Consider the following 102,500-nt stretch of genomic DNA (forward strand, 5'->3'; position numbering starts at 1 on the left):
GATTTTATGCTGATTCCGAATCTGTGTCTAAAACTTTTCTCCGATGTGTCGTTCTTGAGTTATAAGCGGACATCCAGACATACACACACACAGACACTCCTCCTTTATATATAGAGACTAGCTGAGGGTACCCGGCTTCGCCCGGGTTGAATAAGAATAATACAAATATATGATGAAAAGAACATGTATATTTTAGAGCAATATCACAGTACATTTCCTACATGACGTTTTGTCAATTTTCAATTTCTCAAAACCTCCTGGTATACAACATTTCTGGTTTTCTTACTTGGTGCCAAGACATAAAGATTGCTTGGTTTTCCAACCCTCGAGCAGCCCACGTACAGCTGGCCATGGGAAGTACCCGGCATTGCCGGGCGGGGGAAGGAGGGGAGGAGGAAGGGGAGGGGAGGGGAAAGGGGGGGGGGAGGGGAGGAGAGGTTGGGGAGGGGAGAAGAGGGGGGGGAGGGGAGAAGAGGGGGGGGAGGGGGAGAAGAGGGGGGGAGGGGAGAAGAGGGGGGAGGGGAGAAGGGGAAGTGGAGGGGGAGTGGAGGATGTGAGGGGGGAGAGGGAGGAGGGTGAGGGGGGAGGGGGAGGGGGTGAGGGGGGAGGGGGGAGGGGTGAGGGGGGAGGGGGGAGGGGGAGGGGTGAGGGGGGAGGGGGAGGGGGGAGGGGAGTGGGAGGGGGAGGGGGGAGGGAGTGGGGGTGGGGGGAGTGGGGAGGGGTGGGGGAAGTGGGGGAGGGGGAGGGGAGTGAGGGGGGGAGGAAGAGGGGGGAGGGGAGGGGGGAGGAAGAGGGGGGAGGGGAGGGGGGAGGGGAGGGGGGAGGGGGAGGGGAGGGGGGAGGGGGGAGGGGAGGGGAGGGGGAGGGGGGAAGGGAGGGGGGAGGGGGGGAGGGGGGGAAGGGAGGGGGGGAGGGGGGAAGGGAGGGGGGAGGGGGAGCTTCACCCAGGTTGAATAAGAATAATACAAATATATGATGAAAAGAACATGTATATTTTAGAGCAATATCACAGTACATTTCCTACATGGCGTTTTGTCAATTTTCAATTTCTCAAAACCTCTTGGTATACAACTTTCTGGTTTTCTTACTTGGTGCCAAGACATAAAGATTGCTTGGTTTTCCAACCCTCGAGCAGCCCACGTACAGCTGGCCATGGGAAGTACCCGGCATTGCCGGGCAGGGGAAGGGGGGGAGGAGGAAGGGGAGGGGAGGAGGAAGGGAGGGGAGGGGAGGGGAACGGGGGGGAGGGGAGGGGAACGGGGGGGGGAGGGGAGGGGAGGAACGGGGGGGAGGGGAGGGGAACGGGGGGGGGGAGGGGAGGGGGAACGGGGGGGGGAGGGGAGGGAATGGGGGGGAGGGGAGGGGAACGGGGGGGAGGGGAGGGGAACGGGGGGAGGGGGAGGGGAACGGGGGGGGGAGGGGAGAAGAGGGTGGGGAGGAGAGGAGAGGGTGGGGAGGAGAGGAGAGGGTGGGGAGGGGGGAGGAGGGGAGGGGAGAAGAGGGGGGGGAGGGGAGAAGAGGGGGGGAGGGGAGAAGAGGGGGGAGGGGAGAAGAGGGGGGGAGGGGAGAAGAGTGGGGAGGGGGAGGAGGAGAGGGGAGGGGGGGAGGCGAGGAGGAGGGGGGGGGGGGGGGAACGGCTAGCTTGGCAAGCGATCGCAGGATTTGTACTTTTATTTTTACCTCAATGAGGGCTATATAATATATTGTAGCGGCTGCCGCTGGGGTTACACAATCGCCTTGCACCTATCAAGGACGCGGAGCGATCACCAGGCCGGGCTCGTCCAGGGACGCCCGGGCAGGCCCCGCGCTCGACTTGCCAGGCCTCGGTCGGGACGCCCGGGCAGGCTCGCCCTCGGCTTGCCAGGCCGCAGCCGGCCCGCGGGGCCACGCCCCCTGGCGCCAGGCCTGGGCAAACCCCCTGGCGGAATAGATATATATTGCCGACCGTAAAACGTTTTTCCCAGAGTGCCTGAGTGTTTGATTCTAATAAAGCAGCTCAGATGAATTCAAGCTTTTTGTCGCGTCCATTCTTTCGATCGACGTGGGAGCCACAGCTCCTTCATTGGTGACCTACCGACATGGACACGGCAGTCGCCCTTAAACTGCCTACCTTCTGGGAGGCTCACGCGGCGGTTTGGTTCGCACAAGCGGAGTCCCTGTTCGCCCTGCGGGGCATCACGGCGGACGACACCCGCTTCCACCACGTGGTCGCTGCGCTCGGTTCAGCCACCGCAGCCCGCGCCCTGAGCCTCCTCGAAAGCCCGCCAGCCGCGGACAAATACGGCGCGATTAAGAAGCTTCTCCTCGATGCTTTCGCCCTCCCAGCGGCGGAACGCGCACGGCGCCTGCTCGATTTGCCGGAGCTCGGCGACACGCGCCCTTCCGAGCGAATGGACTACATGCTTTCGCTGCTCGGCGAGCACTCTCCGGCATTCCTGTTCCGGGAGCTGTTCCTCCGTCAGCTGCCTAACCCGGTACGCCTCGCCCTGGCAAGCACGACGATCACAGATCCCCGGGCCCTTGCCAGAGAAGCCGACAAAATCTCCGCCGCGGGACAGCGCATCGCAGCGGCGACATGGGACCCGCCGCCGCCTGATGCACCATCCATGGCGCCCGAGCACCCGGCGCGTTCGACGGCCGAACTGCCGACGCAATTGGCGGCCGCTGTACCGAGCCGACCACGTTCAGCACGACGTCCGAAGCCTCCACCCGACCAAGCGTGGTGTTCCTATCATGCCAGGTTCGGACAGAAGGCCCGGACATGCCGACCCCCGTGCACCTTCGGCGGGTCGGGAAACGGCCAGGCCGGCGTTCATTACCTGCCATGAGCGCCGGCCACAGTCACACGGGCAACTTACTGTTCATCACGGATAAAGCGTCCGGACGGCGCTTCCTGTGCGACACCGGCGCCCAAGTGAGCGTCATGCCCGCCTCTGACCAGGACAGGCAATCCGCGGTTTGCGGCCCCTCCTTGGTTGCGGCCAACGGATCGACTATCCGCACCTTCGGCCCGCGCAACGTCACCCTCTGCTTCGGCGGCCAACGCTTCGCTTGGACGTTTGTAACCGCCAACGTGCCCATGGCTCTGCTCGGCGCCGACTTCCTCTGCGCACACGGACTGCTGGTGGACGTCCAACGGCGTCGTTTAATCAACGCTGAAACCTTCAGCTCCCTGGTATGCACATTGAGCAGCTCCGCGCCGACCGAGCTGGCATGCACCGTCCCGGCGGCGAACGAGTTTGCTCGCCTGCTCGCGGAGTTCCCGGCCCTCACGCGGCCGACGTTTTCGGCCGTCGCAGTACGGCATGGGATCGAGCACCACATACCAACCACGGGCCCGCCGGTCTACGCCAGGGCCCGCCGCCTCGACCCAGCCAAGCTTGCCGTTGCGAAGGCCGAATTCGACGCGTTGGAGCACCTCGGCATCGTGCGGCGCTCCGATAGCGCGTGGGCCTCGCCACTGCACATCGTGCCAAAGCCGGGGGGTGGATGGCGCCCGTGTGGCGACTACCGCCGTCTTAATGACGCTACAACACCCGACAGGTACCCGATCCCGCATATCCAAGACTTCTCCGCCCGTCTGGCGGGACGGGTCATTTTTTCAAAAATTGATCTCATACGGGGATATCACCAGGTACCTGTCAGGGCGGCCGACGTCCCTAAAACGGCAGTCATCACGCCGTTCGGCTTATTCGAGTTCTTGCGGATGCCGTTTGGTCTCAAGAACGCGGCTCAGGCGTTCCAGCGCTTGATGGACGGCGTGCTGCGTGACCTGCCGTTCCTTTTCGTTTACCTGGACGACATCCTCGTCGCCAGCACGTCCCGGGCCGAGCACCTCCTCCACCTCCGAACACTGTTCGGGCGCCTCAGCGAGCACGGCCTCATCGTCAACCCGGCCAAATGCCACTTCGGCATGACGGCCGTTGATTTTTTGGGCCACCACATCACCAAGAACGGGGCTGTGCCGCTGCCAACCAAGGTCGAGGCCATCACCACTTTCCCGCGTCCCCGCACCATAAAGGCCCTGCAGGAATTCCTGGGAATGGTGAATTTTTATCACCGCTTCGTGCCCCGCGCTGCTCAACTCATGCGGCCCCTCTACGAAGCCCTCCGGGGCAAGCCGGCCAAGCACGACATCGCCTGGTCCGCAGCAATGGATGCGGCCTTCCAAAGCTCAAAGCGGGCCCTCGCCGACGCAACACTGCTCGCTCACCCGGTGCTCAACGCTCCCATCGCCCTCACCACGGATGCCTCCGACTACGCGGTGGGCGCCGTACATGAGCAATGGGTGAACGGGGTTTGGCAGCCACTCGCTTTTTTCAGCCGGCAGCTCCGGCCGAACGAGCTCAAATACAGCACGTTTGACCGGGAGCTCCTCGGTCTACACCTGGCCGTCCGCCATTTCCGCCACCTCCTGGAGGGCCGACCTTTCACGGCGTTCGTCGACCACAAGCCGTTGGTTTACGCCATGGCCAAGGTCACGGAGCCATGGTCGGCCCGCCAACAGCGCCACCTCTCCGCCGTGTCGGAGTTTACCACGGACATCCGGCACGTCGCCGGCAAAAACAACGCCGTAGCCGACTGTCTTTCCCGGGCCAGCGCGAACGCGGTCCACCTGGGCGTGGATTTTGCGCTCATGGCGGCGGACCAAACCACCGACACCACGGTGCAAGCCCTCCGGGCGGCGGACACGGGCCTCCGCCTGGCCGACATCCCCTGCGCGGACACTGTCCTGCTCTGCGACGTCTCCCAAGGCCGGCCTCGCCCCATCGTGCCCGTCACCTGGCAACGCCGCATCTTCGCCTCCCTCCACGGCCTTTCCCACCCGGGCCGGAAAGCTTCCCAGAAGCTGGTGTCGGCGCGTTTCGTCTGGCACGGCCTTCGTCGGGACGTCCGCGATTGGACCAGCGCCTGCACCGCCTGCCAACGGGCCAAGGTCCACCGACACACCCAGGCCCCGCTGGCACCTTTCACCGTGCCCGAACGACGTTTCGACCACGTCAACGTGGATCTGGTGGGCCCCCTTCCCCCATCACGAGGGTTCACACACCTGCTCACCATGGTGGACAGGACCACCAGGTGGCCGGAGGCCGTTCCCCTCGTCTCCACCACCACCGCCGACGTGGCGCAGGCCTTCATCGCCACCTGGGTCGCTCGCTTCGGCGCACCGGCGGACATCTCGTCAGACCGCGGACCACAGTTCACCTCCGAGCTGTGGGGCGCGGTCGCCCGCAACCTGGGGGTCAAGCTCCACCGTACTACGGCCTACCACCCCCAAGCAAACGGGTTGTGCGAGCGATTCCACCGCTCCATGAAGGCCGCGCTCATGGCCGGCCTTCAAGACGGCGGTTGGGCCGACCGGCTGCCGTGGGTCCTTTTGGGCCTTCGCACGGCCCCCAAGGAGGACCTCCAGGCATCCACCGCCGAGCTGGTCTATGGCCAGGTGCTACGCGTCCCGGGCGAATTCGTGCCCGACGCTACCAGCCCCTGGTCCGCAGCTCGCCAGCGCTCGGACCTCCAGGAGGCCGCCCGACGGTTTGCCCCCGTGCCGACATCCCACCACGGTGACCCCCAGTCCTACGTCCCCCCAGCACTCCGCACCGCGGAGTATGTTTTTGTGCGTCACGACGCACATCGGCGGCCACTCCAGCCGCCGTACGACGGGCCCTTCCGGGTGCTGCGACGGGACGACAAGTCGTTCGTCATCGACATCGGCGGCAGGTCGGACCGGATTGCAGTGGACCGCCTCAAGCCGGCGCACGTGGACGTCGACCACCCACCACGGGTGGCCCTCCCGCCGCGGCGAGGCCGCCCCCGTCCACGGTGCCCCCCACTCGACCGCCCACCACCTCACCGGACCCCCTCCCACGACCCACCAGGGGTCGCTTCGGCCGGGTCATCAGGACCCCCCTCAAGTTGACCCTGCCGGTGCAAGTCGATTCTGGGGGGACGTGTGTAGCGGCTGCCGCTGGGGTTACACAATCGCCTTGCACCTATCAAGGACGCGGAGCGATCACCAGGCCGGGCTCGTCCAGGACGCCCGGGCAGGCCCGCGCTCGACTTGCCAGGCCTCGGTCGGGACGCCCGGGCAGGCTCGCCCTCGGCTTGCCAGGCCGCAGCCGGCCCGCGGGGCCACGCCCCCTGGCGCCAGGCCTGGGCAAACCCCCTGGCGGAATAGATATATATTGCCGACCGTAAAACGTTTTTCCCAGAGTGCCTGAGTGTTTGATTCTAATAAAGCAGCTCAGATGAATTCAAGCTTTTTGTCGCGTCCATTCTTTCGATCGACGTGGGAGCCACAGCTCCTTCAATATAGTCCGTGCTTGGAGCCTTCAAGTTCAACATAAAGTTTTTTTATGAAAAATAATGCAGATGTATAACAATCCACCAATGCAAGTTCAGAAATGAATGCAGATCCTTTACTTTGCGATACAAACGCAATTCCCGCCATTTCCACTCACGATCGAGGCCCTCCACAGTAGCCGCGCCTCTTCTTCCTCCTACAAATTCGTCTCACTTCTTTCACTCAAAATGTACGAAATTCTGTCGCATGAAATTATGTAGAGGCCTCGTCGGGGGGATATAAGGTACATAAGGAAGGCGTTGTAACAGAAGAATCAAAATAAAAGTGGAAGAACATGAGGAAATGGGAGCTATTCTGGACCCACAGCCAAACCCGACGAACCATTGCAATACACCCCGAACGTCTACAGCCGCCACAAACCACCATGTTATTGCAGGTGGCGCGGTTTTTTTAAACCATTGATATTAAAATAAAACGTAGCCTATAACCACCAGGATTTTATGCTGATTCCGAATCTGTGTCTAAAACTTTTCTCCGATGTGTAGTTCTTGAGTTATAAGCGGAGATCCAGACAGACACACATATACACACACACACACAGACACTCCTCCTTTATATATAGAGATGTGTGAATTATATAATTAACAACTCACGGTCTGAGGTAACGCGGCTAAAAATTATCCGATTTGCACCAAATAAAGTTTATGAATGGTTTCACAGACCTCTACTTCTCACTAAAAGTGGAAACAGAATGTAAATCGGAGTTAAAATAAGTGTTTGATTTGTATCAAGCAAATGCACGTGGAGCATGCTTGGGAGCGAGCTGCGTTCTGGAGGTGACGTCGCATGGGTTACGTCATCGGCTTTGAGGTTTGGGGCAGAATTTTTAGGGGGGTTCCCAAGTGGTTCGGGTTTCTTTCATTACTCCCGCCAGGGAGTAATGCATTCGATCGTGTCCGTGTGTGTGTGTGTTTGTGTGTTCGTGAACAAGATATCTGGAAAAGTTCTGAACGGATTTGGATGAAAGTTGGTGGGATGATTGCCCTTGGGATAAGTTAAGAATTGATTAGTTTTTGGTGAAGCTCAGGATATTATTCCGGATCCAGGAATTTTTTGAAGGATTGTTTTCCATTGGAAGATCGGGCTCATTTTTTTTTAACATTATCTTCTATATATTCTATATTTAACATTGTGATATGAAAATAGTTTTCATATTTGTTGTAAATGTAGTTTAAACTCGTGATTATGCGTTAGAGCGGTGTATTTTCTTAGCAGCTTCGTCTTCAAGGTTCTTTTTTTTCTTCTAATAAAGACATATTCTGTCATTTTAAAACCACCAAAGTGTGTATTAGGTTTCCCCGTTTCATAAAATGTATCGTTTGATACGTATAATGCTTTAAAATTGTTTTTTTTTTTTTTTACCCCAGAAGAGATATCAACATTTACCTCAGCGAATATCAATCGCAGAGTCAGTATTTGATGAACTTATAAAGACTTAGGTGAGTTATAAGTGTGACAAGCATGTGCACGGGATTCTTCCCAGAAGAATGAGTAGCCGCATTAGCTTGTACGACTTAAAATGAGCGAGTTTTGTTTTGACGTTTGGGCCAGTTTTACATGTTGTATCCCTAAGGAATGAAACGAACGTTTTTCCTGACTTACAATTTTATTTGAAGTCACACATGCCTCAAAATGCACTCACTTATATAGAATTGAACGCTGAATCCGAAAATGTAATGAAATTGCCTTGTTTTGTTTTTAACATTATCTTCTATATATATATATGTATCTGTGCAGTGTCTGTCTTGTGTTGTCACTGAACTACTCCCTCAAACTTTTGTGAAATCGTACTATTTCAACTTGACCCACGGCGGGACTATGCGCTCTACTGAGTGGCGTTCTAGTTTTTAATGTTTCAGAGTGAATATAACAAAAAATCAATGCCATATTTGAATTCACCATAAAAAGACTCATTTAGATGACATCAAATGCATTTTGAGTGAGATTCCGTGGCTGTGGACCTATAAGGCACGTCGGTTCGACATCCGAGAACTCCACTTCGTCTGCCATTTTGGTTGTCAAGTTGTTTTCTTTTAATCGCCGCGAACGAGCCACATTCGTATATATATGCAGAACTGATGTAGTTTGGCGTAATGAATACCGGCTCGTGATTGGTCAATTTCGCCGATCCAAGTCTATTGTTAGCCGTTGGTCACAGATATTCAGAAACAAAATAGAGCTCAACTTTTATTTATTTTCAAGAAATGATGGGATATTTAAAGAGAGAACAAGGAGGTAATGTGATTCTAGCAATTTTTACTGAATTTTAGAAGAGGTTTTGTCTTCTGCCAAGTCCTGGACTACGAAAAGTCATCCTCGATCGGCTTGCCCTACTGTCTCGCAGACACATATATGTGATTGGCAAAATATCTACTATAACACATATACACATACATACACAAACACATGCATAACATATACATTACATGCTCATACACATATACGAGTATATATATATACATATAGGTTTGGACGTTTGGACCTGTCAGTCAATGCTGAAGATTCACTTAAAAAATTAAAATATTCTCGGATCAATTTGTCATTGTCGCACACCTAATCTGTCCACCAAGTTTCGTCCACCTCTGTCCATAACGTTTTGATATATCCATCCTGCTGACAGACAAACAAACTGGGGTGAAAAAACAGCCTCTGTCCACCTTCGGTGGTGGAGTCGTGGAGGTCACTATCGTGACTGTGAGCGTTATGGTCATCAATTCATACAACAAATCAGGCACCAATGCAGCAAGCCTCGTGCTGCCTTAAGATTTTAGGGTCCCGAGTTAGAGCCCCTGTCGTCCCATTGAATAACACCAGGTGGGTTGACTCAGCCTATCATCCTTTCCGAGATCAGCAACGTGAGTAGCACCTTACTTGTAACAGGGGGCAATGCATCAGCGGGACAGCTGTGCTTCCAGAAATGAAGCAAACAGCATCCACAGACTGCACACGAAACAACAACCAACACAGCAATCAACTCAGGAACAACACAGGCTCGACTTACCCCGAGAGAAGACGATGTGGAATGGCAGGTTGTGCATGCCTGGCATGATTCATGGAGTGAAAAATGCAGAAGGGTGTGGTCTTCTTCTTCTTTTAAGTTTTATGTCGTGAAGATACGAATTAAGGCGACAGTGTCTAAGTCTTAGCTTGCAGAGAGCCACCTGGTCTCTGTGGGACAACCGTGAGAGCCTAATGGGGGGGGGGGGGAGGGGGGGTTCACCTCTGGATTCACCCTGTAACAGAATCTACCCTTAGTGGTGTTGTCCCACTTGGATTGTCATTTTTTAACCATCTTGTCCATAGCCACATTCACAATTTTGGACGGTCCCAAAGTGATTTGGGTGACGCATTTGGATGCGAGTGCACACTTGGCTGCAAGGTCGCAGGCCTCATTTCCCCCGATGCCCGCATGAGCGAGGATCCAGCACGTATTGACCACAGATCCTCTCCAACTGGAAATGCTAATCGGGTGCAGTACTTCGAGAACCGGGTCAAATCTACATCTTTCCTGTAGAGACTCTAGTGCCTTTAGTGCAGAAAGGGAATCAGAAAAGATCACGGCACTGAAAGGATTTAACTCGATTATCCATTCCAGTGCCAGTACGATAGCAAAGAGTTCAGATGCAAAGACAGAGAGATGATCAGATAACCTCTTGACCTTTGTCACCTTAACATCAGGGATGCATATTGCCGCTGCAGTTCTCCCAAGGAAAGGGAATTGGGCTCCCCAGAAAGTGCCAGTGAGGCATCAACCTTGGCACATTTGTCTGCAACCTTCTTAGTGTGGGAGCTCCACGTAAGTCCCTTGTCAAAAATAACACCCAGGACTGCTACTTCAGAAGGTGCTTTGAGGATGGCTCCACCAACTGATATTGATGTGTCCTGGACCATTCTCTTATGAAAAAAATTATAAACTTTGATTTGGGGCCAGAGAATTGGAACCCCCATCTTTGGGCCTACAGCTCCATCAAGCCGATGTCAGCCTGAAGTTTCCTTAATGCAAAAGATAAGTTTTTACTCCAGACCCACAGAGCTATGTCATCCGCAAACAGCAGCATCTTGCCGTGGATCCATGGGAGGGAGGCTGTATCATTGATCATAACATTGAAAAGTGTAGAGCGTAGACAGCTGCCCTGGGGGATGCCTTCTTTCAGATGAAAGTAGGAAGAGAGGGTCTGACCCACTCTCACTTGAAATGACCTGATGGACAGAAAATCCCGGATCCACCAAAACATTTTGTCACTGATGCAGCTTGTAAAGCAGGCCTTCCTTCCAGACTTTATTGTAGGCTTAGTGAATGTCCAGGAAAACACCAAGAATAGAGGGGTCAATATATGGTTGAACCCCCCAAAAATTGATACAAAAGGTTTTTCAATGGATTCTGGTACCATTCGGCATGCTAAATAACATACTAAACATCTAGTAACATCTGACTTCCGGAAAGGGGTCATTTTCAAGATGGCGTCCAAGATGGCCACCAGGAGCTTAAAATGGCCATATCTCAATTATTATTCAACCTAGAAAGGTGGTTTTGGTGTCTAACCCTAGGTTTTAGGGACCAAAGAATCCAATTGAATCAATAAAATTACCATCAGTTAATTATTTATCGACAAGTCCAAGATGGCATCCCAAGGTGACATCCTGATCCACTAAAATGTCTCTGTCGAATAGTAGTCAACCTAGAGAGATATTTTCAATGTGTATACCTAGGTTTAAGGCACCCAGGAAATCATCAAAATTACTTAAATAAGCACAAAGTAATCAGGTAATCCAGTAAGCCAGGTTTACCAGCCCATTAGGCATTTGTTGTCTTATACAGTTAGTCGCTATTCATCGTCATCCTCCGACTCACCAGCTAATGAACCAAGTGTGTGTTTCAGATTGGAGATAAGAGTGCAATGTGTCTGCACCACTGCACTGATTGGAGAAGATACTGATCTCCTTGTCTTACTCCTTTACTATGCGCAGGGAGACAGTAAGAGCCTTTATTTCAGATCAGACAAGTCCAAAGCTGATGGCAGTTTTAAAGTGTATGACATCAACCGTCTAAAAGAAATCCTCGGACATGACATGTGTTCTCAGTTGATATTCATCCATGCCATGACTGGTTGTGACACGACTTCTCGGATTTTTCGTGTTGGCAAAAAGACTGCTTTCCAGAAGCTTGTAAAAGGAGACCCTGTCCTTCGGTCTTGTGCCAACACATTCACCATCCCAAACCAGACCACAGAGGTGATCGATGACCTTGAATGCCGAGTAATGGCTATCCTCTTTGGTGGCAAGTGCAAAGATTCCCTTGCAACAATGCGATATAACACCTTCAGCAAGAAGGTTGTCTCTGCTTCGTCTTTTGTAACACCCGAACGTCTGCCCCCAACTGAATCTGCTACCAAACTTCACTGTCGTAGAGCGTACTACCAGATCATGGTGTGGATGGGAAAAGAAGAGGGTGTAATGAAATCGTCATCCAAATTACGACACTGATGTTATTCGCCTCATGGCCGCTACGCGACCCTTTCTCGGTTCCTATATATATATATCAGCGCGGACAGGCGATGTAGATCCGTCACCACGATGTAACCCTAGCGATGTACCTCTAGAGCTTCTCTGGGCTTCCCTTAGAAAGGTAACGTGTCTGCAATATGTATCAAAGCTTTTATAGTCATACAGCCTGTCCGCACCTGTATTCACCTGTATGTATTATTAATACCATGTTTATTGGTTTCTCTCTAGATGATGTTGAGAACGAATTACGATTAAACCTACTTTGGGGTTGCTGTTGTATCTTGATTTTCACAACACTTAATCGTAATTCCTCTCCTGACATCGCTCCTGCACTGCTCGCCTCGGAGAAGAATGCCCAGCGGAGGACCCGTCGAGCTAGCTCCAGCAACGGAGCTCCGACTACTCTCGCTGCCGGCCTGCCTCGAAAGACGGGACGTCGCAAGCCTTTTCGCGGGACCGCGTCGACAAAAAGCGACCTGCTCTCATGAGACCCGAACGCCAGAGCAGGCGTGACGGACTCCGGCTCGATGCCTGGAGCACGATGCTCGTTTGCTTTTGCACGCGGTTGAGACCGCGTCGGAACGACGGACCCGCTTGGAGCCGCCGGCCTACCCGTCCGATCGCAGCTCGGAAGCACTAACGGCTCCGTCCGAGGGATTCATCCTAGATATGCGTGCCTCGGCCCGAGTTGAGATTCCTACGCGAGTGATCACGTCTCCCATGTCGGCTATGCCTCCACACGGACGGCACACTCCGACCACTCGCTACTCAGTGGCCCATCTACTCCGAGTCACATCTCTCTCTCACGACCGGCTCCACTCCGACCACTCGCTACTCTGTGGCCCATCTCCTCCGCGCGAACGCGCGCTGCTCGTCGGAATCATGCCGTGCCTCTCACGACCGGCTCCACTCCGACCACTCGCTACTCTGTGGCGCATCTCCTCCGCGCGAACGCGCGCTGCTCGTCGGAAGCACGCCGTGCCTCTCACGACCGGCTCACCCCGACCACTCGATACTCGGTGGAACCACCTCCTCCACGCGAATCGACGTGCACTGCTCCCATCGCGTGCTACTACTCTGGGAGGCCCGCGATCCCATCCTGATTCCGATCACCTCCTACACGTGGCACCCTTCACGTGGCACCGCACCGTCGCTGGAAGGAATCACTACAAATGCACGACGCGCCAGTTGCGCGCGCCGCCTCTTCACTGGATGGACCCCTTTGCATGCGGTTCCTCTCGCGGGCACTCTGTGAGGCCGGCGATTCTGATCGCGGCTGTCGCAATCCCACCTGCATGTAGCAGCTACTCCCCGAGGCCGGCGAACTCCGCTGCCCGGAATCGCCTCCTTGGAGGCTCGCTTGGCGCCATGCGACGAGCACTCGGTGAGGCCGGCGATTCTTATCGCGGCCGTCGCAATCCCACCTGCGATAGCAGCTGCTCCCCCGAGGCCGGCGACTCCGCTGCCCGGATTCGCCTCAATGGAGGCTCGCTTGGCACCATGCGACGACTCGTCGCAGCACGGATGAGTTTCTATGGACGTCGAGCGGGACCTTCATAGCCTTTCACGACACACGGGCATATGCTTCTAATGGTTGATCGTATACCTGACTACCATGTGTATTCTATAAGTGATCGTTCTTCTTAGTCCTTTGTTTTACTTGATCAAACGGCGTATGCGTTAACCACCTGCGACCATTGTAAAAATGCTGTGCATGGAATGTATGTGGACCGAATGCTTTCATTCTTTTTTTTACACCCCGCGTTTCACCCATTATTTAATTCGATAAGCTGTTGGATTGCGTTATATTGCGTTTATGTAGTGTTGGTGTAGAGCAGGCTTGTCGGACTGAAAGGCCTCCTCTTCATCCTTCATGCTCGATGCACCTCATATGAGATGCTACTTCAGGGCGTTGTATGTGATCGCTCCTTAGACCCGACAGCCAGGCAGGCGGGGCGCTGCTTCGGGTCGTGCGGTCTGTCGCTGCCGGGCGTGCTCGCCCCTCGGCTCGGCGGGCTCGCCCGCTCTGGATCAACGGGCCGAGACGCGGCTTTCGGTTTCCCTCGTACGCAGTGCGCCCTAGATGATGCTTTCGCCGCCGGCCGGGTTCGTGTGCCGTGTGCCGATCTCGGGCTCGCTCGGGTGCTGCTGCGCGCGAGACGTTGGATTTCGGTGTGCTGCTTTGCTCCATCTGGGGATGCCGCTCGGCTGGAGCTCGCCGTCAAACCCGCCCGACCTACTTGATGACGTCATCGACTGTATCACGCGTACGCTTTACAGCATCTTAGACGCGTTCGCTTCGCGGCGTCATTTGCGTAATGGCGTGCTTCCCGCGGTCTCATCGGGGATTCGTTACCTTTCTATGTACTAATTGTCCTTTACGTAACGACGTGTACAACGTACCGCGGCGCTCCCTCAGGGTCACCGCGGTGGGAGTACACGGTGACCTCGTGACATTGAGCGTCGCGCCCGACTCCCTCGTCGCCTGCGCATGTAACGAGGACACCGTACTGCGTGCTCGTCCTTGACTCTGGGCTCGTTGTTATCGGACAGAGCTCTTGCCTCGTCTGATTCCGTTTCCCTATGCCCCAGTCTGACTGTGACTCAGCCTGACCCAGACTGTGAAGGTCGTCTGTCTTCGGTATGCAGCGCACTGCAGCCACCTCTTTAACAGATGTTTTGTCTACCTCGTTATTCTTGCGGTTTGTGGATAGTATGTCCTAGGGATATGACCATGTTGCTAATCTGCCGCGCTCCCGTGAGGTCGCGCTGGTCTCACTGGGTACACCGTGACCCATGGCCCCTGCGACCTTTTGTTTTCTCGACATGGCCCATCCCTGTGATCGGGCCACCTCGACTCTTGTGGGGACCCGGGAGGTTCTTGTTGCTCGCCCGGGTGGCGACTCCCTCCTCGCCCCTTGTGGGTTAGTTATGCGATGCGCCAATTGGTTATGAAAATATTTTGTGATAATCTTTTATTGATTTTAAATATACAATTAATCAATCATTTAATCATGATTGATTAATTGTATATTTAAAATCAATAAAAGATTATCACAAAATATTTTCATAACCAATTGGCGCAATAGAGTACACCTCTCCCTCCCAATGCAGCCTCAATGAGCTGCACTGCGGTATTGCGTCCGTGGATGGACGATCCAACCGCGGTCCGGCTGGATCCGTGCCATGCCACGATGGCGTCAACTGGATGGATCGGTCGGACATCCGGGATGGCCAATCCATCCGGGCCTTCTCTGTGCCATTGCGTCCGTGGATGGTCGATCCATCCGTGGTCCGGCTGGATCCGTGCCATGCAACGATGGCGTCAACTGGATGGATCGGTCGGACATCCGGGATGGCCAATCCATCCGGGTCATCTGGCGTGACAATCATGGCAATCAATCATAACGATCCGGGACGACGCTGGGACAAACATGGTTTGTCCAGCCGGAACTCTCTCGGTCTGCCGATCTTCTCCGATCCGCGTGACAATCATGACAATCAATCATAACGATCCGGGACGACGCTGGGACAAACATGGTTTGTCCAGCCGGGACTCTCTCGGTCTGCCGATCTTCTCCGATCCTCCCCGCGCGGTGCAGATGGACAAGCTTGCCATATGCATCCCGGCGGTCCTGCGCGCTTCGCTGGAGAGGCGCGTTTCGACCGTTTGTGCGTCGTCGTAATCGGCCATGCCGGTCGTCCAGGCAGCCTTCAGAGGCCGCTCGTGACTCGTGCGATCGCTGCCAACGGTAGATTCGCGTGCCGCTACATGCGCTTGTACTGCGTATGTACCCTTGGGAGCCACGGGTACAGACCTACTGTAATGGTCTTCTTACTTACTGTTATGGTTTACTGAATTACACATCTGCCACACCGACATCTGCCTGTAATGCGTTGCTTTGCGTCGTATGGCCAGTCGCTCTTCGTCATGGCACACCTTATGTAATGAGTTGCGAATCTCAAAGGTACACCTTATCCATCTAGCTACTGAGCCGTTTCTCACTGTTCAACGAGGTACCCTTATCTACTCAGACTACCCCACAGGAAGACTACTACTACCCACGGGCTCAACGTCTTCTCCCTGGGATGACCACTGCTTGCTCGGTCCGATATCTTTTGACTGGGACTTCCTCCAGATGTAACACATCGCCATGTCATGTGACCAGATCCTCAGTTCTGATTGGTATACGTTTGAGGGGACATACATACATACATACATACATACAGATGGACCAGCACTGTTCTTGACGGCATTGCCCAATGGGCTACGCCATAAACATTAAAGTACCATACATAATAATAGTTTTCTATTCGATTGCAGAGGAAGATGTATACATACAATTCATCCATCATCTCTAATTATCATGAGGGCTATATCTATAGCTGGAGATTGATTGCTAACCGGGCTAACTGGCTGAAATGCAGTAACCCTGCCATCGGGATTGATGGCCCCTTGGACGTTCGACCGGCAGTGACATCTTTCCAATGTATTTCGTTCTTTGCATTCCTATGTATTCCTCTGTATGTGTCTGCTGTTCTTCACCGCCGAGTTTGGATCTAAGCGCGGGGAGAATGTAATGAAATCGTCATCCAAATTACGACACTGATGTTATTCGCCTCATGGCCGCTACGCGACCCTTTCTCGGTTCCTATATATATATATCAGCGCGGACAGGCGATGTAGATCCGTCACCACGATGTAACCCTAGCGATGTACCTCTAGAGCTTCTCTGGGCTTCCCTTAGAAAGGTAACGTGTCTGCAATATGTATCAAAGCTTTTATAGTCATACAGCCTGTCCGCACCTGTATTCACCTGTATGTATTATTAATACCATGTTTATTGGTTTCTCTCTAGATGATGTTGAGAACGAATTACGATTAAACCTACTTTGGGGTTGCTGTTGTATCTTGATTTTCACAACAGAGGGTATGGATGCCATGAAATGGAGGTGGAGCCTGCAGGATAATCAGTTTGTCCCACTTATGTCAAGAATGAACGCTGCTCCAGACAGTCTCTTGAAGGTCATTCATTGTAACTGCTCCACTGCCTGCAAGACACTCCGCTGCTCTTGTAGACGATATGGACTACCATGTACTACTGCCTGTGGACCGTGCCAACTTGAAGAATGTGACAATCCACATAACAAGTTTCTTCCAGAGGAGTCGGAGGATGACGATAAATAGCGACTAACTGTATAAGACAACAAATGCCTAATGGGCTGGTAAACCTGGCTTACTGGATTACCTGATTACTTTGTGCTTATTTAAGTAATTTTGATGATTTCCTGGGTGCCTTAAACCTAGGTATACACACTGAAAATATCTCTCTAGGTTGACTACTATTCGACAGAGCCATTTTAGTGGATCAGGATGTCACCTTGGGATGCCATCTTGGACTTGTCAATAAATAATTAACTGATGGTAATTTTATTGATTCAATTGGATTCCTTGGGCCCTAAAACCTAGGGTTAGACACCAAAACCACCTTTCTAGGTTGAATAATAATTGAGATATGGCCATTTTAAGCTCCCGGTGGCTATCTTGGACGCCATCTTGAAAATGACCCCTTTCCGGAAGTCAGATGTTACTAGATTTTTAGTATGTTATGTAGCATGCCGAATGGTACCAGAATCCATTGAAAAACCTTTTGTATCAATTTTTTGGGGGTTAGGTGAGTTTTTTTCGTATATTGACCCTACTCGAAGCACCTCCTGATTATTGAGGGATTTCCTCATCTCATTAGCCAACAAAACAATGTTGTCAATAGCTGAACGGCCCTTTCGGAATCCACTCTGGGATTCATACAGCAGGTTGTTCCATTCGAGGAAGAAAAGCAGACGATTGTTCACCATCTTTTCCATTAATTTGCTCACCACTGAGATGAGGCTGAACAGTTTTGTACAGAACAATTAGCAAATATTGCCCAATCAAGGTGTGAAAAGTTGGTAGAAACTTAACCCAACAAACTCACAGCTGTAACTGCTGTCAAAGGTGCTTCCACCAAGTATTGACTCAGGGAAGTGGACACTTATCCAACCAAGATATTCTAGTTTTGTATTTTTAATTTATTTTCTGAAACTTGTAGAATTTGTTTTTCCACTTGGAAGTTGTGGGTTACGATGTGTAAATAAAGGTGGAAAATGTCTGATTTAATAAAATTTAATTCCAGGCTATAAGGCAACAAAAGGTGAAAAAATTAAAGGGGGTGTACACTTTCTACAATCACTGTATATGCATTTTCCTTGTCAAAACTGCCTGTAAATATATGCTTGGTCAGCCTTGTAAATATTTGCCTTTGTCTTGGTACGGGAAATAAAGACCATTTGTTTAAGAAACCGTCTTTACTTATTCTGTCAATTTTGATGGCGACATAAGATTAATGAGGCATTTGGCCAGCTCAGATTTATTACCTATGTTCGATCTCAAGTGCAGTAACATGACAGTTTTGCTCGGCCGACTGACTAGGGTCCGTCATGTAACCGCCGGGGCGGTCCCCATTTGCCTCGCTTAGCTCACAGGTACGGCAAACGGACTTTTGGCGGGAGGATCTGGCCAGAGTTAATAGTTGCAAACTGCATCTGGGGTCAAGCAGACATGCTGCCCTCTCGGAGTTATCCAGAGGCGACGCCCAAAAACGGAAGACAGGAGAACCGTAACATGCTGATGTCAAGAGTGGGACATTTCGAACCTCCTGAACACCCTCATGTTTATCTGCAATGATATCATACATGATACATGGTAAAAATAATAACTTATTGGAAAAAAACAATATATTTTATTGGTTTTTTTATTTATTATTTTCTAGTCTTGCATTTACTATACTGGATAGTCATCGTCACCTTTTCACTTGTTTTTAAATGTACATCATTATAACATTGTGTTTGCAGACTGAAATATATATATATATATTGTAACGATTTTGGAGAAGTGTAACGGGTTTTGGGAAGTGTAACGGGTTTTGAGGAGTGTAACAATTTTGGAGGAAGGGTAACGGATGTGAAGAGTATGGTTTTGGTATGGTAACATCCTGGTAATGTAAATAATGGTCGCAGCCGTCCTCCTAATTAATTTCATAGAACATACACGCAGGTCACGATATATCTTTTAAATAGAGTATTTCCTTATTCCATGTAGGCTAAGTATGTGTTTCCCACTAGATTGACTTTGCATTGTATCAAACAAAATAAGCGTAGGCCCTTCCAATTTCCCCAAAACCTCCCTTCCAATTGTCTTCCGCATTTTGGCTGGTTTTCTTCAAACCACCATTGGCCACGAGGTAAGGTTGGAGAAGAAAGGCGTGTCTCCACCTCGTCAGAAGAGGGCAGGAGTGAACCGGCCCTAACAGCCAATCAACACCGCGGTGAGTGACCCGGTAGGCGTGCCCTCGGAGCCGGCGGCTTAATTCCGCCGGAGGTGATAAAAGCGACTGCAAGGGACTGCTTGAGGAGATGAGAGATGAGCTGGAACCTGGAGAGGAGCAACGAGGCTGCACCAAAGAGAGGCGGTGAGATGCGAAACGCTCCAAGCCAAAGAGGAGAGGTACTCGGCAAGGAGACCAGCTTTGGAGAGACGCGCTGAAAGGAGGGAGACGGCCCCGCCCCAAGAAGAGGAGCAGGTGTGCCGAACCAGCGCGTGGCGTCTCCCGCAGTGGATACGCGACGGAGGGTTTCCCGCCAAAACCGCGAGGAATTGCGACCGGCGGCCTCCCGACCTTGCCTCCATCTCAAGCCTTACCTGCCTGAACCACCCCTGTGTAAGTGTGAACGTCCTGTCCTGCTCGTTGTCTTGGGGCTAAGTAAAAACGAATAGTGTAAGTTAAGGATTCGCTGTGTCACTGTTTCTTCCATCCTTTGCTTGTGTGTGTATAATAAATCTGTTCTTCCTCCGTATTCTTCTTCTTCTTTTTCATTCTCTTGCGATCGCTTTAGAGATTTCCCGATTGAATATCCGTGGGGCGATCTGGTCAACGTCGGGTGAAATCGGGTTTTAATCGGGGAGTAACTGTTCGGACGCGGTTAAATACACCACCGCTCGGTCCATATAACATCTAAAAGCCGTGTCCGTAACAATTGGTAGTCAGGAGATGGGATTCGAACCTGGGACTAAATTTATTTAGCCCAAATTTTGGACACCAATTGTGTTAGTACGATAACAATTGGTGTCGGGGAGTGAGATCGACCCGGAGCGCGCTTCACGCGCTCAAAATTATAAAATACCGAAATTTGTTTTTTTTTTTTAAAGCAAAACTCGAATTTTGAAATCGCGCCATGGCTGTTCAAGGCGACGGGATGCCGGTGGGAGAGATAGACGGGGTAGAATCGACCCAGGACTTAGGAAAAAAAATGGTGGAGGAGAGTAAAGAAGGTGTGGTTGAGGGTGTATCAGGTGCACAAAATGGCAGCCTCGCGCACGTGGTTGAGGGGGCAGCTACGGCCGCACCCTTTGTACAACCAACGGTGGTCCAAATGCAAGCCTTCATGGCGCAATTCGCCGAGATGCTGAGAGACGGGGAGAAATTGGGAAACCAAATGGAAGCAATAACGAACAAATTGGGAAACCAAATTGAAGCAACAACGAACGGAAGGAGGGCCGATAGAGAGGCACGGGAGCAGAGGGACAGAGACCGCAAGTTGGGCGAAAGGGTCCCAGGGGTGCACGAGGAGGTAACGCGAGTCGAAAAGCGCTGGTTGAGCGAAGCGGAGGAAAGCACGGGTACAATGACGGGGGTAGAAATCGCGACCCGGGGCTTGGAAAAGCCGGCGACCGATGAGGTAGAGGGAATTTTATTAAAGCCAACGGTCGTCGAGGTGAGTACAGAAAAAGCGGAAGAGGGAATAATTAAAATTGAAGAGATGACGGAGGTAGCCCGGGAATTGCAGGGAGAAATGGATTATGTACAAGGTCTGTGTTCAAATCATGATGTGGTGCTCACTAACCAAATAAAGAGTTTGCAGGTGGCAAAGGAGGGGCGGAGACGAAGTACGGAGGTGAGTGGCAATGTATATGATGTGAGGAAAGCTTCAGTCGGCTTGGGGATTGGTTTGGATCCGGGTGTTCGTGAAAGGCCGTTGGTGAAGTGTGTGACAGGTCAGGTGTGCGAAAAAAGAGGTGTGCGAGAATGTCCGACCATGGGGTGTGTGAGGAAAAAGTGCACGCCGAGGAGTGAGTGTGCCGTCAGGAGTGAGCCGGTCGAGGCGCGTGTGCGAGGGGGTACATGGAAGCGCGGTGTGGTGAGTGTTACGGAGGAAGTAACGAGAGAGTGTACACCTGTGGTGAGTGTTACGGAGGAAGTAACGAGAGAGTGTACACCTGTGGTGAGTGTTACGGAGGAAGTAACGAGAGAGTGTACACCTGTGGTGAGTGTTACAGAGGATGTAACGAGAAAGTGTACGTCTGTGGTGAGTGTTACGGAGGAAGTAACGAGAGAGTGTACACCTGTGGTGAGTGTTACAGAGGGTGTAACGAGAAAGTGTACGTCTGTGGTGAGTGTTACGGAGGAAGTAACGAGAGAGTGTACACCTGTGGTGAGTGTTACGGAGGAAGTAACGAGAGAGTGTACACCTGTGGTGAGTGTTACGGAGGAAGTAACGAGAGAGTGTACACCTGTGGTGAGTGTTACAGAGGATGTAACGAGAAAGTGTACGTCTGTGGTGAGTGTTACAGAGGGTGTAACGGGAGAGTGTGCGCGAGAGGTATGGTGTGTAACAGGGAGAGCGTTGGTGGAATGTACGGACGGCGTTGGAACGCCAGGTTTTGTGAGGGTGAAAGGGGTAGCGTATGCTTGTAAGCATGCAAGTAAACTTAGTAAAGCATCGACGGTAACCAGGTTAGCGGTTAGGGCGACGGATAGCCGATGCGAGCGCTCGGTGCGAGGGGGGGTGCTTTGTTGGGTGCGAGGCCCGGCGCGGGTCGATGCTGCGTCGCTTCTCTTCGAAGCGTCGTTGCCGATTCGGGCTTGGCCCCGCCCCGCACGGTCGAGTCCGGGCTTTGTCGGGCGAGGCGACCGGTCCGGTTCAAGGGCGAGTGGGAGGAGGCGGAACGGTGCCCCCTCGTGGGGACGGGGTTCCGACCGGGGGAGATGGAGCCATCGGGCCCGGGACCGCAAGGTGCCGCGCCGAGATGGTGCGTGGAATCTCGGTCCAACCAAACCACCTCCCTTGAACCGAAAGCCGGACGGATTCAACCTGCAGGCGACCAAACCACCCGAATTCATTGCTCGGCTGTACGAAGCCGGGCTGTAGATGTGAATTGGCGCACCGAGAGGATGTAATAAGTAGACGGGTGATGTGAATTGGCGCACCGAGAGGATGTAATAAGTAGACGGGTGATGGTGATAGTGATAGTAGTGATTTGAAACGAAATTTAGAAAAGTGAATAGAATTGGCAGTAAATGGAAAATTTTTGAATTGTTGGATTTGGACGAGCGAAATTGGTAGTGAGAGACCCCCGATGTGGTGGGATGGCAAATCCACCATCCCTCACAGGTGGGGGCAAATGCGCTATAGATTATGGGGTTTATGGCAGTGAAAACGAGCCAGGGAGGGCTTGGATAATGATAGGGATCTAGCGAAGATGACCTTAGGTAACGATAAGGTTAGTTAGTGACTGATACCTGTAGTGGGGACGCAGGTAGGTTAGTGTGGTTGATAATGACGTGGGAGCGCAATAGTTTGAAGGGACGACTGGGAAGCGCAAGTTTCAGAGGGGAGGAGTTAGCTGAGATGATGCCGTGTGTGGGAGAATGGAACAGGTGTGATTGCACAGGTGTGCAACTGAACAGGTGTGTGGAGCAGTGTATGAGGGAGTAGTGGTGATTGCGTGTTGTGTTGACCAAATGGTCCAGGAAGAAAGGAGGGTGCAGGTGGCACCAGGTATGATTGCACAGGTGTGCAACGACAGGTGAATGAAGAACAGGTGTATGTGGCTGTGTGGAATAAATGGTAGTGTGGAATATCTGGAGTATTGGAATGGATGGTCGTGGAGTGAGTATGGTGGAAATTGTGGAGTGGAGTGGATGGTGCGAAGGTGTGAATGGGGGAAGAGTGGACCCCCATCACGGATACCCGGGGCGGGTAGTGTAAGTGTTAGGTAGAGGGTATAGGTAAATTGTAGTTGGATATTGGCATCTGTGGTGCGGGTGACAGAATGGTATGTGGATGGGTGCGTTGGTGTTGTGGAAATGGCTGGGCGTGTAGCCTGTTAGTGTGTGTAGTTGGTTTGGGCACTCCACCACTGTGAGGATGTCGGCCAGGTGAGGCCGCAGGTGGGCTCTGGGAGCCGGTAGTAGTTGTTGTGGATGGGGCCCGAGGATCCGGAGGACGGACCCGGGTAGCCCAGTGCCAGAGGGCACCAGTGGGGTGACAGAGCCAGGAGAGGGGCTGTCCCCAGGTAGTTAGGTTAGGGTGAGGAGCTAGGTAAGCTCGGGTGGCAACTACAGTGGTGGAGGTGTGCAGGTGGGTAGACCTGTTGGGAGAGGTACACGTCGCAGCCCAGAAATTGTGCGAGGGCACCGGGAGATGAATCGGGGGAGTGAGACCCCAAATTGAGGAGCACCACAGTTTGGCCAATGGGAATTGGTTATTAGAACCCATAGTGTAAGTTGGCCAATGGATTGGCAGGGAAAGACCCCGGGTCGTGTAAAGTGTGTTAAAGTCATTTAGAGGATAGTTAGGATGAAGGATCTCCTCGCACCATCTGCATCCACTCACCTGAGGTGACAGGTACTCCACACCATGCCATGTTTTGATTATTTTTTATGATGCAAATGTTTGGATTGTGAGACGCATCATGACGTGGGTGTGACATTGTGCTTTGATGTTCCATCTCTGCCTCCTTATGAGGATTGATGATGAATTTGGTGATGGCAAATTTTGAAGTAAAGGGATTGTGGAGACGAATTTGGTATAGGGGAAATATGGGGAAGACGTGACAGTAGTGACGAATTTGTAAATGTGTAGATTTTTGTACATATGGGGTGAGAACAAGGGTAGGGTAGGTGACAGGGGGGTGACGTACGGTAGGGACGAGCTTTCTCACTTCGGCCTCCGTACGCATTTCACCTTGCATTGCCTTATTGACGTGTACCCTTGTGACCTTACCCCTCGCTCAATTGTCTTTCTTTTGTCTCCCACATGACCTGTGCGCCATTGGGTGCCGATGGGAGCGTGCGTGAGGTGGCCATTGTGCGCCCGAGATTCCCAGAACCAGCACGCATTGCGTTGATGTACCACTTTATGGACCGCTGTTCGGCGGCCAAGTACCACTTGATGGACCCCAGGTTCTGGGGCAGAGCACCTCTGTTGGAGACCGGCCATAGTGGCCAGGGAATCTTGCTTGCGGACCTCGGTAAGGTGGCACCTATGCCAAACAGGTGGACCACCCTTAGTTGGCCCCTGAGGCCCTAAATAAAAATGGACACAAGTTGTGTTTTTTTTTTTAGTATGTCCAAATAGGCCGCATGAAGCCAGAAGACGTCGGGAAGAACATCGGCCCAGCAGAGAAGGAGAAGACCACCACCAGTTGTTTTGTTGTGTTTATTATGAACCATGGTAACCGCACCGGATGGTGTTTTTGGGTGCTTTGTGGTGTTTGGGTGCTTTTGGGTGCTTTGGTGGTATTGGTACTGGTGCATCGATGCAATGCGTGCTGTCTCCTCCCTCCCGACAGGAATTTCTTTCTCTTGTTCCCTAAAAAGAAAAAGAAAAAAAAACACACAGGTCCTGGGTTGCGTTGTAAATAAGAAATCACGTCCTTGTAAATAATGCTCCCCACCGTAAATGTATAGTTTCAGAATAATTCCGTAATTCGGTTAGCTGTGGGCTTGAGTCTGTTAGACAGGATGCAATGCAATAGGGGGACATACTTATTTGTGTTTTAAAATTGTCACACTCAGGGTCAGGTTAATTGTAGAGGGAATTACACCTACATGTCACACTCAGTTAAGTCTAGTAGGCCCGAGGACGTGCCTGAAGAAAGGAGGGTGCAGTGTAACGATTTTGGAGAAGTGTAACGGGTTTTGGGAAGTGTAACGGGTTTTGAGGAGTGTAACAATTTTGGAGGAAGGGTAACGGATGTGAAGAGTATGGTTTTGGTATGGTAACATCCTGGTAATGTAAATAATGGTCGCAGCCGTCCTCCTAATTAATTTCATAGAACATACACGCAGGTCACGATATATCTTTTAAATAGAGTATTTCCTTATTCCATGTAGGCTAAGTATGTGTTTCCCACTAGATTGACTTTGCATTGTATCAAACAAAATAAGCGTAGGCCCTTCCAATTTCCCCAAAACCTCCCTTCCAATTGTCTTCCGCATTTTGGCTGGTTTTCTTCAAACCACCATTGGCCACGAGGTAAGGTTGGAGAAGAAAGGCGTGTCTCCACCTCGTCAGAAGAGGGCAGGAGTGAACCGGCCCTAACAGCCAATCAACACCGCGGTGAGTGACCCGGTAGGCGTGCCCTCGGAGCCGGCGGCTTAATTCCGCCGGAGGTGATAAAAGCGACTGCAAGGGACTGCTTGAGGAGATGAGAGATGAGCTGGAACCTGGAGAGGAGCAACGAGGCTGCACCAAAGAGAGGCGGTGAGATGCGAAACGCTCCAAGCCAAAGAGGAGAGGTACTCGGCAAGGAGACCAGCTTTGGAGAGACGCGCTGAAAGGAGGGAGACGGCCCCGCCCCAAGAAGAGGAGCAGGTGTGCCGAACCAGCGCGTGGCGTCTCCCGCAGTGGATACGCGACGGAGGGTTTCCCGCCAAAACCGCGAGGAATTGCGACCGGCGGCCTCCCGACCTTGCCTCCATCTCAAGCCTTACCTGCCTGAACCACCCCTGTGTAAGTGTGAACGTCCTGTCCTGCTCGTTGTCTTGGGGCTAAGTAAAAACGAATAGTGTAAGTTAAGGATTCGCTGTGTCACTGTTTCTTCCATCCTTTGCTTGTGTGTGTATAATAAATCTGTTCTTCCTCCGTATTCTTCTTCTTCTTTTTCATTCTCTTGCGATCGCTTTAGAGATTTCCCGATTGAATATCCGTGGGGCGATCTGGTCAACGTCGGGTGAAATCGGGTTTTAATCGGGGAGTAACTGTTCGGACGCGGTTAAATACACCACCGCTCGGTCCATATAACATCTAAAAGCCGTGTCCGTAACAATATATTTGTAGATTTAACAGTTTTGTGTTTTTTGTACTGGCAGTCATAACCTTTTGTCACATTTTGACCAAGTTTTTTTGAACACAACTTGGGTCATTATATTGTGCTTGCATGTTGAAAACTATCATCTCCAAACTTTTCTAACTAACAGGAACATCTGGTCACTTGTAATAATATTTAGATTTGTGCTTTGCTGTTCCAGCTCAGAATCATCCCCAATACAAAACCATGATTTTATACCCTCGTTAACCCACCCAACCCCTTCTTCGAAATTTTTCCCTCCTGAGAGTTTCCTTTTGTATCCATAATGTCCACCTCATGCATCCTTTCCTGCCCCTCATTCCTGCCCACACCTAATATTTATCCAAGTCTCCCTCTATTTCATCCTTCAATCCTGCTGTTGTAATAAATGCGAAGGAATTGACAGTGTGGATGAAACGAGAGATAGAAGATAGAGAGGGTTGAAGGAACAGAACCTTGTGCTGACTCACACATGCAACACATATTTATCCCATGTATATGATCTACTTGAACAGGGATTCATCCCACAACTGCAAAACAGAATACTAAGATATAACTGCTCTACTTCTATGTGTGGGTGCTGTTACCTGCCAGAGAGGTGTACGCCATCCTCTTTCGGGCCAACAACTGTCACAATATTTTACCCGTATTGCCTTCAAGTATACTTTGTTATAAAGTGACATCAAAATAAAGTGTGCTCTCCATAAATGTATTTAAAGGCTGAATGAATATTTTAAAAGGGTAGTCTTCATGAATCTGACACTATTATACAACGAAAGACCGGTCCTCTCCCTGTGGATTCAAAAAGACAGGCTGTCTTCTGTCTTCTTTGTGGCCTCTTCTTGCATCTCTTGGATCTGCAAATCATAAAACGCATTCGATTTGTACACAAGATATAAACTTTTGACAGCTTTTTTTTGTATGCTTGGTCGAGGCTCGTATAAGAGCTAACATATGGAACATAAAACAAAGGGAGCAGGAGACAAGAGGGGAAGAGAAAGGGAAGCACAACAACAGTAGGGAAACAGGCACATCAGGAGATTGGTGGAAGAGAGAGGGCTGGGGCAGGGTACACGGGATAAACAAGATGGACACGACAAGGACATTCAGGAAAGAAAACGGAATTTGAAGGAGGTAGGTTTGGGGTAGATTAACAGGAGTATTAAAGATCAAGGTTTTTGATGGGGGAAAGATATGAGATGGAGGTAAACAGCTGTTTTGAAGACCTGGACAGAAGAGTGTGAGTGAAGAGGGTGTGGGGGTTTGTACAAGAGGCTGAAAAAAATGGAGAAAGACTTGATTTTGGCAGTTTCACCAGAGGAGGGTTCCTGGCAGACTTTGTGTGACCTGCAGGAATATTTGGGGGACAGAGCACAGACAGAGTAGGGGATGCAACGCCAAAGAGGAGTTGGTAGAAAATAGAAATACCGCCAACCTGCCTTCATCGCAAGAGATACCAATGATCTGAAAAGCCTTGGGTGCTACAGTGTAAAGCCGAGCTAGGAGCGAGGCAGGAGCACCAGCCCAGAGGGAAGAGCAGTATTCCATTAAACTGCGGATGAAAGCTTTGTTGGTGGTAGCAGCTCAGTAGTGCAAGGAAGGACTTCGCATGATGGAGGATGCCCAGTCGGCGACTCGCTTTGGAGGCCAGCTTGGAAATGTGGTTTTCCCAGGAAAGATCATGGCAGATTGTGAGACCCAAAAGCTTGAGTGACAGAACTTCTTCGAGAGGATTGTTGAGAAAGTAGATGGGAGGGTTTTCCAGACAGTATTTTCAGAGAGACATAGTGAGAGTGTGAGATTTGTCAGGATTGAAAGACATGCTCCACGTGCTTGACCAGATTGTAATTTTATCCAGGTCTGCAGAGAGTGAAGAGGCTGCTGCCTGTCGATCTAAGCATTGTAAGGGAGAGAGATGTAGTGGCAGAGGGTGGAGTCATCAGCGAAAAGATAGAAGCAGAGAGTCAGAGGAAAGGAAGTCTGCGAGCCATGTGTGGAGATTTCGATGGATGTCATAGGAAGGTTTGGTGAGCAGGAAGGGGTACCACCTCATATCGAAGGCAGGAGATATGTCAAGGGAGGCAGTTTTGATTTTGTGTCTGGGGTTGAGGACCTCCATCCATTGTTGAGAAAGCAGAAGCAGCATATGCCCAGAGAGGAGTGGCCTGGTCTGAATCCAAATAGATGATCTGAGATCAAGTCAGATTTAGAGGAAGGATTTAATGTCAGAAGCGATGATGGATTCCATGACCTTCATGATGATTGTGAGCAGGCTGATAGGAATGTAGTTGCAAGTATCTGTTTTTGCACCTTTTTGTGCAAAGCGGTAATGTTGTCTGATATCCAAGCAGATGGCAGACAACCTTGACATCACGACCCATTTTATGTTCATCTCTTCGGGAATCTAAATGAGATGACCTAAAAAATTTCTGCATCAATCCATCAATGAGATATCTTGTTCACAGACAGACAAACAGACAGACAGTGGTGAATATATACAGTAACCTCGGTCCACATTCGGAGGCAGAGGTAAAAATGGCTGATTTAGCCTTTACCTCATGTGTAATAAGAAGTATTTGACCTTTTAAAAATTGCCGTTGCAGGAATTTAAGCAAACACATTGCAAAAAAGGAACAACAGGGGCACTTACCACCACATTTGCCTTCTGTCTTTTGAGATCCTCTTTAATGAAAGCTGTGTGAGAGAGAGAGAGAGAGAGAGAGAGAGAGAGAGAGAGAGAGAGAGAGAGAGAGAGAGAGATGGAGAGATTGATTATGGAGATTTGCTTGAAGATCCGCACCACAATTTTTAATGGGAAGTGCACAAGCAGCGATTTTAACCTTCAATCTCGAATAAATATTTATGTCTTCATGTTTCATCAGCAAATCAATTCAGTTTAAACTAGAACGGCACTCGGTCGAGCGCATACCTCCACCAGTCTGAACAGTTTTTTGTTTTTTTTGGGATACAGAATCGAGGCTTGTGTAAGAGCTAACACATTGAACATGAAAACATGCACAGACATATACAACATACAATGAAGGGAACAGGAGACAAGAGGAAGAGAGAGAGGGAAGCACACAAGCACAACAACAGAAGAGAACAGGGACGTCGGTAGATCTGTGGAAGGGGGAGGGCTTGGGGAGGAGGGAGGGGTACACGGTATAAAGCAAATGAACACTACTCGGAATTTCAGGAAAGGAGTTGGGGATTGAAAGAGGCGGATTTGGGGTGAATTAACGGGGGTAGAAAAGATACGGTTTTGGATGGGGGGAGCTAAGAGATGATGGTGAACAGCTGTTTTAAAGATCTGGAGGGACGAGAGGGATTAAAGACAGTGTGGAGGTTTTTTCCAGAGGCAGGAGAAAAGAGGAATGAAAGAGTGAAGGTGAGCAGAGAAACTTGACATTGGAAGTTTCACCAGAAGAGGTTTGCTGGCAGATCTTGTGCATCCTGCAGAAATATTTTTGTATCCCACTGATTGGCTGGATCTGGATTTGGATCTTCACTAAAATCGAGTAAATACTCCCTTGTCACACACCCAACCTGTCCACCAAAAATTTCATCTGAATCCGACCATGACATTTTGAGATATCCTGCTCAAATACAAACAAACACACAGACAGGGGTGAAAAGATAACCTCCGTCCACCTTCGGTAATGGAGGTGATGAGTTAAAATTAAATTGTCCAATCATTGGAAAGATTAATCGGGGAGAAGAAAGTGCAAGTGCAGAAGCATCTCTCCAAAGACAACAACCCTTTTTATTCTCCTTTTCCCCAGAGTCAACACTCATGGAAAAGCTTTCGCCATTGGGGAAATTACAAGTACAACATGCAGTCCGACAGTGAGAGAGAGATAGAGACAGAGTTAAACTCATCAGTTGCATATTTTTGTGTCACATGATGACTGTCTGAAACTCACATATTTTATGATGCATCACTGTATTCAGCATGTCACTGAATACCTGCTTTGTGTACTCACCTGTAGCAATGGTACTAAGAAGTAGCACAGCGCCGAGCAGCAAGTTACCAGCAAGTGGCCCAAACATGGTCATCAGCCGACCTTGACTCAATATTAAGATGATGCCAAACACCTAAACAAAGGAAATAACTAATCAAACAGATTACTCCCGAGAATGAACAAATTTCTCCCATTACGAGTGAGGCTCTCCAATTCGTAGAAAATTTTACTTGAGCTGAAAAGATGAAGCATCAAAGGCCACCTTTGCTGAAGTCATACCTGTGAACTTGCATTCATGAAGCCAGAAGAAATGCCTTCAGAATGTGGATAGGTGAGCTCGGCAGCAAACTCGAACCCGATGGGCAGACAGCTGGTCATGAAAAACCTGGAGGAACCACATTCTGCATTCGGAGAAACGACTCTGAGCAGTCGCTGGGTTCGTAAGCACACTTGCAGCAGGATGGATGAAAATGCAGGTTTTTTTTTTTTTTTGTATACAAGATGGACGCTCGTGTAAGAGCTAACATTAATCACAAAAAGACAAACTGACACATACAACATAAGGTAAAGAGAGAGGGAGACAAGATGGGGGGAGAGAGGGAAGCACACAAGTACAACATTTGAGAGCAGAGACATCGGGAGATCTGTGGGAGGGAGAGGGCTTGGGGGGAGGAGGCACGGGAAGGGGGGGGCGGGTGGGAGAGGTATAAAACACATGGACACTGCGAGGACTTGCAGGAAATAAGTCGAAATTTCAGAAAAGTGGATCTGGGGTGAATTAACAGGGGTAGAAAAGATCCAGGTTTTGGATGGGGGAAGATAAGAGATGGTGGTGAACAGCTGTTTTAAAGACCTGGAGGGAGGAGTGGGATTGAAGAGAGTGAGGGAGTTTGTTCCAGAGGAGGGAGAAAAGAGGAATGAAAGAGTGAAGGTGAGCAGAGAGCCTTGATTTTGGCAGTTTAACCATAAGAGCGTTTTAACCATAAGTGGATTAACCATAAGGTCAATCAATCTCAATGTGCATTTTTGCATGAAAATCAGCATGAACAACTAAAGACCATTTTACCCATCATGCCTGAGCCAAATCTAGATTCAAACATTCCTACCTATAGCAAGTGGTGCCGATTACAAAGCTAAACGGAAGAAGGAAATTTGGCCTGGGTACCACCATGTAATGGCTGCTCGAAGATATTGTGGATCTTCATCTTCTGAGGCCAAGATGCAGACAGGATTGAAATACAGGGCCCTCTTTTGGCAGTGCATCGGAATGGCAGTTTATTGTTGGCTGCTGAGGTTGATCTGACTTCAACAAAAAAATAAGAATTACTGTTTAAAGTAAAATTGAAGTTGATGATCAGTTGTAATCATCCACAGTTTTTGAAATACGACTTTTCTTTTACTTCAAAAGACATTTGGTAGGAAGCTTGGAAACTATTCATCAAAAATAGCTTGAGATCAGTGCTCGTGATTTGGATTATCTGTTGAGAGTATGAAGGTAATAAACTCAGAAACTTACCCTAAAAGGCCTGCAGTAATGAAGATGACCCAGATATGCCCCAAGTCCATTGTGAACGTGTACACCACCATAGCAATGAAGGTCAGTATATTCACCACCAAGATGGTCATCCTGCATTCAAGTACGTATGATCACCGAATCATGTGCATGTTTCAGTTGTTGTTGCTGCTGTAGAGCAACGTGGGGCAAGATGCCCCGTCATATGTGTACATCCTCATTGTTTGGTTCAGGATACTGAACAGTTTTCATGTCAAATTTCCAACTCTATTCAATAAATTCTCGTTCCGACATATAACAGGGACTGAATAAGTAACACGATGAGACTTTGAGCCACCTGAACGTATTTCATGATTCTTTCAAATCAAACTTTATCGTGTTCACAAGTTACTCCAAAGTGCTAAAGCAAAAATATGCAGATGAAATGTGAATAAGTTGGATCAACAGGGAAAATCAGATTATTCTTATAAATCAGATTATAAGTATTCAAACCCTTTGACTGATTAAAGGGTCTTCAAAGGACGAAGCGGTCTCAGCTGTCTAAAGGGGCGAAATGTATATTCCAACAGTATCTTATTATAATAGAGCAAACGTATATGGTGATGATTGTTTGTACATTTGTATGTTTATTTGTGACCAAAACGTCTTCTTCTTCTACTCCTTCAAATAAAATTAACATCCAAAACATTCCGTGAACTCTAAATTACGTACTGTTGGAATATACCTTTTGACCCTTTAGACTGTTGAGACCCCTCAGACCTTTGACGACCCTTTAATTTCCCCAAGACCCTTAAGACCAACAAAAACTCCTGAAGACCCAAAATACCCTTAAAGACTAGAAAAGACCCAAAATACCACGAAGACCCAAAACACCCAGAAGACCCAAAATAACCCAAATATCCTTAAAGACTCAGAGGAACCAAAAGACCCTGAAGACCCAAAAACACCCCGAAGACCCAAAACACCACGAAGACCCAAAACACCACGAAGACCCAAAACACCCCTGAAGACCCAAAAGACCCCGAAGACACAAAACACCCTGAAGACCCAAAACACTCTGAAGACCCCAAAGACCCTGCATACCCTTAAATATCCCAAAGAAACAAAATACCCCAAATAACCTTAAAGACCCAGAGGAACCAAAAGACCCTTAAACCCCAAAAGACCCCCAAAATATCCTTAAAGGCCCAGAGTATACAAAAGACCCTAAACGCCCAAAACACAGTGAAAACTCAAAAGACCCTGACACCCCCGAAGACCCTTAAATACCCTGAAGTCCCAAAAGACCCTTAAATACCCAAAATACCCTGAAGACCCAAAACACCCTGAAGATCCAAAAGACCCTTAAAGACTCCGAAGAACCAAAATACCCCAAAGACCCGACATATTCCGAAGGCTCAAAAGACCCTGAAGACCCAAAATACCCAAAATACCCCAAAGACCCAAAAGTCCCTGAAGACTCAAAACACCCTGAAGACCAAAAACACCCCAAAGTCCAAAAATGTCCCAAAGACCAAGAAGACCCCAAAGACCATGGAGATCCATAAGATGCTTTTTTTTGTTTGTTTATTTTTTTGTATACAAGATCGAGGCTCGTGAAAGAGCAAACATTAATCACACAGAAAGACAAACCGACACATAAAACATATAACATCGGGAGCGGTAGACAAGATGGGGAGAGAGGGGGAAGGACACAAACACAACATTTGAGAGCAGGGACCGAGAGACATGGAGACATCGAGAGATCTGTGGGAGGGAGAGGGCTTTGGGGGCGGGGATGCATGGGAAGGGGGTGGGGGTGGGAGAGGTATAAAACATATGGACACTGCCAGGACTTCCAGGAAAGAAGTTGGAATTTCAAACCAGGTGGATCTGGGGTGAATTAGAGGGGGTAGAAAAGATCAAGGTTTTGGATGGGGGAAGATAAGAGATAGTGGTGAACAGCTGTTTTAAAGACCTGGAGGGAGGAGTGGGATTGAAGGGAGTGTGGGAGTTTGTTCCAGAGGCAGGAGAAAAGAGGAATGAAAGAGTGAAGGTTTTTTTTTTGTTTTTTTTTGTATACTGAATCGAGGCTCGTGAAAGAGCTAACATTTATTTCACAAACAAATCAACCAGACAAACAAAATATATAAAAAGAGTGAGCGAAAGACAAGATGGGGAGAGATGGGGAAGCACACAAACACAACATTTGAGAGCAGGGAGAAGTGTGGGAGGGAGAGGGCTTGGGGGGAGGAGGCGTCGGAAGGGGGTGGGGGGGAGAGGTATAAAACACAAGGAGGCCAAGGACTTCCAGGACAGAAGTTGGTATTTCAAAAAAGTGTAGGATTTGGGGTGAAATTAGCGGGGGTAGAAAAGATCAAGGTTTTGGATGGGGGAAGATAAGAGATGGTGGTGAACAGCTGTTTTAAAGACCTGGAGGGTGGAGTGGGATTGAAGAGAGTGAGGGAGTTTGTTCCAGAGGTGGGACAAAAGAGGAATGAAGGAGTGAAGGTGAGCAGAAAGTCTTGATTTTGGCAGTTTAACCATAAGAGGGTTGCAGGCAGATCTTGTGCGACCTGTAGGAATATTTGGGGGACAGAGCCCAGAGAGAGCTGGGGGGGGGGGGGGGGCAAGGCCAGAGAGGAGTCGGAAGAAGACGGAAAGACCACCAACCTGCCTGCGGTGAGTGAGTGAAAGGCCCTTGGAGTTAGCTTCATCGCGGGAGATTCCAATGATTCTGAATGCTTTGGTTTCAACAGCGTGAAGACGAGCTAGGTGTGAGGCAGAAGCACCAGACCAGAGGGGAGAGCAGTATTCCATAGAGCTGCGGATGAAAGCCTTGTAAGTGGTGAGGAGCTCAGGTGTGCCAAGGAAGGACTTCACACGACGGAGGATGCCCAGTCGGCGACTGGCTTTGTAGGCCAGATTTGAAATGTGGTTTTCCCAGGAAAGATCATGGCAGATAGTGAGACCCAAAAACTTGAGTGACAGAACTTCTTGGAGAGGATTATTCAGAAAGTGGATGGGAGGGTTGTCCAGTCGGTCTTTTCGGAGAGACATCGTAAGAGTGTGAGATTTGTCAGGATTGAAAGACATGTTCCACTTGTTTGCCCAGTCTGTGATTTTGTCCAGGTCTGCAGAGAGTGAGGAGGCTGCAGACTGCCGATCTGAGGGATGAGGAATGGAGCGACAGAGAGTAGAGTCGTCAGCAAAGAGATAGAGAGGATTTTCAAGAGAGTCAGAGAGATCAGAGTCAGAGATCCTCACTATTAGGCCAGCTTGGATCCTTCACCATTGAGAGCTTCAGACCACTTGGACCTTTTTAGATTATAAATAAATAATATCTCCAGTATTACAAATTAAATGTTTGTATTATGATTGGTGTAAATCATGACAATACAGCAACACTCACGTAGAGTCATTATTATCCACAGTTTAAACAAGCATTTGTAAAGTTTATTATAGCACTCTCCGGATAATGTAGGCAAAGCAAAACACGAGACAAGTACGCAAATTCTCCCCGAATTTCCTCTTCTTCTTCCTCCACCTCTCCCACTTCCGACCCATTGGGTTCTTCTTCCTCCTCCCATATCGCAATGCATCGATGCCATTACACGACGTCACACATCCACGACCAGTGGCGTAGTGATTGGGGGGCAGGGGGCGTAGTGATTGGGGGGCAGGGGGCGTAGTGATTGGAGTGGGGGAGGGCGTAATGATTGGAGTGGGGGAGGGCGTAATGATTTGAGTGGGGGGATGCCGGGGAGGGCTGAGGGGGCGACCGCACCAGGCGCGAAGTGGATGGGGTGCCAAATGACTCCCTCAAAAAAAAGGTTTAATGCTCCATTTGGTTGTATTGTATATAAATTCTAATACAACGAACTCGTGAGATCACGAGAAGCAACTTTCAGAATCACGTTTCACAGTTTAAACTCCGTGCTACATGTCAATGTGTCAGGTTGATGTTTACAAACTCTTTACATCCGGATTAACTTTTTTCCTAATGCCCATTTCTATCACCTCGCACAGTAAATAAATCCGTGTTACGGTGTTGCTGCCTGCTGCATAGATCTCTCATCTTGTACTAGCAGGAGTACCCGGTGTTGCCGAGGAGGGGGGCGGGGGGGGAAGCAGGAAAGGGAGGGGTGAGGAAGGTAGTGGGTGGAGTGCAAGGTGGAGGGGAGGGGTGGTGAGGGGAGAGGGTGGGAAAAGATATACTACATATACATATTTTTGGGGGGTGGGGTGGCTTTGAAAGGCCCCTCAGTTTTGGGGGAGAAGGGGAAGGGAAGGAGGAAAAAAAAAAAAGAAGAAAAAATTTCTATCAATTTATCTATCACTATGCCAATGCAGACTCTGGTGGTTTCTCTGTCTTCTACCACATCCTTTCTGGTCTTGCACCCACTAGTCTTTCGATTCATTGCCCCTCCCAGGTTACTGTAGGGCACACGTGGTCCACCATCAACCCCCTTCTTGTTAAATTACCTAAATCCAGGATCACTGCTCACCTGCACTCATTCACTCCTCTTTTCCCCCGCATGTGGAACCAACTTCCACATTCTCTTCAATCTCATTTTTCCCTCCAGGTCTTCAAGACAGCTTTCACCACCATCTCAGATTGTCCCCAATCCAAAACCATGATCTTTTCTACCCTTGTTAATCCCCACCCCAATCCCTTCTTCCAAATTTACAGTTTCCCTCCTGAGAGCTTCCTTCTGTATCCATCTTGTCCACTTCATGCATTCCTCTCCTGCCTCCAATTTCTACCCACACCCATTGTTTGCCCAAGTCTGCCTCCATCTTGGCCTTCAACTCTGCGGTTGGTGTTGCCCCTTCTCTCAAATGTTCCTTTTGTCCTGTTGTGCTGATCCGTTCAGTGTACAAATTCTAGCTCCTCCACGAGCCTCGGCTATGTATACAAAAAGGAGCATGAAATGAGTAAAACGTATTCTTCTCCTATACACCTTCCATGGACCAACTTTATTTGCATATTATAACATGCGAAATTTGCATTTATGTGTATTTAAATTATACAATGGTCTACAAAATGTAAATGTTTCATGATATTTGTGATATTATATCACCTTTATCTATATATATAAAACACAGTGTGTGTGTGTGTGTGTGTGTGTGTGTGTGTGTGTGTGTGTGTGTGTGTGTGTGTGTGTGTGTGTGTGTGTGTGTGTGTAATGTTACGGATAGACTCCTAAACGGAGAGGCTTACGTGCTTGATATTTGACATAGACATGGCCATTGAGCGTGGGACGAACATGGCCGAACTCAAAATATTTGACGATCCATATTTTTTATTCATATTTACCTCAGCGCATTTCAGCGCACGGAATCGACGGAATCAGAGCAGGTGGGCGCTGATTCGCTCAGAGCGATCACGTGATGACGCTATGACGCTATGAACGATATTACGCTATGAACGCTATGACGCTATGAAAAAAAAAATCTCTATGACGCTATGAAACGCTATGACGCTATGAACGCTATGACGCTATGAAAAAAAAAATTGCTATGACGCTATGAAAAAAAAAATTGCTATGACGCTATGAAACGCTATGACGCTATGAAAAAAAAAATCGCTATGACGCTATGAACGATATGACGCTATGACGCTATGAAAAAAAAAATCGCTATGACGCTATGAACGATATGACGGTATGAAAAAAAAAATCGCTCGCTTTGCCAAGGGGCTCGCTTCCCCCCCCCGTTCCCCTCCCCTCCCCCTCCCCTCCCCCGCCCGGCAATGCCGGGTACTTCTGCTAGTCTATCACTTATCACATATCACTGCTAGTCTATCTCCACTTATCATTGCAACAATAAACTCCTCCCTGTCTACAGGCATCGTCCCACCATCCCTCAAAATTGCTGCTGTTACCCCCATTCTAAAAAAACCTGGTCTAAACCCTGACACCCTAAACAACTTCAGACCCATCTCCAACCTACCCTTTCTGTCAAAAGTTTTGGAACGCGCTGTAGCCACTCAACTCAAACATCACCTCTCTGCCAATAACCTGTATGAAACATTCCAATCCGGATTCCGGTCCAACCACAGTACTGAAACTGCTCTCCTCAAAATCACCAACGACCTTCTCCTCTCCTCTGACGCTGGCAACCTCAACATTCTCGTCCTCCTCGACCTCAGCGCTGCCTTTGACACCATCGATCACACCATCCTCCTCACCCGACTTGAATCCACCTTTAACGTTACCGGCACTGCCCTCTCTTGGATTAAATCATACCTCTCTGACAGATACCAGTTCATCTCCATCAATAACTGCAAATCCCCCACTGCTCCCCTCCCCCAAGGTGTCCCCCAAGGTTCAGTTCTTGGCCCCCTCCTCTTCATCCTTTACCTGTCCCCGCTCGGTCACTTAATCCGCCGTCATGGTCTCCAATTCCACTGCTTCGCCGATGACATCCAGCTTTTCATCTCCACCAAGTCCGTCTCCACCGACACCCACTCTATCCTGACAAACTGCATCACTGAAATAAAATCCTGGCTTCAAATCAACTTCCTCAAGCTTAACTGTGATAAATCTGAAATAATCATCATTGGCCCAAAAACGCTCACAAAATCCACCCATAACTTTGCCCTCAACATCGACGGTATCCCAGTATCCACCTCCCCTCACATCCGGAATCTTGGCGTCATCTTTGACCAAACCCTTTCCTTCGACAAATACACTAAACAGATCACAAAGTCAGCCTTCTTTCACCTGAAAAACATTGCCCGTCTCCGCTCATCCCTCTCCTCCACGGCTGCAGAAACCCTCATCCACGCCTTCATCACCTCCCGTCTGGACTACTGCAATAGCCTCCTCTATGGTTCACCCTCAAAAATCACCAATAAACTCCAATACATTCAGAACTCCGCTGCCCGTCTACTCACCCATTCCCGGACCCGTGACCACATCACCCCCGTCCTTTACAAGCTTCACTGGCTCCCCATCCCCCAGAGAATCCAGTATAAAATCCTCCTCTTGACATACAAAGCCCTCCATAACCTGGCCCCATCCTACCTGGCTGACCTCCTCTCCAGACACACTCCCACCCGCAACCTCCGCTCTGCTGGTACCAACCTCCTGACCCCCTCCATCCGGACCAAATTCAGATCCTGGGGGGACAGGGCCTTCTCCATCGCTGCTCCCACCCTCTGGAACTCACTACCTCACACCATCAGAGACTCCTCCTCACTCACCACATTCAAAACATCACTAAAGACCCACCTGTTCAACACTGCATTCAACATTCAACCCACAGCATTTAACCCCTGACTATCTCTTCTCCTTCTCCCTCCTTTTGCTTTAAATATTTCCCTATTGATTCTTGTCTTTTTGCAATTGTTGTTTTCATGTATTGTTATGCATTATGTTTGCCACTCTGTCAAAGCGCCTTTGGGCTTCTGGAAAAGCGCTATACAAAATAAATGAATTATTATTATTATTATTATTATCAATATTATTGAAATGAAGATCAAATAGCTGTATGTTGAAATATGTTGAAAAAGTCAAAACTTTACATGGGGTGTACTTACTTTTTCATGTGACTGTATACATTACATTGAACACACATGAGCAGATCGAAAATGTTCAGCTACCATCCAGCTCCTGTATTTTTTTATTTCGAATATAAAAAAAAGAGATTATGATTTTAGAGACATTTTGATGATGAAGTAATTACTTGTAGGTGTGTGTCTGATCGAGCCAGAACCCTGCGAGTAAAGCGCTCACGACTCCAGTCACCACTATGGTGAGTCCAATCCAGCCGGTTTCGACTTCTTTACCCTGTTGGCACATACGGTCACATCTCCACCAGGTAACACAAATGCAATGGTGGGATCACGTCCACAGAAACACATGGGTATCTGGGACATGATCCTACCTGTCCCCGGGTTCTGTGGAGGATCCGGAGCCCCAGGTTTCTGTCACAGGTCTGTTTGGCATAGAACCATCATTGATAAATCTGTCTCATTCTATGAATAGTATATCATAAGTCGATATTAAAAATGATTTATCGATAAGCCAATACACAGCAGACAGCCGTCAGAATATCTTGCTCGATTTTTTTTTTTTTTTTTTTTTGTATACAAGATCGAGGCTCATGAAAGAGCTAACATTCATCACACAAAAAGTCAAACCGACACACAAAACACAAAAAATAAGGGAAGCGGCAGACAAGATGGGGAGAGAGGGGGAAGGACACAAACACAACATTTGAGAGCAAGGACAACGGGAGAAATGTGGGAGGGAGAGGGCTTTGGGGGAGGTGGGAGAGGTATAAAACATATGGACACTGCAAGGACTTCCAGGAAAGAAGTTGGAATTTCGAAAAAATGTATCTGGGGTGAATTAGCGGGGGTAGAAAAGATCAAGGTTTTGGATGGGGGAAGATAAGAGAGGGTGGTGAACAGCTGTTTTAAAGACCTGGAGGGAGAAGAGGGATTGAAGAGAGTGTGGGAGATTGTTCCAGAGGTGGAAGAAAAGAGGAATGAAAGAGTGAAGGTGAGCAGAGAGCCGAGATTTCGGCAGTTTAACCATCAGAGGGTTGCTGGCAGATCTTGTGCGACCTGTAGGAATATTTGGGGGACAGAGCACAGAGAGAGCTGGGGGAGCAAGGCCGGAGAGGAGTCGGTAGAAGACAGAAAGACCACCTACCTGCCTGCGGTGAGTGAGTGAAAGGCCCTTGGAGTTAGCTTCATCGCGGGAGATCAATGATTCTGAATCTTTCTGAATTGTGGAGCATCTTCCCTCTCTACCACTATTGACCTTAATGCCTCCATTATTTGATTATGATGGCTGAATGATCCATACACCAGCTGCGTTTAATTTAAATATTTAAATTAAATAATTAAATTAATTTAAATGCATTTAAATGCATTGCATGCATGCATTTAAATTAATTTATTATTTAAATATTATTTTAAATATTATTAAATATAATTAATAATATTTTTTTAAATATTATTAAATATTAATATTATTAAATAGAATATTTAAATCAGAAGCTAGTATCATTTTCTTACAGATCAGGACACAGGGACCCTCAATGTAAAAATAAAATACAAAAACTTAATAAAAATGGAGGCCATCTTGATGACGTCACTTGAACATGTTCCCCCAAGGGGATTCTGGGTATTTTTGGTGTGTGAAGTAGTCAGGGCCCATACTTTATTAAAAATATCAAAATTAGCTGGTAGGAAGCCAGTTGCCACTTCACCCTCATTTTCATGCTCAATCTGCAGCCCGATTATCCTTGAGTCTGTGGTAAGGACAACATCTGGCTGGCCATACAGTATACTGTATCATATGCACAAATCCCCTCCTAGTCGTATTGGTTCGGAGGAAGGGTATTACATTACTTTTCATTCAAAAGTTAATTTTTCTCCAGGCAGCTCCTCCGTCCATTGGTCATTGGCCCATATGGCCAGTACAGCAGTGGTCCACAATGTACATAAAGAACGGCTGACAGGCTTGTAGGCAGGCAGGTAGGCGAGTAGGTGTTGTCTGAGGCGACAGCAGGCAGGACGTCTGGCTTTGTCCTAATCTAATCTTGAACTAATTAGAATCTGCCCTACTAATCCCTCCAAACTCTTGGTTCTACTTTTTTTTTTACTTCCCTCCCAGGATGAAGCATAGGAACGTGCAGGGACTTAAAGGGTGGAATGACATGATCTCACCTGTCTCGCTGGTGGAGTGGCTTGACCTCACCTGGCTCACTGGTGGAGTAGCGTGACCTCACCTGACTTGCTGATGGAGTGGTTCGATGGGGGTGTAAATTCCCCTCCACTAACAATTTCTAACTCAAAGGTTGCTAAGCCCAATTGCCCTATTCCTCTTTCCAGGGGCCGCAGCTGTTGAATGGTGTGAAAGGGAAGCATTCCTACTTTCAAAAACACTTGCATTTTACATTTTACCTTTTTCAACCAACCTCTGTTGTAGTTTTACAACCAATTTCATCCTCTGCACTGCATGGTGGTTACATCCTCAAATTCTGGGTATGGCCCTCAATTTTACATCCTGTGTTCACAATCTCATGGCTGGGCAATGTGACCCGTTGCACAGGCTCTCTGTATGTTATTCTGCAATGCGGCACCCCTGAGCTCCGAAAGCCACCATGATGAGTGCTACAACACTCCTGTCTGAATCCCGGGGGCCATCACTGGCACCCCTTCCTTGTGCTCTCTGGCACTTTCCACCTCGGGTCCTCTCCATATGTACCTGGTGCAATATAAACAGCATAATTTGGAAATCCATGCTGTCTTGGCATCCTGTGGTCACTGCCGCTCAAGGCCCTGAGGACCTGGGGTTTATCGAGTTATCTAGTTCCATGAAGTCTTGACCGACTTCTGGTGACATTCATGATCAGATTTCTCCAAACATCCCCATCCTGCACTGTTTCCCGAAGCTTTGGCAGAGACAGCTTGGTTGTAGCCTCTACCCCCATCCATCCAGTGCAAATAAGGCCAGCCTCTTCCTCTTCACTCAACCATACCCAGCATGGTTGATTTCTCCAGACTTTTGTTTTTTGCACGCACGATACGTACAAAGTATGGCAATTTCTGTGTTAGCATCAGTGCTTCTAATGTACATGGCGGTCTAATTGCCTCCACCACCTAAGGTGAATGGAGGTTATGGATTCACCCCTGTTTGCTTGTCTGTTTGTGAGAAGTATCGACGTGTAATTTCATTCTCTCAAAAAAGTTATCGATGAATTTGGCCAAAACTTGCTGGACAGATTGGGTGTCACAAGGGCGAATTCCTGAGAATTTGGTGCAATTCCGGATACAGTTTATTATTTATTTTATAAGCGATTCAACCCGCAAAAATGATAATATACCGTGTTATTTCAAAACGTTTTCGATGGATTCGAACGAAACTTGGTGGATGAGTTGGGTAAGTAACAAAAAAAAAAAAACACCGTTTAGAGGCCATTTTCCCCCGCAAATCGGGGGTTGGCCTTTTTCGGGGACCGTGGTTGTTGTTGGTTTTTTGGTCCCCTTTTTGAAGCAATGTTTTATGGCATTTTTCCCCGCAAAGCGGGGGTTGGCCTTTTTCGGGGACCGTGGTTGTTGTTGTTTTTTTGGTCCCCTTTTTGAAGCAATGTTTTACGGCCAGATGCCCTTCCTGCCGCCAACCCTGTTTGTCGCCTTTTTACGACACACAGGGAATTACCAGTGAACTGGTACTCAATTTGCCGACCTCGGAAGGATGACAGGCTGAGTCAACCCCCCTGGCGTTAATTCAGCGATCGACCGGGATTCGAACCCAGGATCCTTGGATCCTAAGCTGGCACCCTAGACGCTAGCCCAACACCAGGTCTCCTGGTGTTGTAAGTAACAACTGGGTAAGTAACAAGAACAAGACAATTAGATTTTGGTTCAGGTCCGACCTATCAGTGGGATACAAAACGTAAACTGTTCAGGCCAACAGAGTGTTTCTTCAAACACTGATTTGATCGTTCTGCTTGCAGTGTATGGATTTTTTAAACATTCATCTGCAACACTGCATTTCAAAAGTCAGTCTTCTTCATTTCTTTCTTCTTCACTATCCATGACTCACATCCATACATCGCAACCGAATGTACCAGAGCATTCACCAGCATCCTCTTGTTTTTTGTTTTCGTCACTTTGTGTTTCCTGATCTTTATCAATCCTGACATTGCTGTTCTCTCCAACACCAACAACATGTTCTCTATAAAAATTTTCTTCTACATTCTATACTCACTTTCATCTTGGAACCCAGGAAGATTAAAATCTTCAAGATTTCCACATGATCGTTTCCCAATCTGAACATGTCGATCTTCTAAATTAACCAGATTTTGGTATTTTTTTAGGTTTAAATAAAGAACAACTTTTGGACTTTCCTTCTTTACTGTCTGCAGCAGTTTCATGAAGTCCTCTTTACTTTCTGCAACAGAGTGGTATCGTCAGCATACCTTAGATTGTTGATACACCCTTCCTCCAATCCTGATTTCAGCCTCTATGGCATCCAAGTTTGATTTCCTCATAATGTACTTACTATGCAGATGGAGCAAGTAAGGGGAGACAATGCATCCCTGTCTAACCCTTTTTCCAATTCCAAACCATTCTGTTTCTCCATACTCTCTTCTTAGTGAATCTTCTTGATTAGTATACAGGCTTCTTATCAGAAATATCCGGTGCTCCGGCATCCCCATTTCTTTGGTCGCCGACTGGGCATCCTCCGTCGTGCGAGGTTCTTCCTTGGCTCTACTGACCTACTACCACATACAAAGCTTTCATCCACAGCTTGATGGGGGTATTGTGCTCCCCTCTGGGCTGGCGCTCCTGCCTCACGCTGAAGAAATGAAGGCGTTTAGGAATCATTGGTATCTCCCGGGATGTAGCTGATTCTGAGTGTGTTTCACTCTCTCACCGCAGGCAGGTAGGTGGTCTTTCTGTTTTCTACCGACTCTTCTCCGGCCATGCTCCCCCAGCTTTTTCTGTGCGGTGTCCCCCAAACATCCCTGCAGCACAACATCTGCCAGCCACCCTCTTCTGGTGAAACTGCCAAAATCAGGACTCTCTGTTCACCTTCACTCTTTCATTCCTCTTTATTCCCACCTCTGGACAAACTCCCTCACTCTCTTCAATCCCACTCCTCCCTCCAAGTCTTTAAAACAGCTTTAAAACAAACAGCAAAACAGGGGAGGGGAGGAAATGTTCGCCGTGTACGGCTGGGTAATTTGGGCGTGAATCGGCATCTTAGATACAAGACTGCAGCAAATTTGCCTGAGCGAGCCGTCAAGCAATGTGTTAATGGCGGCGCCCAATGCGCGGACCCAAAACTGTCCATCGGATGGCCCACATGGTGGAGCGTGGAGCCCGCTGCCCATGAACACATATAGGTTCTAATTAACGAATGGGATTCATCACAGCAAGTGACGACACAGACTGTTACAAATGAATCCTAAAAAAAAATCTCGATGTGCCATCCAGACTTCGACCGACTTAAAGAACTTAAACATTCATTCAAAAAACACACAGGTTAGGAAGAGATTAGCCGAGACAGAGAAAAAAACCTGCTCAATGTGCGATGTGCTTGCAAGGTGGGTAAGTCTTTGTTTGGAATATTCTCGCGACACCTTATGGTGTCTCTCCTGCTGCGCTCGCTGTGCACCACCGAACCATGCAGATGCAGGTCCGGGCAGGAACCACGGTGCAGCAAGCAGAAACCACAAAGAAGAAAATCAAACTCTCCAGAAGACAAACGTGCAGGTGAGAAGGCAGGGATCACAAAGAATAAGAGCTCTAAGAAGATGAGCAAGCAGGTGAGTAGGCTGGAAACATGGAGAAGAGCAGCACCACTAACATCAGAGCGCAGGAAACAACCAGGTGACAAGACTTAAACCAGCTCAGTATCGTGACTTTTGAGATCCTGCAGGGGTGGGTAAGGACCTGTGGTGCATGCCCAAGAGCTGACAACAACGGAAGAAAAAGACCATACAAGGACATTACATTGGGGGAGGTTCAAGGATGCAGGAAGCTGGGGAAAGTAGGGTGTAGCGACTAGATATTTATAAATATGTGACACCTATATTTAATTTCAGCAAATACATTATGCATTTTCAAACATGCACAATAACAACTACAATAACTATTCTACAATATGCCCATTTTACCCCCTAGTCCAGATTCATAACAATATAAAAGAATGGTATACTCACGGGGTAGTAATACAGAACTGTTTGGTTGAGTAGAGTTGCTAAGGAGTAATATGCTCCAGCACTTAAACCTGTAAAAACACGTACCAGTGTAAATGGCAATTAAAAGCCTACGATCCCCAACTAATGATAAATAACAATAACAATAAAATTTGTATAATATATCTTCCAACAAGAACGTGGTACTGTATTTGGATTAATCTTGAATGGAGCAGTTAAGTAAACCACCACAAAAGGTCATTTTACTTTCATGAACAATAATTTTGTCCTCCAATCATTATCCGGGAATCCACAACTGGTATTTATGGATTCAACCACTGTTGCACTTCTGGAACTAGATTTCTGGTGCTGTTCAACCATTCCATCTGTTGAACTTCTAAGCTTCCCCATCAGCCAATAACTTTCCTGGGCCGACCACATAGCAAAGCTAGCATCAAAAGCCAGCTGCAGACTGGGCATCCTCCATCTTTCCTTGGAAAATCTGAGCTACTCAGTGTGCAAGGTCTGTTTCCATAGCTCAATGCAGTACTGCTCTCCATTATGGGATTGTGCTCCAGCATCACACATCTGTCTCTCTGGGATTCTGTAGAATATAAAGTACACAAAATTATTGGAATCTACATGGAGAGGGCAGAAGCACAAGGTCTGTCACTTTGGCATCATAGACAGGTCGGTTGTTTCTCTGTTAGCTACTGTTTATTCTCCAACATTGTTCCCTCTGCTCTCTCAATTCTCTGATCCTCTCCAGCAACTTATGTGGTGAAACTTCCAAAATCCATGCTGACTTCACACCTCAACTCCTTTGTTCCTCACTTTTCCTGTATATCGGACCATCTTCCAGAAGATGTTCTGTCTCACTCTTCCCTCCAGGACTTCAAGTAAGCAGTGAACCACCATCTCCTGTCATCATGAATGTTTACCTCTGATCTTTATTACCCTCATTCACCTTTCGTAGCAACCATTTCAATTTCAGGTTTCGGTTTCCTTCCCTCCTCCCTCTCACCTTTTCCTGTATGTTTCATTCCCATGATGCTTGTCCCACTGCCAGTACTGTGGGACTGCCCACAACTATGTGTTATGCAACTGGGCCCGAATGCCCATCTCCGGAAGAGAAGAAATGCCAGTGCTCCTGGAACTAATCGTATTTCATAATTAGTATGGCAGAAATGTCCAAGAGCAACAAATGTGCTATACAAGTTTATATGTAATATATGGAGAACCGCCTCCATACCCAGTAGTTGGAGAGTAGGAGAGACGATCCTGATATCGAAAGAAGAGTATATGAGCAATCCATATTGCATCAGACCCATAACACTGAATCATTCCTGTAGTAACCTCGGAATGGGTATCCTTGCACACAAAAAAACCAACGAGTATCTGACAGAAAATAAATATGCTGACAAATCCATTCAGAAGGGTTTCGTGGAAAAAAATATCAGGCTGTGTGGAACATATGGAGGCACTAACTGAAATGCCCTTAGACGCCAAAAAGAATGGAAAACCGATAATGACAACCTGGCTTGACCTACAAAATGCATATGGCACTGCGCCACATAGCCTCATACAATTTGCAATTGAGTGGTACCATATTCTAGCTCATATCAGGAAGATCGTGTTCAAGTACTATGATGAGCTATTTATATGTGTGAAAACCAAGGACTGGACAACGGATTGGATTCAGTGCTATATTGGTGTTTTCTAAGGCTGCCCATTATCCGGCATCATTTTTCTGGCCGTTTTCAATCTTTGACTGGACATGCGGGACCAGTCCAATCACCTTGGATACTGTATGCCTAGATTAGACATCACAACATCTTGCAAAGCATATGCAGATGACCTGAGTCTGGTAGCAAAAACTCCAGAAGGATGTCAACAGCTCATCAATAAGGTTCAAACTTTCCTTCAGTGTACACAAATCATGAAAGCTAAGCCTGCCAAAATGCAAGTCTCATGCTGTGAAGAAAGTTCTTTCAAATGCAGAGCAGAAGCGTGGAAGCCACAAGACACAATATATAGACTACGGTCCCCAACTAGAAATTGATTTGAAACAGATCACGTATATCCACAAGCAACCCATAAGATTTCTCGGAAAGCTGATTTACGAAGTTTTGAATGATGATAACATCAGACAAATTGTCAAGATGAGGCTGGTAGCAATGTTACAAACAACTGATGAAAGCAATCTGATTGGAATCATGAAGATGTGGATATACAACAATGCAATTGTGCCAAAATGACCTGCGAGTTCACCATCTATAACTTCCCAATATCTTACATTGAGAGTCAAGAGGCAACTTGCACCAAGTACCTGAAAAGATGGGTAGTGGTAAGCAGATGTACTTCCAAAAGTACCATGTTCAGGACTAGAAAAGGATATGGTCTACAACTGAAAAGACTTTCCACCTCTGCGAAATGTATGCAGGTCACCGAGTACCACTTTAACAAACACTCCAGAGATGGAAAGACCAAAACACTGTGCAGAGAGTGTTTAGAAAAAAACAAAAACAAGGCTTGGTGGAATGGTGTGAAAGTTAGAACGAAAGAAGCGATACCTTACCCTGAATGGGATATGCAGAGGTCAAACTGACCGAGCAGGCTTCGGCTACAGATAAAACCAAATGACCAGAAGAGAACACACAAAATGCCTTACTAATTTGGTAAAGGATATTGATGAGGAAGACATGCTGGTCTACCTGTATGATTGTGTTAAACAAGGACAGTGGTTGAGATGAGATTCTGCCATACAGACCGATATGTCACATGTCATGGAAGAAACCGCTCTATGTATGGACACTGGAACTGCTGTCATTCCACATCAATGATAGTCAATCTGGACAATCAATCAAAAGAACATCAATGACACTGGAATGACCAAATCCATTCTGCAGCCAATCTAAGATTGTGGAGCAAAGCCAACCTTGGACTGTGTCAACTGTGCCATCAACGCCACTGCACACTGCTCCACATCTTAAATGGGTGCAGCTACTCATTTCAAAATTGAGATACAACTGGCGCCATAATCAAACCCTAAGAGCAATTGCATCAGGTCTGACTCCTTATGCCAAACATGCAAATAAGAAGACTAGTATTGTATCAAAGCCGAACTCCATTTCCAAATTGCATTCCATACAGCTGATGGTACATTCTACATTAACCCATCCATGCCACATTGCCACATCCACAGGTTGAAAGATAGGACATCCTACAGAAGGCTAATGATTGGATGTTTCTGATGGATGCAGACCATACGCCAACAGTGTTCCCTCCACAAATAAAGGAAACTGCCAAACAGCCTGATATCACCATCTATTCGGCAGTAACTAAATGTCATCTTTATTGAATCGACACTCCCAACGGAGGAGAACCTGTCCAATGCATATATGAAGAAAGGCGATTACGAAGACCTGATAACCAAATGTGAACATAGAGGATGGTCTGTAAATTACTTTCCAGTGTAAATAGGCAGTAGAGCATTCTACAATACATCTTTCAGCAAATGCCTTGTCTTCTTAAGCATCCCGAAAGGAAAGAGGAAGATCGTTATGGATGCAGCATCCAAAATGGCCCTCAGAGAGAGATATGTCATCTGTCTATGCAGAAGCTCAAAGGCCTTCAGACAAATATAATTACTGCGCACACCAGAAATATGCTCTGAGGTAAGTGGGATGGTTGAGCGCTCATAAAACCTGTTTAACCCACCAGGGTCTAGTCTGAAATCCAGAAACTTCAGAGTAGTTTTGAGTATAGTATAGTTTCAGATTATTGTTCCAACAAAGAGATATTTTGCAACAAGATGAATATTTTTCCCAAAGTAATCTTCATAGTAGTATTATTTCAGGAGTGCTCATCCTAAAAGGGGTGATTGGAAGGCTCCGAAGATGACTTTGCTGGTGTTCCACCAATGAATTATCCCCTTATATTGTTCTTTTATTTCCAAAAGGCAAAATAATATTGTCAAAGAGAATTGTTAAGCAAAACAAGGGAGAAACATTTTTTGGGGGGAAAAACATCAAAAATGTCTCCCTTCTCTCTCTTCCCTCTTGCCCCCGAACCCACTCTGCCTCCCCCCACGCCCCCCCAATGATTTCAATGTAAAATTGAGGATTCCCCAGAACTCACACTTATGTGAGATTTTGAGGGGATCCCAATCCCATTTTGGAAAGGGGAGTTGTGTTTTGGGGGTGTGTCTATTGAGGATTGTGTTTGATAAAGATTAGATAAATTTTTATTATTCAATCAACAAACGCTTACTTGATAAAATAATAATATTTCCAATGTCAATCAAACATAATCCTTAATATTTGTTTATAGCAAACTTGATTAATATCCATCTGGCTGACTTGAAAGTGGGAGAAATAGGTGTGATGTTTTTGAGGGGTGGTGTTATGAAAATTACGAGCATTTTTCCCATCACTTCTGTTAAATTGTGAGCGTCTCAGAACTCTAATTTTCCCCCTACTTCCCTGTGTGTAGGACATGTAAGTGTGTGCATGTTACGGATTCGTCACTTCCGCCTTTGTTGTTGATTATTTACTTGTAGGATTTTTAGTTTCAGGTAATAGTGTTAAGATTTTTGTGTGAAATGGAGATGACTTTAGTAAAAGGTAAAAATAAATGTTTGTGGAGGAAAAAGAAAACGTGGCAAAGAATCGGAAGGAGGAGGAGGAGATGGAGATCGGCAGGGAGAGGGAGAGAGCTGTGAGTCACGTTGAGGCCGCAAGCAGACTTTTTTTTTTATATTGGTCGTGAATGAGTTGAAGCTTCCCATGAAAGGGATTGCCCTCGACAACGTCCTATATTGTGATTGCAATTAAACCTGCGTCTCAGGTTGTATTACCAAGCACGAGTTATTGTTGGAGAAAAAGCAAGAACCTCCATTACAGGCTTATACACTATTTTGTCCTCGAAAAGGCTGTTCGCTTGGTGCATCTTGTTTTGCCGTTGGTTTCTATATCGGCTCAATTCCCATATCGACCTCTCAACTCGTAACTCATCAACAGCCGCGCCAATACCTGCCAGTTGTTTTGCCGCTCTGCACGATTTCGACCTCCACCCCGCGTGAAGATTCGGGCATGGGGAATGTTACATTCCACTAACGTTGGGTGTATCATGAGTTTATTGCTTTGAGAGCATTGGGGAATGATGGTACCATCATATGTATTGTTCATTTAATGCACATGATATTCTCATTGTACTATCTTTAAGAGTGTTATTATTGGGTATGTGAGAGTTCGTAATACAATTACTTGGTTTGTTCTACAATTGCATTGGTGTGGCTTTTTCATGGTTTATTAGAACACTCAAAATAACAAATCTTTCTGCCGCGTTCCCTCTCGAGACTCCGAGGTGCACCGTAACCGGGGTTCGGGGAGGAATACGTAACACCATGTGTGTAGGACATGTAAGTGTGTGGCAGCTCCACTTCGAGCCTTAGTCCTGTAAAAAAGAAAAGAAGGCAAGTGTCGATCTGTGTTGGCATTAAAACAGGCAGATCAATTAAATAAATCAATGGGGCATTCATTGATGTGTGGTCACTGCCATAGGAAGCAAGGAATGGCAGTAATCAGATGAAATGAGGTCAAGGCCAGAAAACGTCAGCTTCTCGTTGCTTCCCATGGCGGTTAGCAAACCACAATCAAAGTCTTGTTGATTTCATCCAGTGGCTTATCTCAGGTTGCCGAGCTGGTAGGTAACCTGTTTAAATCAAAAAGTACACCACAGAGCATAGATGATTTGGACCCAAGCCTGTTGGCCATACCGTAACAGAAAGTGAGCAGCAGAAAATCCTTATTATGAATGAGGCCGCTGATACAATCCTTGTAGGACTCTCTTGCAGAATTGTCCATCGCTGTTGCTTGGGCAATGCTTGGTGGGTGAGGAGGTTTATCCTGGTAAACTGTGCACATACAAACCGTACAGCACATCATCATTATGATTAATCCCATCTTGTCTCAACTGATCTTATTATTTCTGCAGTTTATAAAGCAGAAATTTCTATAATTGCGATTATTGGCGCAATTATAGAAATTCCTACGATGGCACCTTTTTGAGCAAATGTGAGTTGGTCTGTTTGGCATTTTCCCCTGAACTGATGGTTCATGGTGACCTGAATGAAGGTTCATATCCCATATGCTGTAGTATTTTTCCTTTCTATATTAATGTACTTTCCTTTCTATATTAATGTACTTGCATTGATATCACCAATAAGTTGAGATATTTTCCCTGGATGTGACAAACAGTGATAAATAGCAAAATAATGAAAGAACCTACGGAGGATGATGAGAATCAGATTGACAGTGTTGAAAGCAGCGATGCCGTAGAGCAAGAGACGAATATCCCATGCAAGGTGGCCATCATTACTCTCATTTGGTACAATCAAAGGAGGCACAAGAAAGCCAAAAGCTGTGCCAATCTGTGGATAAAGGTGGAGATAAGTGAGTGTATGAAAGGATAGTTAAGGCACAAATGATAACGATATGTGCAACAGAATAAATGGGAGGTGAATCTGTGACACATAGCAATAATAACTAGAGAGTTCATAGAACGCGATACCCTGCGCAGTGTTAAGTATATACAGTCGGACCCCACATTCACGGGGGATACATTCCTGGAAAATGCTGCGAATGTCGAATCCGTGAATGTGGGGGCATTGTTTCAATGGGAAAAGGGGGATTGGTTCCCGGCGGTTCCTGATTCGCAGAACATCACATGAATAAGAATTTTAAAATTCCCTTTTTAAGGCCATTTGCCCTGCTAGAGCGGCGGTTAGTCTTGTGGGCCCCACGACAATCATTATGGTTCCCTTTTTGAGGCAATGGTTTTCATGGCTGGATGCCCTTCCTGACGCCAACCCTTTAGTCGCCTCTTATGATATGCAGGGATACGGTGTACCTATTCTAAACCGGGGCATGCACCGGCACATTCATCCCTGTAAGCTGGTACTCAATTTGCCAACCTCGGAAGGATGACAGGCTGAGTCAACCACCCTGGCATTAATTCAACGATCAACCGGGATTCAAACTCAGGATCCTAGGATCCCAAGCCAGCACCCTAACCACTAAGCCAACACCAGGCCATGGAACATCACATGGATGTCGATTAAAATCCACAAATGTTGAGAAAAATCCCGTGAATGCAGAATCCCATGAATGCCAAGGAAAATCCCACAAATGCTGAGGAAAATCCCACGAATGCTGAGGAAAATCCCACAAATGTCAAGGAAAATCCCACGAATGTCGGGGCATTGCTTCAATGAGGAAAAGGAGGATAGGTAATTGCGCTAATCGATGCGGTGGAGTGCTTTCATTCTGTAACTCATGGGGCATAACGTGTTATGCAGCGTGTGGTAAATGCAGTGAAACATTTTCATTGTGTAACAGCTCAGATGATGCCATATGGAGCAGCTGCTAATTGCACTAATAGATGTGGTGGAGGGGTTTTTACTCTGTACAGTAACTTGCGGGGGATGACATATTACGCAGCCAGTAGGACATCCCACGAAGCTGTTTACAGTGGGAATGGTGGGATATCCCACAAAGCTTGCTTATAGCGTGGCTAAATTTTTTTTTTTATGTGGCTGCGAAAACATGAACATGGCTGCGAATGTAGAAGAAAGGCATGCTTGTAGCTCATGGAAGATATGTTTTTTGCGTACGTCCAGTTTCTTTGTGTATGGTTGGTGGAAGATGCGTTTTAGAACTCTAGTATGGTTGTGGCTCATGGATATATATTTTTGTGCACCTGCAAAAAAACGCAAATGCGCGTGACAGAGCTGAAAATGCAGAAGCAGGTCCCAATTTATCAACCGTGAATACGCGAAACCCTAGAATGTTGGGGCCACGAGTGTCAGTGCGGCTGTACTTCAATTTTAATAAAACAATGCTTTTAAAGATAGTTTTAAAAAAATCAGGAAGTTTGTGCTCCTGAAGCAGTTTTATACAACACCCTTATACACTCTAATAAGCTGACGTTGAGTTACAGTTGAGGAGATGGAGGCATTATTGATCACCATATATTGCAGCATCAATCGGCATCGTACATACCCATATCTGCAGCCTCTTCTTCACCTCGATACTGCACCAACCCACATGCTACGCCCACTTCCCAGGGGCTGTGCTTGACAGCTCCAATTACATAAGTTTATACTACCATATAGAACAAGAGTTGCCACAACTATCGAAGACCCCTCTTCGCAGTGGTTGTAACCCCTAACACAAGTCGGGGGCCAAATCTTCCCCATTCTTCCCTGCTCTGTCTGGGCAGCGCGGTCACGGTCAGAGTGCCAATCAGTCCCCATTGACTGGCCCTTTTTCTCTTATCTTTGTGTGTGTCTGTGTCTCTCTGTCTGTGTCTCTCTCTTTCTAACTCTGTCCTGGCATTCACTTCATGAAGGCAGGGGTACACCATCCTGGATGTAGTGGATCTATGGGTTGCTCATGCAAGATCGATCGGCTGTCTCCATTCTGTGGGCTTGTTTGAGAGAACTGTCCGGAGCTAAACAACAACAACAACAAGGGTCACCAACATTTTTTCAATGTGAGCTACTTTTTATAAATGAAATATTTCAAGAGCTACTAAAACATAAATTGAAAATATATGAATTGACGAGGGCACAAATTTAGTTTTTACAGTTAGTACAGTTGCCAAACCCAAAATAGAAAGAAAATGAGGAAGAAGGAGGAGTAATTAAAGCAGAAGGTGAGTGCATGAACAGCGTGTGCTATGTAAGCTTTTGACTTCAGAGGAAACATTTGAGGTGTGAATGTAAAACCTCACTCGGAAGGGTCAAGAGGCAAATTATCGACAGCTCTTTGGAATTGTGATGGTCTTTATGAGTCCAGGTAGACGAATTTGGGATTATTTAAGTGAAAGCAAGAGACAGAAGTGTACGTCTGTGGTGGAGCTATCTCTCCATGCTAGGGACATCTTGGCCCTTTCACTCTCGCACCTCTGCCACATGCCCGAACCGTTGCTGCGCCATTCACCCAAGACTGTCTGGCACAGCTCATCCATGCTCCAGCACAACTCGTCTCCTTTTAATGGCAATCATTTCAGAGTCTGACTCTTCCTCTGAGTTGACTATACTTCCTCTTCAATGGGATTTCCCACTCAGCGGTCTTTCCCACCCATCACTTTTGAAAAGCAAGGAGGGAGTGGAGAGGGAGTTTGTCGCCTATAATGTGGTTCTGTGTGGTGCTGTGTGAGGGAATTATTAAAGAAACAAGTACAAAAAGTTTTAATTAAAACAAAAGCCGCGTCGATGTTACACAATGCCTAGATGCAGCTGTGCCTATAACGTCGATGTTATAGGCACAGGACATTCCTATTGATTCGATTACTTGATGTTATTTTTGTGCAAAGTGAAAATATATCTCGGCAATTTCCCGTGTGTGGCGACGAATTTTAAATATATCTCGGCATTTTCCCGTCTCTTATTTCAGGCGGTGTATGACTGACCATGCCGCGATTAAAAAAAAAAAAATCTCGGCAATTTCCCGTGTGTGGCGACACGTGAACGAAGCTATGCTCCTCTCTCCACATTATTGTGACGACATATAAATTAAATATTTCATCGTGACGATTGTCATCAAATGGACGAATTTTTAATATATCTCGGCATTTTCCCGTCTGTTATTTCAGGCGGTGTATGACTGACCATGCCGCGATTTAAAAAATATATATCTCGGCAATTTCCCGTATGTGGCGACACGTGAACGAAGCTATGCTCCTCTCTCCACATTATTGTGACGACGTATAAATTAAATATTTCATCGTGACGATTGTCATCAAATGGACGAATTTTTAATATATCTCGGCATTTTCCCGTCTGTTATTTCGGGCGGTGTATGACTGACCATGCCGCGATTTAAACAAAATATATATATCTCGGCATTTTCCCGTCTGTTATTTCGGGCGGTGTATGACTGACCATGCCGCGATTAAAAAAAAAAAATCTCAATGGACTTGAAGTTACAGGCCTTTGAGAATTCATTTCGTTCTATAAAGGGCAACTTTCATCGGATTTTCTTCCCGTTTTTTTTCAACCGAGTCTAAAACGATGTTAGCGACTGTGAAAAATGAAATGATATATCGAATTTGATTTGAAATAAAACTGTGTGAGAGAGGAAGACACCACGGGCCTACAAAACAGGCCTCAAAGCTATGCGAGTTAATAAAATGGTGGATATTTGTTTATATGAAGCCTCTCCCAGAATGGGTGGAGCTATGGTTCCCAGAATGGGTGGAGCTTTGAAATTTTGTCTTCTCTGCAAGAACAAGAACAAGAAGAACAACAACAACAGCAGAGGGCACTCTATGACCAGCGTCTGCGACGCGGCTAAAAAGGGGATTTGTAAAGAACAACGGGTTTGTACCCGATATGGACTCGATGAATGGTTAGATGGTTAGAGAATGGTTGGTTAGAGAATCATGTTACAAATGAAATGGCAACCACTGCAAATGAGCCATGGCAATGAATATAAAGGATTGAAAGGAGTTTAAGTAAGAACAGGAGAAAAAAAGAAAAAGACCTATCTAAAACACAGACAACGCATCTGCCCAGTTTCCCTTTAGACAACGGGTGGGGGCCTATCTGTGCACACATATTAACGGTATAACTGAATAAGGAGCTCTACGTGTCATGGATGTTTGTTTCCCGGGGTCGGTTTCATCACCGTCACAATAATGTACTTAAAAACAAAGTTTCCTATTTGGAATGATTTTCAATTTTTTTCTGAATGCCAGGAGTACAAATATCGTCTCACTCATAAGTGCCAAACCTTTTTCTGATTCTCCCAATTCATGTTCTGATTCGTATTCAAAATATAACATTCAATTTAAGTAAGTTGTTCCTCCATCATAAACTGACAATCATATGCTGATAAGACAAACAGACGGATGGACATGAACCAGTTATTAGATACTAGTGGGAGCACCCGTGGGAATCCCACTGACATGGACGTATGTGACATTTGGACATCTTAATTTAGATGCTGCACCCTCTGCACCCTCACATTCAGCTTCAGAAAATGGTTACTGGCAATTCATCAGAACCACCAATGATGTAATCTACACAATTTATTTACTTCACATACTGTTATTATGAATACACATCCGTGCACATCGGAAATAGTTTGTTTATAAAAATCCCAAATATCAGATGAAAGTTTTTAAAATTTAGAAATATTCTCACTCAGAGTTAAACATAACTGTAATATTATATGGTTGTTTAAACTTTTTCGATGAATTATATATCGAGATATTTTTTGAAAAATCTATTTTCTATATATTTCTTGAAATGAGATTTTTATAAACAAAAACAGCAAAAAAAAGCATCAAAACCCCAGTGAAAAAGCATCAAATCATTAGTGAAAAAGCATCAAAACAGCAGTAAAAAGGCATCAAAACAGCAGTGAAAAAGCATCAAAACATCAGTGAAAAAACATCAGTGAAAAAGCATCAAAACAGCAGTGAAAAAGCATCAAAACAGCAGTGAAAAAGCATCAAAACAGCAGTGAAAAAGCATCAAAACAGCAGTGAAAAAGCATCAAAACAGCAGTGAAAAAGCATCAAAACAGCAGTGAAAAAGCATCAAAACAGCAGTGAAAAAGCTTCAAAACAGCAGTGAAAAGCATCAAAACAGCAGTGAAAAGCATCAAAACAGCAGTGAAAAGCATCAAAACAGCAGTGAAAAAGCATCAAAACAGCAGTGAAAAAGCATCAAGACAGCAGTGAAAAAGCATCAAAACAGCAGTGAAAAAGCATCAAAACAGCAGTGAAAAAGCATCAAAACAGCAGTGAAAAAGCATCAAAACAGCAGTAAAAAAGCATCAAAGCAGCAGTGAAAAAGCATCAAAACGGCAGTGAAAAAGCATCAAAACAGCAGTGAAAAAGCATCAAAACGGCAGTTAAAAAGCATCAAAACAGCAGTGAAAAAGCATCAAAACAGCAGTGAAAAAGCATCAAAACAGCAGTGAAAAAGCATCAAAACAGCAGTGAAAAAGCATCAAAACAGCAGTGAAAAAGCATCAAAACAGCAGTGAAAAAGCATCAAAACAGCAGTGAAAAAGCATCAAAACAGCAGTGAAAAAGCATCAAAACAGCAGTGAAAAGGCATCAAAACAGCAGTGAAAAAGCTTCAAAACAGCAGTGAAAAAGCTTCAAAACAGCAGTGAAAAGCATCAAAACGGCAGTGAAAAGCATCAAAACGGCAGTGAAAAAGCATCAAAACGGCAGTGAAAAAGCATCAAAACAGCAGTGAAAAAGCATCAAAACAGCAGTGAAAAAGCATCAAAACAGCAGTGAAAAAGCATCAAAACAGCAGTGAAAAAGCATCAAAACAGCAGCAATGGTCCACTCAATCACCGCATCCAAATGTGTTGGAGTCAACTATTTTCCTTCGTGCCCTCCTTTGGTTGCCTGGAATGGTGTCACTGCAGGACCTTTGGGTAAACAACATTACGGGTGAATATTCCACTGTGGCCATCGATTTTTCCCTGTTGGCCATTACTGACTACCTTTACCTTCACGTCCTCAAATCGCTCAGCACGCGACAATAAACCACCGTTTAGAGGCCATTTTTCCCTGCAAAGTGGGGGTTGGCCTTTTCGGGGACCGTGGTTGTTGTTGTTTTTTGGTCCCCTTTTTGAAGCAATGTTTTACGGCCGGATGCCCTTCCTGCCGCCAACCCTGTTTGTCGCCTTTTTACGATAAACAGGGAATTACCAGTGTACTGGTACTCAATTTGCCGACCTCGGAAGGATGACAGGCTGAATCAACCCCCCTGGCGTTAATTCAGCGATCGACCGGGATTCGAACCCAGGATCCTTGGATCCTAAGCTGGCACCCTAGCCGCTAGCCCAACACCAGGGACTCTGTGACTGCCAGCAACATATAATTGGCCATGGCTGAAGATGAGCTCTGGTAAGTAAATCCCAACTTTGTGTAATGTTTTACCTCGACTCTTGTTTATCGAGAAAGAGAATGCCACATTGCCACACACACCGGAAATTGATGGCGTTTGAATACGAATGGTAGTGTTGTATTGGAAGGTGCAATACTAATCCTGGGTATAAATGTGCGTGTTCCTTTGTGACTGCCAGAAATTATTTCCGGGTCTATTATGTTCGGAAACAATCTTTTAACAACCAATCTTGCACCATTGCACAGTCCCTGTTTAGGATCAAAGTTACGGAGTAACATGTGACAACACCATCTTTGAGACGAAGTTTGTGCAATGGAATTCCAGAAGGAGTCAATTGATTTAGGAATTCCATAGGATAATTGAGTGCCTCGTCAGGGTCATCACAGACAACAGAATCAGCGCTGAAGTACGTCTTTTCTTCCAGCGCTGAAGTACGTCTTTTCTTCCCGCGCTGAGTACGTCTTTTCTTCCCCAGGAAATGCATCCAGTACCTCATCGTTGATCACAAATGTGGATTCATTCTTTGGACACAACACGGCTCATTGTGCCAGCGCATCACAGTTTGAATGGATTTCGTTCAAATTACCGAAAACAGCCTCTGCTAAAGAAATGTTGTCTTCTACACAGATACGATCAGGCAGTCGTATTACGTCACTACTTATTTGGAGACGAAATCATTCAAAACGGTGCAAACAAAATTTCGCAGAAGTTCAACTTCAACAACTATCCCCAGAAAAACAAAATTTATCGTTGGGCACACAAATTTCAAGCCACTGCATCAGTAAACAACCTCAACAAGAAGGCAGAAACACCCAGTTCTGGCAGGAAGCTGACTGCAAGATCTCCTGACAATGTGAATGCGGGTGAGACATTCTGTCGGAAGGAGCCCGAAAAAGTCCATCCGAAGACGTAGCCAAGAGCTGGGTCTTTCACGTGCGTCAGTGCAAAGAATCTTGATCAAGGCTCTTCAGCTGTACCCATACAAGATCCAGATCAAGCATAAACTCACACCAGCTGACATGGCAAAACGTGTTGTGATGTGCCGGTGGTTTGAGAACAAGATCTAAGAGGATCCTGACTTTCTTGATGATGTTTGGTTCAGCGACGAAGCACACTTCTTGCTCTGTGGGCATGTCAATAGCAAAAACAATGTGTTCTGGGGCACACAAGCCCCAGACGAGGTGCTTCAGAGGCCCTTGCACTCTGTGAAATGCACGGCCTGGGTGGCCATCTCAAAACATGGCATAATCGGACCGTTTTGGTTTGAAGACGCAGACGAGGAGGCAGTCACTGTCACAAAGGAGCGTTACATTGTGGTGCTCAACAAGTTCTGGAGGGGACTTGGGAGACGTCATGGCGTGAATCGAGATGTGCAATGGTTCCAACAAGATGGGGCAACTCCACATACAGCCAACATCACGATGGAGTGGCTGGACCACCGCTTCCCTGATCGGCTGATCAACAGGCGCCGCGAACCCGAGTGGTCTCCGCATTCACCCGATCTGAACCCCCCAGATTTTTTATCTCTGGGGGTTCTTGAAGGACCACGTGTATGAGAATCGTCCTCAATCCATTTCTGAACTGAAAGTGGCCATCACCCAGAAGATTTGTGCCATCAGGAAGGAAGAGTGTGTCAGGGTGATTGACAACTTCGCTCGTCGGCTTCAAGTGTGTCTAAGGCGCAAAGGCGGTCATTTGGAACATGTGCTCTAATAAATGTGTCCTTTGAGCTAGAGACCTCAAATCTTCAGTTTTTAAATTGTTATCATATCAGCTTCCAGGAAATGTAATCTTTTTTGGAGTTTCTTGTCTGAGTAATAAATTATTATCATGTTAATGGGTTCCATCTATTTTGAGACACCCTGTAAATCTGAGTCAGGAATTGTTTCCACAGTCCCATTTCCAACCGACAGCAACCATTTTGAGAATTGTTCGTCATCATTAGCTCTCATGTTTGATGTTAAGTTCAGCTGTTTGAACTTTGACCACAACTTGCTGCGCTTGATGCATGTGGCGATGATTGCTGCAGGTGCATCGCGAGGTACAACGGGCAAAACCTGCCTGAAGTCCCCACCAAGAAGCAAGACCTTTCCACCAAAAGGAATGTTGTTACTGGTTACATCCCAGAGACATCGATCAACAGCCGCTAAAGCATATGCTGGAGCCAAAGGTGCTTCATCCCAAATGAATAGGTTGGCCTTCCTTAGAGCATCTGCATCTTTACTCGTAGGTGATATGCTGCATGTGGAGTTTTCCAAAATGGGCACTGGCAATTTAAATATATGGTGCAATGTCTGGCCTCCTGCTAGCAATGTTGCTGCAATGCCTGAGTACACCATTAGAAGAGCCAAACGACACTGGCCTCGCAAGAAGTGCAGAAGCATATTATAGAGAAAGGTCTTGCCACTTCCGCTCGGTCCATCAACGAAAAACAACCAGTTGCCTGTGTACTGGTCCCCACACTAAACGGCCTGTAGGACCTCATCTACAATTTCGATTTGGTCATCATTTAGTAGTTGTCTGTTGTTTTCACCTTTTTCATGTTCATCTCCCAGTACATACTGATAATCATCGCTCGAATGATCTTCAACAGTGTCTGGAGGTACTGGTAACTGAAATGCTTCCAAGGTCTGTCCATGTCTCAGGAAGAAGGACTGTATTTCTCGCAATGCCATGTAAATACTCTGTTCCAAGACATGGCCACTGTGCACAAAATCTTTGCAAAGGTCGTTTTTATATTTTTCCCACAGTACCGACGTGTCTATTGGTGTGCAGAATATGCATTGTGTTGCAAAAAGAGATCTCAATTGTTGTGGCATGGCAAAGATAACTGCATCAGCTAAGGACCTGTCCCATTCTGTATCATCTTCTGTTAAATTTAGGTTCCTGGCTGCATCCTTGTATGTTTCACAAACTGCTCCATCTACTGTTCAGAGGTCTTCAAATGATGTTTTACCAGGGCAGTGCAGCAGGATTACATGAAGATGAAAGCGCTCGATGTCAATCGGGCTTGCCGAAACCATGCATCCTATAACCTTGTCGCCGCCCCTGCGTCTAAGTTTCCATGTCTTTCGTCCATCTTCAAATACGTAATGTTTTGGAATGTCATGGTACAGATAACTTCGTGCCTAAGGGTCTCTCTGGTTTAAATGAAACCAAGTTGTAAGTGTTGTACCCCTATGTCGTACAATGGCTTCTTCCTCGTTACCATCCCTTGTGGTTGCTTGATTGTGGTTGATTGATTGTGGTTGTTTCGTTCATCCCTGAACACGACAGTCTGCAATTCATGTAAGTGAACCGCAAGTCTGATGATGGAATGGGACTGTTTGTGCATTTCAAATTACATCAATCTCCATGCTGCCTCTAGGACACTGACATACCAACAGTCAAAGTAGGTCTTTATTTCGTCAACCTCCACTCTCCCGTGCTCTCGAATGCTGGCACAGTCATGTCCCTTGTATACATATTTAAATAAGTACTTTATACTTTTTATGCTTGTGCAAACCTCAATGTTGATGTGTGCTCTGTACTTCTTCAGTAAATATGCATTGAATGGTATCACAAATTGGCAATCAACATCGGTTCCATGAACGGTTATGGTGGGTCCATTTGGGGGACGCTTGTAAAGGGCAGAGCTATCCATGCTTGCAAGTGTTTCTACAGCATACGCTTTTAGAAAGCCTTAACTGCACACTCCATCTTTCATACAAATCAAATGGCGATTTAAAGTGCCACACGGACCATGTATTATGTGAGACTTCACCAAGGAATGGATCTCCGGCGAATCATTTGAATTAGGAATTTGTGCAGAAACAATTCTGTCAATGTCGTCGGCGGTACAAATTTTATCTTCTTGGCACAGCGTGAGTAATATGTGAGCATGTGGTAGGCCACGCTTCTGATACTCGACGACGTAGAGAAATGCACTGAGTGCATTCAGAAAGTATTCAGCCCCTCACTTTTTTCACATTTTGTTATGTTGCAGCTATCTATAGGTGTGCAATAAGGAGAGGGGTGTGTGTGAGTTTTGTGGAGAATCTGGTGGTGACATTGGGGGGAGGACATTGGGACACCACTACTACAAAATGTGCATCCATCCCAATCCCCGGCAGTGAGGAACATCACTTGTCCCAGGGTTAAATACTTGCTTGAGAAATTGGGACATGGCAATTTGGAGTAGGGGCGGGTGAGTGATGGCATGGTCGGTGACGGGATGGAATGTGTGCCACAAAGAGTCTTGTGGGTGGCGTTTGTTTATTTGTCGAGGTTTTGTGTTTTTATGTGGTCGTGGAGGATGGAAATGGAATTGTGATGGAAGTGGTGATGTTTTTTTTTTTGAAATGTGGTTAAAATGTGAATGGGGATTTCACATGAACGCAGGCCATGGCAGAATCGTTTTGGTGACATCTTCTCTCAAAATATGTGGTTGAGAATTGAATGGCAGTGGGGGAGGGAATGTTTTGTGGATGTTGTGGGTGGGGAAGGTGTGTGTGTCCGCAGGTACGGATCAAACTCTGGAGGAGTGGTGACTGCGGCCCCCTCTGCAGTAATTACCCCTGGCAGCCAGTGGTGCCTGGAAATTGGGAGCCCATCGGTGGCGGGGGTCTGTTTGGGCACCCTGGGGTAAGAGACTCCCGGTGACCCATGAGGCTGGAGGGAAGCCTAAGGCGACGGAGCCTGGTGTGTGGAGACCTCCGGCAGGACGACAGCGTAAGGAGCTGTTTGGCTGTCACGGGGCCAAGACGTAAAGGGGAGGAGGAAGAAGTCGTAAGTTGGGCGACTTGTTTTTGGGACTGCGTGCACCACAGCCTGAAGCGTCCCCACCATCTTGCTTGTACGGTACCTCCCCGCTGCCTAGTAGAAACGCACACATGTGTATGACATCTATGCTATGGTCCTGCAGGGGGGTGAAATACGTGCTTTAATGATTTTTGTGTTTTGATAATTCTGGGAATGTGTATGAGTCGTTATGGGATTTGTGTGAGTGAATGGGGGAGAAATCCACCGAGCCATGTCACTCACCTGTAACACCAGGACAGGGCCCGCGGAAATTTGGGGTGCTTTGGGATGGCCCCACAGGTAACGTTGAGTCTTGTGGCATCCACCGGGGGATGCGGTCTGTAGGAAGGGGTTGTACAAATGTTCTTGAGTATTTAATGGATACGTTTTGTGGTTAAGATAGATTTTTGCATGTTGTTGTTTTTTCTTCCTGCCCCAGGAGTTACGGCCAAGGATTCCACGATTGTACATATTTGCACGATTGCTTAAGGGGGTAGAACGGTAAGGAGAATAGGTAAGTAGCTTCGGCTCACTTCCCACAGCCCTCCTGATTTATTTCATAGGTTAATTAAGGGCGAGTCGGTAAGTGGTAAGACTGGGATGGCAGCGCCTGCAATGAACCTTGCGGGGCGATGTCGGGAGGAACCATCACCATGTAATACGTTCTGTTTAGCCGAATGTCGGATTAAGGTGTATCTGCGTCCCCGTCATGAGGGGGCGGGGCATGTTAACAAGCTGGTTATTATCCCTTGTAATTAAGTTATTAAGGATAAATTATCCCTTGTCAGTCTTACCCAATGTGATTTATCCTTTGTCCTTTTTGGCACTGCACCATAGACACTAGTGAGGAAATGCCCATTAATTGCACTAAATAATAACCATAAAACCAACTGGAAGCCAGTTCTGAGCACGGCCATTTGGACGCACCCGCTACATCGCCAAGGAAGACAGGCAGGCCAAAGACACACCCCGAGGAGCCGTGATTGGCCAGGGCGGAGCAAGAAGCAACTCTCTATTGGGCAGGAGTTGACCAATGGGAAGGCCGGGGTAAGAAGGGACTCGTGATTGGCTAGGGTGGAGCAAGAAGCCACCCGCTGATTGGTGGAAGGAAGGCCGAGGAGGAAGCAGAGCGGCGATTGGCAAGGACCACCGATGACGTCAGAGGCGAGCAAGAAGCGGCGCGCTGATTGGTGGAGAAGCGCTGATGATGTCACGACCCCGACGATAAAAACTCAAGGACCGACATTTTCTTTCTTGCCTTTTGCCCTTCACGCCTTCATCTGGCCCTCTTGTTTCTTCTTGCCTTCCTCTCTTGCCCTGCTCTCTCGCTTGCCCCTCATGCCTTCCTCTGCCATTGACTCTCTCTCTTGGTTCCGGACTCTGGGGGAAGACAGTGGTGCGTGGACGAAGGGCTCGAGGAAGCGCTTGGATCGACCGATCGACCGCTTGGATCGACGTGTTCGGAGACGCCACTGGGAACTGTGGTTCTCCGTGCAGAGGACGAGGGGATGAAGCCAGGCATGGCTGGAGGAGAGCCCTGCACACGGCCCTTTCACCTCGCGTGGGAGGCCTTCATCAGGGCCTAATGAGGCCTGTTTTGCACAAACGCACAACGTTGCCAGCGCCCCGGACGATTTTGACGACCCTGACGAGACCTCACCAGTGATCAGAGCCAAGTTACACACCATATAATATATTTTATCCAGTTTATATTCCCCTGTGTCTGTGTTTCTAAGTCTGGTGAGGGAGCGCTGCATTTAGGAATTTTGTTTATCGTCGCACTTTCCTTTGTCCCGGTATTCCGTTTGAATAAATCCTTTCGTTATTTTCTGCACATTTGTAAATCAGTTTCCGTTTGAGTTATTTTTTTAGGGCGAAAAGGTCGGTGAGACACGTCCAGGTAAGTCGGTACTCTTCTTCCTCCTCGTTTATAATCCGCCACATAGTTTGATTCAAAATGCCTCCATTAATGCCAGTTTGCCTTGGTTCTTTCAGTGTTAATTGAGGGAATCACATGACAATATATTACAGTTGAATTGTTGATAAGATATTACAGTTGAATTGTTAATAAGATATTACAGTTGAATTGTTAATAAGCTATTACAGTTGAATTGTCAATAAGATATTACAGTTGAATTGTTAAGAAGATATTACTGTTGAATTGTCAATACGATATTACAATTGAATTGTTAATAAGATATTACAGTTGAATTGTCAATAAGATATTCCAGTTGAATTGTTAATAAGATATTACAATTGAATTCTTAATAAGATATTACAGTTGAATTGTTAATAAGATATTACTGTTGAATTGTTAATAATATTGTTACGGCCCGCGGATAAGATGTTATGTTTGCCGAGCGGATGGCCCCGCGGTCGTACAGTTACCCCGACTAACCCGATTCCCGAACGTTGGCCAGATCGCGCCACAGATATTCAATAGGGAAAAGACTAAGGCGACACGGATGTGAAGAAGAAGCAGACAAAAAGGTTGGAAATACGAATCTAATTTATTTACTATGTACAGGCTCAAAATAACCAAGGAAGAAGGAAAGATAAGAAAATAATTTACAGAAGATTTTAGACACAGTGCAACCTAGCTTATACAAACTTAATTAAATACCCAGGACAGAACAAACGAAGACGACTCACACGGGGAATGATGATAGGAATGGCGGAGGTGGATGGCTTGGAGGGGGGAGGCCGGTCCACGGATACCGCAGCTCGATCGGCGCGTTTGGCAGCCGCCGTTCCTTTTCGGTCCGGATCAAAACGTCCGTCCAGGCCCCAAGCTGCTGTGGCTGCAGTTTCGGTGGCTCAAGCTGCTGTCTTCAGGGATCCCTTACTCAACTCTCTTCTCGGTGATCTCTTCGCCGCAACTCTTGTCATGGACCTCTCTACGCCACTCCTTACCACTCTTGCGCATGCGCTTTTCTATGCCTCCGGCGATCAAGCCGCCGGCCTTCAGGACACGCCCATCGGTGTGCTCACCTCGGCCCTGGTTGGTCGCGCGACCCTCTGGCTCCGCCCTTGATGACGACGGGCGGGCACGCCTTTCTTCCCCAACCTTGCCTCGTGGCCAATGGTGGTTGAAGAAAACCGCCCAAAATGTAGTTGGCCATTGAAATGAAATGAAAGGGGATCTACTCTTATTTCACTTGGTGCAATGGAGTATTTAAATTAATGGGAGACACAGCCTTACCCTAACACACATAATAAGGATATAAGCTACTGAACAAGGGTATTATAGTGTCCTTCAATGTATGCTTTATGGAATTAACTACCGGAACACCCTTTGACCTTTATACAACACTGAAGGCAGGAGGGTCCAGACTTAAGCAATAATTCACAACAATTTACTACAATACAACACAATAAAAAAATACAATCCTCATATCCGCAACAATATATTACTGTTGAATTGTTAATAATATATTACAGTAGAATTGTTAATAAGATATTACAGTAGAATTGTTATCAAAATATTACAGTAGAATTGTTATCAAAATATGAAAGTATAATTGTTAAGATATTACAGTAGAATTGTTAAGATATTACAGTAGAATTGTTCATAAGATATTACAGGTGAATTGTTAATAAGATATTACAATTGAATTGTTAATAAGATATTACAGTTGAATTGTTAATAAGATATAACTGTTGAATTGTTAATAAGATATTACAGTAGAATTGTTAATAAGATATTACAGTAGAATTGTTATCAAAATATTACAGTCGAATTGTTATCAAAATATTACAGTATAATTGTTATTAAGATATTACAGTAGAATTGTTAAAAAGATATTACTGTTGAATTATTAATAAGATATTACAGTTCAATTGTTATCAAAATATTACAGTATAATTGTTATTAAGATATTACTGTTGAATTGTTAATAAGATATTACTGTTGAATTGCTATTAAGATATTACAGGAGAATTGTTATTCAGATATTACAGTTGAATTGTTATTAAGATATTACTGTTGAATTGTAAATAAGATATTACAGTAGAATTGTTATTAAGATATTACTGTTGAATTGTTAATAAGATATATTACAGTTGAATTGTTATTAAGATATTACTGTTGAATTGTAAATAAGATATTACAGTAGAATTGTTAAGAAGATATTACTGTTGAATTGTAAATAAGATATTACAGTAGAATTGTTATTAAGATATTACTGTTGAATTGTAAATAGGATATTACAGTAGAATTGTTATTAAGATATTACAGTAGAATTGTTATTAAGATATTACTGTTGAATTGCAAATAAGATATTACAGTTGAATTGAAAATAAGATATTACAGTAGAATTGTTATTAAGATATTACTGTTGAATTGTAAATAAGATATTACAGTAGAATTGTTATTAAGATATTACTGTTGAATTGTAAATAAGATATTACAGTTGAATTGTAAATAAGATATTACAGTAGAATTGTTATCAAGATATTACTGTTGAATTGTTATTAAGATATTACAGTTGAATTGTAAATAAGATATTACAGTAGAATTGTTAAGATATTACTGTTGAATTGTAAATAAGATATTACAGTAGAATTGTTATTAAGATATTACAGTAGAATTGTTAAGATATTACAGTTGAATTGTAAATAAGATATTACAGTTCGGTATTCATCTATCATCTATCATCTATCATCATCTATCATCATCTATCAAATATCATCTCCTCTTCCTGTTCAGGCTGGAGTTCCCCAAGGCAGTGTTCTGGGCCCTGTGCTTTTTCTGGTCTTCATCAATGATCTCTCTGACTCTCTTGAAAATCCTCTCTATCTCTTTGCTGACGACTCTACTCTCTGTCGCTCCATTCTTCATCCCTCAGATCGGCAGTCTGCAGCCTCCTCACTCTCTGCAGACCTTGACAAAATCACAGACTGGGCAAACAAGTGGAACATGTCTTTCAATCCTGACAAATCTCACACTCTTACGATGTCTCTCCGAAAAGACCGACTGGACAACCCTCCCATCAACTTTCTGAATAATCCTCTCCAAGAAGTTCTGTCACTCAAGCTTTTGGGTCTCACTATCTGCCATGATCTTTCCTGGAAAAACCACATTTCAAATCTGGCCTCCAAAGCCAGTCGCCGACTGGGCATCCTCCGTCGTGCGAAGTCCTTCCTTGGCACACCTGAGCTCCTCACCACATACAAGGCTTTCAGCCGCAGCTCAATGGAATACTGCTCTCCCCTCTGGGCTGGTGCTCCTGCCTCACACCTAGCTCGCCTTCACGCTGTTGAAACCAAAGCATTCAGAATCATTGGAATCTCCCGCGATGAAGCTAACTCCAAGGGCCTCTCACTCACTCACCGCAGGCAGGTTGGTGGTCTTTCCGTCTTCTACCGACTCCTCTCTGGCCTTGCCCCCCCAGCTCTCTCTGGGCTCTGTCCCGCAAATATTCCTACAGGTCGCACAAGATCTGCCTGCAACCCTCTTTTGGTTAAACTGCCAAAATCAAGACTCTCTGCTCACCTTCACTCCTTCATTCCTCTTTTCTCCCACCTCTGGAACAAACTCCCTCACTCTCTTCAATCCCACTCCACCCTCCAAGTCTTTAAAACAGCTGTTCAACACCATCTCTTATCTTCCCCCATCCAAAACCTTGATCTTTTCTACCCCCGCTAATTTCACCCCAATTCCCCTTTTTGAAATACCAACTTCTGTCCTGGAAGTCCTTGGTGTCCTTGTGCTTTATACTTGTCCCTCCCCCCCCCCCCCTTCCCATGCCTCCTCCCCCCGGGCCCACTCCCTTCCACACATCTCCCTGCTCTCGGATATTGTGTTTGTGTGCTTCCCCTTTTCTCCCCATCTTGTCTTCCGCTCCCTCTTTTTGTGTATTTTGTTTGTCTGGTCGATTTGTTTGTGAAGTAAATGTTAGCTCTTTCACAAGCCTCGATTCAGTATACAAAAAAAAAACAAAAAAAAAACCAGTAGAATTGTTATTAAGATATTACAGTAGAATTGTTATTAAGATATTACAGTCGAATTGTAAATAAGATATTACAGTAGAATTGTTATTAAGATATTACTGTTGAATTGTTATTAAGATATTACAGTGGAATTGTTATTAAGATATGACAGTAGAATTGTAAATAAGATATTACAGTAGAATTGTTATTAAGATATTACAGTAGAATTGTTATTAAGATATTACAGTTGAATTGTAAATAAGATATTACAGTAGAATTGTTATTAAGATATTACTGTTGAATTGTAAATAAGATATTACAGTAGAATTGTTATTAAGATATTACAGTTGAATTGTAAATAAGATATTACAGTAGAATTGTTATTAAGATATTACAGTAGAATTGTTATTAAGATATTACAGTTGAATTGTAAATAAGATATTACAGTAGAATTGTTATTGAGATATTACAGTAGAATTGTTAAGATATTACAGTAGAATTGTTATTAAGATATTACAGTAGAATTGTTATTAAGATATTACAGTAGAATTGTTATTAAGATATTACAGTAGAATTGTTATTAAGATATTACAGTAGAATTGTTATTAAGATATTACAGTTGAATTGTAAATAAGATATTGCAGTTGAATTGTAAATAAGATATTACAGTAGAATTGTTATTAAGATATTACTGTTGAATTGTAAATAAGATATTACAGTTGAATTGTAAATAAGATATTACAGTAGAATTGTTATTAAGATATTACTGTTGAATTGTAAATAAGATATTACAGTAGAATTGTTATTAAGATATTACAGTTGAATTGTAAATAAGCTATTACAGTTGAATTGTAAATAAGATATTACAGTAGATTTGTTATTAAGATATTACTGTTGAATTGTAAATAAGATATTACAGTTGAATTGTAAATAAGATATTACAGTAGAATTGTTATTGAGATATTACAGTTGAATTGTTTTCAAAATATTACAGTATAATTGTTATTAAGATATTACAGTTGAATTGTAAATAAGATATTACAGTAGAATTGTTATTAAGATATTACAGTTGAATTGTAAATAAGATATTACAGTAGAATTGTTATTAAGATATTGCAGTTGAATTGTAAATAAGATATTACAGTTGAATTGTAAATAAGATATTACAGTAGAATTGTTATTAAGATATTACTGTTGAATTGTAAATAAGATATTACAGTTGAATTGTAAATACGATATTACAGTAGAATTGTTATTAAGATATTACTGTTGAATTGTAAATAAGATATTACAGTTGAATTGTAAATAAGATATTGCAGTAGAATTGTAAATAAGATATTACAGTAGAATTGTTATTAAGATATTACAGTTGAATTGTAAATAAGATATTACAGTAGAATTGTTATTAAGATATTACTGTTGAATTGTAAATAAGATATTACAGTTGAATTGTAAATAAGATATTACAGTTGAATTGTAAATAAGATATTACAGTAGATTTGTTATTAAGATATTACAGTTGAATTGTAAATAAGATATTACAGTGCAATTGTAAATAAGATATTACAGTAGAATTGTTATTAAGATATTACAGTTGAATTGTAAATAAGATATTACAGTAGAATTGTTATTAAGATATTACTGTTGAATTGTAAATAAGATATTACAGTTGAATTGTAAATAAGATATTACAGTGGAATTGTAAATAAGATATTGCAGTAGAATTGTTATTAAGATATTACAGTTGAATTGTAAATAAGATATTACAGTAGAATTGTAAATAAGATATTACAGTAGAATTGTTATTAAGATATTACAGTTGAATTGTAAATAAGATATTACAGTAGAATTGTTATTAAGATATTACTGTTGAATTGTAAATAAGATATTACAGTTGAATTGTAAATAAGATATTACAGTAGAATTGTTATTAAGATATTACAGTTAAATTGTAAATAAGATATTACAGTATAATTGTTATTAAGATATTACAGTTGAATTGTAAATAAGATATTACAGTAGAATTGTTATTAAGATATTACAGTTGAATTGTAAATAAGATATTACAGTAGAATTGTTATTAAGATATTACAGTTGAATTGTTATTAAGATATTACAGTAGAATTGTTATTAAGATATTATTGTTGAATTGTAAATAAGATATTACAGTAGAATTGTTATTAAGATATTACTGTTGAATTGTAAATAAGATATTACAGTAGAATTGTTATTAAGATATTACAGAAGAATTGTTATTAAGATATTACAGTTGAATTGTAAATAAGATATTACAGTAGAATTGTTATTAAGATATTACAGTAGAATTGTTATTAAGATATTACAGTTGAATTGTAAATAAGATATTGCAGTTGAATTGTAAATAAGATATTACAGTAGAATTGTTATTAAGATATTACTGTTGAATTGTAAATAAGATATTACAGTTGAATTGTAAATAAGATATTACAGTAGAATTGTTATTAAGATATTACTGTTGAATTGTAAATAAGATATTACAGCAGAATTGTTATTAAGATATTACAGTTGAATTGTAAATAAGATATTACAGTTGAATTGTAAATAAGATATTACAGTAGAATTGTTATTAAGATATTACAGTTGAATTGTAAATAAGATATTACAGTTGAATTGTAAATAAGATATTACAGTTGAATTGTAAATAAGATATTGCAGTAGAATTGTTATTAAGATATTACTGTTGAATTGTAAATAAGATATTACAGTAGAATTGTTATTAAGATATTACAGTTGAATTGTAAATAAGATATTACAGTTGAATTGTAAATAAGATATTACAGTAGAATTTTTATTAAGATATTACTGTTGAATTGTAAATAAGATATTACAGTTGAATTGTAAATAAGATATTACAGTAGAATTGTTATTAAGATATTACAGTTGAATTGTTATTAAAATATTACAGTATAATTGTTATTAAGATATTACAGTTGAATTGTAAATAAGATATTACAGTAGAATTGTTCTTAAGATATTACAGTTGAATTGTAAATAAGATATTACAGTAGAATTGTTATTAAGATATTACTGTTGAATTGTAAATAAGATATTACAGTTGAATTGTAAATAAGATATTACAGTAGAATTGTTATTAAGATATTACTGTTGAATTGTAAATAAGATATTACAGTAGAATTGTAAATAAGATATTACAGTAGAATTGTAAATAAGATATTACAGTAGAATTGTTATTAAGATATTACAGTTGAATTGTAAATAAGATATTACAGTAGAATTGTTATTAAGATATTACTGTTGAATTGTAAATAAGATATTACAGTTGAATTGTAAATAAGATATTACAGTAGAATTGTTATTAAGATATTACTGTTGAATTGTAAATAAGATATTACAGTAGAATTGTAAATAAGATATTACAGTTGAATTGTAAATAAGATATTACAGTAGAATTGTTATTAAGATATTACAGTTGAATTGTAAATAAGATATTACAGTAGAATTGTTATTAAGATATTACTGTTGAATTGTAAATAAGATATTACAGTAGAATTGTAAATAAGATATTACAGTTGAATTGTAAATAAGATATTACAGTAGAATTGTTATTAAGATATTACAGTAGAATTGTAAATAAGATATTACAGTTGAATTGTAAATAAGATATTACAGTAGAATTGTTATTAAGATATTACTGTTGAATTGTTATTAAGATATTACAGTAGAATTGTTAAGATATTACTGTTGAATTGTAAATAAGATATTACAGTAGAATTGTTATTAAGATATTACAGTTGAATTGTTATTAAGATATTACAGTAGAATTGTTATTAAGATATTACAGTAGAATTGTTATTAAGATATTACAGTTGAATTGTAAATAAGATATTACAGTAGAATTGTTATTAAGATATTACAGTAGAATTGTTATTAAGATATTACAGTTGAATTGTAAATAAGATATTACAGTTGAATTGTTATTTAGATATTACAGTAGAATTGTTATTGAGATATTCCAGTTGAATTGTAAATAAGATATCACAGTAAAATTGTTATAAAGATATTACTGTTGAATTGTAAATAAGATATTACAGTAGAATTGTTATTAAGATATTACTGTTGAATTGTAAATAAGATATTACAGTAGAATTGTTATTATGATATCACTGTTGAATTGTAAATAAGATATTACAGTAGAATTGTTATTAAGATATTGCAGTTGAATTGTAAATATGATATTACAGTAGAATTGTTATTAAGATATTACTGTTGAATTGTAAATAAGATATTACAGTAGAATTGTTATTAAGATATTACTGTTGAATTGTAAATAAGATATTACAGTAGAATTGTTATTATGATATTACTGTTGAATTGTAAATAAGATATTACAGTAGAATTGTTATTAAGATATTGCAGTTGAATTGTAAATAAGATATTAAAGTAGAATTGTTTTTAAGATATTACTGTTGAATTAGATATTACAGTAGAATTGTTATTAAGATATTACTGTTGAATTGTTATTAAGATATTACAGTAGAATTGTTATTAAGATATTACTGTTGAATTGTTAATAAGATATTACAGTAGAATTGTTATTAAGACATTACTGTGGAATTGTTAATTAGATATTAAGGTTGAAATTGAATTTTTTGTTTTAGTTGTGGTCAGGGGCGTCAAGAGCCAGCACCGGCGCTGGGGCCAAACAACCTCGCAAGACCCTTGCCCACATCACCACTTCTTTCTCTATTGTCATTTAAAAAAATAATTTTCGTTCATGAAGATCCTAAATTAGAACAGCAACAAGCTTATAAACAAAGCACAACCACAGTCGCAGTCTTTTTATCTCACAGTAGAAGTGTCAAAATGTAAATAAAGTATTAACAAATCTATTATACAAGTTGAAGTTTGCGTCTGTCCGCGCAACGGTGGTCGCTTTCGGTAGGGCAAAGGGGGGCATTAAGCTCCAGGGGGCATTAGGCTCCACTACATTGTAAATCTTGAAGTAGTCCGGCAGCTAAGCTAAATATAGCATAACAATTGTGCATTTTGTGAGGAAAGCACCAAATTTGGTACACTAGTAGACTATCATATTGTGAAAAGATCTGGATATTGGGCCATCTCAGATTCAGAGATTTGATTTTTGCAAGATTTGCAGATTTTGCAGATTTGCAAGCTGAGATTGCAACGCAAGGGACGGCCGACTCCTTCCTGCGAGCTGCCCACGTCACCCGCACAAGAAGAGCTCATCAAATCACTGCAACGGCACTGCACATCCTGCAACACCGTGCGTATGAACGCCACTGTATGACATATGCTGATGATGCAGAAGACCTGCCTGAGATCGAAGACTGGTGTCACCAGAGGAGAAGACATTCCCAACTTTCAGTACTGGGCAACAGTGCTGGAACTAGAGATGTTGGTACTGGTCTACGTGCGTTCTCTGCGGCAGGCTTCATTCACGATGTACCTTGATGCCCTGACGGAACTGGTCCCATGGTTCCATGCCTTAGACCACACACACGATGCCAGGTGGGTCCCTGTTCACCTGAGGGACATGGTTGCACTCCCAATGAAGCACCCAGATGTAGCCAGAGAATTCAGGGCTGGCAACTTCACTGTACAGAAGACGAAGAAGGTGTTCTCTTCGATCCCAATCTAATCGAAATCTTGCAAAAATCAAATCTCTGAATCTGAGATGGCCCAATATCCAGATCTTTTCATAATATGATAGTCTACTAGTGTGCCAAATTTGGTGCTTTCCTCACAAAATGCACAATTGTTGTGCTAAGTTGCCCCACTAAAGGTAAATATGCATTTACAATGTAGTGGAGCCTAATGCCCCCTGGAGCCTAATGCCCCCTGGAGCTTAATGCCCCCTGGAGCTTAATGCCCCCTGGAGCTTAATGCCCCCCTTTGCCCTATTGCTTTTGCTTTTCTAGCCTGGGTTCGGATCTTGGCCCAGCTATAAACTGTCAAACTTTTATTTTACAGGCAGTGTGATTCATCAATGTGTGTGTCGCCCCTCCGAAACAGGGTGTTCCATCACCGCATTAGTTGGTGGATGTTAAATATCCCATGATGTCCTTTGTGAAGAGTCAGCAAGCTATTACCGGCACTCTGGGCAAATTATAAATTCCTGCCATAAACTTAGTCGATTGTCACGCCTGAAAAGAGGTTCATAAAATACTTGACCCAAACCTCCCGGACAGCTGACGAGGGGTTTTTCTGTACTGTTTAAAAAATAAAAACTATAACAATGCAAATGTGTTGCCAATATGCATCCGCAAAGTCGCACAACGGGTACATACCCTCTTTCATTGTCCTAAAAATAAACAAGTTTGATTTAAATCCCTTCAGCTGTTTCCAAGTATCACATTTTCACGAACCATGACAGGTTTCACATCGATCGGTGAAGCGGTTTCAGAGAAGGGATTTTTTTAAATATCGGCTTTCAAGCTAATATGGCTGCCATACTACATGACATATGACCTTAAATGAGCAATACCCGAGTACGAGGAAGCCAGCCCGAATCTCTCTGATCACAGCTTGCTGTGTAAGTTTAACACTCAAAAGCATCGTTTCCACCAAGTAAGAGTTGTTTTGAGGCAAGACTTGAATCTCACCGGCCAAGAAATAGCGCAATGAGATGAGAAGAGCAGTCAATGAGTTAATGATCAGGGTCTACCCGAACACTGTGACTGAGAAAAGGTTGGGCTGAACACCGTGCTCCCCGACTCAAGACCCAGGCTCACAGACAGTAGATAAGATCTGTGAGATGATTCGGCCTTTAGCATTTAATATCTAGGATGCACCTGACCATCAGGTACACAAGGGTGGGGGGGGGGGGGGGGGAGGATGGTGTGGGAGGGACGAGGAGGTAGGGTGGGGGGAGGAAAGGTGCGAGTGGGGAGGTGGGGAAGGTGGCAGGGGGGAGGGGGCGAGCTGGGGGTGAGGGAGTAAGGAAGGAGGGGGGTAAGTTGGGGGAGGGAAGATAGGGTGGTTGGGGGGGCAGCAAGGTTGTGGGGGGAGGGAAGAGGGATAGGGGGAAGGTGGGGGAGAGTGGTTCTTGTCCACTTATGAAAACCTTTCGATTGAAAAGAATGTCCTACACGAAGGGAAACCGTGTAAGAGGTGTTGTTCAAATATCGTTGTTGAAGTTGCCTCACGAAGATGCCATTAAAAGAACGTTTTGTCGATCAGAGGACCACATTGTAAACTCAGTTTGCGTGAACAGTTGAAAACTTTTAAAGTAATTAAATGAACGAGCATACTTATGGAAGCTTCTCCACGGGTACAAACCTGATTACCAAAGACGCCGATGGCACACGCGGTGGAGACCTCGGTGGGGCCGAACCACACGGCGGCAATTAACGGGGGCATGCTCAGGATGAAAACCTGCGCGACGCCGCACAGGGTCTGCCCGAACACCGCGACCCAGAAAAGGTCGGGCCGAACCCCCAAGGCCTTGACCCAGGCTCCCAGACAGTTGAGGATGTTGGCGACGAGCGCCATAAATCGAAGGCCCCGATGTGAGAGGATCCAAGTCACCGGCAGGATCAGAAGCAAGTACGTGAACATGTACGTCATCGACAGCCAGTCGATGTCCGACGTCTGGACGTGGTAGAACCGCGTAAATACGTCATTCAGGATCGAAAACTCGATCCACTGGAAAGAGCTGCTCATGGAATGGAGGCAGAAAAGGGCCAGAATTCCCCAACGGCGCCTGTACACGCGGGTTTTGCAGGCGGCATTCTCGAGGTCCGGGGTTAAGTCGGTCGTTCGGTTTTCACGAACCTCAGGCTCATCCATACCGTGCGGCGTTCCGTGAGGTGATACAAACTGAACAGTTTTGTTTTTATATCGACACACAGCACCGATACATAACTTTGTATTCGTGTTCATTGTGTAATGATGACGATTATAGACTTTGCCCAAGTCAAAGCATGGTGACACACGTACGTTCAACATCGCCCACATTGCGCTTCTTCCTCTTCTGGTTAGTTCATCGCCCTGGTGCCGGCGGCGCTCCCAAACGAAGCGTGTGCGGTCAATTTTCTTTTCTTTTCAGCTTGGTAAGCAGTGATTAGTAATTGTTCGCGCCATTTATCGCCGAGTTATCTTTAATGAATCTTGTGGAAAACTACCCTTTGTTTTAATGTTACCTTGTGGCGGCCACGATGGCTCGCTGGCGCGGTGACATCATTCCGCGCACCAAGAGGGCTCGGCCTCTTCGAGTTTCTTCGGATGTCCTTCGGGTTGAAGAATGCGGCTCAGGCGTTCCAACGGTTGATGGACAGCGTCTTGCGCGACTTGGATTGCATTTACGTCTGCCTGGACGACATCCTCGTCGCAAGCGCGTCCCGCGAAGAGCACCTCCGCCACCTCCGCACGCTCTTCGAACGCCTGGGCCAGCATGGCCTGATCGTAAACCCTGCCAAGTGCCGGTTCGGCGTCGCCGAAATCGAACTTTTGGGGCACCGCGTCACCAGGCACGGGGCCACTCCCTTACCGGCAAAGGTGGAGGCGGTCAAGGGGTTTCAGCGCCCCCGCATGATCAGGGGGCTCCAGGAGTTCCTGGGCATGGTGAACTTTTACCACCGTTTCCTGCCCCGCGTCGCCCAGCTCCTGCGCCCCCTGCACGAGGCCCTCCGGGGGAAGCCGGGCAAATGTGATATTGTTTGGACCGAGCAGATGGACGCGGCGTTCGCAGGCGCGAAGCTCGCCTTGGCTAACGCCACCATGCTCGCGCACCCGGCGCTCGATGCACCGATCGCCCTCACCACCGACGCGTCGGACTACGTGGTGGGCGCGGTGCATGAGCAATGGGTGCGTGGTGCTTGGCAACCGCTGGCGTTTTTCAGCCGGCAGCTTCGCCCGCACGAACGCCGGTACAGCACCTTCGACCGCGAGTTGCTTGGGCTCCACCTGGCGGTCCGGCACTTCCGCCATCTGCTCGAGGGCCGTTCGTTCACGGCCTTCGTCGACCACAAGCCCCTGGTCTTCGCGATGGCCAAGGTCGCCGAGTCATGGTCGGCCCGGCAGCAACGTCACCTCTCGGCCGTGTCCGAGTACACGACGGACATCCGGCACGTCGCGGGAAAGGACAACCCGGTGGCGGATTGCCTTTCCCGGTCCGTCGCCCACGCGGTCCACCTCGGGATCGACTATGCCCAGATGGCGGCGGACCAGACCGCCAACCCCGACGTCCAGGCCTTGCGGATCGCCGTCACGGGCCTCCACGTCACCGAGGTGCCGTTCGATGGCGCGGGCACGGCCCTCTTGTGCGACGTCTCCCTCGGGCGGCCTCGCCCCATCGTGCCCGCGGGCTGGCGGTTTTTGACGCCATCCACGGCCTGTCCCACCCGGGCACGAAGGCCTCCCAGAGGCTGGTCGCCGACAAGTTCGTCTGGCATGGCCTCCAGAAGGCCGTCCGCGATTGGACCAGGATGTTTCTCGCGTGCCAGCGCGCGAAGGTGCACCGCCACACCCAGGCCCCGTTGGCCCTGTTCACGGTGCCCGAACGTCGGTTCGACCACGTTCACGTGGACTTGGTGGGACCTCTGCCCCCCTCGCGGGGTTTCACCCACGTCCTCACCATGGTGGACCCCACCACCCGGTGGCCGGAGGTCGTGCCTTTGGCGGCGACGACGGCGGCGGACGTCGCGCAGGCGTTCATCGCCACCTGGGTTGCCCGGTTCGGCGCCCCCTCGGACATCTTGTCCGTCCGCGGCCCCCAGTTCACCTCGGAGCTCTGGGGGGCGGTCGTGCGGGGGCTCGGTGTCCAGCTGCACCGCACCACGGCCTACCACCCCCAGGCCAACGGCCTGTGCGAGCGCTTCCACCGCTCCTTGAAGGCCGCGCTCCGGGCCACCCTCCGCGACAGCGGCTGGGTCGACAGGCTCCCCTGGGTCCTGCTGGGCCTCCGGACGGCGCCCAAGGACGACCTGCGCGCATCCGTGGCGGAGTTGGTCTTCGGACAACCTCTGTGGCTGACGGGCGAGTTCCTCCCCGATTCCACGGCACCATGGTCCTCGGCGCAGCAGCGCTCCGCACTGCAGGAGACCGCCCGGAGGTTCGCCCCGGTGCCGACGGCGCACCACGGGTGCCCACCAACGCACGTCGCCCTGGAGCTTCGCATGGCGGAGTACGTGTTCGTCCGCCACGATGCCCACCGGACACCGCTGCGGCCCCCGTACGACGGGCCCTTCCGCGTGCTGGAGACCGGGGCGAAACACTTCACCCTCGACATCGGCGGTACTCCTGACCGCGTTTCCGTGGACCGCCTCAAGCCGGCCAACCTCGACGTGGACCACCCCCCGCCGATGGCTCGGCCCCCGTGTCGGGGCCGCCCCCCGGCGGGCGTACCTCCGGCACCGCCCAGCCCCGCCGGCACGCCCCCCCCCCCCCCATTTAGAGAACCTCCATTTAGAGTACACACGATATTTGTACCCTCAAATGCACACCATTAGAGTACCCTACAATGCACACCATTAGAGTACCCTACAATGCACACCATTAGAGGCTTGAGTACCCTAGAATGCATGGGTCGGGTCCAATGGACCCGGGGTTGCATTTTGCATTGCAGGCCTACCTGACGTAAGTTGTACATCACACATTCCATTGAAGACTCATCATCTCCAGCCTCCAGGGGGATGTCCTGAGTCATTTGAGATGTATTCAAATTGTTTTGAAAGCTTGTGTATGCTTCCACATCTTGTTTTCACCTGTCCTTCTCGAAAAAAAATTCTTAACTTCCTGTTTATTTTACGAACTTACAAATCGGATCAGCGATTTGATTTCTTTGACAAAGATAAGTATTTTATTTATACCTCATGTGATTTTCATTTATTTTAGGAATTATTTTCTTGCAAAGAAAAATCACGTGAGCTGTGACGTGCCCGTACACCTGCTTTTTGACTGTTATACGTCCATTCAAGCATTCATCGATATTTTTTTGTGATTTTTTATTGGTATTTTTTCCATTTTGAAATCTTTTAACACAGTGTTTCTCCCTTTGTCAAAGGTAAGTTTCTTTTTATTTTATTCTCATTATTTTTTTAACTTGTGTGGTTTTACGAGGTTTTATCTTTGTGCGCTCTTTCCTCATCCTGTGTTTGTTAGGCCCGGAAGGCATGCAGGTAGGACAGACGATTTGGTTTGTTCAGTCTATTTTGTATGGAGAAGATTGTCATGGGGACTGCAAGGCTAACCCCCGCTCTTGCAAGGAAAATGGCCTTAAAATGCCTGTTGTTGTTGTTGTTGTTGTTGTTGTTGTTGTAGTTGTTGTACAGCATCTCCACACAGGTTTGTTTGTAGTCTATTTTGTATTATTTTATTTCATTGTGGTACAATTGTTGCAGCTTGCAGATGTGGCTTGCCTGAATGCATATATACTGTTCACAGCACAGCATCCCGAATTTCACCAAAGTGTTATATATGAGCGCCGTTTTTTCCTCAGATAACTTGTGCTAGAGTGGTTGTCCTACATGCAAAACAGGGTGGAAGGTACTACGCAGCTTCCAAGGAACATCACTGCTGCAATGGAGATTTTTTTTTCCTTTCTCATCTGGGCAATATCTCAGGCACCTTTTGAGCTAGAAAGCTGATATTTGGACATGACAATGACCAAGTGATGTGGCTGCAAAGGCTATTTTTGATTTGTTGATCAATTAATGAGTTCATTAATTTTTTTAAAGTTACAAATGCGGATGAAACGGTGGTGGTCTAGTTATTCTATTAGCCAATTTATTAATTATTTAATTATTTTACGATTATTTATTTATTTATTTTCATTATTAATCATTTATTTATTTTCTTTCTCATCTGGGCAATATCTCAGGCACCTTTTTATCTAGAAAGCTGATATTTGGACACGACAATGACCAAGTGATGTGGCTGCAAAGGCTATTTTTGATTTGTTGACATCAATAATTATTCGATTAATGAGTTCATTAATTTTTTTTAACTTACAAATGCGGATGAAACGGTGGTGGTCTAGTTATTCTATTAGCCAATTTATTAATTATTTAATTATTTTACGATTATTTATTTATTTATTTTCATTATTAATCATTTATTTATTTTCTTTCTCATCTGGGCAATATCTCGGGCACCTTTTGAGCTAGAAAGCTGATATTTGGACACGACAATGACCAAGTGATGTGGCTGCAAAGGCTATTTTTGATTTGTTGATTAATCAATTAATTATTCGATTAATCAGTTCATTAATTTTTTTTAAAGTTACAAATGTGGATGAAACAGTGGTGGTATAGTTATTCTATTAGCCAATTTATTAATTAGTTAATTATTTTACCATTATTTATTTATTTATTTTCATTATTAATCATTTATTTATTTTCTTTCTCATCTGGGCAATATCTCAGGCACCTTTTTAGCTAGGAAGCTGATATTTGGACACGACAATGACCAAGTGATGTGGCTAAAGGATATTTTTGATTTCATTGATGAATCAATTAATCGATCAATTATTTATTGATTCATCAATTTACTTTTTTGGATTAATGATTTTATTTAATTAATTTTCAAAAAGTTACAGCTTCGGATGAAGCACTGGTGGTTTAGGTATGCTGTTAGCCAATTGATTAAGAAAATATTTTACGATCATTATTCATCGATTTTAATTATGTAATTAATCAATTATTGTACACCTCTCCCTCCCAATAGTCTCTATGAGCTGCAGGGCGGTATACCCCGGCAATGCCGTGCTGGAGGATATTAATTTATTTGGCATGGGGGCGGTGTACTTTGAATGTATCTGTACTTGTTTTTCCTTTTTCCCCCTACTCCTCCGAGGCGGCTCAATGGATCATTTTGAAACTCTGGCATGATGATTTATGACGTCGATGAGCAAAAACTAATGGAGCCCTTTAATTTTCCATCTAGGGGGTGAGATAATTAGCTAATTAACTCAAAATGCAATCTACATGTTTGTATAATGTCAACCACATATCGCGACATTCTGTCATTTCACGAGATGTTACATTGTTTTATTTAAAGCTCTTAATCTAATCTTTTAATTGCCCTCGCCAGAGGAGATGGTATTGCAATCCTCAGTCCCTTTAAGACCACAAATATCCTTAAGACTCTTTGGAACTCTGACACCCCTTAGACCCTCGAGACCCATATGACCCCTGATACCCTTCACACCCCTAAGACACCTGAGACCCTTTAGCTCCGAAGACCTTTGATACCCCTGAGAACCTAAGATCCCGATGACCCCTTAGGCCCCCATGACCCTGTAGACTTTAGACCCTTAAGACCCTCTTTATCACCTAATGCAGTCCGACTACGTGCACCCTCCACCGTGAGGCGAGCATCTGTCCCACTTAGGACTATTCATTTAATTTTAACAGCAGAATTGTGGTGAAAACGTTTTGCGTAATTCTCAAGTAAGTCTAGAGGCAAAGCAGAAAGGATGTGAGAAATGATGCTGCTGAACAATGGACCTATTACTGAACGAGGCCATTCACAAAAACTGCAAGTTGCGAAGCACACAATTGTCCACAGCCTGGATAGGCTATACAAAAGCTTTTGATTGTATCCCACATTCCTGGATGGTAAAATGCCTGCAAGTGCACAGAAACAATTCCCAAACAAAATGCTGTATCTGTGATCACAAAGCGATCACCAAGGGTAAGCCAGATCGATGATGGCTGTATTTTTCTTTCGGATCACCAAATTACCTTGCTTTTAACATTATCGACAATCTATCCATTATTCAAGTTATCCCATCGACAATCTATCCATTATTCAAGTTATCCCATCGACAATCTATCCATTATTCAAGTTATGATCAAAAAGGTGTTCTTTGAAATTCCGCATTGACAAAATTGAGCGGACAAAAAATGCGTTATTTTTTTCAGACCGCCATTTGATCTTGACGTTTAACTCGGAGGCATATGATATAAATTTAACGTAAATGTGCCTTCCTCGAGGCTATTTAGCAAGGAGAATTTCCTTCTTATCGGACAAACCTTTGTGGAGTTGAGGAGAAAAATGATAGAATGTCAATAATTAGGTCTTGACCTTAAAATTAAGTCAAGGTGAAAAGTACTTATGTCAACTCTTGTGTCAACTCTCAACTTATGTCACATACTTTTTATTCCAATTATTGATGCAAAATGAGGTTGAAAGAAGTGACAGTGAGGAAGGCATCAAAAGAGAGGCTGAGTATGGTAGAGGATGATGTGGTTGAGCTTGAAATTGGTTGGATGTCAATGAAAGATAGTCTGTTAAGAGCAGTTGGTAAGGTATGTGGATGGACAAAAGGACCACCAAGGCACTCAGAAACATGGTGGTGGGATGATGAAGTTGGAAAGAGGCTTGGCGAGAAGAGGAAGAAGTTCAAAGAGTGGCAGAAGGCGAAGGGTACGGGGGCAGAAGAGGCAGAGCATGAAAGTTATAAGGCTGCAAAGAAAGAGGTAGCAAAGGTGCAGGAGGCATACAGGAAAAATGTTCAGAGAACGCTTGGATTCAGAAGAGGGTCAGAGAGCGGTATTCAGGATTGCAAAGCAGATAGCGAAAGAGAAGTGCGATGTGATGGGGGTGATTTGCTTGAAGGATTAAGTGGGACAAATCATTGTGGACCCAGATGGAATTAAAGGAAGATGGCAGAGATATATGGAAATGCTGCTGAATGCAAAGAATGAATGGGACGGCAATATAGAGAGTAATCCAGTTTTAGCACCGGCATAGAAGATAACTGGGAAGGAAGTTGAGGAAGCGATAAAAGCAATGAAGAGTAGAAAAGTGGGAGGGCCGATGGGAGTTGTGGGATATATACTGAAACGCAAAAGAAACTTACCACCTTTGAAACCTTTAAATATCAACAATAACACTGCGTGTAGTAAATCTTTGAACTTATTTGTGGACAATAGTGTCCTCACTGTCAGACAAAACGGTCACGGATGGTCACTTGAACCTTCAATGGTCACTTCATAGCACAGCTGTTGAACAGCCGTTTTGACTGTCAGTGATTAGCCAAGGGGTACAGGATGATTTTAATGAGCTGCGCGTGATGTCTTGATATTGGCTTTAAAAAGGCCAGTGCAAAATGGGCATTTCAATCAACATGCCACGATTGTCAAGGGATCAACGGCAGCATGGCCATTGAAGGTTCAAACAAACCAACAATTGCTAATTGAAACATTGGCATTTTATTGATGACATGTCAAGTTTTTGACCAAGATACACCATCTCATCAGTTTGTTCTACAGTACAGAACAGCACAGGGTGCAATGTCAGTCCCCTTTCAATAGCGTGTGTGGCCACCATTGTTTTGGATACAGGCAGTGCATCGTCGGCGTATACTGCCTACCAGTCTTTGGATGGATTGCTGCTGGATTCTGTCCCACTCAGTCCTCAATGTCTGAAGCAGCTCTGCCCGTGTCCTGGCCCTGCCAACTACGCGTCTCCCAAGCTCATCCCACAGGTGCTCTATGGGATTCAGGTCAGGGGAGAGCGCAGGCCACTGCATGGTGTTGATGTTCTCGCCTTGGAGAAATGCAGTGGTAAAGCGAGCAGCATGGGGACGAGCGTCGTCATGCTGAAAGGTTCTCAGTTCTGGGTGGTCTAGCAGGAATGGCAGCAGATGAGGTCGCAGGATGTTATCCACATACCGCTGGGCGTTAACATTCCCATCCACAACCAGCAGTGGCGTCCTGTACCGGCCTGATATGGCGGCCCACACCATCACATTTGGGCCACCCCACCTGTTGGCTTGACGCACGCAACAATCGGCATATCGCTCGCCAGTTCTTCTCCAGACACGCTCACGCCCATCAGGACTGTCCACACAGAACCTTGACTCATCGCTGAAAGCGACCTCGTTCCACTGCGCCAAGGTCCACCGCTGATGCTGCTGGCACCATCTCTGTCGGTTGCGGCGATGGGCAGCCATCATCACGGGGCCTCTGTATGGTCTTCTGGCAGTCAGACCATAGTCATGCAGTCGTGTTCGTGCAGTATCATTGGAGATCCGTGGGTTTGCACGCCCCGGAGTTTCTGCCGCAGTGCAGGATGCTGGACGGAATGGATCCCGCAGGTGACTTCGGACCATCTGCCTGTCCTGCCTTGCATTGGTGACTCTTGGCCTCCCTGATCGAGGTCTGTCATCTGCAGAGTTGTGGAGGGTGTCTCGGTCCACCAGGGCCGATATCGTCTGGTGTGAACAGCCAAGGCGACGTGCCACCTCACGGTAGCTCAGTCCGCCTTGCAGCATGCCCAGGGCACGCTGCCGTTGATCCCTTGACAATCGTGGCATGTTGATTGAAATGCCCATTTTGCACTGGCCTTTTTAAAGCCAATATCAAGACATCACGTGCAGCTCATTAAAATCATCCCGTACCCCTTGGCTAATCACTGACAGTCAAAACGGCTGTTCAACAGCTGTGCTATGAAGTGACCATTGAAGGTTCAAGTGACCATCCGTGACCGTTTTGTCTGACAGTGAGGACACTATTGTCCACAAATAAGTTCACACATTTACTACACGCAGTGTTATTGTTGATATTTAAAGGTTTCAAAGGTGGTAAGTTTCTTTTGCGTTTCAGTATATGTTGAAGGCAGCGTAAAGTTTGGGTGTGGAGAGAATGACAGAGATCTGTAATCTGGTGGTGAAAGAAGGCCGCATTCCAGTGGATTGGGAACTGAGTACCCTTGTCCCTCTATACAAGGGGAAAGGTGACCCTCTGGACTGTGGCTCGTATCGAGCGATAAAGTTATTGGAGCATGGAATGAAGGTATTGGAAAGGGTGTTGGAGAAGAGGAAAAGGAAGAAAGTGAAGATCGAGGAAATGCAGTTTGGATTTATGCCAGGAAGAGGAACGATACACGTGCTTTTTATTGTAAGGCAGTTGCAGGAGAAGTACAAGGAGAAAAGGAAGTTGTTGTTTGTTGGGTTTGTTGATCTGGAGAAAGCATTCCATAGGGTTTCACGGGAAGTCGTGACATGGGCATTGAGGAAGTTAGGAGTGGAGGAATGGTTGATCAGAGTAGTGATGGCAATGCACGAAAGAGCGCGCACAGCTGGAAGGACGAAGGACGGGAACAGTGGTGAGTTTGAGGTGAAGGTGGGAGTGAATCAGGGGTTGGTACTAAGTCCACTACTATTTGGAGCTATGATGGAGGTGCTGGCTCGGAACGTAAGGGAGGGTTTACCGTGGGAGTTGTTGTATACAGATGATCTGGTGTTGATTGGGGAGAGTATGGATGGATTGAAGGAGAAGATTAACAAGTGAAAGGAATGTATGGAGGCAAAAGGTCTGAAGGTGAGTATCGGAAATACGAAGGTGATGGTAAGTGGTAAAGCATGTGGTGAGGTGGAAAGAACTGGGAAGACCGTGTGCTGTGTGCAGGAAGGGTGTCGGAGTGAACTCCATTCAATGTACAATTTGCGCTGAGTGGGTTCATCAAAAATGTAGTGGTCTGAGAGGGTCATTAACCAGTGTGGTAGCTACATTCAAGTGTAAAGTGTGCACAGAGGGAGCTGCAGATGGAGGAAATATTGAGTTGTATCTTGGAGACGGCGTGAAGCTGGAAGGTGTGAAAACATTTTGCTACCTAAAGTGCATTCAGAAAGTATTCAGACCCCTTCACTTTTTTCACATTTTATTATGTTGCAGCCTTATGCTGAAATCGTTTAAATTCATTTTTTCCCTCATCAATCTCCACGCAATACCCAATAATGACAAAGAGAAAACAGGATTTTAGAAAGTTTTGCAAATTTAAAAAAAATAAAAAACTGAAATATCACTGTCATAAGTATTCATACCCTTTGCTATGACACTTGAAATTTAGCTCAGGTGCCTCCCATTTCTCTTGATAATCTTTGAGATGTTTCTATACCTTGATTGGAGTCCACCTGTGGTAAATTCAATTGAATGGGCATGATTTGGAAAGGTACACACCTGCCTATATAAGGTCTCACAGCTGACAATGCATATCAGAGCAAAAACCAAGCCATGAGGTCGAAGGAACTGCCTGCAGAGCTCAGAGACAGGATTGTGTCGAGGCACAGATCTGGGGAAGCCTACAAAAAAATCTCTGCTGCATTGAAGGTTCCCAAGAGCACAGTGGCCTCCATAATTCTTAAATGGAGGAAGTTTGGAACATCCAGGACTCTTCCTATAGCTGGCCGCCCGGCCAAACAGCAATCGGGGGAGAAGGGCCTTGCTAATAGAAGTGATCAAGAACCCGATGGTCACTCTGGCTGAGCTCCAGAGATCCTGTGTGGAAATGGGAGAAACTTCCAGAAGCACAACCATCACTGCAACACTCCACCGATCTGGGCTTCATAGCAGAGTGGCCATATGCAAGCCTCTCCTCAGTGAAATACACATGAAAGCCCACAGAATCTTGTTTCTCACAGTCTAAGAGTCCTTTAGGTGTTTTTTTGCAAACTCCAAGTGGGCTTTCATGTGTCTTTCACTGAGGAGAAGCTTCCGTCTAGTCACTCTGCCATATAGCCCAGATCGGTGGAGTGTTGCAGTGATGGTTGTCCTTCTGGAAGTTTCTCCCATCTCCACACAGGATCTCTGAAGCTCAGCCAGAGTGACCATCGGGTTCTTGGTCACCTCTCTGACCAAGGCGCTTCTCCCCCGATTGCTCAGTTTAGACGGGCGGCTAGCTCTAGGAAGTGTCCTGGTTGTTCCAAACTTCTTCCATTTAAGAATTATAGAGGACACTGCTCTTGGGAACCTTCAATGCAGCAGATATTTTTTGTGGGCTTCCCCAAATCTGTGCCTCGACACAATCCTGTGTCTGAGCTCTGCAGGCAGTTCTTTCGACCTCAGGGCGTGGTTTTTGCTATGATATGCATTGTCAGCTGTGAGACCTTGTATAGACAGGTGTGTGCCTTTCCAAATCATGTCCAATCAATTGAATTTACCACAGGTGGACTCCAATCAAGGTGTAGAAACATCTCAAAGATTATCAAGAGAAATGGGAGGCACCTGAGCTAAATTTCAAGTGTCATAGCAAAGGGTATGAATACTTGTGTCAATGTGATATTTCAGTTTTTCTTTTTAATAAATTTGCAAAACTTTCTAAAATCTTGTTTTCTCTTTGTCATTATGGGGTATTGAGTGTAGATTTATGGGGGGAAAAAAAGAATTTAAACGATTTCAGCATAAGGCTGCAACATAACAAAATGTGAAAAAAGTGAAGTGGTCTGAATACTTTCTGAATGCACTGTAGGAGACATGCTGAATGGAGAAGGTGAATCAGACTCGGCAACGGTTGCTCGAGTGAGATGTGCATGGAAGACTTTTCGGGAACTGAGTGGCGGGCTGACGAGGAAGGGAGTATCATTGAAGCTGAAGGGAAAGGTGTATGCTGCATGTGTGAGAAGTGTTATGCTTTATGGGAGCGAGACATGGGTAATGAACGTAGAGCAGCAACGATGGCTGGAAAGGGTGGAAATGCGAATGGTTCGGTGGATGTGTGGAGTATCGTTGAGAGAGAGAGAGGAAGACAAACAAGTACAGATACATTCAAAGTACACCGCCCCCATTCCAAATAATTAAATATCCTACAGCGCGGCATTGCCGGGGCACCTCCGGCACCCGGCAATACCGCAGTGCAGCTCATAGAGACTGCATTGGGAGGGAGAGGTGTACAATAATTGGTTGATAAATTGTATAATTAAAATCAATAAAAGATTGTCACAAAATATTTTCTTAATCGATTGGCTCATAGCATAACTAAACAACTAGTGCTTCATCTGAAGATGTATCTTTTAGAAATTTAATTAAATAAGTCATTAATAAAAATAAAAATAATTAATTGATTAATCAATAAATAATTAATCGATTAAATGGTTAATCAATAAATCAAAAATATCCTTGATAGCCACATCACTTGGTCACTGTCATGTCCAAATATTAGCTTCCCAGCTCAAAAGGTGCCTGAGATATTGGCCAAATGAGAAAGAAAATAAATAAATGATTAATAATGAAAATAAATAAATAATAATCATTAAAAAATTAAATTATTAATCAATTCGGTCATAGAACACATAAACCTCCACCATTTCATCAGAATCTGTAACTTAAAAAAAAAAGAATTTTGGTCATTAATCGAATAATTAAATAATTAATCGATTAATTGATTAATTAATAAATCAAAAATAGCCTTTGCAGCCAAATCACCTGGTCATTGGCATGTCCAAATATCAGCTTCCTAACTCAAAAGGTGCCTGAGTTAATGGTCAGAAGAGAAAGGAAATTTAATTAATTAAACAAGTACTTTATTAATCGCTAATCATTAAATAACTCCTCAATTAATTGATTAATCAAAAAACAAAAAATACTGTTTTTGAAAAAGGACTTGCTCACTATTGTGCTGAAATTTCAGCTTCCTAGCTCAAAGGATGGCTGAGATATCGCCCGGACAAACAAACAAGAAAACAAGAAAACAAACAAACAAACAACCAGAGTGAGAACTGAGTACTCCCTTTCAGCGTGCGTCACTGCCGAGCCCCCTTCGGTGCCCGGCAATGACGTTTTGCAATGCCTGGAGATGGCATAGGAAAGGAGCAGTGTACAATGATGAATTGCGAAAGATGATGGGAATAGAGCCTGTGATGGATGCTGTGAAGAGAAACAGGTTGAGATGGTTTGGTCATTTGTTGAGGAAGGATGAAAGTGACTGGTTGAGAAGAGTGATGGAAATGAATGTAGAAGGAAGTAGAGGACGGGGAAGACCGAGAAAGACTTGGCTAAAGATGGTCGAAGAAGAAATGCGGGCAAGGGGGTTAACAAGGGGAGATGCAGAAAATAGGGCAAAATGGAGAACATTGTCATGGGGACCGCAAGGCTAACCCCTGCTCTGGCAGGGAAAATGGCCTTAAAATGCCTGTTGTTGTTGTTGTATTGATGCAAAATGTCATTCCGAAAATCCCAGCTGGCTCTGAGATACAGCTTGGACATTGGCAAAAAAAAGGAAAAAAAAAAAAACCAACCTCTATGGTCATTTAGTACTTCTCGGGGTCTAAGAACCTGAGGTACCCCAACAAATTGGGGGCACTAACTGTCGAAACAAACCCTACAACAGGTAAGCTATAAGCCTCTCCCTATTTTGTCGGCATAGGCTGAGGCTTGATAATCATACTGAATGAGAAAGCAATTGAGCTCTGGAATACCACATTGATATTTCAGCCCTCAAAAGGAAAGATCAAAATACCAGGGGTGAAGATATGACACAGGATCTTCCAGTGTGGCCACCTTTTCCCCCCCCTCCTATTTTTTGGGGCCTGGACCCACTGACTAACCTCATTAATGAGGAAGGACATGTATACACCATAACATCCAACAGAAGAACGTCCAAAGAAACAGGAAAGGTGACACATCGAATATGTGGATGATTTGAAGCTCTTCGCAATGAGCGAAGAAAAATTGACAAAACAACTATAACTAGTAAAACGATACTCCAAAGACATTCAAATATAATTTGGCCGAGATAATTGTGCCAAGTGCACATTCATAGCAGCCATATGAAGAAAATGCGCAAAGTGAATATTGACCGAATACATGAGCTCGAAAAGGAAGCATCATACAAACACCTTGCAGTAAAAGAAGATGACCAAATATGTCAAAAACCAAAGCAAAACAACATGGTATTCACAGAAGACTTACCCTGCGCAGTCAACTTGGTGCAAACCAACTCTTCTGTTTTTGAAGTTTATTTTTTTTCTTTGATCCAATATGGCTGCCAGACCATGTGAGCGATGACATCATACATTTTGTATTCTCTAATATTATTGTTGCATAGATCATGCTCAATAAATTTCAAACTGATCAGACTAAGCGTTGTCCCTGTCGAATTATGATGTCATAATTACGGCACAAATGACGTCATCGTTAACACCACCTATTCCCCAAAGGGAGGACTTGACAATGAGCCATGTTTCAATATTTTCCATGGAACGGTTTCAGAGATATAGAGATGCAACTTTTTTCAATTTCTCCAAGATGGCGCCTGTACCACGTGACATATGATGTCATAATTATCATTAAAAAATTCTACAGGAGGAGCCGCTCATATTGTGGAAATTTGGTGTCCGTCGGACTAACAGTTGCAGAGTAATTATTTTTTTTCCATACTGGTCAGATCAAGCGTTGTACCTGTCGAATTATGACGTCATACTGAAGGCACCGATGACATCATCATCATCATCAACATATGTTATTCCCCATTGGGAGTACTTGACAATGCCATGTTTCAATTTTTTTCATTGAGTGGTTTGGGAGATATAGAGGTGTAACGTTTTTCCAAGATGGCGCCCATACCACGTGACCTATGACGTCATAATTATGAACAAAAACAATTATACAGGCGGAGGCACTTGTGGTAAAATTTCCTGTCAATTGGACCAACAGTTGCCGAGAAAATGGATTTAAAAAATGCAGACACGTCAGCAACCGAATGCCTAACCCTGCTTTTCACTTCGCAAGCACAGGGTAATAATTGCCAAATAATACTGTCATGTGTCTTCCCTGTGGTGAACACCGCAGGGCGACAGATGACCAAACAAGCTTCAACTCCGAGGCGTTTAATCCAATAGCGGACCTTCTTTATACACGAGGGAAAGGATAATGACAAACTTACCTTCACGGGTCCACCAGCCGTCTCCGAACCTGCGATAAATTAATTCCAATCTGACACTGGATTTAAAATGTACAAAAATACTGGCTTTATTGAAGAAATGCTGGTAACAAAATAATGCACAATAAAACTACAATTCCTAAATGGGACGTCGCCACACAGACTCATACACAACACAAGGGGAAATATAAAATAACGGAAGTAAAAATGTGTGTGTGTGGGCTCTTAGCTCGGAGCGGCTTCTGAACCCTGTCAAGAATCGTCCAGGCCATGAGCGCGCACTCCGGGCATGGCACAGGCCCTGGCGGGGGAAGTAGGCCTCAGCGCGTCCTCGTTCACTCAGCCCCGCTCGTCCTTGTCGTCCGCCTCACCGGCACCCACATCTCCCAGTGCAAGAGTGCTATGAACTGTGGCTGACGGCACCAATGTTCCAATGCAAGAGTTTATCGGCGACCCTTCACCTCCAGTCCACAAGCCGGGAGAAAGCCAAGAGCGCTCGTGAACTTTGACCGTTCGTTGTGAAATCCCGAAGCAGAGAGAGATATAAAATCGTGATCGTTCTCAATGAATATCCCTCACTCAAGAGCGCACCGTATATGTGACCATTCACTATGGAGGCCAGCCCGGAGAGAGCGATCGAACCAAAGAGACAAAATGTCGAGAACATGACCGTTCGCCACCAAACCCAGAAGATCAGAAAGAAAATGACCGCCCTCCAACTCCTTTGTACTCAAGGCTCTGACGTCATCCAACGCCGTCTGCGTGTCCGCTCCTATCAGCTAGTGCCATCTCATCGCTCTTGGTGTCCTGATCAATCACTGCTCTTCAGGGGTGTGGCCTCCCAGACCTGCCTGCTCTTGTGACAACCCGTCAGTGGTATCATCCATGGTTGAATGTCCTGTTTCCGGTTAGCTTTTATTTAGTGTTATAAATGCGCGATTTCTTGCTTTGTGTTTGTGTGCTGCATTGTCATAAGGAACAGAGGAAAAATAACAGAGGCCATTACATACAGGGGATTAATTACCCACAATCCCTAACTAATTAACATAACCCTGCCCCTCTCATGGGGACACTTGTACGGTCTTACACGACATCCGGTCTAAACGAATTTCCTACTTATGATATATGGGGTTTCTTCTTCTTCACAACAGTCGGAGCACACTACCTATGCAATTCCACCTGGACTAAGGTATTCATTGCCTACCCCCCACAAACATAACAATACTGACATAAAACGAGGCTGATCCTGAAAAAATACCTCTCCCCAAGAAACAAAATCAAAGCCATTAACCAACTCATAATACCAGTGTCCCAATGCAGTTGTAGAATGGTAAACTGGCTACAATCAGAAATCATCAAGCTTATGTAAATACCAAAACAGGGAAACTCCTCATTATCCACAAAATGTTTTCCAAAACGTAGTGCATCCTGGGAATATACCTGCTGAGACAAGGAAGTTGTTGCCTGATGGAGGTCATCCAAGTGCACAGAACAACGACTGTAGAATTGATTGGCTGAGTTTGTGAAAAGCTAAACAAACTACAGAATCTCTCTCTCACTGCAGGCAGGTTGGTGGTCTTTGTCTTCTACCGACTCTTCGGCCTTGCTCCTCTGCTCTGTCTGTGCTCTGCCCCACAAATATTCCTGCAGGACACAATGTCTGCCAGGAACCTTACCCTGGTGAAATTGCCAAAATCAAGACTCTCTGCTCACCTTCACTCTTTCATTCCTCTTTTCTCCCGCCTCTGGAACAATCTCCCACACTCTTTAATCCCACGCCTCCCTCCAGGTCTTTAAAACGGCTGTTCACCACCATCTCTTATCTTCCCCCATCCAAAACTTTGATCTTTTCTACCCCCGTTCAAACACCCCAAATCCAACTCTTTTAATCCCTAACTCCTTTCCTGAAATTCCTAGTAGTGTTCATTTGCTTTGTACCATGTACCCTTCTTCCTCCCCAGCCCTTCCCCTTCCACAGATCTGCTGATGCCCCTGTTCTCCACTGTTGTTGTGATTGGGTGCTTCCCTCTCTCTCTTCCTCTTGTCTCCCGCTCCCTTTATTGTACGTTTCATGTGTCTGCGCATGTTTTCATGTTAAACGTGTTAGCTCTTACACGAGCCTCGATTCTGCATACAAAAAAAATAACCAATTTGTACATACGTATGAAGAGAAGCCAGAAAAGGTATCTCTCACTCACCTTGCAAAATAAATTCACAGAACAGGTGAAAATAGAAGATGCTCTAGCCACGTACAACTAGACAGAGAATGGCTATGTTTCATGAAGGTAATTCCCAGATTTCATGGTTTGAAGGGGATTTGATACCGCATGATATTGTTACGTTTGTGGGGGTAGGGATAATTTAGTCCAGGTAGATTTGTATAGATTGGTGTGCTCCGATTGGTGTGAAGAAGAAGAACCACCCCATGTAATAAGTATGGATGATTGTGTGTTCTGATTAAGGTGTATCTTCGTCCCCATTACGAGTAGTGGGGTATGTTAATTAGCTCAGGGATTATGTTAATTAATTCCCTGTCTGTTGTTCCCTTTGTAATTTATCCCTATGTCCCTTAAGGCACCGCATTAGACACTAGTTAAAATCGCCCATTAACTTCACTAGTAAATAATAAAACCACTGGAAGCCAGGACATTGAGCGCTGCCGCTAATGACATTGACTTTGGAAGCGCACATGACGGGCAGGCCGAGGCCACAGCCCGAGCAGCCGTGATTGGCCAGGGTTCTTGATTGAAGGGAAGGACGAGTAAGAAGGGACATGCTGATTAGCGAAGCACGACCGATGATGTGAGAGGCAAAACAATAAAGGAACCCATTGGCAGACATTCGCTCTCTCTCTGCTTCTGGTCTTGATCGCGGGCAGTCAGCATTTATCTCTCTCAATTCTGGATGCGATAGTGGGCAGTCATGTATCGACAATCCTTGCTCTTGCTTCTTCTCGTGCTGGAGACGACAGCGCACGGTCGCAATTCTCTTTTGTGTTCCCTTCTCGTTCTGGATATTCAAGCTAACGGCGGTGCTTGCTCTCTGCACGGGGAGGCTTCATAAACGCCCGCGTTCAGAGACTTTGCTGGTGGTCGTGAAGAGTTCGGCTCGGCGGGTTTTCAGGTCGGAACGACGCGTGGACGAGCGCTTCCGGCTTGCTGCAGTACAAGACGCAAAGCGAGCGGTTCCCGCCAACGCCCCAGACAATTTTGACGACCCCTGACGAGACCCCACCAGTGATCAGAGTTAAGTGCACACACACAATATTTTCAGTTATTTTATCCTTCCTCTGTTTGTGGGGACGCCCCGTTTAGGAATTTAGTTTATCGTGCGATCTTTGTTACCGGCATCTATTTTAATAAACCTGTTTCTTTTTGTCCCCCGTCGCTCAGCGGTGCGAAAGGGGGACTATGGCTTTCCCCTCCGTCCGTGTGTCCGTCCGTGCATGCGTGCGTGTGTGCGGGCTTGCGTGCGTAAGCGAAGGACCGCATTCGAATTTGGTGTGTGGGTGCAACCCACGTTAAAATCCAAGATGGCCGCCGCCATGTATGTCTGATGCCATGTATGTTTGAACCTTGTAACCTGCATATCTTGAAAAATAAACGAAGTACCAACTTCTAATTTGGTGTGTGGGTGTAGCTCGCCAAAAGGAAGAACGCTATTGAAAATTGGGTCGCCACGTCAAAATCCAAGATGGCCGCCGCCATGTATGTCTGAACCTTGTGAGATGAATATCTTGAAAAATAAGCGAAGTACCAACTTCTAATTTGGTGTGTGGGTGTATCTCGGCATAAGGACGAAAGCTATTGAAAATTGGGTCGCCACGTCAAAGTCCAAGATGGCCGCCACCATATATATGTCTGAAACATGTGAGCGAAATATCTCGAAAAATAAGCGAAGTACCGACGTCTAATCTGGTGTGTGGGTGTATCTAGGCACAAGGAAGAAGGCTGTTTAAAATCAGGCCGCCACGTCAAAAGCCAAGATGGCCACCGCCATTTATGTCTGAAACTTGAGATGAATATCTTGAAAAATAAGCGAAGTACCAACTTCTAATCTGGTGTGTGGGTGTATCTAGGCATAAGGAAGAACGCTATTGAAAATTGGGTCGCCACGTCAAAATCCAAGATGGCCGCCACCATATATATTCCTGAAACTTGAGCGAAATATCTCGAACAATAAGCGAAGTACCAACGTCTAATCTGGTGTGTGGGTGTATCTATTGGGTCGCCACGTCAAAATCCAAGATGGCCACCGCGATGTATGTCCGAACCTTGTGAGATGAATATCTTGAAAAATAAGCGAAGTCCCAACTTCTAATTTGGTGTGTGGGTGTATCTCGCCATAAGGAAGAAGGCTATTGAAAATTGGGTCGCCACCTCAAAATCCAAGATGGCCACCACCATATATATGTCTGAACCTTGTGAGCGAAATATCCTGAAAAACTAGAACGGGCACTCGGTAGAGCGCATACCTTCGCCGCAGCTACTGTTCTGTACTTGGCATGGGAGTGTAGGGAACAGAACAGTGAACAGTTTGGTGCTGATTTCATGCAAATCGGATAAGAATTGACCGAGTTATGACAAAAAACGCACATTTTGCAAGGTTGTGACCCCCCTGACCTTTGACCCCCAACCGCTAACAAGGGTAATGTCTTCACTGGGTCATGTCGTATATCACAAGATCGGGCATTGAATTCTGAACATTTTGGCATTAGTTGCATGCCAATTGGATAAAAATTGACCGCGCTATGGTAAAAATACGATTTTGACCTTTTCGTGACCTTGACCTTGACCTTTGACCCGATTGCTCCCAAAATCTAATCAAATGTGTCCCGTATAATAACCAATCATCCCACCAAATTTCATGCAATTCGGTTGAATACTTTTTGAGTTATGCGAATAACATACACACACACACACACACAGACATACAAATAAATACACAGCGATCAAAACATAACCTTCCGCTTTTGCGAAGGTAATAAGCGAAGTACCAACTTCTAATCTGGTGTGTGGGTGTATCTCGCCATAAGGAAGAACGCCATTGAAAATTGGGTCGCCACGTCAAAATCCAAGATGGCCGCCACCATATATATGTCTGAACCTTGTGAGAGAAATATCTCGAAAAATAAGCTAAGTACCAACTTCTAATCTGGTGTGTGGGTGTATCTAGGCACACGGAAGAACGCTGTTTAAAATTGGGTCGCCACGTCAAAATCCAAGATAGCCGCCGCCATGTATGTCTGAATCTTGTGAGAAGAATATCTTGAAAGATAAGCGAAGTACCAACTTCTAATTTGGTGTGTGGGTGTATCTCGGCATAAGGAAGACCGCTATTGTAAAGTGGGTCGCCACGTCAAAATCCAGGACGGCCGCCACCATATATATGTCTGAACCTTGTGAGCGAAATATCTTGAAAAATAAGCGAAGTACCTTCTGGTGTGTGGGTGTATCTAGGCATAAGGAAGAACGCTATTGAAAATTGGGTCGCCATGTCAAAATCCAAGATGGCCGCCTCCATGTATGTCTGACCCTTGTGAGTGAAATATCATATCATAGCATGTTTTCTGCGTGTTCCACTTTGTCAACTCACATCACTTCCCCGACGGGGGACCTATGCGTAACGTTTGTTGTACATTTAAAAACCGTGTTGAGTTAATTTATACAGGTTGAAGACGTTGGGTGGAGGCCGTTCAGGTAAGTGCTCTTCAGAATCCTCCTCCCCTTTCCTCCCACCCCCCTCTCCCCCCACGTGTGTGGATAAACGCCACCATATTTTTTACTGAACGCTTCGGAGTTAAAGCTTGTTCGGCAATCCGTTTCCTTGGAAAGATTTTAATCGTAAGGAACATGACAGTATTTAACAACACATGGAAGACAATCTCATGGCCGTTGATGAAGCAGAAGAGGGACCAAAATACAGCTCTTCATTTGATGATTTGGAGTGGCACTCTAATTAATCAAATATTGTGTCATTGAACCATCAGTTTATCTGAACTTGAGAGCATTGGTCAAATGAGAAATATGGACAACGACAATAAGTATGCATTTAATAAACACTTTAAATACCTTCCATTATCATAGCCACTGTTTATGAAGACATTATTAAAAACACATTATTACTTGATAGCTGTAGTCTTATTATTAGCATCATTACTTAATCCGATGACGTTCATCTAAAAATATGCCTATTATGTGTGAAAAGTGGGAAATTCGAATTGCATGCGTGAAGCGTAAAGAGGGGTTAAGCAATGGGTTCAGTCTGTCTGTCTCCAGACATTAATCTGTGATTGAGGAATTACTTAATTACCTCCGCCACCAAAGGTGGATGGAGGTTATGTTTTCACCCCTGCCTGTCTGTCTTTTTGTCCGTTTGTTGTGAACAAGATATCTCAAAAAGTTGTGGACGGATTTGGACGAAACTTGGTTGACCGGTTGGGTGTTTGACGAGGACAAATAGATTCGATTTTGGTGAAGATCTGAATATGGATTCCGATATGAGAATTATTTAATTTTTTAAGTGATTCTTTACCATTGGGAGATCGGGCCAAAAACTATACATTGCAGGATATCTCAAAAAGTTATGGATGCATTTGGACGAAACATGTTGGACAGCTTGTGTGTGTGACAAGGAAGAATCGATTCAATTTTAGTGAAGATCTGAATATGGATTTGGATATGAAAATTATGTAATTTTTAAAGTGATTCTTCACCATTGAGTGATATCGCCAACCAAGCAGAGGTATGCTCTCTACTGAGTGCCGTTCTATTTTTTAAAGTGATTATTCACAATTGGGAGATAGGGCCAAAACAATACTTAGCAGGATATCTCAAAAAGTTGTGTACGGATTTGGACGAAACCTGGTGGACCGGTTGGGTGTCTGACAAGGACGATTCGATTCGATTTTGGTGAAGATCTGAGTATGGATTTGGATATGAGAATTATTGAATTTTCTAAGTGATTATTCACCATTGAGTGATACTGCAAAAACCAACATATAGGAGGATATCTCAACAAGTTATGGACGGATTTGGACGAAACTTGGTGGACAGGTTGTGTGTGTGTGACAAGGAAGTATTTACTCGATTTTAGTGAAGATCCGAATCCAGATACAGCCAATCAGTGGGATACAAAAATACAGTCACGTGAAAAAGTAAGTACACCCCATGTAAAGTTTTGACTTTTTCAACATATTTCAACATACAGCTATTTGATCTTCATCTCAACAATATTGATAGATAAAGGTGATATAATATAACAAATATCATGAAACATTTACATTTTGTAGTACATTGTATAATTTAAATATACATAAATGCAAATTTCGCATGTGGAAAAACTAAGTACACCCCTACATTTATCACTACTTCAAATACCTAAAATTAGAATCAGGTGCACCAGCTCAGGTGCAAATGATCAGAACATCGTTAGAGAGGATCTTGGAGGAACCTGTCTTATTTAAACCTCAGACATTTAGTTTGGGTTGCTCTTTGTTGTTGAAGTGTGCGGCGTCACCATGCCTAGATCAAAAGAGCTCTCTGAGGCCTTCAGAAAGAAGGTTATAGATGCTTACGAGTCTGGGAAGGGATTTAAAAAGATCTCCAAACAATTTGAAATCAATCATTCGACTGTCCGGAAGATCATCTACAAGTGGAGAAGATTCCAAACAACTGCCAACTTGTTCAGGCAAGGCCGCCCCAGCAAGTTCAGCCCGAGAGCAGACCACAAGATGCTGAAAGAAGTCTCGAAGAACCCCAGAATGTCATCACGGGACCTACAGGTAGCTCTTGCCACTGTTGATGTCAAAGTGCACGCGTCTATCATAAGAAAGAGGCTGCACAAATTTGATCTACATGGGAGGTGTGCCAGGAGGAAACCTATGCTGTCCAGAAAGAACATCAGGGCAAGACTAAAGTTTGCCAATGAACACCTAGGCAAAGACCAGCACTTCTGGAACAATGTACTCTGGACAGATGAGTCAAAGGAAGAGCTATTTGGCCACAGTAACAGAAGACATGTTTGGCGAAAACCAAAGACAGCATTTGACCACAGGAACCTGATACCAACTGTAAAGCATGGTGGTGAAAATATTATGGTTTGGGGCAGCTTTGCTGCATCAGGGCCTGGGCAGCTCACCATCAGAGAATCCACGATGAATTCTTCATTGTACCAGAGGGTGCTTGAGGATAATGTGAGGCCATCTGTCAGAGAAGTTGAAGCTCAACCAAAGGTGGACCTTGCAACATGACAATGACCATAAATATACCAGTAAATCCACCAAGGAATGGCTGAAAAGAAAGAAATGGAGGGTTCTGGAATGGCCAAGTCAAAGCCCAGATCTAAATCCCATCGAGATGTTGTGGGGGGATTTGAAACGAGCTGTGCATGCAAGAAACCCCTCAAACATCGCACAGCTGAAAGAATTCTGCATGGAGGATTTGGCAAAAATTTCTCCCAGTCGATGTCAGAGACTGGTAGACAGTTATAAGAAACGCCTACTTGAGGTTGTTTCTGCCAAAGGGGGCAATACGACCTATGAGAGCCAAGGGTGTACTTACTTTTTCCAGATGCGGAATTTGCATTTATGTTTATTTAAATTATACAATGGACTACAAAATGTAAATGTTTCATGATATTTGTTATACTATATCACCTTTATCTATCAATATTGTTGAAATGAAGATCAAATAGCTGTATGTTGAAATATGTTGAAAAAGTCTAAACTTTACATGGGGTGTACTTACTTTTTCACGTGACTGTATAAAGATGGCTTGGATGGAGTCTGGTTATTGAAGGGAGAAAAGATCAAGGGTGGAGATGAAAGATGACACGTGATGGTGGCGCACTGTCACCAAGAAGAGTGGATTTCAATGCTTTAGGAATGCAGTTCCACAAGAAGTAGAAAAGAGCAACAACGGAGTATAGGTGATCAGTAAATATGGATTTTACGAGTTTAAAAAGTGGGGGTTACTAGGAGAATATGTGCATCCTTTAGGAAGTATGGAGGGTTGAAAGAGAGAGGCAGCAAAATGGAAAATAGGGAGAAAATAGGTGGAGACCACATACCTGAAGATCAGCATGTATTATGCTTCAGTTTCTTTGTAGGAGATGCTTATGATTGTGAGATTGTTTTCCACAGATTCCAGGAGACATTGGTTTGGTTTTAAGCAAAGACACCGGCCCATTATGGCAGAGCAGTATATGTATGTCCCTCACAAACGTCCAGCAATCAGAGCTGAGCATCTGGTCACCTGACAGATCCTCCACTTAGAAAATCCAAGCCTGGCTATGCCGTTGTTAGACTATCGGTCTTGTTTTACATTGATCAAAGGCTTATTAGTCTCATGAGACTTTTGCAATGCCCGTGTATGTGTGTCCACGTATATATATACATGTGGCGCGCCATGTAAAAAAGGGGCTTAATAGTGGTCAGAAAACGATGAAAAGTCAGTTCACCCAAGGACCACCCAAAAGCCCCTTTTTCCCCTTTTCACGTGGCCCGTCACGTGTATGTATGTATATATATATATATATATATATATATATATATATATATATATATATATATATATATATATATGTTTATATATATATATATGTTATATATATATATATATATATATGTTATATATATATATATATATATATGTTATATATATATATATATATGTATATTTATATATATATATATATATGTATATATATGTATATATATATATATATATGTATATATATGTTATATATATATATATATGTATATATATGTTATATATATATATATATATATATATATGTGTATATATATGTTATATATATATATATATATATGTGTATATATATGTTATATATATATATATATATATATGTGTATATATATGTTATATATATATATATATATGTGTATATGTGTATATATATGTTATATATATATATATATATATATATATATATATATATATATATATATATATATATATATATATATATATATATATATATATTATATATATATATATATATATATATATATATATATATATATATAATATATATATATATATATATATATATATATATATATATATAAAACAGTCATGTGAAAAAGTAAGTACATCCCATCTAAAGTTTTGACTTTTTCAACATATTTCAACATACAGCTATTTGATCTTCATCTATCTATAATTCCATTAATCTCTGTGTGTATGTGTGTATGTGTGTATGTTTGTCTGTGACCGCTGTTTCTCGACAACTACCGGTCCGATATACTTTAAACTTGCCAGGTATATTGCTGGGGGACCCGAGGATGTGCCCTTTTCAAGGTTTTCATATTAATCGGAGAAGTAGTTACCGAGCTATGGCGATTTCTTTACCAAACACTGCAAGCCGTTCGCTTTGGACCAAACCATTGCATGTAAATAGAGGGGGGGGTTCTGTGGTCGTTGCGAATGGACCAAACCATTCATGTAAATAGAGGGGGGGGGGGGGGGGGGGGTTCTGTGGTCGTTACTGCCACGTGGTTTCAAAGTTTTTTTTTGTTGTTGTTGTTTGCACGCATGTTTTTTTGCACCCACGTACGGGCACGCCCTAGGATGTTTACACACACACACCCCTACACAAATTTTTTTTTTTTTTTTTTTTTTGGCAAGGAACGGGCACCCACGTACGGGCACGTCCTAGCGCTTATATATAGTACGGGCATGCCCTAGTCTATCTATAATTCCAGTAATCTCTGTGTGTTTGTTTGTTTGTCTGTGACCGCTGTTTCTCGACAACCACGGGTCCGATATACTTTAAACTTGCCAGGTATATTGCTGGGGACCCGAGGATGTGCCTTTTCAAGGTTTCATATTAATCGGACAATTACTTACCGAGCTATGTCCAAAAAACGATTCAACCAATCAGAGAGCAGCGAGCTATCGCGTGTGCCGAACGTGGCGAACACACTCTGCCTCGGATGGCACATTTGAGAGCGTATTCATTTATTTCCCGTCGGCAAACTATGTTGGCGCTATGTTGGCGTTAAACGATGTTTTAAAACTAATTAAAACCCCGGGGGG

At 44.9% G+C, this 102,500-nt stretch overlaps 1 protein-coding gene across 2 annotated transcripts; it reads right to left on the reverse strand.

Moving 5' to 3' along the window:
- Positions 1-25,933: 25,933 nt before the first annotated feature.
- LOC137436718 (choline/ethanolamine transporter flvcr2a-like) lies at positions 25,934-76,727 on the reverse strand. 2 transcript variants are annotated; one of them, XM_068130745.2, is made up of 10 exons: positions 76,117-76,727; positions 51,456-51,597; positions 50,944-51,081; positions 45,189-45,256; positions 39,186-39,289; positions 31,518-31,628; positions 30,281-30,386; positions 30,023-30,134; positions 28,690-28,733; positions 25,934-26,896 (listed from the first exon to the last, which is right to left on the reverse strand). In XM_068130745.2, exons 1-10 carry the CDS (start codon positions 76,717-76,719, stop codon positions 26,840-26,842), a joined length of 1,485 nt encoding a protein of 494 aa, XP_067986846.1. In that variant the 5' UTR covers positions 76,720-76,727; the 3' UTR covers positions 25,934-26,839. The 2 variants fall into 2 exon arrangements, with proteins under 2 accessions (XP_067986846.1, XP_078642838.1); XM_078786712.1 differs by lacking the exon at positions 28,690-28,733.
- Positions 76,728-102,500: the final 25,773 nt, after the last annotated feature.

The sequence above is a fragment of the Myxine glutinosa genome, chromosome 11 (genome assembly GCF_964187855.1).
Source record: "Myxine glutinosa chromosome 11, kmMyxGlut1.1, whole genome shotgun sequence".
In the NCBI taxonomy this organism is placed as follows: Eukaryota; Metazoa; Chordata; class Myxini; order Myxiniformes; family Myxinidae; genus Myxine; species Myxine glutinosa.

Excerpts from the sequence above, each read along its gene's own strand:
- LOC137436718 (XM_068130745.2), bottom strand. The coding sequence starts at position 76,719 with ATGAACACGAATACAAAGTTATGTATCGGTGCTGTGTGTCGATATAAA. Across the intron at positions 39,290-45,188 it reads CAGTTCTGTATTACTACCCC|GGTAAAGAAGTCGAAACCGG; the intron begins GTGAGTATACCA and ends ATGTGCCAACAG. Across the intron at positions 31,629-39,185 it reads GATCAGACACACACCTACAA|GATGACCATCTTGGTGGTGA; the intron begins GTAATTACTTCA and ends ACTTGAATGCAG.